The 108,251-nt window shown below is 35.1% G+C and overlaps 1 protein-coding gene across 2 annotated transcripts; it reads right to left on the reverse strand.

Annotated features, from left to right (window-relative positions):
- Nucleotides 1–23,960: 23,960 nt before the first annotated feature.
- On the reverse strand, nt 23,961–89,662 carry LOC145693625 (uncharacterized). 2 transcript variants are annotated; one of them, XM_081769783.1, is made up of 5 exons: nt 89,483–89,662; nt 79,734–79,802; nt 70,944–71,106; nt 53,936–54,110; nt 23,961–31,692 (listed from the first exon to the last, which is right to left on the reverse strand). In XM_081769783.1, exons 1-5 carry the CDS (start codon nt 89,531–89,533, stop codon nt 30,216–30,218), a joined length of 1,935 nt encoding a protein of 644 aa, XP_081625909.1. In that variant the 5' UTR covers nt 89,534–89,662; the 3' UTR covers nt 23,961–30,215. The 2 variants fall into 2 exon arrangements, with proteins under 2 accessions (XP_081625909.1, XP_081625910.1); XM_081769784.1 differs by lacking the exon at nt 89,483–89,662 and adding an exon at nt 89,343–89,421.
- Nucleotides 89,663–108,251: the final 18,589 nt, after the last annotated feature.

Below are 108,251 nucleotides of genomic sequence, written 5' to 3' on the forward strand. Positions count from 1 at the left end.
AAATTTAGTGTAGTTTGACATGTATTTTTAAGAATTGAACACACTTTGAAAACCCCGAGAGGACAACTGCCTCCTCTTTCCCCCCGCTGCGGCCGGACATAAATATAGTAATTACTAGAAATCCTAACTCTGCTAATTGGATAGCTCTCTTGTGGGTAAGCGGTTAGCCTACGTGCTTTTGGCGTGAGAAAGCTCGGGTTCGATTCCCGGCGGGAGCTCATGTGGTTCGCAGCTCACGTTAAGCTATAGGTCCACGGCTGATATAGCATCGTTGCTGAAAGGGACGTTAAACTCAAAATCAAATCTGTTCATCACTGTCTTCAAAATGATCATATTATGCACATACTTCGGTGGTTTATGATTCTGTTACATTGGGCATACGATCAAATTACAATATATATTGATAGACACAGTAGATAGATATATTAAAGAAGAATAAGGAAGTTCACAACTTGATGACATTGGTCAAACTGGTTTGTTTTATTAGTGTTTACGAAGCAGAATTGGCGGTATTGCATGAATCTTGTGCAAGGAATAGGTCTATTGCCTAACATCCTTGATGAACACGTTGGCGAGACCTTGAAATTTTAATGACCTATCATGGAATATTATTTCTTTCTTCTTTATTTACAACTACTTAATTTAGTAAAAACTTAAGTATACAGTAAATATTAACCTTCTGACTTTTGACTTCGTAGAAATACTTTTTTTTTTTTTTTTTTTTTTTTTAAGTCTTTACAACGAACACGGTGTACGTGATATATCTGTTGATACTCCAACTTTCACAATACTTAAGCAGTATATTCTATTCTTCATTTATAATTCAGCTGTTTTATAAAAGTGTAAGGCAGAGTCTTTTAAAGAGTTTCGTTTCCCAATACTCATTTAGGATTTACTCTAGTAGCAAGGTTAGTTGGCTCACCGTTGGTGATTGAGTGGGATTTGGTCAAAACGGTGGGTGATAGTCGCTGCGAGCCTATGGTGAAAAAACTTACATTGAACAACCAAATATCGCACCGACCTTCACGTAACGATACTAGAATTGACTGTTTCCCAACCCAGAAATATGTTACTTTAGCGTTGGCTAAATGTTAGGGAACCGCTCTTTTGTTTGGAAACCATTTTTTTGGAATCGATTTAGCTTTCTAAGAATTGGTACAGTATTCTCTCTTAATCCACTATTCAAGCCGGAAGTGGCAGAAATCAACTACTTCCGATTTCAACGTTGATCGCTATAGAATAAAGAGCGTAATAAATAGCGAGAAGCGGTTTTCTGTAATCAATTAAGAACAGGACTAGCCTCAGGCAATTTACCGCCTCCTTTCTCCAGAAAGAACAAATCTTAATATCCATGATTTATTATGAACAACGAAGAGGAAGGAAACATGTAAAGCCTAAACACCACAAATACAACCTTGTTGTGTCTGTTTTTCTTTAAATAAGAATCTATTATGTTAGTAAAAAATAAAGAAAATACAACTGCAGAGGAAAGGTGGTAATAATTTTTATACAATTCAATATCGGGCTTCAATCTCAATATATCAGTTTGCAAATCCAATGCAACTAGCTCTTTTACCTTTATTTCTTAATTTTTCCTCTACATCTGTTAAAAATTAAAAAAAAAAAAAAACTTGTTTCAGCCTTTAATGGTAAGGAACTTCTTTGTAACAAAGACAAGATTAATTTTCATATCAAAATTGTGATAACTAACTAAATGGAAGAGATGTTCAGCACTGGTCAGAAATGAGTTCTTGTATTTGACAACAATCAAGTAATTCATGTTAGTATTTGTTTGACCATTTGCTTTCGCATTGTCTATGTGACAAACTAATGTGACCTAAACATGATTTATAAATATAGTGGCCGCGGTGACTCAGTGGTAGAGCATTCACCTCTGGTGCTTGGGGTCCCGGGTTCAATCCTAGCTCCCGCCAAGTGAACTTTGTGGTGGACAAACGCCGTGTGCGTGGGTGTCCTCGGGGTTCTCTCGTTTGCTCCCACTTTCTTTATTCCACCATTTCATTCATTTCTTATCATCACCGTCTCCTTTAGCCTAACCGGAATAACCGTGGGACGTAAAACTCAATGAGTTCGTTTTATTTTATAAGTATAGTATTCAAATAGAGCTAAGTAAGTTTAACCACCATCATGAAGTCTATTTCCAACAATTATTTTAAATGATATAGTTATGACAGATTTTGCCGCCCAGTGCAAATGCACGTGTTGCACATATGATAGAACCGGCCCTGATTAAGAATATATTCCACCTCCTCCATTCTAATCGCTCTGTACTAAAAGCGAAAGTGGTAGAAATGGACTACACTTTCGATTTCATTGTTAACTGAGAAAAGATCACGCCATACAATCCAAAATGCCTCACACGGCGTACAACGTGATATTGCAACTTTTCATTTTTTCAGATTTTGGCACAGTAAATGCGCAATTTAAAATTTATAGGCACATTTTAAAACAAATAACCTGTTTTCTGGCATAGCTACAATCAAGTTGATTTGGATTTTTTTTTTTTTTTTTAAATAATAAAGCAACATTAACTAAGCAAATAACTGAAACGATTATTGTTACAGTTTTGAAAGGTATAAATATTATAAACGTGCCTTTTTATTTCGAAGTCCTAAATTTCCATCGCTACGACAGTGGTTGTGTCACGGTCACGGTCAGTGTACATCCTTGTTGATTGAGGTTTAATGGAGACGTGAGCAGTGCGACCAACTTCACGATCAACAGATCAACTTTACGATCGGTCACGATCAACAGACTTGAATGACTACACAACTTTCACTGAACGCTCACAATATCGCAACACGTTTCTTCGATTTTTCTTAATTCTACAATATTACGAGGGCGACTAAAAAACAGGGGGCGATCGCACCTCCAGAAGAGGAAACTTTCTTATTTTATATAGGGTTTATAAATAAAACCCATCCCAGAGTTTAGAGCTCTTAAAAGTAGCTTTAAGCAGCAGTCCGACCTGGATCCGCCCCTGCTAGAAAAGTTTTTGAGATATGGAGCCCTGAGTACACATATCCTTATTTCAACTATTATGACTTTTCGAAGTTCCCCCACATTTCACACAACATCTTATCGTCCTAATCCAATCCTGGAAGCACTGGTGCTGCTGGGTTTCCAGTACTGCACCTACCTAACTGTTCTTTGTAGGTACAGTGACTGACACAGCATCTTCAGGAGTAGAAAACCGATATCCAAACAGATGAGACTAGCGCTTTGTCTCTGAGTCAAACGGGTAAATCCAAGTTTTATCACCTGTCACAATGTCTGAAACCTTTCTAGAGTTCCCACTTTTAAATTTCTAAAGTGTGTCTTGACAACATTCCACTCTTGTCTGCATTTGATTTTCAGTCAGGCTTGTGGCAACCACCAAGATGAAACCTTTCCCACATGCAAGCTTATGCAGGATGGTTGAAACATTCGGTACACTAATCTCAAGAGCACAATCGATGTCACTGATTGCCATTTGCGGATCGTGCCTAATCATCTGCACTATGGCATCAATGTTTTCTTCTGTCACTGATGCTAATGGCCTTCCACTAAGCACCTCCTCTCCTAATGAGGTCCGGTCCCATTTAAATTGTGGAAAAACAACAGCAACAACGAGACACTGTTGCACGCTATGGTGCACTCTCTCCAAATACTCGTGTCTACTTTTCCGGTGACTCCAATTCATTTAAACCACATCATATTGAAAGTCGTACAGAATCATGACTCGCAAATCCCTTCTTTCCAACTCCATGGCTGCGGTGCAAAATGGTGAAAACTCCAGCCACTTGGCAACACCGCTCACAATGTCATTCATATAGCATGATTGTCACGAGACTGGGCGAGTTCATTTACAGAGGAGGGGTGCTGTATCGTTTGGCTATATCTCAAAACTTTCCGAGTCACCCTCGTATTAGCGTTTAACGAATATATATTCAAAGATGGGACATATATCAATGGGCATATCTCAATGAGTAGAGCATACTGATATTCATCAGTGCAAAAGCTCATGAGTAGTTGTCGAAAAACTTGAGAAAAATAAATTTTGTAAATCTAAAACTTAATTCCGAACGAAAACTACGCCAACTATTAAGGTGAGACTGACACGAAGTATATAATCATGAAGCTGTTCATGACACTATCAAGACGACAGTCTATGCTGTTTTTTTTTTCTATGGTTAAATATAGCCCTAAATTATCATTTTTGTTTAACTAAAATATTGTTCAAAGATAAGACATACACCAGCCCATTGCCCGTAACAAAATAATATGCTACTTCTGAGGCATATTTTCCGAGAAAATCTATAAAAACGAACTTGTGTGTAGTGCTCTCAAACGGGTCGGGTTGTCGAGTCAGGCTACTCGGGTCGGGTCAGTCAATTCGGGTCATGGGTCGGGTCCCCCCACCCGACCCGACCCGTTGAGAGCACTACTTGTGTGGCGCTAAAAATATGTCGTTTGTTGTCAATAGTAAAAATGAGTATAAATTATAACTGAATGTTGTTTATGTATATATTATTTCTGGGCAGCACCGGCATCTATGGCCTTAAATCCGTCACATATGAGGTATAGCGTCTCTCGGATAGCACACTTTCCGGAAAAGGACGAAAAGAATGGGTAAGGAAAGTAGCTGCCTGAGTTCTATGTGTCAGGTACCATCCCCGTGTTTGCATAGTATGAATGAGGAAAACCTGACCTGAAAAGCTGTTACATCTTTTCGATTGAGTGTTCCCACCGGAAATCGAATCCGGAAAGCTCGCTTCAAAGGCGACAGTGTTAGCGACTACGCCACGCGGGGCTACGATATGACAGTGTAAGCCTGTAAGTTTCTATTTCTTTGCCCTTTTCTGGGCTGACTTTTTCTTCACTCCATTTCTCTTCTTCCTCTTTCTTTGTCTCTTCATTACGTTTATTTACTTCTTCTTTATCGGTTTCATCTACTTCAGTCTCATTCATGAGGTTATTATTGTTACTATCACATCGTTCTTTTTGCTTCGGTTTCTCAGATTGGCATTCTTTACATGTCCAGATTTCATCAGTTACGTACTCGAACTGTTCTTCGGTAATACAGTGAACCTGTCTATGTTGGCCACCATTGGTTCCATTGAAAAGTGGCCAACTTACAGAAAATAAGTGTGAGTGGGTATTTTTAGAATAGGATTTCTAGTATTACTTGATTGTAAAATTTTAATAAGCAATGGCACGACAGCTACTTTTAAATAATGTATATAGAGTAATCATAACAATATACAGTACTAGAAAAAAATTACAATAGACCTATGTTGAGCTGAGCGAAGCGAAGCTCTTATACTCGGGTTAGCCGTTTGGTTGTCCGCGAACTCCTCCTAGACCGTTTGGCCGATCTCAACCAAACTTAGCACGCTGATAGAGTATGTCGTGCTGAGTGACAACATAGGTCGAAATCAAAAATCCGATGTACCATCGAGGAATAATCACCGAAAAACGCTTCCTGATTACGTAGTTTAAGCTCGCTCAGCTCATTTCATTGCAATCGGGTATATCCATTGCATTCCTAGTTTAATTAGCTACAAGTGTAGGCCTACCCCTCGGAGCAAAAGATGTTTTGAGAAAATCTTAAAGAATTCATATCTCAAAACATCCGCTACCTTTCGACAAACCGTCAGGTGAAAATGGTGACAATTGAAATGGTTAGGTTTAACCTTGAAAATTTTCCAAAATTACTAAAGTTCCCCACCGATGGAGTCATTATAGCTAATGGTTTTACTAAAACAGACAGGGTAAACAAATACGTACACCATTTCCAGAATTCCTGTACATGCTTTTTCTTATTCACGACCCTTTTATCAGGGTAATGTTCTAGCCATTGATCTCCAAGAGCAAATCGTGGGAATCCGTGTTTCTTTGTCTCCAGTCACAAATACAGAATATCTGTCTCTCATATAGGAATACGAAAAAGTTAAGAAAAATAACAAAACGGCATTTTGCGTGGCCAAGATACGCAGGTAAATTTATCATTATCATCATAGGATAGGCATTGCTTCAATGCGGCCAACTTCCAAGATAGGTGGATAACTTACAGAGTAATAAGTAATAAATATCTTATGGAAAAATGCAGGTTCAAGACGAACCAGGCCAAGATAAGCAGGTGGTCAAGTTAACAAATTTTACAGTATCTACTACACATCAGTAGTGAAACCAGTTTTTACATTGATCACAAGCGATTGCACTCACCTTTTTACTTTTATATATATATATATATATATATATATATATATATATATATATATATATATATATATATATATATATATATATATATATATATATATATATATATATATGTGGTAGTTACTTGTCCCCTGCAGCATTTAAATACGTCTTTTACTAGTTCACTATTAAACATTACTATCTATATTTCCGATGACTTAGCACCTTTTTCCTTTTATCGCCGCACATTATGCTATTCAAACTGAACTATTAATTCTGATTAATGTAAATTACACACACATAAGGGCGCCCATGTTGTGGTTTCCAAGGGGCGCCAAATATAAGCGAGGTTTCAAATATAGTTTCAAATTTTGCTATAACTAATGTAAAAATTCTATTGGGCTTTCGATATTCCCAAGTACGATTTCCTCTTAGGGGAGGCGAGCACCCCACCTTGCCCCCCTGATGGGCGCCCTTGCACACACACACACAATTCTTTTGCATTATATACATACATCCACATAATAAATGTAATAATAATCGTCTTCGCAATCATATTATTACCTCTCACTAGAGTATCCTGGTTTAAAGGAAGATGTATCTGTTTGCTGAGTAACTGCTCTTATTCTAGAAACCAACTGGAGAAAGAGAAAACCAGGATACTCGTGAGAAATGCAAAATAATTTGAAATATTTGTTTTTAATCTGAGAATTGTTAGTTGCATTTGAATGACATAATAGTGTGCGGCGATGAAAGAGAAAAGGTGCTAAATTACTGGAAATAAATGATAGTGATGTCTAATAGTGATATAATAAAAGACATATTTAACTGATGCGGAGAACATAACTGAGAGTGGAGATTTCTACTACTTCCGGTTTTAATACTGATTTCCGGAGAATAAAAACGGTAAAAGATATCGAGATGTGTTTTTTTAAGGAATGGATTTAGCTTCCCAAGAAATGAAATGAAATCTTTGAGTTTTACGTCCCACGTTTATGCTGGCTAGGCTAAAGATGATGATGAGTAATGAATGAAATTGTGTAATGAAGAAAGTGGGAGGAAATGGGAGAACCCCAAGGAAACTCACGCACACGGCGTTTGTCCGCCACAAAGTTCACGTGGCGCGAGGCGGGATCGAACCAGGGATCCTATGCACCAGAGGTGAATGATCTACCACTGAGCCACCGCGGCCTCAAAGCTTCCCAACAGTAGGTTCTATCCCCTTTAACCATTTTTTAAATCCGGAATCGGTTCAAATTAAGGATTTCCAGTTTTAACTTTATCGCCATAAAACAGAAACGGACTTTTAGTATGGATTCAGCGTCCGAGGACTAGGTTCTATCTTTGAGAGGTTTAATCTATCGCAACTATTAGTTATAGATGTACTTCACGTTTGAATATTGAATTCTCATGAGTAATGGCTTTTTGACATGGATTCAGCGTTAGAGGAACAGGTTCTATCTTTGATCTTTAACCTATTGCAACCATTATAGATGTAAGTCTTCAAATTTGAATACTTAATTATCATAATTTGGAAGACTACTGTAGTTTCACACTGTAAAACGAAACGAAACTTATTATTATGACTATTGTAATCTATTCATTATTAGCTACATGTGCTAGTTGTTGTACCCAAACCTTTGACCCTCTATTTACTATTGGTTTGTCCTAATAATAAATAGTAAAGCACGTTCATCTTCAGTATTATCTATTTACAAAAAATGAAATTTAAACAATGCAGTTTTTAAGTTGCAACTAAGTCGTTACTATAGTTTTATATCCCAGCGGCATCACGTAGCGCAGTGGTTAACCAAATCCCTATAATGACCCCGATTTTATCACATCCTCTTGCCAGCTACCCCCTTATAATTTCTGGTTTGTAATAAGGTTGTGAGAGATTTTTAATACTGTATGTCTATTGCGGAGATCTCACGATATCCATCTATTTCTGTAATAGCAGAATCCATTTCTTATACAATAGTGGATACAGTAACAGTAATATATTCCCTACGATGAAAGTGACAAAACTGATATTAAACACCCTTCACTGAAAAGGCCGTCAAGGTAGCTGATCTAAGCCCAAAACTTCTTGACCAATAGAATTATCGTGCGACAAGTCCTTGCAACTGGTTTTCTGGAACGAAGACTTGGACAAATTCTGTCTAAAGAGGAGAGAAGAATATCCTGGTCTGGTATCTGTTTCTTTAAAAGTAATAATTGCGTTTGCTGCATCGCACTGTGTGAAAGTGGTTTTTCTTCCATGGTAAACGTTAAAACAAAGACAAGAAATCGCTTACCAGTTGAAAATGACTTGATAATGTGCGTCATGAAGATTGAACCGGACACTGGAACACTAATGAAACCACATCATGCTAAAGTATTTCATTAGCTTCCAATTTTAATTGTATTTTAATATGCAGTTCTCATTAGTTTCATATCGTACCTTTTTTCATTTAAATTGATTTTTAAACAACTCCACGCCTGTTGAAAATGTTGAGACGACTTATTTTTTGTTGTTCTTAATATGTCTATCAGAACAAAATCCAAAATGATATTTAAAAATATTTTCCTATATTAGATTCTAATTATAATTATCTCTTCCGCTTACCTTCGCGACCCCCTAGGAGTCGTGAACTCCAGGTTGAGATAAAAATGAAATGAATTTTTTGAGTTTTACGTCCCATGGTTATGCCAGCTAGGCTAATGGAGACGGTGATGATGAGTAATGAATGAAATGGTGTAATGAAAAAAGTGGGAGGAAACGGGAGAACCCCGAGAAAACACACGCACACGATGTTTGTCCACCACAAAGTTCACTTGGCGGGAACAGGGTTTGAACCCAGAACTCCATGCACCAGAGGTGCACACTCTACCACTGAGTCCAGGTTGAGAAACCCTGACGTAGTGTATACAGCGACATGTATTAGCTTGACCGTGTACTAGTAGAAATTAGAGTTACACATGGACTGACTTTTTTGTATTACAGATAGGTTTACAGTATCTAAATTTCATACATTGTATTTTGTTTGGTAACTCGCTTATTATCGTTCATGTGCTATACTGTGAAACAATATACTGTAGTAAATTAAAAATTCATTGGAGGCTAATTTTGATTTTGCTTCTTATACTTGTTAAAGGCCTGGTGTTTGTGTAACCGTCAACGGTCTACCTCTCCTCTAACTGAATAACATCAATATCCTCTCTCTCAGCTTAACGGATAAGGAGTTATTTCAAACAGTAGGGCTACTTAAAAAAAAAAAAAAAAAAAAAAAAAAAAAAGTTGGTACCGCAAGTGTCGCGCTTCCTATACCTTATGAGCAAACTTATTTCTATAGAAGAAAGAGGACAATAATTCACAAAATATATTTTTCAATCAAATATATTTGCTTATATCACAGTCTACGGAGACAGTGCTTTTTTTTTTTTTTTGTTCCTTCATTTTTTTTTTATCACAGTTAATAACATATTAACAACTATGACATCTTTCATACAATAACAATCTTCGAAACGAAGACAAATACAGGCAAAATTGCACACCACTTAACAATTTTCAACTCCCTCGTTAATGCAAACAGAAAGTAAATCAATTTGAGGACAAACTCTTTTATTACCCACACACAAAAATAATAATTAACCGATTACATAATTGAAAATTATATATGGAAATTATCTGTAATATAAACAAAACTAACGAGTTATGCTTCAATTCCTTCTTATTGTTGCTATCTATTTAGTTATTAGTTTCCGCTGACATCACTCCTGTGAATTAATAACTCTGGATTTTTCCTTAAATTTAAAAAGTCAACAGTCGTCAGAAAGCACAGTATTGAGAATAATACAGTATTGTGGGCAAAATATAATTACAATTTAGGCAAAGATGATACTTATACAGATTATGTGTTTTCATTCTTAGACGTTAAAGTCTTCAAATTAATTGTTTGTTATGAGTTAACAAAATGACAACATACGTAATTCATCGAAAGATGATTGTTGTGACAAAGTCTGAAGCCATGGCAACATATTATGTAAATGCATTATGTATTATGTAAATTTCAGTTTAAAAGATGAATTTGACAATTCCATTTAAAACGACAGATTGAATGTATTGGGTTAATGTGCTTGAAATGAGCGACTTTATATTATATGGGAAATTACTCCCTGTAACGTAACAAAATATCATCAAGATCGTCAAGATCATGTGTACGTCGTGACGAACTCTGTACATATCCAGAAAACAGGCTGAAGTAGAGTCAGCAGAGATGGTTATTTCACAGGATCGTGTGAAAGTGCACCTGGAGAAGACAGAACTGTGAGTGATCTTCGAGTTCATATACGGACATTCTGCACATATAGGCATGAACTACATCAAGAGTCCATTTGAGCCAAGTATGGCCAAACACTGAACTATACACCGTCGGTTTGTGAAATTTCTGTTAGTAAGAACATTAAAAAATGAGTCTCGTGACTACTAACCAAGAACATGTTCTAATGAGATCCTCAGGAACACTGTGAAACCGGACCCTCGGGAAAAACGCTCGTGTAATTGTAGGCGATTTCGGAATACAGCATATACTTCGGGGTTCCGCGCAATCGGTAAGGTACAAAAGTTACTCATAGGCGCCACACTCGTGAAAAATGGTTCTGTGACCATCCGTACACGATCGTAAGGACATACCTTGATCGTGATCAACATCCAAAACGGTTTCCATCTACAGAAAGTGTTGGTGTTATGATAGTTGATTTTGTGAGAGTGATCCATCGTCTTTCTCCGACGAAGTGAAACCCACTGCAGATCATTAAAATGCTGAACTTCATCAAATGCATCGCCAACTTGTCCGCAGGCATCCAGCAATAATCAGCGGACATACTGTCCTCATGTCTCACTGCAATGGTATCGCGCAGGCCCTCCATGGAACAATACGAAACCCTACTTCACCCACCCATATTCCCCGATATTTCTCCCACTGACGACCATCTTTTCTGGTATATCAATCACTTCTTGGCAGGAAAGATTTTCCTGATGACCGGGCAGTGTAGGACTTAACATCGCTTACTCCAGACTTATTTTGTTTCATGAAATCCATCGCTGGCTGAGCCGTGAAAAAAGTGTGTCTGCAGCCGGACAGTAGTTTGACTAACCAGGTATTGTAGTTCTCATATTTTGGCTTTTGATAGCGACACACAATATCGAAAATTTCAATTGCACTAACCCAAGAATGACTGACTACTATCAGTGGTATATATGTGTGCGTATGGAGAGCTGATATAAGGTAAGATCTCACATTCTCCATATATAGGTTAACCAACCTATTCACGAATTACTAGGGTTACCATATGTCAGCATTTGTACGGACATGCCCGCATTTGAAAGTATAAAGTTCCGTTCTCTTACACTTACCGGAACTTCCAGATTTGTCTGCATTTTCTAAGCTCTAACCTACTGTCAATTCAATTTCAGACATTCACACGTAAATGTATGTTTCGTTATTTGCATTTTAAAAAAATACTTAAAAATATGAATAGGAAAAATAAACATGATGCTGTGTAAGTACTCTTATTTAGTTATTTTTTTATACATATCAATCTAAGCAAACTTGAAAGTAAAAAATAAAAATTTAGCAATCAAAGTTAATGTTTATCAGCGCCGTGCTGTGAGGAAGGAGGAAAGCGGGGTGACGGCCCCGGGCGACAGAGTAAGAAGCGCAAAATTCGAAGGAAAAAAGAAAAGATTACTTGAAATATTTCAGACCAACAGCAATATTTTTCAATCGAATATTTAATTTGACTAGGGATATATTTATATGTACTAGTGTGTACTTAAATCCGCTTTAGGAAGTGGTCCTATAATGTTACTCATGTTAGGAAAATGCATGAGCACATATATAAAATGAAAAGAAAAAGTAATAAAAGTGATCAAAATTAAGGAAAAATAGGGTTTATTTTTTAATCTTTTCACACGCTTCGCGCCAACCATGGTGGCGCTTTGAAGCTGGTTTGTCAACCTCACTCATATGTACTGGAGCGCGTAGTATACTCTCGTCCCGGACGCTAATCTTTCGCGTCACGGCACTGATGTTTATGTAACAAGTTAGCCAGGTGGAAAAAGTGTCCGTATTTTGACATTTCAGAATATGGTAACCCTAAAAATTTTACCACTAACCTAGACTACGAATGGAAACACATGCATTCTGTAATAACGAATGGGACAACATCCTTACTTTCGTACTGTAATATAACGGATGAAAGACACTATTACAGATTATGCTGACATCTACCATATAAACGTGTGAACCCTTTTGCCCCATAATCCATCACCATAACTAACCTAGTACATCTACAAGCATAACATGTAGCAGAATAATTTAACAAGTACATGAATTAACTTCAATTACATTTGTGGAAAATATATTCTATACATAGAAAGATACTGTATTATGTTTACCCCTCTTATTAACTATTATCTAGATCTTTGATTTAACACATTACAGTTAGAAACTGCTGACCAAGGAAACTTATTTTACATGTTGTGTAAATTTGATTGATGTGCAAATGGCTGCAGAATGTTTAACCGAAGTTACTGGCAAGGACAAATTAAATGTATGCAACATAGTTAAGTTTCATTCTCTATTCAAGAATGTGCGTAAAAATACGATTCTTATACTATTTTACACGTGCTTACAACATATGTAGCATTTTTTTTTTTTTTTAATATATTTTACACAGCATTGAAAAAATCCCGTGAATAACTGCAAACTTAAGATTAGGTACAAACCAAGGATGTTATAAAACAAAGGAGCTGCCTATACAAAAATTAAAAAAAAAAAAAAAATGTGAAGCCATACGTCACAGTTTTGCCACCCCTACTCTGCCCAATAAGATTGCAATATTTTAAGCCAATATTCATTGCGGAAACGAGAGTAGCCAATCAGAATCGGTGCTCTAACAGATGCTCGGTTGTTTTTTAGCTTCATTGAATTAATAGGATGAAGATACATATGGCCAGATCCTCTATTTTACAACATCCTTGGTACAAACACAATTTTTAACCACTAGTTTTAAGTACGAAATAAAACATCCAAGAATTTAAACCTTGGAAATTACGATATAAAAATGAAAGGAAACATTTCTATTGAATATTTCATCGATTGATTAGATAGTTGTTTGTTAATGAGGACGCCATATAAGACATTTCACTGGGTACATAGTTGATAAGTACAAAAGAAGCTGTTGTCCACTAGAAAATAGAAAATCAATGCACTATAAAGCAAAAACTATTAATATTATGTAGATCGTTATTTTCATCAATGTTTAGATAGAGATTATGACAAAGCTATAGGGTAAAAACTAATAGCAGAAATATTTACTCAAGTACATTTATATATACAACGAAATACATATACATTATGGCACTGGAATTATAATAAAACATGCATATTACTTCTTTGTGCGGTGCTATACATTATAGGAATATACATTTAGCAACAGAATTGAGAGCAGATATTTACTGTTTTACATAAAACTCTCTTGACTTCTGAACATCAGATCAATACTTGATTTGAACAAATGCAAACTATTGAAAAACAAAATGACAGATGCTCATAAATAACTCATTCACAAAGAGATAAATATTTTACGTGATATTCTGTACATAATATGCATACATACACAAAAAAGGCCATAGCAAATTACCGACTACTTCACAAATGTTATTTCTATTACACACTTCGACTTCTGATGGCTTCAGATACAAGCAAGTTACTTCCATACATATATGTTCACAACATACCAAGAATTTCCATATGGTTATTTCATAGACTCATTATTTACTTTCTCTTAAGCAGTAAACATTCTACAGTATTCCCAGCCTCATAATACTAACTTAAAGAGCACAACATGAGATGTTAAAGAATATTCTATTCCATAGTTTTTGCAAATCTTACTTTATCTGCTTATAGGCATCTTACACAATGATAAGGCAACATACTTTGGCAATAAGGAACTTTTGTTTTTCGACCCCTGAAACTATTCCGTTGTATTTAAATGGACTTTGTTATTTTCAAAAAGTTTCTCGAAATTTGACACCATATAAGGAAGTAGCTTTGAACCTCTAACTTCTTATTGTGCAGAATAATTCTGTCTGTTTAGTACTGATACGCTGTCAAGTGAATTCATAAACGCATTGAAGCGAGGCAGTTACTTATTAACTCCATCCTCTGATGGAAATAATGTTCCTGTATTAATAGAAACACGCACGCTCACGTAGCCACGGCTAAACTTCAATCAGCTTGCTTTAAAAAAAAATCCTGACTGCTGGAAATACGAACCATAGAAAAAAAGTACGCACTCAGTTTAGGAAAGACGATTTGATGAGAGTAGGCAAGGATACCAGGTCAAAGTGTCCCTTGGGAGCACATGATAAGCTAGTCCTAAATACCTGATTAAATTTTCTCTCGGTCTAAGAGGCATAAAAAGTTTTTCAGGCACTTTAGATTTTAGAATACAACGTTCTCAAAATTCATCGAAATGTGCCAATATCTGTGTACAAAGAATATCCTATATTTAAAAGAGAACATTGATTTTCCTCTCTGTAAAACACGCACACACAGAAGAAAAAAACGTTTGCTTATGCCGGAGCTTTACTATACGAAGACTTCCCTAAAATACGAGTTTTAAATCGTAATGTAAAATTTCAAATTACTTCTCTGTAAATATTTATAGTAGGCACTTGAACGTGTAACGGTTACTATTAATTTTTAAATTTGCTTATTATTGGTTGATTTGGGGTTCAGCGACTCATTCAGTACCGAGGCTACAACAGAAAGAGACCTACAGCTTAACGTCGAATGCAAACCACATGAGCTTCCACCGGAAATTTGATCCGAGTCTCCCGTGTCAAAGGAGTTCATTTATTGTTCGTATTTAATACAATTGCATGGTAGTCTAAAAGTAAAGGGTGTCAGGAGAAAACAAGATACGTCACAATTTAACAATTTTCAAATAATTACGCCAAAAAATGTTTAGTTCTCTGTATTTCATAGCGGTATAATTTGGGTAGATGCGTCCCATGTCAGCCATTCTTGCTGATCTAATGGCTAGAGCGCGCGCTTTAGTGTACGGGGTCAGCATTAAAATTTGGACGCATTGCGGTCGTTCGGATCTCACCTTAAACTAAGTTTATTTGTGTCTCATGTAGGCTCGGTGTTGAAAGGAACGCTCAACACCAATCTGGCCAATCACAATCCCAAATCTTCAATAATAATAAGTTGTTTTACGACCAAAATATCTAAAATTTATAGGAGTGTTCAGTGAGACTTTTCACTTGTCTCAAAACGTATACCAGTCGACATATCTTGTTTCAGCATATTTATAAATTTCACACGAGTAACGTAACGATTTCAACAAAACGACTTTTTTTTTTTTTTTTTTTTTTTGGTGAACACCTCAACGTATCAAGATTTACAAACACAGTAAATTGTACGGTATTTGCGAAGTCAGTCTTAATTATAAATAATGCCTTGATACCTGCAATTTTCATTTGTAACCTAAATGCAATTCCTCTCTTTCAATAATCAGTGTCAGCATCTCGATGAAAATAGGTAGGTTGAGCTATTTGATACAACGGATCGAACAAATGAGAATACTATTATTTTGTGCCAAATAACGGCCTTGAAATCCACTGCAAGGTAACTTAAAACAAGAAACTGCTATGATTTTTGGATTAACGTAGTTCGATACACGAGTTCAGCTTCTCATTTTAATGAAAAATTCTCAACAACGGATAATTCCATATCTTAAAAACAATTTAGGATTAACATTTTTGATTTACGGAAGTTTGAAGTCTAATGACAACTTGAATGAATTTTAGTACTTAATTTTGCTGTTTAACTTTTCTACTTTTATATGTTTCATTTCTACTTAGATTTTGGACTTGTGAACAACTGAACTGAAGAAAAAGAAAGAAAGAAAAAAAAAAACGAAGTTCTAGCTGGGAGTCTCGTTTTGAAGTCGTAACTTTTACACAACACTCTGTAATCAAATCTAACTCTATGCAGAAATGATTACAAAATTTGTCAACGGAATGGACAATCCTGTATCCTCAGTAGCAATAAAGATCTTGTAAAGTGTAGTATTTCCCTGCTATTACTCAAGAGTAATTTATTTTTAACTTTGCATTCGGATTTGACTTCAACATACTAACAGTAGAAATTTATCCTCCCAAAGTAATTTTTCATTACTGAGAATTCTTATGAGCGGCCAAATAATTATATTGGCTTCCACGTAATAAACTGCCTTAAAGGTGGGGGGAAAATGTTATATGAAACAAAATAAATACATTAAACAATATTAAATTAAAACATCTACAAAATGGGATATAAACTTTTTTGTATAAAACTTTCCGTGTTTTCCAGATCCTAATACAGTGTCTATGATTAACACACACACCAAGCTCGGAACTATATATACGCACATAAATAGATGCTTTCACAATGGAAATAGATTAATTTACGGGTCAACGTTCTGTATTGTACTGTAGTATTTATTAGAAAGAATTATACCAACACATTACTAATTCATGAAGGATGCTAGTTAAGAAATGACTTATTATTCAATTATTTCGAAGCCCTAACGAATTGGTAAACTGCAGCCAGAACTTTTACAGACAGATATTTTGAGCATAATTTTCAACTTGAAATCCGTAACAATTTTCGATCTTTTATTGTAGAATGCTTCTTACTCTTGAAATTAATAAATTCAAATTTACGTACACGTGTTTAATTGTTCCTTTCCTCTAAACATTTTATTTTGTCATTCCACTCATTTCGAATGATCGAGTAAAACAATTATACTGCTATTGGGGGTCCTTATAATATTTACGTCCAGTACTTTAAGATAATTACTTCTGAGGATAAACATACGTACACCGCTTACATCATTTCTTTTAAAAACAGCACTCCTGCAACCACACTAATTACAAAATAATAATGAAATGGATATTCTCTTGTGAACTGAAATTCAATCCAAGCTTTTCATACCTTTAGTTTTACATTCTACAAACTACAACTACAAAGTTGGAAAAAGAACGACCACTTACAAACTGAACTTTGGTAAAGAAAAACGTGCTTTGAAGCACAACGATCACAGTCAAATCATGTGACTTTATGGTATATCAAAACCGAAAAATTTCGGAAATCATTTTTATAAATTCCTTTTCTTGAAGCATTTGAGACACACAAAAAAGTCCATAAGCGCAAGATACATGCTTTCCTGCTTTTACTGTGTGATTTTGAGACACGTTTTAGGCTTTAAAAATGTTCAAAGTATTTATCAACAGTGAAATTATGTAAATAATTAGTAACAACAATACGTATAAGCACTTATTTCATTGTATATACTTAATGTTTGGTAAAATGTCATTTGTCAATTTTTGAACCGCCATAAATAATTCAGTTCGAATCCCACGGCTGGTTATTCTAACTAGCATGATTCCAAACATTCTTCCAAATATTATCGCCTTTCTTTCAATGTTTATGTTAATATTTCCAGTGTGAAATGTCTTTGACATTGTATCTAGAAAGCTACACATTTAATACATTGTTATACATCCATTGTTTTAACAGACTAAATTGGAAGAACAGCAGTGTTACTGATTATAATTTCCGACCTACGTATGCAATGGCTATTATCCATAATTAGATTATGAAAGAATGAAAAAACATTTGGTTCTGTACTTTGAATCAAATACAGAATTCAATCTGACAATGAAAAATACTTGGTACACTGTAAACATAAATATAATACAGTTGATTAGATTTGATTTTCGGTTAAGTGTTTCCATCAGCAGCAAGGCTATATAAGATGTGGACCTCCAGTTTACCGTGGAATCTGAACCACATGAGCTTCCGCCGGGAAAATTTAATACAATGAACTCAACATTTTATTGTTTAAAATCAAGACTCAAACTGAATAGGCTGCTCCAGATTTTGTCTGTTGCTTCCGAAGTTCGTTAAATTGAGGAAAGAGAGACGTTATATACCAAGAACAAATACTTAACACGAAACAGTACATAGTATAACGTTTCATCTTCATTAGACACAAAACTGCCTCTCTTCTACCTGATGAGAGTATGTTGTAGTACCGAAACATTACAATGTATACTGTTTCTTTGCTAAGGATTTGTACCTTGATTACAATTACATCAATTGAATGCAGGGTGTTCACACGGTCAACCAATGCTTTGATGTAAATTCAATATTTATACGAGTTAAATTCATACGCACTAATCACCGACCTTTTTGAAACCGTTTTCGCCAGGTACTTGGAATTGTGTGCAAATCTTAAAGGTTTTCTCGCCCTTCAATAGGTGTCTCAAAATGCTGAGCTCAGGAGCTTTAAAATTGCGCAAATGTTAGTCATGAATCCTACATTATGGACTTGCTTCTTAAAGAGAATACGGTATAAGATTTTTCACTCATAGTTTCTTTTGAACTGATGGACATAAAAGAATTTCTTTTTTATATGAGAGCTTTCCGATGAGTATACTAATATCTTATCTTGCACGGATTATGGAAATTCTACCTAAAGGCATGAAATATTACAACTATTACTTGCCTCTTTTTAAACTGCTATTTTCAAGGCTTACTTTCTACTTTTCCGTATATTACAGATTGTCCCTTATTAAGAGGTTGTGTTCCAAGAAAATTATTCGGGACGCAGAACTATCTCGTAATTAATGGACTTCATTTGTGGATTCTTAAATTTAAAAACATGTAATTATCAAGAAATCGATAGCTATCATGATAAAACTTTCTTACCAATTGGTAATAATGTTAAATTTCAAGGACAGTGCCATTAACAGACCTACTAATAACTAAGCATGACTTACCTGATATGATACTGAAGTACGGATCGAATTAGGTTTATTATTGAAGATGCCCGCAAAATTTCGAAGTAAAGGTTTTCACTTGTGATCGAAAAGCAAGTATCCCCTATCATTCAAATTAAAAGAGATGTTTTACTTTATATATATGTATATATATATATATATATATATATATATATATATATATATATATATATATATATATATATATATATATATCTATAGTGGTGCTATTCAGCCGGTTCGCACCGGTTCCCTAGAATCGGTTGTTAAAATATTTCCAGTTCGCAGAACCGTTTGTTATACGTAGACATAAGAGTAAATTTTACCCAGTTATAACTAGGAACAGTAAATTTTAGTTTAACTATTTTTGTTTTTAGAAATTCTTACAGATACAGGGTTAAACATATGATCTCTCAGAACAAGGTATTTCTTAATTTCAGATGCTCAGATATCAAGAAAGAAAACTGGAATCACATGAGTGTAGTGGGTAGGGTTATTTATATTTGAAATACATACATATCATTATCAACAATTGTTGATCCATTACTGGATTAAAGTTTTTCTAATACTTTTTGACAACCATGTATTTTGGATAATTCGTTTCCAAGATATTCGCACTGCTACCTAATTCCATCACACCACTTTGTATTAGGATGATGTATAGGTTTCTATTTGCCACTTGTAATATTCGGTATATATATATATATCAAGCTTTTTTCCACCTTGTATGGTTGGCCCTCCACTTTACAACACGTGTTGCGGTTGCCGATCGTTTTTTGTTTTCAATGTGTCATGTGGACCTTCTTCTTCCGTCAGCAGTAACCAGTTCATCTGTGAGTGTCGTGATGTGAAAGTGTTGCGGTGAAATGGACGACCTGACAGACTTCCAGAGGCATGATCGTTGGTGCCCGTCTGGTTGGAGCTTCAGTGGCAACAGTGGCGAAGCTTCAGTGGCAACAGTGGCGAACATTGTGGGGGTATCGAAAGGCACTGTGTCCAATGTCACGAGGGCATACACAATTCATGGGCAAACTACGTCTGCAAAGCACAACAGTGGTCAAAAGACAATTCTGTCAGATAGGGACCGGAAGGCATTAAAACGGATTGTAGCAGCTAAAAACAAGACCACTGCAATGAAAATTACGTCTGAACTCAGTTCCGGCATACAGAACCCAGTTTCATCGAAAACAGTGCGATGGGAACTTCATAAAATGAAAATTCATAGCAGGGCCACTATCGCCAAACCCCTGGTCACACAGCAGTAAATGCGAAGAGGCGTATCCAGTGGTGCAAGGACCACAAGGCGTGGACTCATGAACAGTGGAAACACGTAATGTGTCCGATGAATCGACCTTCACCTTGTTTCCAACAACCGGTCGTGTTTACGTATGGAGAACACCGTCGCAGGCCTGATCCAGATTGTCTGCTCCCAACTGTAAAGCATGGGGGTGATTCTGTTACAGTATGGGCAGTGATATCGTGATTTTCTGCAGGTCTCATCATAGCCCTGCATGGAATGATGAATGCTAAGGCGTATGAGGCCATTTTTGGGGACCAGGTTGTACCCATGGCCCAAATATTGTTCCCTGATGGTGATGGCATCTACCAAGATGATTTGGCACCCTATCACGCTGCGAAAACGGTAAAATCGAGGTTTGAGGAGCATGACCAGGAGCTATCACACCTCCCCTGGGTCCCATAATCACCAGATCTGAACATCATTGAGCCACTGTGGTCTGAGTTAGAAAGGTGTGTTTGGTCTCATTACCCTCCACCAGCATCCCTTAAGGAACTGAAGCATGTTTTGGAGGAACAATGGTACAAAATTCCACACACCACGATTCAGGAGCTGTATATGTCCATTCCACGTCGGATTCAAGCTGTTTTGGACACAAAAGGAGGCCCCACACCATACTAGGTATGATTTTCACACTTTTGCAAACGTTTTAATTTTTTTGGCGAACACCTATATATATATATATATATATATATATATATAGAGAGAGAGAGAGAGAGAGAGAGAGAGAGAGATCGGGTGTTCTAAAAGATGGCGCCCACAAACATCGCAGCGCTACTTTGTAGGTCAAAATAAAACGAAAAATACATACAATGGTACATCTTTTGGGTTCTCCCATGGAGAAGCGACGCACTATGTGATAATGTTGCATATAAGAATAATCTATCAATCCATCAAATAGTTACATCGATTTTTTACAGATGGCTCGTCGACAGATGTTGACAGTAGCATTACTTACTAGTGTAAAAATCGATGTAACTGCTTGATGGATTAGTAGGGTATTGCTAATGAATCCAAGTTATTTGCGACGTTGCCACATAGCGAAATTTTGATTCCCTATAACGGCTGGAAGGAGGGCCTGGAGGGTATACCACTATACAGCATTTTCGCTTTTTGTTTTTCACCTAAAGAATATCGCTCTGTTGTCTGTGGGCGACATTTTTAGAACACCCGATATATACCTAGGTATATATACACAAACTCCACACTTGAGCGAGTTCAATATGGATTATGCAGAGGAATGAGGCGCAAAATATTTATCACCAATGTGACATGGAGCACTTTCTAGTAATTAAATTAATATTTGCTCAAATACAGTAACGAAAGCATTTTAAATGTAATCGTTAAAGAAAGTGGAACACTTACTTTGTAAATCGCGTTTTAAGAGTTCTTCTATACAGTTTCATCCACCATATCTGAAACCATACAAGAAAACTCTTACTGACACAATTAAAGAAGTAAGTGCATCATTTCTCTCCTTAACAATTAAGTTTATTTTCCTCTAGCTTCCGCAGTTTCTTGGTATTGGTAGCAAAACCAGTGTGGAAACTTATAACTTCAAACTGGACTAAATGAAGTTGTTTTATACGTGTATATTTGTCTGAAAATATAAAGGTGGGATCAATAAACATATTCTACTGTCTATCATCCACGACTGATCATAAACAACGACGTCATGTGATTATCTCAACAGATTTTTTTCTTTGTTACTTTTGCAAATATCTACTCCTTACATAAATACATTTTGAGAAATCTATACAATACAATAACATATATATTTTAGTTATAACTTATTATTGCACAGTGAAGAATTGGATACCTTGGACACATGTGGTGCATATTGCTTGACTTACAGCTGTACATTTCAACCTGCTTTGAGTTTACCTGCATAATCGTACTCAGTAATGCGACAGTCAACATACTGTATATTCTTCCTATTTCATAGACGGTTTTTCGTTGGAAACAAGCTTTACAGCACATCAAGTTCACAACATTTCCTTTGATTGTATAAAAACACCACTGCACCCAACGTATTATTACTACGTCGATATTTAAGCAAATATTTAAATTATTAGTCAACGTTGCAGGTGATAAATAGTTTTCAATTTTTCATATAAATAATAATACATGCCTACACGAAAACATTTCATTCTTAATATAAATACCGTGAAGTATATTAAACTATTTGCTAATCTAACCAACACCGCACAGTAAACGCTTAAATATTTTACTAAATTAAACGGAAAAGTCACTTTTTCCATAAACATAAAAACATACATTACTCGCCTTAACTGAACTATTACGTTATCTTATACTTACAAATATATATCGTACATATATATAGTATCCTTACAATCTATTTAACCAATTATCTATTTAATAAAAACAATTACTCTCTTTTTTTGAAAGCTAATTTCCCTTCACCACATATACATATGTTCTTGTATTCTCTTTCAAGCTTTATTCCCCATTATAATTATTAATATAAATACCAATGTTTACAAATTTTGTGTAATAATCAAATTGTTAAACCTACTATACCAGCACCTGAAAAGCCCAATTTATAACCAACGAGACAGCTACAGCTACTTACGACGACAGAATGAAAAATCATATTACGAAACGTTTCAATATTTCAGAAAATATTCCCACTATTTCACATGCACGAAAGCAGCTTTCGACTACTTGTAAGCACATTTAAGAAAAATAATCAGAATTATAACTTCTTATCAAGTAACGTAACTGAAGCTTTCGTAGAACAGAGAGAAAGAAAAAAGTATTTCATGAGATCCATTCTGAAATATTTTGCAAAACTATTTGTACTTAGTGTTAACCATAAATGCATAGCAGAAATATTTCACAAAGCACAATGAGATTACAATTAGGAACAAGTATTACTTTATTTGTTTCTTACATCATTCCTAACTAAATCACTTTTTTTTCCTACGTTTTGAACTACACAGAAAAAAAAGGTGTTGAAACAAGAAAACTGACTACCACTTTAGCGTGTTACTTGTGTGTTAACACCAAGGACATCACCTTCCGAGCGTATGAGAAATACCACGTTGCTGGCAGTGAGTATTTGCATTGCTTTTTATTGTTTGGTATAAGCAAAGCTTTACTAGTATATTTGTCATTTATATCAAGTAACGAATAACGTTCTATGTTTTCTGTAATCGGTCACAATAATAGATCACAAGTCTGTAAACCTGTATATAATCTGACAACAGTTACACAAATAGCAGTGCTACCTTCTGTTTTCCTTGTTGTCTTAGCATGTAAGAACAGAAGCTGGCAGAATTGTTAATCATGTGAATGTCAGATAATTCACAAGTTTACAGAACTATTATTTTGATGGATTACAGAAAACATAGAACGTTATTCGTTACTTGGTATAAATGCCAAATAATACTGCGTAAATATACCAAACAATAAAGAAACAATACAAATTCTCAAAGCTAGTCACTAGTTATTTCTGATATGCTCGGAGAACGATGTCCGTTGTGTTGAATTAACACACAAGTAACACTAAAGTGGTAGCATTTTGTGTTGTTCCAACACTTTTTTTTTTTTTGCTGTGTACGTATATATATATATATATATATATATATATATATATATATATATATATATATATATATATATATCACGAAAGAACAAAAATCATCCAAAGATTTTGATATTATTAATGAGTATCTTTTGACGCTTAGTAGGTTGACTGTAAACAATTACAATTTGTTTTTTCGTTTCACACACATTTCCAATATTTATTAAAGCAAACGAATCTTGTACAAGCTTAAACAAAATGAGCGACACTTATTTTATAATGATTAACGTCTGAGCTTATAATGCCAAGAAAACAAATAAATTCCCTGAACAAGATAACAATACTGTGGAAGGTGAGATCGAAGACAAAGAGTAATGATTAACTTTCATTATCCATTAGTCACAACAACAGTATCCCTCCAATCTTAACATGAACAGAAACTTCTATTATGTATAAGCCAGTCAGTGCTTTAAAAAGGCACCATCGTCGAGGTATACTACGGTCAACAATATTGAATATTAAAATTTCTAAATAACATTGTTTTAACATCACAAGTGTAACTGTTATTACTGGTAATAATAATGACGTTAATACATGTATGTACATATGAGTTGTTACTTGAGAGTATCTAGTTAGCTTGTTACTTTAATAACAGTACTAAGTCACTGCTTATATTTATTTATTTATTTATTTATTTGTCTAACACACTACTTTCCAACCCTATTAGTGCACACAATTTTACACGACACCCACTGACTGATATTAATTACAAAACATTTTCTATTTTTAAAAAGAATATAAGAAGAAAAACGTCTAGTGCCATCACTGAATATTACTTGCACAAAATTGTAGAAGTAATCTCAATTACGTAGTTAATACGCAGAATAAAAAGAAATGAATTTAGTATTATTTTATCATAACTTCTTCATTCACCTTATGTTCTGAATTTTTAACAAAAAAAAATTCATGATATCCTTGATGCTATCACACGACACACCAGGGTGTCGCGACACCCAAGTTGGAAAGTGCTGGTCTAGCAGATAAGATGTTAAGTACTCTACAAAATCTGTTCATAGTTTATGTAATATAGTTTTCAAATATACTCCTCAAGAAACAAACATTTAATATCAATCAGACATCTATTTAATTTTCCACTATTTCTCTACATGAATTTTTTTAAGTTGAATTGCAAGTAGGAGTTATCAGTCTGTACATAGACACAAGATATAAGTAGGCAATATTCTAAACAGTAAAACAAACAAAATAAACACACACATTATTATGTTTCACAATTAATATTCAGTAATAATATTACGCTTTCAGTCAAGGATCTTTAACAAACTTAAATACCAAGTGGTAATCAAGTTTGTCACATTTTATCACCAGAATTACTCCTTTCAAACGTGTTTTAGCGCAAATATATGTTAAGTATGGTTTCCACCTCTCATACAAATCCCACGCTTTGCTTCTTCAAGAGAAATTAACAAACCCAGTGCATTCTTTTGAAGTAATAATAGTTCAAAAAAATTATATTGACGTAGAACTTCTGACACATTTTTCCTTTTTCTTTTTTTTTTAAAAAAAAGAAAATAATGAATAACTTTTAAACACTGATAAAAATTTGTAGTTCTACAAAAAAATACATTATAATTATTTATCACAGATATTTAGTACATAGAAACCTTCCAGTTCAATTCGACTTTTGTGGCTTACTGCACACAACTATATACATAGTGAATTGGTCATTGATACTAGGAATTAACTGTGACATGCTTCATCAGATAACAATAATTACTGGATTAGAATGCATTAATTGGCGTAACTACATATGTAACTATTGCATTACTAAACATTACCTACAATTTTTTTTCAATAGTACAATAGTTTAGAAATGAACGTTGTATCAAACTTCAACTCTACAATCCACAGCAAACAACAACCACACTACTGTATAATAATAACACTTGCTTCTTACTTTATTTTAAGAAGCATAAAACTTAGTTTGTAGAAGTATAATTATGCAGTCCTATAATTATAACATAGTACAGCATGTCCATATCATACTTTAAAGTGGTATTACGTCGCTTTAGATAATCGTATTTAAATGAAATTGGTCACATTTGAAAGAAAAACTCAAATATTTTTGTGCATGTCAACAAGGGGTAACAATGTCAATAATGGACGGGATGAAATACAGAAGAAGTACATTCATTCATGTTTACTTTGTGATTAGTCGATATGGGTTCGTTGTTGGACACATAGCAGGCAGTTGCTGTTTCTGCTGGAGGTTACTTAAGAGTCTCTATCACTGCGAAATTAAAATACCGCTAATTTTACAGTAATTATGTGATATCTTCAAATAGATAAAGCATAATCGAAGATTGGATCAAGACCTCCCTAGACGATGTTATTTTGCATGAGGTACCATTATCACGAGTCACCTAGTAGCTTTTTGTTTGCTGTTATTTAGAAACGCGAAAATAAATGCCGATTTTCTAAATCGCTGGAAATCGAAAGCAGATAAATGAGTCGTGATAACGGTATCTCACGCAAAATAATGTTGTCTAGGGAGATCTTGTTTCATTTTTCTATTATATTTTATCTATTTGAAGATATTACATAATTACTGTAAAATTAGCGGTATTTCAATTTCGCAGTGATAGAGACTCTTAAGAAGCTTTTATGTTTCTGTACTGTTATGCCGTAATGTGCTAACGTAAATTTATATCCTTTCGTTGTGTTTTGCTGTTATTAGAGAATAAGTTTGAAGAAGTTATGGTGACCACACAAGAATAAGTTGGTATGTTTTGGAATATCACAGCACGCAGAGTCTGGTGCAGGTTCAGCGTGCTTTTAGGCGAAGGTTTCAACATCAGACTTCTACACACACACACCAATTTTGAAGTGGCACCGTGATTCAAAATCTGCAAGAAGTTCGTATCTGTGCTGCCATCCAGTCCATTTCATTAGATATATTGGAGTGTGTGTGTGTGTGGCGTGAATGGGAATACCGTCTTGATGTCTGCATCGCCACTCATGGAGCCCACATTCAATGTCTATGAGTTTTTCGTTCAAATGTGACCAATTTCACATAAACACGTGATTATCCAAAGCGACGTAATACCACTTTACAGTATGTGATAGTATTTTTATGGACAGGCTATATTAAAGCTTCAGACATTTAAAGTACAGTCATATTCAAAAGAATCTTTAGTATCTACCTCTCCTTCAGTGCTATACGCTTGTACATACTTAGGATCAGCTTCGTCTGCTTTAAGCCTTTCTTCCAAACCAATTCACTGAAACACGATCCTTCGGATCCTGTGAATATGTTTTTAAAGGAAACGTTTCAAAGTATTTTGAACAAACTGTACGTACGATACTTCAAATATTACTTTGTACAAACAATCTTATCGCAAGATAATTGTCATTACAATTTGGTTATCTAAGCAAATGTCCACTTCATTGTAAACATGTTTCTATTCGGCAACAGAAGTGTTGTCAATTTATGAAAATTTTATTCTTAGCAATTTTTTCTTCCCTACAAATAGTTAACACAAGTTCTTTTAATAAAAATTCAGGTTTTTAAGAATGGGACAAAGCTTTCATTTGTCGACTGAACAATCACTACATATCAATTGGCATAAATACGAGGCGCATCCAGAAAGTAACTTTCCTACGCGTCCCATAGCGAAGCGACTGCGTGCACATAAGAAAGCAAGGTCCTAGCATGGTGCATGCACCAGCGAAACTTTCCTAGTGTTCTCAGCAGCATCGCGGCAGTGGTTGAAGATGAACGTTACTATTCCAGCTTCCGTCGCATGTGAAGTGCGAGCAGTGATCAAGTTTTTGAATGCACATGGCATAGCACCGATTGAAATTCATCGTCGACTGTGTCAGGTCTATGGGCCTAACGTCATGAGCAAGCAGATGGTGCACGATAATGCCCGCCCACACACAGTTCGCCAGACAACAGATCTCCTGTAGCACTTCGGCTGGAACATATTGGATCATCCACCGTATAGCACGGACCTCGCTTCAAGCGATTACCATCTGTTCTTACACCTCAAGAGATTCCTGTCAGGTCCGAGTCAGGATCATAATTTTCAAAACGACGGAAGAGGTTGTCAAATAGTGGTTCCAATCTCAGGCGCCGAGTTCTATGACACAGTTATAGACACATTTGTCCCACGGTATGACAAATGTCTGAATTCTAGCGGTGAATATATTGAAAAATAGCTAAACACATCCTGTATCTGGTACTAAATGTTTGCATTCGATTGTGTTTTTGTTTTTGTTCAAGGCCTCTGGGAAAGTAGCTTTCTGGATGCGCCCCGTACTATTACTTATTACCTCGACAAACTAATCAACAAGAATATCGTTGTGCTCATGCTGAACACATTTAATGCTATGTTAAAGAAAATAAGGAAAATATATTTACAATTTCAGCACTAGCTTTTATGTTTCTAGATTCTGTGAGTTATCACCTCTTCCCCAATATTTCGAAGAAAAATCGTTCCTCTTCTTTTGGCAGCGATGAATTGCAAATTTAGATGCTCCCAATTCTTCTTACGTTATTACGATATATCACGAATTGTTAAAAGTGTGTGTCTTTTTCTTAAACTTGAGAAAAACTAATCAATTTTGAAAAGATTGAATATGTAGCGTGTACAGAAAACTATAGAACTATTTCACAGGTTCGGTGGTAACCGAATCTTTAGACGCTTGACAAAAGGAAATATATTTTCAAGGATATGATGTATCACGTAAGGAGAAATATACCGTGTTTCAAAAAGAATTACGTGATTTTGGACAGTAATAATTACGAACATGGGACGTGCCAGCAAGGAAATGAGTGTTGTTTGAATGAGCGTGGCCTAGAGTTTCAGAAAATCGCAGTTAGATGTCAGTCAATGCGTCTTCTCAGTTTGCAGTCAGTCAGAAATTAGGATGGCATCCGCTCAACTGAGGACATTTTGTGTGATGCAGTTTGCAAAGACTGAGTGAATGATTTCGGTCCAGCGTGCTTTTCGTTGGCGTTTTCGCATTGATCCGCCTGCACCAAAAACATTCCTCGTTGATATAACCAATTTGAAGAAACAAGATGCTTCTACAGAAAGTCCATAACTGCTGTAAAAGCAGGACATTATGTAAAGTTTATGAGGAATTTAGCTATCGTCTAGATGTTGTTCGTGCTGCTGCTGGCGAACACACAGAACATTTGTAATAGCATAGCTAAAGCTTGAAGATTTTGTGAGTATTTTGCAATTAACCCATTGCAATTTTTATCAATATATATGGACTTTTAAAATCAGGTCATTCTTTTTGAAACACACTGTAAAAGCATATAAATTTGCAATTCGTCACTACCAAAACAAGAGGAAAGATTATTCTTCTAAATATTGCAGATAAATTACAAAATCTGTCATTAGGAATATAGTAGTGAGTACTGAGGACATCGTTCATACGTGGGAGAAAACTACATTAAAACTTATCCTTTCGTGACCTTACTGACATTAGACAATAAATAACGTAAGTTAACATTCAGTGTGAGGTTTATAACGAGTTTTTCCCGTTGTCACGATATCTATAAGAGTCTTAGGAATCGAAACGGAATTCTACGATTGGCACATAGATTAAAACTAGGAGCAAAAACAACTTAAATTCGAACTACAAGATGATGTCGACAAGCACTTCTTTAATCTTTTGTGTAATACAATAGTTATTCGTTCTTTTTAAATGCAAAATTGATAAAAGACTGTTTTCTGATTGTTTTTGAATACTGTATCCGATTTATAAATATCAGAACGATTGCAAAAGGCAATTCAGCAATACAAAATCAGTTTTAAAAAAATGATATTGAATATATGTTCAAACTTAGAACAAAAGAAGAAAGAACACAGTTTAATTATAATCTTAATAATTAATTAGATCCATGCAGTGATATTAGAACGAAAGTATTTTAATAGATTTAGTGAAAATAAAGTTGTTCACAGCGAGTTAGTCAAACACAAATACATATAATAATTTTTAAGAAAAGAAAATAATGACCACTAAACTGAAAATTCTTACTTATACAAATTACGAAAGTAACAGATAAATCAGTCTTATAATGGTTAGTTATCCTGATTTAGAAAACTGCGAAATTTGTATTACTGTTATATATATATATTAATCTGTATAGAATACGTAAGTTTTCAACAACAATACCAAAAGTCAAGAATTTAGTCGATAATACTAGTATATGTTAACATGTGAACAATAACAAATTTTCACTTATCATTTCAAACTTCTAGAATATCGTCTAGGATTTTATCATAAGGATTACGTTTCAGATCTCCAAATTTTTGATTCTGATAAAACCACGAGGCTCCTGAAGCAGGGAGATTAGTTTTCTTTTTGTCTTCACTACGAGAATAACAAGGTTCAGAGGCAGGGTTGTAGTCTTGGTTTTCTGTTGAACTAAGTAACTCTTTCTTGACCGTTGGTTGCTTCTCCTGAACTTCTTTATTAGCATTCACATTGAAAGAAATTACTTTGACAGGAGATTCATCACTTGAATCTACGCAGATGACATCCGGCTCCGTACTTGATGGTTTTGCCACACATGATGAAACGCTGGATTTATTATCACTGTTCAGATTTTCTTTTGTACTGGTTTTTGCAGCAGTTTCTTCAGCACTATCTGACGATATTATAATATAATCCCGTTCATCATCTTGCAGTGAACCAAAAGACGAGTCTAAATCTGGCTGATTAACGATCACTTCTTTCCTTTCTGTCACCTGCTCAGAATTCTTTACGGGGGTCCCTTCAGATAATTCGTGACTAGGCTTCTCTACGATGACGCTATTATCGTTGCTTTTTTGTTCTGAGTTGGAACTCTCTACTAATTGCTCTCCGGAACCTTTAGGTAATTCTTGTACAGAACTAACTGACAACGGATCACCAGTGATTTTTACCGTCTCTAGAGTATTTTCTGTTAACTTCTTAGGGTCACTAGGCAATTGATTATCGGACAACTGATACTGGTGACTTGTTGCCTGAAGACTTGTAACTATTGGAGTTGATTGCTGAGAATTATCTAAACGTTTATGATTATCATTATTGGGTACGAGCTGATTAGAAATGCATTCTTCAGTAGCTGAGATCGAATTATTTGATTGTTCTTCTGTAAAGCTATGTGGTGGTTCTTGCTTAACTATTTGTTGCTGAGGACTGTTAGATACTTCTTGACTAATATTACTTGATAGGTGATTTACCAAAGGTAATTTTGATGTACTGCTACTGGGAGAAATATCATTTGCTATGACACGATTCTCTTTATCCGATCCTTCCTGAACGAGAGTTTGTTCTGTACTCTTTCCCAGTGAAGGAACTTGAGTTATTGCTAAATTTTGTTTGGAACTAAATGAAACGTTTCCGTCATCTTTTAATTTACTATTTTCTAGCGTACACAAATCCTCTTTCGGCAATGCTGTTTCGTGTGCCTTGACAATATTTTTGTTGTTATCTAATGCATCTGACATAACTTCATTCTCTTCCGCATCATTGAGGAATAAAGACCACTTGGACGAAACACGAGTTAAATTATTACTTTCCATATACTTATCGTCAACACTCTCTGGATGAAACAACAGATACAAGGGATGATCTCTGCTATAACCACCATTATCATGAATAATTAATTTGGGAGTATGATGGACTAGAGGCTGCTCAGTCTTCTCACTTGTTTTTTGTTTCTTCGGGTTTGGAGAATAACTGAAACACAAATAGAACATGTCACTCAAAGTTTTTTTTCCTTTTAATGATAATTAGCATTAATAAAATATTTTACATTTGAGTATAATTTACATTTTATATCTTCTTACTACAATATTCCATTTCCTCACTGAAACTTCATTGAGTACTCATCAGGGATGCTTCCAAACTTGAATCTTGAATCTGGGGTCAACCTATATATTTTTGAAAGGGTTTGTCGAGCAAGTTCCAAAACAGGTTTCAATCCCTTGCCCGGAAGTGATCCCACCCCCTCAGGAGTGGAAATATATAGAACAGCTTGACCTATACGTCCTATATATCAAAGTACTCCGCATGACTAGTAGATTAAAATTATAATATGCACTCCCAATAAATGTCCCATATTAATGGTCCTATAAAGTTGAGAAAAGTATATCCATAATATCCGATCAATATCAAGTCATTTAGTATCACAACTGACCCACTGTCATGGATAGATGTCACATTCGGTGTATTTCAATTTCTATATTTTTCTCGATTTCACTTATTTATGTTGTCAGATCCGTACGTTTATATATTCGTCAACTGCTGATCTAGACGAGTTGTTTGATGGATCACGCGCTACAAAAACGTTCAACTGATTTTGACTTACTAGTCAGGTGAAAACTAGTGGTGGTAATTTGAACTCATTTACTCGATCCAAACAGCTCTTTCTTTGTAATCGATTGGTCACCCTTCAGGGGTTTAAGGCCTCTCGCAACGACAAGGTTCAGGTAATGAGAGGGGAGAAGGCTCTGGGTGGATGTTGTTTGACGGAGCTTCGTTTTGCTTTTGGCATGTGTGAGAGCCATGTAACTCACACGCCATGGTCCTGAGAAGATGGTGATGCCAGGACTTAGTCTTTGTTTTTAAGGTGTGAGGGTTACGTAACTCTCACACTTTCGAAGTTACTGAAAGCAGGACATATATGAACCCTCAATATAAGGATGCACTTCATCTGGCCAAGGAGCTGAAACCTGTTTTGGAACTTGCTCGACAAACCCTTTCAGGAAATATATAGGTCGTCCCGAGTCAAGATTCAACTTTGGAAGCATCCCTGGTCAGAATAACTAGTCAACTGCTTGTCACTACATCTCGTAGGTCTCTGTTACATTATAGAAAACTGACAACACCCACTTTTCACTTAGAAAATAAAAACGTTCTTTTAACTTTAGCAACATTTAATAAAAGAATATGCAACAAAAGTCTACCTGTTTGTAACATATGATTCAACTATCTCTCATCCATACCATGAAACAAAGTCTTCGTACAAAAATCTTACATTATTTATTTATTTACTAGGGCACTATGTCTTCTAACGGCTTTGGTGCCCCCCTTAATATTATTTCCAGTACATTTTATCGAATGTTGAATACTAAACTTAAAATAAGAAAAAGAAAACATGTTAAAAATAAATAGAAAATGTTTTCCATCGTGTTATGTAAATAGTTTGTGTTTTTAGCAAACAATATATTCTGCTAACATTTTTACATTGTTCTCGGAATATACTCTTCCATTATAGCAAAGACAAATTCCTTGTTAAATCTTAAATGTATTAAATAATCCTTCCAGGAATATTTTCAAATTGGTATTGTTTTTAAAATATTTTCCTTCGAAATATATTTTTCGTTTCCTCCAAGTTCTTATATCTGTATGGGAGAACACACTGGCGTTGTTAGCTTTTAGATATACAGGGGACATGTTACAAGCGTTTTTATGGGACACTAAATATTATATATATATATATATACACACACACACACACAAAAGGTACTGTTAGACAACACACTTAATTTTTTTCAGTTTTAGCTACATTCATTAACCCTCGCAGGACCAAGCGTCAACCCGTTTCGCTGTGGACCAAGGGGGAGTTAAAAATGTCCACTGTATTATTGCACTTAAATGAGATTTTATTGTTGTGAAATTTAGTATAATTAACAAATACACCTTTTCATATAATATTTATGATTGTCCACATGGATATCTAGGCTTATTTGTATGTAACTGTATGCTGAGTACTATTCAATAAAATTAATTGGACGGATGATACCATACATAGCTTTCATATGTTATTATGTGAAGCTAATACTAAATTTATAATCTTGGCAATGTTTACATCACACTAATTTTGAGTTCTTGAACAATGTACGCCACTGTTCATATGCTATTGATGTACGTAACATTGTAGTGCGGAGTTTTCAGTGTCGAGCTGACAATTCTCACAAATGTTTACTTTCTCACTATGTTTCCCACAAACAAATCTGCTGCATTTGGTACACACGATTATTGTTTTAGGAAGCTTGTTTTGTTTTTCACGTTTCGTTCTCGCCTGGGAGTTGCATACATGACACCTACCTTTGACTGTTGTTGCAGACCGTGCAATGTCCTGACGATGTGTGGTGATTTTTCTCTTCAGTACGTTTTCCATTGAGGAAACAATATTACGCTGCATACCCCTAACATTTTTTTGGTGCGTTCTTCAATGTTTGGCTTGATGAGTTCAATTCCCAGTTCTTGAAGAAACAAGCGCCTTCTATTACTTTTTGTTTTGTTCCAATCAGGAAAGTTCATTGTGTACAAGGTATATGCGTTTATACAAGCGATGTCAATAAGCGTAAAAAAGACGGATAGTGGCCATCTCCGTGTACTTCTCTTGGTGCTGTATTTACGTGCCATTTGGTCGATTGTATCGACACCACCTTTTGTTGCGTTATAGAATAAATTTATGTCTGATTTGTTCTTTCCCTCAGTATCTGATATCTTGTCATCATTATGTTGAGTTGACAGCAGTAATAAAAGTTTTTTCGGTTTTTCCTTAGCTACATAGGACACTATTGTTACCGGAGGCTTTCCACTGTTGGGATCAGTGAATGCAAACATATTAGAATGTAGTTCCCTATTGTTGATGGATTTCAGTTCCTCAGGAATGTGTTTCCTATTGCTTTGTAATGTTCCTACTAATGTAAGACCATAGTCAGTGTAAAAATCTTCAGCCAATTGTACAGACGTGTAGTACCTGTCTGGCCGTCTGTAGTGACATTCCTACCTGTATTCTTTATAGGAGTGACAAGTCGTTTCACTACTTCTTTTGGTCCTCTTGAGGCACTTGTTGTACCCTCTTCCTTACCGGCATACACTTCCATATTATAAACGTATCGGTTATCACAGTCAGCTAACATCCTGATGAGTATACCGTATTTGCCAGGTTTCTCTTTCATAAAAACTTTGAACTTACAATTTCCGCGGAAAAGGGAAAGCATTTCATCAATAATTGTATTAGTTCCAAGTTTACAATACTTCGGAAGTGTCGTTCAGAAGGTTGAACACTTCGCGTAAAGGTGCAAATTTGTCCTCAGCTTTCCTTTGCTCTCTCGTAGCCTTGTCATCAAACCGAAGAATTTTGAGGAGAGAACGAAATCTGTTCCGACTCATGCTTGCAATGTATACAGATCGTCCTATATCATCAGACCACAAATCGTGATAGTCTAAGTTAGTGTTAACATTTGCTCCAATCAGAATAAGCACTCCTATAAGTACAAGCGCTTCACTTTCATTGGTGGGGTCAATATTTTTCCTAGATGCTTCTTCATTGATATGGTTCACGATTTCTGATAGAATTTCGTTGTGAAAAATTTCAGAAAAGATTCACGAATATTGTTTACAACACCGTCTGGCTTTAGTACAGGTCGTTCATGTATAATATTTTGCTTTGTTCTTCGTAGACAAGGTGGTGGTTTATCAACGTACACTATACCAGATTTGCTTTATGTACTTTGTAGAAACATACATTCCCTTACTATCGTTCACATTCGGTTTATCATTACATTTTGATGTTACCGATTCCGAGTCACTGGAATGGTAAACTTCATCGTTACAATCATAAATGTTTTCGATGTCACTTACATGGTTGTCGGTCTCACTTACATCTTCTTCTAAACCACTTAACTCAGTTTCACTCACATTAGAAGAAAGTTCTTCCGCTATTTCTTTTTCCGACAAATATCTACTCATTATTATCTTGTAAAAGAAACACAACGCACTGAAAACTATACAAAGACTGTTCACAGACTGTACAACTATTCTCAAAGGAGTATCACCCTTGTACTGCTAATGGCGAAGATGTAGACAGTCATTTGTCTACTATATGAACACAGTAGCCAGCTAAAAGCAGAAATTTAAAAAAAAAAAATCCAAAATTCAAGGTACTTAATTGGACCGGGGGGGGGGGTATTTTGTGTCCACCGTCGAATTTTGCTTTTATTGTTAACCAACGAAACAGAGGAGAAAGATTTGTCCCATCGAAACAATTATTTTAGAAACTTACTGACACAAAATAAAAATATGGAGAAGGGGCTCACAAATATTCAACATCAAAACAACGATATTCAAAAGTGTGGACATTTTATAGCCCCCCCCCCCCTGGTCCTTTGAGGGTTAAAGTTCGAAATTTATTAACAAGACTAAAGTCAGTCAGTCAGTGTATTCCGTTCGGTGTCAGAAGAATAATTTAGTTATGACGTAATCTGCCTCACAAGGAAAGGTAAAGAACTGGCTCCTCTGAGATTCCAATGAAACAATTGTGTTTGCGTTTGATATGTTATAACTAGACGAATCCCAAAATTCTACGTGTCACCGGTAGGATATCGTGAGTTAAAATATATTTTGTAACACAGAAGATAAAAAAGAATAGTTTGAACCGGGTCATTTATTCGGAAACGGTTGGGTAGATGGAAAACTCGGCGAACACCATCTTATCATTTTCAAGGGCGCACTTTTTGGGTTCCAGACGGGTTTAACTAAAAAGTTTGAAATTGCAAAGGGGGTTAAGTAGCACATCGTTTGAAAGCTGTTGTGGAATGAAAGAAGATGAAGCAAGTATCGACTCTCTGCGACAACCCTGAGCAAAATGGCGGCGGGTCAAAATGTAAACAAAAACTTAATTGAAAAGTTCTGATAGATGAAAAGATTGATTTCTGATTTATAGGGGTGGCCATAGACTTTTCAAATGTTTTTGTTTACATCTTGACCCGCCGTCATTTTGCACAGGGTTGTTGTAGAGAGTTGAAACTTGCTCCATCATCTTTTATTTCCCAACAGCTTTCAAACGATGTACTACTTAACCCATTTGCCATTTGAAACTTACGAGCTGGACCCCGTCTGGAACCATGCGGGGAAACTTGGGGCAAACATTTTTACCTCAAAAAGTGTGTCCTTGAAAATGGATATGTGATCGCAAAGTTTTCCATCTACCCAACCGTTTCCAAAGAAATGACTCGGTTCAAACTACTATGCCAGCTAATTTTTTGTAGCTTTTACATTATAAAATATGTTCTAACTCACGATATTCCGACCGGTCGGTGGCATGTATAACTTTGGGATTCGTCTAGTTATAACATATCAAATGCACATTGTCACATTGCCACAATTGTCACATTGGGATCTCAGCAGAGCCAGTTCGTGACCTTCCCTTGTCAGTCTTATCTTTAATTGTTCATGTTTTTTAAATATTGGATTCTGGAATGGAAAATACGAAAAGTTGAAGCTATAGAACAATACGAAGTTGGTTCATATATTATGATTATTGTGGATGGCAAAGGATACCAATGTAATAACCAAGCTCGAGAATCGAACTTGGAATTCGTTCAGCGCCCGTGCATTGACAGCTTTGCCAATAACAACCTGAAGCTATCTGCACACAAGCACTGTTATCGATGTTATTTAAACAAAACGGAAGTTCTGTTCCACCCTCACCATAACCAATTGCAATAAATCACAATATTAGGAGTTATATTGAAGTAATATATTTTAGTAATTTGATTTTATCATAAAGAACATAACACAAAGAAACTTATACTAGGTAGACTATGCACATAACAAATAACGGAGTCATTGAATTTATCGTATCTGCAGTTCAATAAATTATATTTGAAAGTTTATGACAGTTACATACTTATCGTTGTTGTTGTAGGTCGACAAAGAGTTTAAAACTGACTTTAAAAAAATGACTGAAGAATTTAATAACCAGCATAACGCCGGTTTCTTTAGTATTTTTCTATCTTGCAGAATGCTGCGTTTTTCTTCCCGCTTTCCTGACGAAGCCCCGCCCAGGGGTCTAGAACTCAGACGTAAAATATAATTTTGGAACATTCAATTTATACGAATTTTTATTCATTTCGTTTGCACCAGGGTGGATTGATTTAAATCAGTCTGATTTAAATCACGATTTAAATCATTTGATTTTTTAAATAAAAATCGTTGATTTAAATCGAATTCCGAAATAAATTAATTTAAAGTGAACATAAGTAAATTCCGGTTTCTGTTCTGTTATTTCGATTATGGAAGTTAACAATCATAATACAATGAGACTCAAATGTACAGTATAGTATGAAAAAAAGTGTCATGCAGAGGATGATTATGGAAAATCCTGTTTTCTTCTTTTCGTAACATTGGGTTTGGGTTTTTAAATCGTTAACTATTCCAACGAAGAAATCACCATCGACATTTAAGACAAAAATTCTTTTTTGTGCGTGTCTGTTTGTTTGTTCCCAGATAATAGGGCGTATTTAGAGGGGTCCTATCACTTTTTTTTTTTTTTTTTTTTTTTTTAATTTTATAACTTTAGGCGATATTTATGTATTTCATGCCGCAAGCTAGTTCTGAGTTTTTAAAAATAGGCCCCTGCCAAATATTAATAACTTTTGTGAAAAAAGTGTCATTTTGATAAACGATGCTGTACTTTTTCCTTAATGCTTAAGCTTTTAAATTATATCACCTATTTTTAGGTGATAGAGTAGAATTTTCATTATTCAATTAAAAAAGTACCAATAAGGCTTTTTACTTCGTTTTCTTCAAGACTGGAAGCATTTTAGAACACGTTATATATGCTTTCATGCCTTTCTGCGTTGAGGCATCGTATGTGATGACGTCATAAATTTAAAAAGATATTTTTTGTTATGCGTATTATTATTATTTTTTGGCGGGTTACATTTTGCGTTCAGAAAACTGAAATTTTGCACACTAGTGCAGTGCACCCCTTTATAATTTTCAGATGTTTTCAGATTTCTGCGTGGAAACAGCGCGGTCCAGAGGGGCAAAAATGTTTTTAAAAAAGGATATTTTTTACCAAACATAGCTTTTTTCGTGATTTTCCCGCCTCAGATGGAGACATATGAATGGTACCGTTTGAAAGGTTGTTCTATTTTGAAGAAAATGATGTACGTACTATGCTCCTAGGATAAATAGGGATGTCTCAGGAAACTGTTACCCGAGATCCTATTTTATACGGGAATCTGGGGTATTTGGGGAATAATATTTTTCGCGGGCTTACTTTTGCACCTACAAGACTGAAATTTTGCACATTTACCCAGTGCACCCTTCAGTATTTTTCAGATTTGTTTCAGATCTCTGCCTTAAAACAGGGGGAGGGGTCCACAGAGGTAAAAATTTAAGAAAAAAGATATTTTTAACAGAAAATTCCTTTTTTCGTGATTTACCCTCCCCAGATACATGATGGAGAAATTTGAAGGGTACCGTTTGAAAATTTGTTTTATTCTGAAGAGAATAATGTACAAATCATGATCCTAGGATAAATAGGGATGTCTGAGGAAATGTTTATATTACATCCGGGTCATCTGGGGCATTGTGGAAATGTTCTTAGCTTATTGTTAAATAGTTTCCTCACCGTCACTACTCAAGATAGAATCTTGAAATTTTGTATACACATTTAGTACAGCCCTTAGTATTTCCTAGTTGATTTTGAGATCTGTGCGTGGGAACACAGGGGAATCCAGAGGGGATCAATTTTAAAAAAAAAAATGCCCATTACTCTCAAAATTTCTCACTTCAGGGACATGCTAGGGAAATGTGAATGTTACCGTTTCAAAAGCTGTTCTAATCTAAAGAGAGTGATGTATGTACCATGATCCTCGAATAAATAGGGATGATGCTGTAGCTGCTTGACTGGAAGTCTATAATTTATCTTTAAAAAGAGCCATAAATTAAAATGGTTAAGAAACATTGTAGTTTCCTTTATGGCTTACTACATTTAGAGAGAGAAAAAAAAAACGTACATATATTCTAAGCTGAGACAATTAGATTCAGTAATCCTACAAATTTCTTATATTCGACGTAAACATGCTATAATTTATTATGCACAACAGTTATTCATTACAAAAAAAAAATTGACTTATTTACCTGCACATCCAAGAACTTGTGGCAATGGCATTCCAGCGAGAAGTATAATGCGTCTTTAGAATTGTGTCCAGTCATCCCCTGAATCTCTATTCAACTTACATATTATTATTAATTTATATATAATAATAAAAGAGTAAATTTTATTTGAAATTCAGTAACGTATTTATTTCTCTTATTAACAGACGATTAAAATCAGACATCAACAATGACAAAGAAGAAAGAGAGAAAAAAAAAATAAATCCATTTCTATCAGTGGAGTTAGATTCAAAAGGAAGATGTGTAAACATGCACTTTTATTGTTACTCCTAGTTTTTTTATTAATAATTCACAGGTGTATTGCTATGTATATGGAACAGTACAATAAACGATGAATACTATATATATATCTAAGATCATTTACGTAGTTAGTTTTAAGATTAGAATATTTATCGTTAATCAGTCTAGATATCGTTTATTGAGATATTCAGCATATTTTGATCATACAGATCCTATAAACGTCTAATCGCATCATAAAAGTTCACGGTAATACCAATTCACGGACTCCTTTTTTTTTTTTTTTTTTTTTTTTTTTCAAGTTACATTTATCTGCTAAACTGTTCACCTTATTTAAACATTTAATATTATTATTCAATATTTAACAATTCGAATATGTCTGTAGTACATATCACTTAGTTAATAGGTGCTTTACATATATATATTAAACATCTTATCACATTTCAATATACGTAGAGCGCTCATTTTATATATGATTCGGATATTTAAGCATACGGACACATTTCCATATTCAAATTACTATTATCCATACGTTCTATCACTTGCATTAATTAAGTTTAAACATATTTAAAATCATCAGAGATTACTAACTAATAAAAGAAAACCTACCCTAACTAACCTACACTAGCTTAACCTAAACATTTTATTCAAAGCACTTCAATTTCATAATATATTCAAGCTATTACATTTCCGTGAGGTATTGACCGTGATTGACGGATGATATTGTTATCTAGACTGAAGCATATGAGACAATTACTATCTCGACTAACAATGAGTCATTGCTCATAATCAGCGATTATTCCATTATAGCATATAGCTATTATAATGAGTATTCACTGCCTGTTTACTGTCAAAATTTCCATATCTACAATCAATAACATGGATGACTATGTCGAAAAGACACTCATAAATCTTTCAGAACATAATTGCGATAAGGTTAATTTTTGCTCCCCCATAGGCCTACCCGGGTTTGTGCAACTGCAGATATTTAGCTTCGCATGGTCAAGAATTGAGATTTCCTCTGCAAAACTAACATCACTATAAACAGTTTAAATTTCCAAGGTAATTGTTTTAGTTGAGGTTGCAAAGTCAGAACAAAATGGCAGCTTAGTTACAAATTCCCCCTGAAATGTTATGTTTAGATTTTTATGTCACTTACATAATTGGCGAGTACCTCAATTTTTCCCAAACACTCTAAGGTTATTCAAATTTATTTTTAACTAAGGTTTATAGTTCCAATTAGTGTTTTTGGCAATAATTTCTAATTATTGGGTACCGCCCTACATAAACTCACCACTGTTAACTTACTACATTTTTTTCACTGCACCGGAAATCATAGTGCCCTCTAGGACAACTACTATTATTTTAAACATATTTCCAATTATATATATATATATAATTTATTATTAAATCTCATATTATTTCACCTCCTAAATTTTTAATTTAACTTAATTTCGAAGTTTTGGTACTTTTCTGTATATCCACTATAAATTTTATACTTAATTTGAACTACTGCACTTCCCGTTTTCAACATCCGGCAAACACATAAACAATATCATTTCGGTTTAATGACAACCACACTTACTGTCATTTAATAAAGATTTCAGCCTGAAACGCATCAGCAGTGGTCGGTAAGTTTCCCTAATCTAAGGAACATTAACTTTTACTAATTTTACGGAAATAAAACCCAACTTACATATGTACCATAAATTAACACAGATAGGCCTACTTTACCAATACGATTATTCACTCAGTTTTTTTTAACGTGCATATTATGTGTTTCTGCTCTGCATGTCTAATCAACGCTATAATTATCCTCTTGAACCTTATTTACATGCTATAAAAGGGAATTTGTATTATGATGAACAATCCTAAATACCGATAGTGTAGTACATAATCATAAACATAATCAGCAACCGTATTGTGTTCACCAGCTATTGCAGATTAAGGATATGCGGACCGTAATACTTCCTTTCGAAAATAACCCATAGGTTTATCAATGTTACTTAGTAATATAAAATCTATGTTTTTATATATATACAAACGTATGAAATAATATTGTTACTGTTTACGGTAACAGTGAACTGTAACAATGTTCCCCGACGATTGGAGAAAAAAAATAAAAGAAATAAATATATATTTTTTTATTATTTTTTTTATTTTATTTTTTTATGTGGGATTTTGTAATAACTCTTGTTTCTTTTCCGCCGAACAATCGAACAATTTAATATTCGACAGATTTTGACTTGGAACTCCTTTCCCATTTAAATCTGTTAGAGCTACATAGTTATTTTGTTTTCTTTTTACAATATACGGGCCGCTATATGTCGGCATATATTTATGAATCATTTTCTTATACGCGTCAGATAAGAAGTGAGTCTTAACCATCACCAAGTCTCCTATTCGTACTTCTACTGGGTTTACTAATTTTGACTGTTGTTTTCGTTTTCGTTTCGTTAAGAATCTAGGGGTCACCTGGATAAATCTCTTTGATTTATCTACTCTTACTAATTCTGATGGCCATGGAAAATTTTCTTTAAATTTTTGAGTTGCTGAGAATGACATAAATAATTCTGCCGGTGTACTATCAATGCTACTATTGTATGAATAATTAAGGAGGTCTTGAGCCGTCTTTAACAATTCTTTCCATTTCGTATGATTGTTCTGACACATTAATCGGATTATACGGTTAAGTTCTCGATGCGAGCGCTCCACTATCCCGTTTCCTTTCGGGTTGTATGGGGTAGTTAAAATATGTTTTATTTTATGTTCCTCACAATATTTCTTCCACTTCTCCGAAAGAAATTGGGGGCCTTTGTCCGAGACGATTTGATTAGGATATGGAACGAGATAAAAATAATCTTTCTCTAAGACTCTAATAATTTCTGTAACTGTAGACGTTTTAAGCGGTAAATAGCATACAAAACGGGAATATACATCAATAATAGACAAAATGAAATAGTACCCAAAACTACATGGAAGTTTCCCCACCAAGTCGATACACAGCTTTTGATGTGGTCTATCCGCCTGGATATGTACATCTTCTCGCGCTAGAACCTGATTCGAAAATTTTGTGCGAGCACATAACTCACAATTCTTGATATACTGCGTATACATTTGTTTCTGTTTTCGCCAAAAGAATAGAGTTCTCGTTAATTTCATACATTTGTTTATTCCAAAGTGTCCAACATTATGGATATATGATATTACCTTATCTGTTAATGCCATAGGGATCACAAGTAACCAAGGTTTAAATTTAGACCTTCTTATAAAAAGTACATTTTCTACCATCCTTATATTTTCGCAATTCGGATTTTCATTCAGGCGTTGTTTCAACTGTTGGCAATATCCGTCAGACGCTTGTAAATCAATTAATTCCTGATGTTCGAAACACTCTTTAGCATCATATGATACGAAATTTATATAATAGTTACTTGGATCACTATCTGCTTCTGGTGTATTCCGACTCAATATATCGGCTATTTCGTTATCTTTCCCTTTTATGTGTTCGAATTTTAAATCGAAACGTTGTAATTTTAGCAACATTTTCGTGGTTCTATAATCTAAATTTTGCAAAGTGAAAGCGAACATTACAGCACGATTATCGCAATGCACTACCACTTCCCGACCTAATATATAATATGAGAATTTTTCACACAGAAATAACACTGCTAATAATTCCAATTGGAAAACCGAATATGAGATTTCATGTACTTTTAATTTCCTACTAGCATATTCAATAACTAGAATATCTCCGTTGTCATTATATTGCGCAAGATATCCAGCGAGATTCTCCAGTGAAGCATCTGTAAACAAATGAAATGACCTATTGAAGTCAGGTTGACTTAATGCGGGTGGCTCACTTATTAATATTCTCAACTCTTTGAATAATTCTAAAATTTCTGGGGTTAATACAAATTTATTCGTTTTTTTCAAAAGATCAAATAGAGGTGATGTCAAAGCAGCAAAATCCGGAATAAACTTTCTTCTCCACGATAATAGCCCAAGGAACGACCTTAACTTTTTTTTAGTGGTAGGAATTGGGAAGTTTTTAATAACTTCATTCTGTTTAGGATTTGGTTTAACCTCTGTCCCATTTATTATATGTCCTAAGAATAAAGTTTCTTTCTGAAAGAAGTTACACTTCCTGAAGTTTAATGCAAAATTACCTAGTTCTAAAATTTTAAAGATATGTTCCAAATGATTAAAATGATCCCCAATACTATTACTAAAACACAAAATGTCATCCAGGTATATTACTACGAAGTTTCTAGTATCTAACCCGAAATAAGAATTCATTATATTCTGGAAAACGCTAGGACTTGACTTCAGCCCCATTGGTAAAACACAAAGGACGTATTGTCGCCCTAAGTAAAGAAAACTAATATATTTATATGAGTCAGGATGCAGCCGAATCCCATAGTACCCCATGGTAGCATCCATAGAGCTGAAGATTTTTGAACCCGCAATTCGCGTAAGGATCTCATTAATAGGCTCCACCTGGATTTTTGGTGTTATTACTTTTAAGTTCAGTAAGCGCAGATCAATTACCGGTCTAATGCCTCCCGATGGCTTTCTTACACAATGAATAGGATTACGATAGCTGCTGGGACTTTCTTTGGCAATACCTAACTCAATCCATTTTTGTATCTCACACTCGAATTCCGCTTGCATCGCTTGTGGTATTTGGGGTAGTGGTAGTTGGAGTATAACTTTCCAACAACTGGAGTTTGATCTGTCAATTCAATTTTGTATGGTTCGCAACGAATGGGCTTTGGGTATTCACAGAAAAGAAATTTATACTTAAGCAACAACTGCAATAGTTTATCGCGCGTATCCTCATCTAACTCATAACGTTCTTTAACATAATTTCGCAACTCTTCCTCAGAAATTTCTCCATAATTAGTAGATTTCGATAATATATTTTTCTCAGTTAAATATTTATTCTCCTTTTCAATAGCTACCGAATTTTCTTTACCTAAATAATTTCGGGATTCATCTTCTATACGCACTAACAATACTTTCGGATACGAAATATCAAGTACAATAGTTTGTAAATTGTCACTCTCTAACACTAACTGTTTATTTTTACTATCCAATATTGCTTTAAATTTTACAAAGAAAGGGGATCCCAGTAGTAAATCAGCCTTCATATCTTTTATCACAAATACAGGAACTTTAAATAAATTTTCTTGAATATTAATCGTCAGCTCTGTCGATCCTTTCACTGTAAAGTTTTCTTTTCCGGCGAATGCACTTAATTGCATCCTTGACACTGGCTTCAATTTGGCCGAAGGATACAAATTTTGTAAAGATAACCATACATTATTGTTTAACAAATTCAATTCTGCGCCAGTATCCAGGATACAGTTCAGATGCATTCCTCCTATATCGCAACCAACTATGGGTGATGGAAAACATTCTATATTTAACTCATTATCCTGATTATTTTCTTTTAAAACAAATCGCGTAATAAATTTCAAAGGCTCTGATTCAGATTTTAGATCTTTCATTTCTAAATTATTTTCTAGTTGTGGGGAGAGAAGTTCCATTAAGCAGACGTCGTTCTCCCCTAAGGACGACTGCTTACTATGTTTTCCGATCGAGTTACAGTTCCAGCCGACGAATTATAAGAACTTCCCGAGTTTACACCGATCGCAGAATATGGAGGATTTAAGGCTGAAGTTACCGTAGTAATTACAGGAACCGATAGAGGCGGATTAAACATTGTTACTGTTGGAAAATGACCGTAAGGTGGTTTAAATCCATAAGCAGTAGAAGGTAAGTATGGAGGAGGAATCATAGTGTAATCTGACACAGATACAGGAGTTGATCCCCCATTAAGGAAAGGATTACGATTTTGACAAGAGTGGTCAATCCTAAGTCTACCATTCCCATTTCTATAATTTACTCGGTTGTTACCATTTCGGTTGGACCCAAAATTTCGATTAGTATTATTATTAAAATTACCTCTTCTGTACTTATTCCCCATTACAGGTTCTGTTTGTACAGCATTGTCCATTTTCACTTTCTTTGCTTGTTCAACACTAGTTTGCCTAATCATAGGTTTCTTCATCGCGGTTTTGAAATAATTAAAATTTTGTTTGTCCATATTCGAAGGATGACCTTCCATGTCTTCCAACCTTAATGTCAGTTCCTGAACTGTATTTACACTTCCTAATTTAAAGATTTTAGCCTCTTCTGCAGGTAAACAATCTAAAATTAAATCCTTGAGTTCTTGTTCAGAAGGATAACTAACCACGGAATGGTAAGTGTCAATTATGTACCATACAAAATCGGACAACGAGGCAAACTTTGACTTGTCATATCTTAGAGAATAGAGCCGACGCTTTTGTGCCCTCTCTACTCTCGAAGGTATGTATTGACGCTTAAAAAGCTTTAAGAAATCTTTGAAAGTCTTAATTTTCTCCTCCACACTCCTATACCATGTCTTGGCGGATTTTTCCAAGCACCTATTTATTATGTATCTCCTATCTTTCTCCCTCAGCTTGTACATTTTCATTGTTTGTAATAAATCATCTAAGAAGATTCTAGCAGTACCCGGGCTTTTACCATCAAATTTAGGGAAGTGATGTAAATTCTTTAAATAATCCCCACATCGTCTTCCTGATGCTTTATCCTCCGAATTACTCTCATCTGTACTCTCATCATAATTCTTTCTATTCTTTCGGTTTTCTTTTCTTTTACAACCGGAATTACTATTTTCTCGACAACTTACACATCGGTTCACTGTTAATTTTCGCGTTTTCTTTGAATTCCGAGATACTTCATTATTTGAATAGCAAGTGTTTTCATTATAATTGCTCTCGTCCTGTTCCGTACTATCTACAGAAATAGATAGGTCACTATCATGATTACTCGTCTCCGCGACTACTTCTTTAACGCGTGTTTCACATGCATTTCGTCTTTTAATCGACTTCCCGTCATTTTGCCTCGAGGTCGAAGCTATTGGTTTACTAATAGACGGAAGGTCGGTTTCCCTATTTAGTCTCCCTTCGCTTCCGTCCTGTCTTCCCGGCTCGGTAGCATATTTTTCGAGCTTAGCATTCAGTTGGCTCATATTTTCTTTGATAATATCTTCACATTTAGTTTGCACTTCCTGAACTTTCCTATCCATTATTCGATCCCATCTCTTTTCCCTTTCGGCACATTTCTCCGAATTACTTCTAATTTCTTTAACCGTTTCCTGTTCTAACAATTTTACATTTACAGAAATTGTCTCATTTGCTTCTTTAAGTTGATTGTACTGTTCCCTAACTTGTCCTAAATCTGTTATACAGTTTTCCTGAAAACTATTTACCTCCACTCTTAACTTATCAAAATCATTTGCTAACACATTCATTTCAGTGCCAATATTTTCCGAAATCGATACAATATTTTGACTTAATTCTTTTTCCATATTTGATAAATTTTCTTTAGTTTTGTCCAAATCACCTTTAACCTTATTTATACCTTCAGCACATTTAGTTTTTGTTTCATTTAAACTTTCAGTCAATTGAGTTTTTACCATTTGGATTTCCGATCTTACTGCTAATAACTCAGTGGATACCTTCTTATCTAAATTACCAATGGATACTTTCATTGAGTCAATATTCGAATTTACTTCAGCTTTGACTGCTTTCACTTCTGAATTAACGGATTTTATTTCCACTGTCACACTATCAATCTTCGAATTAACCTCAGTTATCATTCGATTTTGATTAGCTATTAAATCTTTTAAAGTTTCGAGAAGAGGTCCTCCTCCAATCTCAATCTCCGGTATTTGCTTCCGATGGCCAACTCCAACCCCCCTTATAGAAGCGTCCGGGTTGCAGGATTCACCGACCATTTCGGATCTTTCGTCACTAAGGATACTATTATTAGCATCAGGACCAATAGACTGAGCTATTTCATGTGATCTATCACTTACTCTTATTTCTTTATCACACGTTTCACACAACCATTGTCCACCATTTCGTTTTATCAAATCAATTTTGTCTTTCGACATCCCAATACAAGTTACATGGAAGAATGTGTCACATTTATCACACCCCACTGATTCTTCCTCATTTGCATTTTCTTTACGCTTACAACATTTATAATGTCTTGGATCAATATTACTAGAACCGCCAGTAACAATCATTTCTTCATAAAATATTCAGTTGCACAAATTCCAGGCAAGCATATGAAAGGATTAACACCATAAATTGAACATTTTATTATTATTATTATTATTTTTAACCTTATCGCTTCTCACCAGAAATGATCATCCCACCTTATTGTTATATCCTGGCTGGGTCGCCACTTTATGTAGTTTCCTTTATGGCTTACTACATTTAGAGAGAGAAAAAAAAACGTACATATATTCTAAGCTGAGACAATTAGATTCAGTAATCCTACAAATTTCTTATATTCGACGTAAACATGCTATAATTTATTATGCACAACAGTTATTCATTACAAAAAAAAAATTGACTTATTTACCTGCACATCCAAGAACTTGTGGCAATGGCATTCCAGCGAGAAGTATAATGCGTCTTTAGAATTGTGTCCAGTCATCCCCTGAATCTCTATTCAACTTACATATTATTATTAATTTATATATAATAATAAAAGAGTAAATTTTATTTGAAATTCAGTAACGTATTTATTTCTCTTATTAACAGACGATTAAAATCAGACATCAACAATGACAAAGAAGAAAGAGAGAAAAAAAAAATAAATCCATTTCTATCAGTGGAGTTAGATTCAAAAGGAAGATGTGTAAACATGCACTTTTATTGTTACTCCTAGTTTTTTTATTAATAATTCACAGGTGTATTGCTATGTATATGGAACAGTACAATAAACGATGAATACTATATATATATCTAAGATCATTTACGTAGTTAGTTTTAAGATTAGAATATTTATCGTTAATCAGTCTAGATATCGTTTATTGAGATATTCAGCATATTTTGATCATACAGATCCTATAAACGTCTAATCGCATCATAAAAGTTCACGGTAATACCAATTCACGGACTCCTTTTTTTTTTTTTTTTTTTTTTTTTTTTTTCAAGTTACATTTATCTGCTAAACTGTTCACCTTATTTAAACATTTAATATTATTATTCAATATTTAACAATTCGAATATGTCTGTAGTACATATCACTTAGTTAATAGGTGCTTTACATATATATATTAAACATCTTATCACATTTCAATATACGTAGAGCGCTCATTTTATATATGATTCGGATATTTAAGCATACGGACACATTTCCATATTCAAATTACTATTATCCATACGTTCTATCACTTGCATTAATTAAGTTTAAACATATTTAAAATCATCAGAGATTACTAACTAATAAAAGAAAACCTACCCTAACTAACCTACACTAGCTTAACCTAAACATTTTATTCAAAGCACTTCAATTTCATAATATATTCAAGCTATTACATTTCCGTGAGGTATTGACCGTGATTGACGGATGATATTGTTATCTAGACTGAAGCATATGAGACAATTACTATCTCGACTAACAATGAGTCATTGCTCATAATCAGCGATTATTCCATTATAGCATATAGCTATTATAATGAGTATTCACTGCCTGTTTACTGTCAAAATTTCCATATCTACAATCAATAACATGGATGACTATGTCGAGAAGACACTCATAAATCTTTCAGAACATAATTGCGATAAGGTTAATTTTTGCTCCCCCATAGGCCTACCCGGGTTTGTGCAACTGCAGATATTTAGCTTCGCATGGTCAAGAATTGAGATTTCCTCTGCAAAACTAACATCACTATAAACAGTTTAAATTTCCAAGGTAATTGTTTTAGTTGAGGTTGCAAAGTCAGAACAAAATGGCAGCTTAGTTACAAATTCCCCCTGAAATGTTATGTTTAGATTTTTATGTCACTTACATAATTGGCGAGTACCTCAATTTTTCCCAAACACTCTAAGGTTATTCAAATTTATTTTTAACTAAGGTTTATAGTTCCAATTAGTGTTTTTGGCAATAATTTCTAATTATTGGGTACCGCCCTACATAAACTCACCACTGTTAACTTACTACATTTTTTTCACTGCACCGGAAATCATAGTGCCCTCTAGGACAACTACTATTATTTTAAACATATTTCCAATTATATATATATATATAATTTATTATTAAATCTCATATTATTTCACCTCCTAAATTTTTAATTTAACTTAATTTCGAAGTTTTGGTACTTTTCTGTATATCCACTATAAATTTTATACTTAATTTGAACTACTGCACTTCCCGTTTTCAACATCCGGCAAACACATAAACAATATCATTTCGGTTTAATGACAACCACACTTACTGTCATTTAATAAAGATTTCAGCCTGAAACGCATCAGCAGTGGTCGGTAAGTTTCCCTAATCTAAGGAACATTAACTTTTACTAATTTTACGGAAATAAAACCCAACTTACATATGTACCATAAATTAACACAGATAGGCCTACTTTACCAATACGATTATTCACTCAGTTTTTTTTAACGTGCATATTATGTGTTTCTGCTCTGCATGTCTAATCAACGCTATAATTATCCTCTTGAACCTTATTTACATGCTATAAAAGGGAATTTGTATTATGATGAACAATCCTAAATACCGATAGTGTAGTACATAATCATAAACATAATCAGCAACCGTATTGTGTTCACCAGCTATTGCAGATTAAGGATATGCGGACCGTAATACTTCCTTTCGAAAATAACCCATAGGTTTATCAATGTTACTTAGTAATATAAAATCTATGTTTTTATATATATACAAACGTATGAAATAATATTGTTACTGTTTACGGTAACAGTGAACTGTAACAACATTGTTTGGGATTGATATAGGTTAACGATTGGGGATAATTCAAAATTCAACCCCAATACTTTCACTTAAATGGCATAATTAGCATTTAATACTAATTCCTAATGCTTTTTCTTCAGTTTGCGACTTGTATTATACGAGGAAAAAGATTTGATCTAAATCAAAAAAATCAACAAAAATGATTTTTTTTAAAAAAAAATCATGATTTTTTTCCACCCTGGTTTGCACATGTACTCTCATTGGCTGGAGAGCATTATTATGACGTATAAGCAAGGTTTGTGAGAGTATGTTATTGCGGTAGTTTTTTACGGATGAAGTTTTAACGTGAATGAAGAGTTTATTGTAATGCAAAATGAAAGAAAACCTAGAAATGAAATGAAACGTACTTTTTAAAGTTAATTGCCCAAAATAAAATAAATGTTTTAAAAATTAGTTTTTATTCACAGATCTTACTGAGTGAATGTACATGTTTCATTCTTAAAAAAATATGTTGGTGCACATTACATCATCAGTTTGCTGAGTGATATGCAGTTCAAGACTGTTAAATGAATGGTAATACAAGATCGTCAAGTGATTGACTATTATTTATGATCGTAGGTAGAAGCATATCGTTCTGTATCTTGCAATAGGTCGTATGTTGAAAATCACAACTTTACAGGATCGAAAAAAAAAATCAGTTTTGAAATAGGGCGAGGTTTACATTTTTTCTGTACTCTTTTATAACTCTGCTATTATTAGCTGGATACATACGATACTTTGCTGGGTGATTAAAACAAGTGCCGCCAGATCCAATACTGGTGTTAACTACAAATACCCAAATTTTAACATACGACGTATTTCAAGCTACAGAACGATATATCAGGGATTACTCATAAATTAGGAAGAGAAGCCACAATCGATAAACACAATCCACCTTTATTCCCGGTCGTTGGTTATACGTGCTTTCTGTCTGAGATTTCTTCTGCGATTCAGATGCAGCATTAAATTTTAAAACCTTCTATTATTGTTATTATTACTTGCCCTTACTTAAGTTTTCGAAGTCAACGTTGTAGAATTTTGCACTTACTTTTGCTGATGATGTAAAAATTATAATTTGCATAATTATTTTGCTTTCAATAACGCAGACATCTTAAATACGAGTAAGAAAGACAAAATAAGAAATGCGTAGCGTCTGAGTTAAATTGTAAACAGGCATTACAAATAGTGCTTAATTCATAATTTCACAGTTTATTTCTGTCAGTAGCTTGCGCTTCCTTTGCTCGATCTTCACGCTTACCAGATTGGGGACCATTGTTCTACAGGATGGAGAAATGCAGAGAATTTTATATATCATAATTTTATATGTATCAACAAATTTTCTTTATGCAAAGAATGAAAAAGTGACTGACGACCGGGACTCGAACCCGGAACCTCTGGTATACGTTCCGATGCGTTAAGCACTACACCACCCAGTCCGCTTCCCAGAAGAGCCACCCACCCTCTCACTCTCGAGGTCGGTGTTCTCATCTTGGACCACGTGGATTGTACAATCAGCAGCAAAAAACCTGCAACATGAGCATATAAGTTTATTGTAAAATGACGAAGTCTTTTGCTCCAAAATAAGTGTGCACGGGAGGAGGCCGAGGTTTATCCTGGCGTGATTCGTTCCACTTAGACATTATGTTCATTCCCTGTGCTGTTAGGCGTAGTTTCACAATAAACTTACATCCTCATGTTGCAAGTTTTCTGCCGCGGATTGTACCACACCCTGCTGTGATTGAAAAATCCTGTGTCCATATACCGAGCACCTTACGAAGGAAGTTTTCTTTAAATGCGCTGATGGGAGGGGTGAGGAGCGTCTCGAAACCATTCATACATTTTGTTCCTTTTGGACATTTTAACTTATCAGGATTCCCTCTTATTTGGTGAGCAAGATTTCCTTGAGTTTTTCAGGTTCTCAGGTCATGATTTATATATTTCCAGGTCTATGTATAATGTTAAAAAGAAACTATACATTTCTCGACCAGGAGGTTCATCTACTACGCATGTACATATATAGTGTAAAGTTCCATATCCTCACATGTAAGCAACTACTATAAACACATACTTGATCAAGAACACGTGTTATTGTGTTCAAAACAAACACCAGCAGACGATGGAAGCGGATACGAAGAAGGATCGGAAGAAATTCGAAGATGGCCGACTTCTTCTCGCGGAGCTCTCCCCTGCAAGAGGACGTCCATAAAAGAAACTGCAAGAGGACGGAGGCAGCAGTCTACACCTGATAAATATAACCTATCAACACCTTCCTCCTGGGATCGCAATAGGCTATGGAGTTCCTTTAAATCTACCTCTGGAGGCTGCAAAGAGCTAGGGAGAAATCTTATAATAGTCTCCTGAGGCTACAGTGACCGAGGAGTTTCCGTCAAACATAAAGTCGTATTGAACCTTTCTTTCCGAAGACACTATTATGTGTGCCAATGACATGCTAAATTCTGCAAAACATTTAGTAATTTAAAAAGAAACTTAGTAAAACTGTTATAGAGATTTATTTTGTAAATACAATAGGTGACGGGTTTTATATCTCGGACTTTTAATACACCCTACCAAGCAAAACACTGCAATATTGTGTGTGTGTGTCAGAGAAGTTTTACAAAAAAACACTACCTTCTTTCATAAAATATTCCTTACCAAATAGCCGGGTAACACAAAAAGATAAATGAGTTCTGGAAAGTAAATATCCATACTTAAAATTTTCTGACTTTTTACGAGTAGTTTTCCAGGTTGATGGGAACCATGTGCGTGAGAATTTTTATTAACTACTAATCGATATACACCCCGTTATCAACTAGTAATTGAATCAATATAGTTCTCTGAGACTATAGTGTTAAAACCTTATTTTAGAGTGATTAGTAGAGAATAAACTTACCCTTCAGAGTCATTCAAATCAACTTTCTGTCGTATTGCATGTCTCTGCAATAACCCTTTCCTCGTATGCACTTCGATGTCCTTATTCTCATTCATTACCAATTTATAATCCTCATCACCGTTATCTTGAAGGAATACATTCCACTTACTTTCACGCCGATTGCTGGCACTTGAAGCTACGAAAACAAAAGAGAAATTTTTCAATACATAGCAATTTTTGTATTATATTATTGAACAGCAAAGCAAAAGAAACGAGGAACTTGAACAGTTTAGGTTTAGAGGAAACAGGATCTAGGAATGATGTTTGAATGAGAGTACACGGTGAAAAATTACAAAAAGCAAGTAATGAGTATACTATTTATAATTTAGATCTGATCAAGTGAACTGGTAAATTTTGATGCAATGCTAAAGATTAAAATCACACGGCAAGCAATTACACAAAATTAATGGATGAAAATAAGAGTTACAATAATAATTGGTTAAACTTAATCGCTTTTATATAAATCTGCAGCTCCAAAATACATTACATAAATAACAGCACTCTAATTTATTGTCAAAATGAGTCTTCGGTGTGTATAGTTTATTAAAGGAAAACACTTACCTGATTCAAAAATTCTGTTCAGTGCAACTTACAGCATCAAGTGTGAAATCTATTAGAAAGGCGTGTTCCACTTAGTTTTTCTATTTTATTTTATTTAACAATACCATACCCCATTTCAAATAATTTTTGAAGAACAAGAATCACTGCTGTTAAGTTGTGACTTTACCCTTCTTCAATTCTGTGCATTAAAAACTGCAAAATAACATTTTATCTTTTTGAGATGTGAAGTTACTTTTCAGTAAAGGACTCCAACGTACTGATGACGGCAAGTGAATTTGCCGAAACAATTTAGAAAAATTGTAGCAGGACATTTAAAAAAAAATACAAAAGGAAAACCACTTTTTTCGTTGTTTATCAATCTAAGGGAAAACATACAACAAATTAAAGTGATTTATAGAGTGTGAAAATTGTGGAAACAACAAAAGATACACACACAATTACTGTTTGTTCGAAAAATGTGTTTCACTTTTATTTTACAGGACAACACGAAAAATGACTTAGCATATGTGATGGTGACCAAGATTACACAGTTGATCCAAATAAAATAGAATTAAAAGGAAATTCATTGCGGTACAAAGGTAGATTCATTGATGTTTATGTAATATCTACCTTATAGCTTTAATCAGTAAACTACTGAAAATGTTCCAATAAATTGTATCATATAAGTAATGAAAGAAAGAAGTATTACTTAGTGGATTACAGCTGTTTATAATCTCAAGATGAAAACCGTATAGTACATCTGTACTATTCAGGGAGGTTTTGAGTATATATGTTTCAGAAGCGCTCTATAAAATTCAAATTTTTATGTGTAAAACTACTGATATCGAGGTATTTGTATGTATTTTTACTAGAAGAATAGTTTTTGTTTTGATATCTCTATACCACAACAATAGATGCCATGTGATGTGATTTTGCTATAGATGCTTTACGAAAACCTGCTGAGGATGATGAGAATTTTTATTGAAAATACGGGCAATATATATCAAAAACTAAATCCACTGACTGATTCACTCATCAAGAGATCTCAGAAACTACTAGGCCTAAAAACCTCTAAGTTTTGTGGAAATGTTCTTTTTGCACTTTGGATATAAATACAATGATGCTTAAATATTTCTTTTGCCGTTCGCAATATCTCCGAAACTACTAAACGTACGTAGGCTGATCAATAAAAACTGATCATCAGTGTACATGAGGTGAATACAACAGCAAGGCACAGAAAACGAAACACGTCTGGGTAGTGGGAGAAGTGATGAATAGATCGAACAAGTTTGAAGGCCATGACATTAGGAATGTGACCTTGGCAGCCGTTAAAGCACACGTGGATTCAGTTTCGCATAACACAACGTGGAAGTGACACGTGAAGAATAGTACAGTGCATTGAAATTCTGTTTTATCATTATGACCCTGGGTCCAAGCAGCAGAGTTGTGTGTGGAAGTCTCCATCACCAACACCGAAGAAAGTGAGAGTGCTTGCTTTTGCTGACAAAGTTATGGTCATCTCATTTTTCGATATTCGAGGCACGGTGTACCAACATATCATCCCACCATATACAACTGTAACGAGAGTGTATTATAAGGGAGTATTGAAAACCCTCCAAGGTCACATTCATCGGAAACGACCACATTTGAAAGAAACAGGATGGATGCTACACCATGATAACCAGTGTTCGAAGTGGGAAAAAAGCAGAGGCGGTATGTTTTATTTTGATTCTGACTCGACATACCACCTATCTAAATGTTGAAATACAGTGAGGGTATGTTGCCTTAAAACTTGCATTTCTATTTACATAATGACTATAAACCGTTGGAGAGCTTCTCTGTAGTTACGTGGGGGAAGAATATGGAGAGACTTTCATCCCCGTCAACAACTTTCTAAAAAAATACATAAAAATCCCCTTATGTTGTATTACAGGGAATTATACACAAAAATGTTCAATAACCGAGTTTTTATCTAAACAAGTTCCTGTGGGAAAACTCCTGGACCCCCAACTCGATGATGGGTATTCCAATCCCCCAGAAGATCCGTCCCCACAGCAGACAACCCCTAAATCCGCCCATGCTCAAAATATAACATTTGCATTAAGGCAAGGTGACAAAGACATATATAAAAAAGAAACAATTCAAAATGGCACATCAAAATATAAACTAGATGAACTTCTTTGAAGGCACATCATTATAGAAACAAAAGGTAGGAAAAAGATAACAAAAATGTCAGTGTTATCAACTTAGAAGTTATTTCTACATAAGAAATAAAATCTTTTTACATGTAAAGCTATTCGTCAATTACTGTCTATAAAAACGGATTTATTAAAGGCATTTAACATCTACTTTCCAATGATGGTATGTCTTGATCACTGAAAAACCAGAGGCGGTATGGCATACCACCGCATACCGTCTCACTTCAATCACTGATGATAACGCCAGGCCCCATATTGCCAATGTTGTTATTGACTATCTTGCAAAGATCAACGTTCTGTGTACCCCATCCTCCATATAGCCCTGATTTAGCCCCCTGTGAAGTTTTTCCTTTTCCAACTTTGCAGAAATACCTCCGGGGACGGTGTTTCGCATCTTCAGGAGCAGTAGTGAAAGCTGCGGAGGCGATTTTGAAGGATCTGTCCAAAAATGGCTTCCAGCATGTCTGATGACTGGCAAAAACGTTAGGACAAGTGCATTACATGTAATGGGGACTATTTTGAAAAAGACCATCAACACTTGGAGGATTAGTACAGGTAATTGAAGACTCGCTGTAGAAAACAACGTGTCACCTTGAAATTGTTTCGCTTATTTTACTTTTTAATACGTTTATGCCTTAGAGTTTCATACTTCGTTATACGCTAGGTTGTATTTCTAAGCAATAATATTTTCTATTTTGTGACGCTTGGGCACAATTTACTATCTTTTGCCTCTACTGTTACAGTAACTATTGTTTTTGGCACTTACATTGTTTTCTACATTTATGATCATTCTTTATGATCAACCCTCGTATAAAACCACCTTAGGCTGAAAATAAGGTGACGTTTTGAGAATTGCTTATCCTAGAGGGCGATGAGTGGTGGCTTAAATAGTTTATTTTGTCGTTCACCAAATCTCCGAAACTATTAGACGTAAAGCTTTACAATTTTCTATATTTCCTTGCATCCTATGTTGTACATTGCACATTCTAAGGAGGATAGGAGATTTTAATATTTCTTCTGACGTTCGCCAGATCTCCAAAAATATGGAAAAAGTAAACCTTTAAAGTTTATATAAATGTTCTGCTTGCACCATAGACTGCAAATGAGACGAAGTTTTGAAAGTTGCTTATGCTAAGGGGTATGGTAGGGGGGAAGGGTTTCGTTTCTTTTGACGTTCGCCAGACTCTATTAGACGCAGAAATTTGCAATTTTCTATAAATGTTCTCCTTGGACCCAGGTTGCAAATACGGCAAAGTTTCGGGCATTACATATTCTTAGGGGAGATGAGGTTTTTTTTTTTTTTTTTTTTTTTTTTTTTTTTTTTTTTTTTTTTTGAGTGTTTGTATTATTCACTTGCATTCACAGGGTGTCTACTAAAATTCAACAATGAAATTTCGTGACTTTTTCGTGACCTTTTCTTTATCAAATCATAAAATCTCTTAACATTTTCAAGAGCGAATTTGAGTACGAATTAGGCCGGTTTTTCATCCATGCGATACAAACGTACTTTGCTTGCGATTTGGTAGCGTCTAAAGCCGACCATAGACAGGGTGTCTACTAAAATTCCAAAATGGAATTTCGTGACTTTTTCGTGACCTTTCTTTACCAAATCATAAACAATTTCCTAACATTCTCAAGAACGAATTTGAGTGCGAAATAGGCCGAATTTTCATCCATGCGATAGAAACGTACTTTGCTTGCGATTTGGTATCGTCTAAAGCCGACCACAGACATTTTTGGTGGTGAATTTTGGCGTTTTATAGAACAAAATTTTTCCAATCTGTACTTACATTTGCACAGTTAAAAAAAATCATGACCCAAAAGCTAAATTTCGTGACTTTCATGACAGTTTTCAGATTTTGTGACTTTTTCGTGACCGACAGACACCCTGATTCTATATAGAAGACGAAGAAGAATGGAACGCAGGAACAGGAAGAGATGAAAAATAATATCCGCGGTAACACTTGAGGATAGGCACTAGTAACTAAATTAATGACGTATACCACGATTTTGTCTAACTGAATATTTCTTATACTGTTATCTTTCAGAGGTCAAGTGCCTACAGGAACATAAGCCATGAAGGTTCCTACTATATGACGACGACTCACACTAAAAATAGAATTATCCGATCGATTCGCTTTCGTTAAAATCGAATTTTTGATCAATCAATCAGCCTATTTAGGGACGTTCAAAACCTTGTGATAAAATGTATTTAAGATAGGGGAAAAATCAATAAAAAATTATTAAGATTAGGATTTAGTTTTATTTCTGAGCTTACGGCATCTATGGCTATGTTAGCCCATCACACATATGAGGGATGATATATGATCGGCGATTACACTGCGCACGGGGAATTAGAGAGGAAGAACGAATGGGGAAGGAATGAAGCGGCCTGGGACCGCTATTATGTTAGGTACCATCCCAGCATTTGCCTGGTGTAAATCCAAGAAAAATCTCACTCAGGATAGGTGGCCTAAAAATGCTGTTACATCTTTTCGACGGCATCCCCACCGGGAATCGAACCCGGGACCGCTCGCACCAAAAGCGAGAGCGTTAAGGACACACTGCACGTACATTATTTAGCTGGTTGGTGTGAATTCTTAATATGATAGACGGAGTGTGATATATATATATATATATATATATATATATATATATATATATATATATATTAATTCTTAATGTGCTGCACTGCTTTTGGTAAACAGTGTTAGTCTTACTTGTGCTACATAGAGATAAAAAAAAAAAAAAAAACTGAAAACAAGTTTTTTCCCGTGGCCCAAGTTTTTGCCTGCGAAATTTTAGACCTAATATTTTCCTTTTAGTGAAGAGAAAATAGCAGGGATCATAGTCCTCTGGTCTCTTGTAAATTGTTGAAGAGTGACCAAAAGCACACGAAAAAGTGACCAAAAGCTCACGAAAAAGTGAACAAAATGTGACCAAACTCTTATCATGCTCTTTTTTTTCCTTTGTCAATTTTTCCATCACCTCTCTGTTATTTTGTTCCATCTTCTTTACTACTTCTTCTTGAGCTTCCTCCTTTCTTAAGTTTTCTAACTATGCTTTGTAATTACGGTAAGCACTTAGCAGATGTAAAAAGCTTCTGAGTAAGTGAAACCAATTCTAGCCTATTTCCGAATTTCTTCATCGCAGACATTATATTTAACTTAGCATTGAGAGTTTTCAAAGCCATGAAATATTCAAATTCATCACCTACTCTTAAGAAGACCATACAAGAAGCATAACACAAGACGAACATGATGAACCACACAAACACACACACACACACAACGTTGAGCGGAGCGTTAACTATTACGAGATAAAACTAAGAGACTATTATGATAGAAAGAATAGACACAGAAGGGTTCTCAACCCCACCTTGAGAGCTTAAACATCCACCAACCATCCACTGTGTTTTAGAAAGAATAAAAGCTGACTGTTTCACATGTGGCCAAGCACATGGCCAGAATTTTTTTTTCAGAGGGGGGGGACAACAAAGTTAAAAAGAATATATATATAAAGAATGAATTCATTAATTAACTGCACAAAGAGGTTAAGTGTGTTTGCACACGATACCGACAAAATCGGCGGAAGCCCCGATATCGGTGTCGGTGTACTTTGCACATGTCGCCGATCATGTCTGTGGAAGCCCCAACAATATCGTTGCCGGTGATGAGCGAAGTAATCGACACACACAATATATTCTGCACTGTGTTTCTAAAAATCTTCTCCATATATGAAAACAAATAAAAGTAATAATATTCGAGAAAATTATTTTTTGAAACAAGGAATACAAAAGCTGTTCTGAAGAGGTGTGGAGGACGGTACAAAACTTAGAAAAAACAGGTCTATGCCTAAACATGTTTAGATGTAACAGTGCCGTTTTAAATAGATTTCGTAAACATATTATTTTCGTTTCGATGAGAACTGATGCTGCGGTACATTGCAAACTATATTAGTTTTAATTTTTGTTGAAACACTGCTACATATCGCATGTATGTATATTATTTTGTTTTCCCTGCAATTAACACTAATTTTATAGTAGATTAAATGATAAGATTCGAATTAGTAATTTTGTTTTACATTGCTCCATACATACCTGTCGTTTCTCGTTTCTTTTTGTCAATGAACTCAAAATCCTCAGCAAGGCTTGCATAAACTTCTCGCCATGCTTTTTGCTTTTCAATCCTGTCCTTGAAAGAGTCTGTTATCTTATCCCATATGCAAGGTCTACATTCTACAAGTTCAATAAGGGTTTTAAAAATATCGTATGGAAAAATTCTTGCCATCTCTAAAATTCTAAGCAAAACTAGAAAGGTAAGAATGCAATAATACACAATCTTTTCATTCAGTCACCGTAGCTAAACTGCAGAACTCTATCAGGAAGTCGATCCCGGTACAAAGGGGAGAGGGAAAACTTGGATACATAGCTTTAGTCTGAGCGGTCCCCGGTTCGATATCCGGTAGGAGCACTCGGCCGAAAAAGTGTAAAACGCTTTTTCACGCCAACCACACTAAATGAGGTTTTCCTGGGTTTTCCTCATTCACACCAGGCAAATGCCGGGGTGGTACCTAACTTATAGGTCCCAGGCCGCTTCCTTCCTTCCCCAATTCTTTCTTCCTTTCCTTTCCCCGGATTGTATGCTCACCGAGGGACGTCATCCGTCAAACGTGAAAGGCTAAATGACCTTAGTTGGCGACAGCTCAGAAATCTAATTCCTAAATCCCCCCATAGCTTTGGTCTTTGTTTTCAATTGCCATTCCACAAATTCTTTTTTTAAAAAATGGGGGGAGGGGATACTTTTGGAAGTGAGAGAAAAGATCTACAACAAATGAAGAATGGAGTCACATCCCTGTTGTTGAGATCACAATCAATTAAATGCCAAATGAGTCTCTTGTCCTTGGGAGCTTTGCAAAGAGTGTTTGATTGTGCTGGTTTCGTTTCAAAATAATAATAATTCTATTCAATTTGTTAACAAATATTCTATTCAATAACTGCTTATTGAGTGGGACCGGGAAAAGTGATCTGCACATAATTCTGATGAAAATAAAAGGAAGTACCGTATTCTCGCGTACATAAGACGCACTTTTTTTTCACGAAAAAGCAAAAGAAAATGTAGGGTGCGGCTTATACACGCGAATGATTTAAAATGTCTTAAAGATAATTACGGTATTAATTTTTTGTGTTTGTTGTACGGTATTTACCGTACATCAAAAGAAACACGTATAGAAAACAAATCCACAAGGCCACAGACGAAACAGCAATTCAACACAGGAACAAACACGTTAACTCAAATACCGCTATTGTTGATTTGAATCAACAATTACCGGTAAACGAACAAAAGATTCCTCTGCGATAACAATCGCGCACTCGAGGGTTTTTTTTTTTTTTTTTTTTTTTTCTACGAGAAGGCAGTCTGTCTCGTGCGCTGCACCTATACGTTACGAAGAGAGTGCCTTGTGGATTTCTTCTAAGGAAAATGTACAAACGACTTAGCTACGATGTACATTTTAAATTGCAAGTTATCCGATTCTCTGAGGAAAACGGGAACCGAGCTGCTGCACGTCATTTTCACGTGGACAAATCCAACGTGCGACGTTGGAAAAAGCAGAAGAATGAACTTCAAGCAACAAGGGGCAAGAGGAAGGCGTTTCGTGGAAAAGCAGCTAAGTATCCTCAATTGGAAGAAAATGTTTAATCTTACGTTAATGAGAAAAGAAGTTCAGGTTATGCTGTTACAGTTGATATGATACGCTTTCAAGCTCTTGAAGAGGGTCGTCGGTTGGGAGTAAGCCACGATTTTCGAGCAAGTGCTGGATGGTGTGCACGTTTCATGCGTCGGAATGGCTTGTCACTGCGTCGTAGGACAACAGTTGCTCAACGTCTTCCAGCAGACTTTGACGATGAAATTTTGAAGTTTCAGAGATTCATTATCCGTAAGCGACAAGCCAATGGGTATGCGCTCTCCCAAATCGGTAATGCTGATCAAACAGCCATTTACTGGGACATGCCTATGTCTACTACAGTTGCGCCAAGAGGCTCGCGCACCGTAAGAATAAAGACTACAGGTGGTGAGAAGCAGCGATGTACCGTTCTGCTGGCTGTTGATGGAAAAAAAAAAAAAAAAAAAAAAACTACCACCCTACGTTGTCTTGAAGCGAAAGACTGTACCAAAAGACATACCACCGGGTATTTTTGTGCGTGCTCAGGAAAAAGGATGGATGGAAGAGAATCTGGTGTTGGACTGGCTACAAATGGTGTGTAACAGAAGACCTGGTGGTTTGCTGAAACCTAAGAGCTTGTTAGTTTGGGATAGCTTCCGAGCTCACGTGACTCCTCGTGTGAAGCGAACATTAAATGAGTGTAAAACTGACATAGTTGTTGTTCCTGGGGGCCTTACTTCCATGCTTCACCCCTTGATGTTACTGTTAATGGCTCCTTTAAAAGTTCATTCAGGAGACCTTACAATGATTGCAGGAAACCATGACCGTACACCCAAAGGTAAGATCAAACGTCCGACTGTGCGGCTTGTGTGTGAATGGATTCTGGCAGCCTGGGAAAATGTTAAACCTGAAACGATCGTCAAAGGATTTTTGACGTGTGGAATATCCAATGCTCTGGACGGCTCCCAGGATGATATGCTATGGGATATCAGCGATAGTGATCGTGATGCCAGTGATGCCTCTAATGCAGGTACTGATAGTGCAAGCAACCTCTCTACTGGTAGTGACAGTGTGATTTTATTTTAGAATAAATAAGTCTTAGTTTGTGATAAGTACGTACACATGATTTTATTTTACCTGTAGCTTGATAGACATTCTACCCGCGGCTTACCCTTGAGATTTTTTTAAACGGATGTAAAGGTAAATTTTAAGGGTGCGGCTTATACATAAGTGCGGCTTATACACACGAGAATACGGTAATAATAATCAGGATTTTTTCCACATGCTTATATTCATAGTGTATCAAACTTTGAAAATTACGCTTAAATTAATTTCCAGAATGTAATAAAATTTAAATGCATTAGTAGACTAAAAAAGATACAATCAAAGAGAGAGAGAGACCAAAAATAAAAAGGGAGTAGACAATAATCAAGGGAAATTGGTTATCTAAAATTTTAAATTTCCTATATTCTATTTGATAATAGCTATTTAAAGGGAAACAAGTACTCTACACATTTCATACATTTTGTACTTTATTTAATACAAGGAATTAGCTACTCCAAAACAGAGACTGTAAAATAATAATAATAATAATAATTGTAATAGAAAAAATGGAAACAACAAAATTCCAAAGACAAGAAACGAAACAAGAATACACAGCACTTTGTCACTCACTCTCTTCACCTAAACCACTGGCCGGACGACATTATCGGTTACATGTGCATCCTATCATAAGAAAACATTGCCCCCGACAAAATCGGTGCCGGCGATGTCGCCGGCAATATCGGGGGCTTGGCCGACAGCATCTCAGTGTCGGAGGATCGGCCGATAATGTCGGTGGCGTGTGCAAGCTACGATTTGAGTACATTGAAGTCGATTCCACCGCCGACATTATCGGCGCTTCCACCGATATTATCGTTGCCGTGTGCAAACGCACTTATTCTGTATTAAAAACAGTGTATTTTCTACATATAAACCATACATTTACCAATTAGAAATTAATATGTATGAGACATTGTATTTACTACGAGAATATAATACTGTAAAAATGTAAAAATAAATAAATGCACTTGACGTCTCAGGTAACCCCCTGATATTTAGTGTTACTCAAAAAATTACAATAGTAGTAGAGTTAAAGAAGTATTTTCCTCTCTTCACTGCTAGCCATCACATCAATCATCTTTTCAACATCAGGCGATAACTGGGAATGAATGGATAACAACGCAAGTCCTGTAAGCCGTTCACCACCCATCTTGTTTCGGAGATATGATTTGATTCTTTTCAATGAAGAAAAGGATCTTTCTACTGATGCTGTTGGAACGGGCAAGCAAGGGAAAATTCGGAGCAGCTTGCTGATTGACGGAAAAAAGGCTGGATCGCATGCATCCAATACATCCATTATATCGAGAGGTTTATTTGGTTCTGCTCGCCATTTTTTACACCATAGGCTGTACTCTGCTTCGATGACAGGTTCAGAAACAAAAGTTACCCAATAGAATTCAATATTTGAAAGGTCTTGCAGCTTTCTTTCATCAGCATTTTTTGGAAGCAGAATCTCTAAAGATAATATATCTTTGTTATCAGAAAATCTTTCTTTGAGTCCACATATTAAACCATCCAAACATGGTAAAAATATTGATACTCTTCTGGAGAACAGCTTTGTGGATTTGATCTTCTCATTTGTTCGCCAATCACCCGAGGGGACTGGATTTCACTCCCGAATATTTCCTTTGCTAATTTGGAACAAGATTTGAAAATGTCACTGAACTGTGAGTCAGCATTTTCTCGCACTTTTTCCAGCTTCTTTGTTACTTGTTCAGCATATTGAACAGCAGATGCCAAATCATGGTTCGGATTTTGAATATGGGCCGACAATGATAGAATAAAACTAAAAATCAGCTCACACGTTTTCATTGACACCAAAAAATAACCTTTCTCTGTGGTAGCCAAAAGTGTCGACGCAGTTTGTGCCAGTTCGGTGGGTCATAGATAAATCTCTCAAAGTCACAGCTATTGGTTCAAACAGCTCACAGAATACATTCAATGAGTCGTGACGTTGTATGAATCTTGTCTCACACATACTGACGAGTCGTTTCTTCTTGCTCTCTGTTGTAAGTTTTTCTATATTTACTTTCAGTTTTTTTTTTTCGCTAAAGCATTGTTGCTAAAGAGATTGCACACTTCCTTCACAACACCGATGGCGTTTCTCACGTCAGGAACTGATAAAGAATGAGAAAGCACCAAATTCAGTCGATGAGAAACAGTGGACGTAGGTAGCTTTTGGAAACTGCGCTTTTATTCTAGCTTGCACACCACTAATTTTCCCTCCCATGTTGGCTGCTCCATCATATCCCTGTCCAACAAAATAGTCCAGATTTAATCCCAGATATTTGCACTTATTCAAAATTGTCTCACTGATGGCTTCGGCACCCAAATCATATAGTTCAAAAAAACTCAACAAATCCTCTCTCAATGTGTTTTCATAAGTGTAACGAACATACAACGAAAATTGTTCTTTTCCACTCACGTCCAATGTTTTATCTCCTAAAATGGCGAAATATTTGTTTTCATTTACTCGATTCACTATTTCTTGTTGTATGAGCTTCCCACGAACCTCTTTGTTGATAGAAAAGAGAAAGTACAAATCGGTGGACGCTGGGTTCTTTCGTTCCAACAAATTGCTTATTGAACTATAGATTAACATTCAACTACAAAAATGTTTTAGTGTAAAGTTCAATAGTACTAGCAATAACTGTTCTGAAACTATAGTAGATTTCATGGAACAGCAGTATAGTTAAAAAAAATAATTAATAAATAAATAAATAAAAAGAAAGAAAGATCATGTTATTAGTAAAAAGTTTCTACACTTGAATACATTTCTAATTGCTATTTTTATACTCACTTGAGTATGTTGAATCCGATGAAACTGTATGGAAACATATCAATCACAAGAAGAATGATCTCAAAGTTAGTATCAGTGCCAATAGTAAAAGTACCAACGATTGGATACAATTCCAATTTTACTTTTTGTACAGGGTGTATCAGTCAATTAGTCCCCTTTTCATTTTATTGCTGTGACCAAACGAATTAGCGCATACAAATAAGCAAAGCATCACTGTAAAGTGTACTGTTCTGTTTCATTACCTGGGGAACAGAATGTATGACATGTTCAACGTATCCCCCACGTCTATTGCGAACCTCCTGTATGCGAATCGTGAAGTTCTGGGAAACCCGTCTACAGATCTCTTTATCGAGAAATATGCAGCAGTCAATGACTGCGTCCGCAAATCTTGCAGTGTATGACGAGCCCTAGCGAACACTTTCTCCTTCAAAAATCACCATAGGAGAAAATCGTAGGAATCAAGTCAGAGCTGATGGGTGGAATCAAAGAGCATCAGAAATCGATTTGACACCAGTTCAGTGTGATTACCGAATTCACGTGAGAACATCTCCCTCTTAACACGGTTAGCGCTCGTTAGTCCCTGGAATATATGAATTTTGTAGGGGAACATCTGCAGATATTGCCGAAGAAACGCCAAGTGCTGGTCAACAATACATTACTTTCCGTAGACAAAGGTTTCAACGATTTCTTCGTTGGAGAGTCCAAAACACTGCGACGAATGGCTTCGATGTTTCCAGATGTGCGAACGTTAAGGCTTACTCCCGCCTTTCTTTCTTTCCTGTCACGTTCCCCGTGGCATGGAATTGCTTCACAAACCTTTTATCAGGAACATATATAGCCATTTATACTCCTTCGTGAACATTCTCTGCATGGTAGTGGCGATTTCGTTTCAAGATACCACTGTACAACAAGCAATTTCTGTTCCGACGTTACGGACGGCGCAATTTTGAAGTACGTATTGGTTTCATGTGTTACTAGATGCTAAAACAAACTTTCAACTCCAGCGTACACGACGCTATCACTAAGAGCGTTCCATCATATTTCGCTTGCTTCCAGTAATAAAATGGAAATGAGACTACTTGACTGAAACACCCTGTACTAATTTGTGAGCATTAAATCCAATGGAACTATTTTTAGACATATGTCCATCGGGTTCCTAGAAAAGTGATCTCAAGTTTGGGATATAAGTAAATATCCCAAATTTGAGGCAATTTTTCTTGAGACCCTATGAACAGATGTGATTAAGAATAGTTTTATTGGAATCAGCACTATCGAACTAGTGTAAAAAGAGCAACTGGAAATTTGTCCAAGTGTGAGCACTTTTTACTAGTGGCATGGTCTTTAGTTCTTTATGAGTAAACTAAAACTTCACTGTAACTATATATAAAATATTTATTGTGGCTGCTATATGCGAAGGGAAAACGTTTCAAACACATGTTTAACCACAACTTTCTTATTAAAAAAAAAAAAAAAAATCTTGACACGATAAGACAGTAAAGAAAGAAGGGATTTTATGAATAATAATGTTGAAACTATCATCATACCCAAAAATACACGTTTATGACTTTGATTTTGTTCAACCGACTGAGGCTCAGAATAAAATGTTTCCTGAACAAGAATCAAAATGTAAGCACGATTTTTAAAAATACGAAATCGAAAATAGTTTTGCATTTGTTCCTTGATTTATGGTACATTTCTTTGCCTGCCAAACGGAATTCAGACAAATAAAAAAAGTTCACCAAGATCAATAATTTCCAGTCACTTGATATCATAGGTAACCAAAACGACATTTGAGGTATTGTGGTTGCATTACTTTCACTTGCAGGTAGAGATGCAAAAAAGCCGGCTTTTTTGAATCGATGGTTTTTTTTTCACATAAAAAGCCGGCTTTTTTGGGAAAAAAACGAGAATTTTGGAAATTTTGGCTTTTTTCAACTTCATGATTTTTCTATCTAAATAGCTTTCTTATAGTATATTCTATAGTTAGATAAGAATTCCATGACCTGAATGTGATATTTCGCTCTGAAATTCACCATCAAGATGGATGGAGCACATGTTTTACGAATTAAAGCTAACATGAAGAATGTAGTATTTGAGGGTAATTGTAGAGGCTATTTAACTTTATTTTAACTTTTGAGTTATGACATCTTTTTTCTTCTCTAGTTTGTCATCCGTGTTTCATTTCTAAGAGCTTTTAGTACTCTAGCTTCTAGTGCAAAAGTTAAACTTACCCGTTTTTCTATTTATCCGTCAAAGCGTACGTTTTTCAATATATCCGTCAAACCGTACTTCCACATTTCTGTTATACTGTAGCTGTGAAGTGATTTAGCAATAATTTTCCGGACACAATCTTGAATACGGTACCAATTTATACAAATAATCAGTAGCGGATTTAGAAAAGTACTTTAGGAGGGGTTTTCTGATTGTTTCGTTTCCTAAAAGTCCTAATTTTATTTGGGAAGTGCTTGAAGTTTATGAGTACAGGCATAAATAATATTTCGTTTCGTTTATATGTTTAGCAATAATCTTCCGGATACAACTTTAAAATCATTTTATATTGAGAATCAGTGGCGGATTTAGAAAAGTATTTGGGAAGGGTTTCTTACTAATGTTTAGTTTTTTTAAACATTCGTAATTTTTATTTGACGGGAGCTTAAAGTTTATGAGTAAAGGCATAAATAATAGATATTTCGTTTCTTGCAGACATTCCGTAACTTTGGGGAACGGGCTTCAGTCCGAAAGACCGCCCCCCCAACCTTTGCAAAACCGTCACTGCTGGTAATTAGTAATAATAACGATTTAAAAACAATAAAAAAGGAAGTCGCCCAACTCACAGTACACGCACTATTTCTACATTCACAGATGGAATGAAGAAAAGCTTTGTCAGAATGGTCGAATGCTGGTTGAATCCCGGACTTCCCGATAGAAGCGCAAAAGCTAATCACTCAGTCATGTTTGTTGTGCAGTTGTATTTAGCTTAACTTAAATATATTCCGTAGTCTTTTTTTTTTTTTTTGGGGGGGGAGTTCCGTAATGATATGTTGAATCCCTCTTGTTAAAAATTCAGAAAACTTGAGGATTGGGTAAACTGTGATGGTGGTTCTATAAAACTTAACTCTAGAATTTCAAGAATATACAGAACCAAAAGCTCTAGATGTGCAGCCTTTAAGTGTATTATATAAATCTAAGTATTTCTCTTATGTTTTATTTTAATTTTATTTTGTTTCAAAAAGAGGGTATGGAATATTTTGAAGTAAAAATACTACATACTATTTTGCTAGTTATTTGTGTATTCTTTAAAAAGAAGTGTTCACTTTTAGGGTTGGCTGGTTTACACCAACTTTTTTTTAATAACTGGTTTAAACCACAAAAATAAAAAGAATGAAAAATGCGAATCGTGTGAACTTCATGGTGACGTTTCCAGATATCAAACCACCTGCAATAGTTTTATTTCCCTTCCACCTTTTAATCAAGGTGTCCCATGTTCAATTCTCGGTCGAACCACAAATCTTCTTTCATGCGTAACCCAAGTAGCGGTTCGGATGTCAGTTTAAGCGAAAGTCTTATCCTTGATAACCTCGGTATTTCGTAAGGATGTTAAGCCTAAATATACGAAACAAACAAAATTGTATATTTCTGCATGCTTAAATGCGTGTTGTTTTATAAAGAAGCCAAGATTGCTTAAATATATTGATAGAAATTGGCAAAATTTATCGATTGCCTACGTAGCTTCCAACATTAGCTTGGATTGGACTTTCAATGATATCTACGTACTAAATTTGTAATTTAATACCTCAGTTTTAGCGTACTGATTACGGTACGTTGACCTTTAAATTTTACATGCAAAGCAATAACAGGATTTTCCCGTTATTGTCTTACATTTCAAGTAATGACGGGATTTTCCCAATGGCTAGGGCGGGAGATTCTCAACTTAAGAAATTTACTGACCGCACTTCTTTAAGCTTATGGGAGTTCTTCCAGCATAACCCCGCTGTTGCATAATAACATCAAGGCGAAACAAACTTCTTTCTGTGAATATGTAATATAAATACATAAAGCAAAAAATCTAAATGAAAAAAGCCTGGTTTAAACCAAAAAAGCCTGGTTTAAACATCCCCCAAAAAATGGGTTTTTGGCATTTTCAAAAACAACCACAGTTCTTGCCAACTCTGCTTACTTTTGTATATAGGAGGTTAAAAATTCTTATTATATACATTGGTTAATCCTGTGGAATTTATAATGTAAATATATTGAAGAAAAATTGTCTGAAATATTTTTTCGAAATTCATAGGTTATTTCCGATGTTTTATATTATTATGAGCATCAACCACTAATTAAATGATTTTTTGTGTTATAGAGAAGCGATACAAAGTCTGTTTTATCAATTTAAAGCAGTATTTTGAAAAAAGCCCAAAATTTCCCAAGCAAAAAAGCGAAGCAGAAAAAACCGAGTTTTTTTCCAAAAAAGCCGGTTTTTTTCCGAGCCCTTGCATCTCTACTTGCAGGTAACAACTACAATGCCACTTAGATTCTCTAATGTGTTTCTTAATTGTAGTATTAATATTTCTTTTCTCGTACCATTTTTTTTTCTTTTGGTAGAATTATAATGTCCTCTATACGTTCAATTATTTTGTCGTATCTTAACATTCTATAAAAACATACTCACCTTCCCTTTTAACAACGTTCGCTTCTTCACGTTGCTCTCCTTGATATCCTATATTACTTTCGTTTTCGGACATCAAAACACCAAGTTTCACTCTCAGTCCAGCATTAGCGTTCATCTGCTGTACTTGTTCTCGGCACATTTTCCCACTTCCTTGTCCGTATACCTGCACAGAAAAAAATAAATATTAAAAAGGGCGTAACACTATAAATTGGAGAAGAGAGAGAAAAAAAAAAAGACGTGGCATGGATAAACATACCATTCTAACTACAACGCGAAAATTATCTCTGGACCCTACAGAAAGACCTGCAACCTTATTAGCAAACATGGACACTTTATATATATATATATAATATGCTAATAACTTTGTTATGATTGAACATATTTGGGTATATTTTACTTCGTAAGTTGCAGAGCTTACTATCATTTTCAAATACATTTTCGGATAGTAGTAGGTTTATTCAAAAAGAACGGTGTAAAATAAAAACGTATGTATTTTGTACTGAAACGACTAATCGATAGAGGCACGAGTTTTTCGCAATGCGCGATAAAACGAAATGTGTGAGAATTAAGTAATTATCAGTTTCTTGATGTTTTATGATATTATGTGCGTATTTTCATTAATTTGCATTATGCGATAAAACGCGAAATTGGCAGTTTTGCGCGAAATTTTTAACAATACGCGAAATAACACGAAATTTTAAAAATACGCTTTCATTAATTAAAAAACGTCAGTTTTCCGCTGACACTGGGTGTCTACTGAGTTTCACTTTCAAAATTCCAGTATGTTCAATGTAACTATCAGCAAAATTCCAGTATTTAATACAATGCTTTTTTTAAGTTCTCTAGGAATAATCACACTCTTGATGATTTTAGGTTTGTAATTGTTTTACTATCAAGTTAATATTTTATTTCTAATAAATTTAGTTAGCCTTGTTTTCTTTGAAATACAAATGATTAGGTATATGTAGCTGTTCATGAAAACGCTGAAATCTTTACACAAGCAATGTGCCACATCCATACCAAGCATTAAAACTGGCCCTCAGTTTTCCATCATTGGGCATACTATTACTGACTTTCTGAACAGTTTGCACCCTGTATACTGTACTTGAAGCATTGCATATAATATAAAATGCATCCATTGTTGTTATACGTGAGGTATTGAGAAGAAAAATAAAAGCAAAGCAGAAACTGAAGAAAGACGGAAGTAGTGTCTATCTGCAACCCCAAGAGAGATGGCGTCACCTCTTAACGCCGGATCATTAGGGAAAATCGCAATTTATTATGCCAGTAACTGCACTGCATTACATAAGTATTCTTGTTCTATAGCATCACTTTTTTCATGATCTGAAGCTCAATTTCACTACTTTCCTTTGACCAACAACCTCAATTCATGAGTTTCATGGCTCGTAGACATCCTGCTCGGAGGTCTAATACAGTGACCCAAGAGCATTATTTGTATTATATAAATATATTATAACTTGTATAAATAATTGGTATTATTCTATTCTAGTCATAATGCAAGATTATTATTACCCTGGACTTTTGGAGTTCAAGAATACAGGGTAGATTATAAAGAATTATAATATTTGTATATTTCATAATTTTTCCAGTCTGTGGATCAAAATTCCAGTATATTTTCAGTATTTCCAGTATCAGTAGACACCCTGTGACAGAATGGTAGAACGTGGCATGAACGGTACATTTTGGCTATAGAGAGCGTGTTTTCAAAAGACTGGAAAAATTTCCTTCTCATAGTAAGTTCAGTTACTGATTTTCCTTCCGTTTGATTTAATATACACCCTGTTTCAAAACGAATATACGTATTACGAAAAGTTATTTTGTCCAAACTATCGATCGCTGTGACTCGGCTCGGCTATTGGAGAAACGAATACATAGTCTAGTTTATATTAATAGCTGCTAGACGTCAGTTGTCTTCTGTTTTGCTTGTAACCATCATATGTTTAAAATGGCTACTCCGCAGCAGAAACCATTTTGTGTTCTCGAGTTTGCAAAGTGCAATTCTGTGATTACAGTGCAAAGACGTTTCAGGTTGAGATACCAAATTGCTCCTCCGAATCCGAATGGGTGGAACATTCGCAGATGGTATCGACAGTTTGTAGATACAGAATGTGTATGTAAAGGAAAGAGTCCTGGCGGCCCTGGTGTTCCTGAAGAAAATGTTGCACGAATTCAAACTGCTTTCCAACGTAATCCTTCAAACCCAACTCGTCGTGCCAGTAAGGAGTTACAGTGCCAACAACAACAATTTGGCGTGTTTTGAGACGTCGGTTGGTTATGAAGCTGTACAAGTTACAGCTGTTACAAGCTCTGTGTCCTGATGACAAACGCAAACGTGTGGCATTTTGTAACGAGATTCTGGATGCTATTGACAATGATAACACTTTTACACAACACATCGTGTTCAATGATGAAGCGACTTTCCGTGTTAGTGGTCAGGTAAACAAACAGAATGTTCGGATTTGGAGCCTACAGAACCTACATGCCCCCATGTAGAACATGTACGAGATTCGCCCGAAGTCAATGTGTTTTGTGCGATATCCCGATCATCTGTTTACGGCCCATCTTCTTTAATGGAAACAGGGTTAACAGTCAGCAGTATCTCGCTATGTTACAAAACTGGTTGTTTCCGAGGCTGCACGAACACAACTTCATTTTTCAACAAGACGGGGCACCCTCTTACTGGAGTCGCCAAGTGCGTGAATATCTGAATGAAACTCTACCGAACCGTTGGATTGGTCAAGGAGCTGTCGACTTAGCATGTCTCAGCTGGCCTCCACGGTCGCCGGATTTGATACCCTGTGACTTCTTCCTGTGGGGTTTCGTTAAAGACAACGTTTATGTACCACCACTCCCAAAGAACCTGGAAGAGTTGAAGAACCGGATTCGTACTGCCATAACATCAGTGACGCAGGACATGCTTGCCCGAGTATGGAAGGAATTTGAGTATCGATGTGATATTGTTCGTGTCGTGACGTGAAGGACATACTGAACATCTGTAATTTGAACTTTGAACTGTACTTTGAACTTGAGAGGTTCGTAAATGTGTATGTAAAATTTCATATTTGTATGTCTTAAAGCTTAATAAATATATGCATTCGAAATACGTATATTCTTTTTGAAACAGGGTGTATAAATATAATTTTCTGTAAGTGAAATATTCATTGTATTTTTTAGGTAAGTAATAGTTTATGTCTGTAGTGATCTGGATAAAAGAAACAATCGTAAAAATGACATAGAATATCTTTTCCACAAGAGCTACAAAAATCCGAACTTCATTTGGAAAATGCGACAAAACGCGAAATATGTAAAACGATATGCGAAATTTTCAAGCTTTTAGTGCGAAAAACTCGTGCCCCTACTAATCGATAATCCAGTTCTAGCCAGATGCTTCCCAACGTATCTTTGGTTATGTTTGTCATTGCCTCAGAGATGCATTGGCAGATTGAAATGCAATTCCTATCCGGTGGTTATTCCTTAAATTTTGTACAAAAACGTCTCTAGACTGTTACGCCGGATTCTGTTCGTGGAAACTTCATCACACAACACCACGCTCTACTTTCGTGGTCGCCATTTTCATTGTTACCTGTTTGCACAACTAAGCTGTAAGCACCTCTAGCTGTTTCGATGTGTTCTGTACAAAACTCAGACAATAAAACTTAAATATTCCTACCTTTTATCCCATCAATTTTGCTTTTGTATGTCGTTTCAGTACAAAATAAATAACGTTTGCACCATTCTTTATGAATAACCCTATATTGATGTCAATTGTATATGTAGCTGCACTTACATAAATTAAATTAAAATAAACTTATACTACTACAGTTTTATATAGAATTACCACCAATAATATCTCTACGAGAGATGTTTCCAGAGTTCTCGAAATTTTATTTATTTATTTAGAATTTTCTCGGACTATTATTATTATTATTTTACTTTACTTACTAGTTTTCACCTATATTACACTGTAATTTCTCAATATAATATCCACTTAATTGTATGCATCTGTTTCAGTATGAAATTAACTATTTAAAACCTTCTTCAAATAAACTTTTTTTGGAGTGTCTTTCATCTACCTATTCACAGACTATTTTACACAATTCAAATTCTGGAAACGCACACAAAGTAAAGGTTTCTTGAACTAGGGAAACAGATGGTAATGACTAGGTCCCAGGTCATACGAGTAGGGAGGATGTAGAAGCAATTACCAACACAAATCATTTAAAATATTCTTTGTTTGGTGGGCGTATGGAGCCTTAATTGTCTTGTTATAATAAAGATATCGCATGCAGCTTTCCAAGATGATTTTTGACAACTAATTGTCGTAACAGTCGCACTAAGTTCGGAATAGTACTCCGATTAATTGTGGCTCCCTTTTGGTAGGTAATCCATTAAGATTATCCTATAATAATAATAATAATAATAATAATAATAATAATAATAATAATAATAATAATAATAATAATAATAATAATAATGATAATAAAGTAACCACCTCGTCCACAAAAGAAACAAAGCGAGCTTTTACAGGGGAACCTTCTTCTTGTCTGCGATATTTTACAAACTGGTCCTTCGTTTTCGGGTTAAAGTACAGAATCCAAGTTTCATCTTGTTCTTAACCTACGGTAAAATTGGTCGCCACAAAGTTTACAAGTTTCTACTCTGTTCAGCTTTCGTTCTGACCCCAACAGTCGAGTCATGCAACCAGCTGAAACCTTATTCACGCCTACATGATCCTGCAGGATCTGTACGAAAAGTAGAAGGGCTGATTACATATATATATATAATTTTACAATTTTGACACATCGACTTAGTTTTCAAAATATGCCCCTTCTGCATCAACACAATGTTTCCAGCGACTCTACCAATCACTGAACGCCCCCTGAAACGAAGAAACTGGAATGCTCTTTAGTTTCCTTCCTACGGCCTCTTGAATGGTCTGGACCGAGCCGTGGTACCGTTCTTTCATGACCTTTCAGTCGGGCAAGAAGAAGTCTACATGAGCGACATCTGGACTCCTGTGGGAAGCTGTGTGATGCCATGTTTGCTCAGAAAGTCCGTAACAGAAAAGGCAGTGTGGCTCGGTGTATTGTCGTGATTACTGGACGGACGCGGGCGACTCGTTTTTGGCGAGTTTAATTTACCTCGTATCATCTACATGCTTAATCAGTAACTTATCGTCACTTTTTGGCACTGAAGGGCGTCCTGACCGTTGCCCATCTTCAACTTCGTTTCTTCCCTCCCGAAACAACTTGTGCTACTCAAAAACACTTGGTGGTGGACAAACACCGTGTGCGTGGGTTTTCTCGGGGCTCTCCCGTTTTCTCACACTTTCTTCATTCCACCATTTCATTCATTACCCATCATCACCGTCTCCTTTAGCCTAACCGGCATAACCGTGTGACGTAAAACTCAAAGATTTCATTTCATTTTTTTCAAAAACACTTGATCGATCAATCGCACCACTTCCATAAGCAATCTTGTTCATGTCATGGGTCTCACTCGCAGTGTTACCCAGTTTGACGCAAAACTTCACAACGTAATGCTTCTCTAATAAACAATTTATTGTGGAGATGACAAGGCACCTTGAAAGAGTTCACCCTAAACTCGATCTACATTTTCGCGAAGGCTTGGAAGCGACTGGTGCACTGGTAGCTAAGACTTTGTACTCAAGACACTCAAGTATCATTGTATGCCTTTGCCAGCATCAGGTTTTTAAGCTTCACATGAAATTTGATGTTAATCCTTTGTTCTACTCTCTCAATCTAGTCACTTTTCGACACAGCACGATTACATGTATTGACGGAACGATGCATCACTTGGGGCTTCCAAGGTCAGGCGAGTCCATATTTCATACAGACGAAGGGAAGGGATGGTGCTACAACATAACACTAGTTAATTTACTGCAACTGCTTCCGTTTATATATATATTTGTCACACCTTTATAGTTCATAACTAATAGGAAAACTAAAGTTCTTATTAATTTAAAGATGAATACTGAATATATTATTGCCCTATATTAAAGTCGAGAATGCCAAAGTTGAACTCTGAGAGACAGACTCTGAATATGAGAGAAATATAAGACAAAAGGAAAACAAGGCAAATAATTTTGTAGTAAAAATATGTTCCTTGCGCAATATTTCGAAGTTATACGTACAGTTGATAGACTTACACCACCGTGGCACCTGCAACTTCGGAATTATCGTATATACACGAAAAATACTGCTTGAGGTAGGTATTCATTAACTAACTAACTAAACTAACTCTATGGCTTATGGAACCCGGAGGTTCAATGCCGCGTTCACAAAAACTTTCCAGTGACTTCTATCCTTAGCCAACTAGATCCAGTTTCTACTTTGTATTCCTATCTCTGCGAGATCCATCTTAATATTGTCCTCCCATCTGCGCCTAGGTCTTCCTAATAGTCATTTTCCGATTGGTCTTCCAGTCAAGACTTTGAAAGCGTTTCTACTTTCTTCCATTCTACCTACATGACCTGCCCACCTAAGCCTCCTACTTGATGACCCTAACAATGTTTGGCAAACCGTATATATTACGTAGTTCCTTGTTATGAAGTTTTTCCCATTCACCATTCCCGTTCCTCTTGGGTCCGAATATTCGTCTCAGATCTTGTTCTCAAATACTTTTAGTCTGTGTTCTTCCCTCAGAGTAAGCGACCATGTTTCGCAACCATATAGAACAACAAGCACGAATATAGTTTTATATATTTTAAGTTTCAAATTCCTCGACAGAATTCGCGACGACAAAATACTTTGAACTGAATTCCCTGCTTTTAATTTAATTTCTTCGTGAATATGATTTTCGTCTGTTAATATTGATCCTAGATATTTGTAAATATCCACTTTATTTTAACGCATCCATAATTTGCTGTATTACGGTCCCGACGCACTTCCATGTATTTAGTTTTCTTTGCATTTACTTCTAAACCCATGTCCCTGCAAGCGTTTAATAAGACCTCTGCATTTCTTTCTATTGTTCTCCTGTCATCCCCTATTAAGTTTACATCATTAGCACATGCCATAACCTGGTGAATACCGTTCAACTCTAGGCCCTGGTTGCTATCTTCGATTTTCCTTATAACGTATTCCAGAACAAAGTTGAATAATAATGGCGACAACACATCTTTTTGTTCCAGGCTATTTTCGACGTGAAAGCTCGTGGACAAAAAATTTCCTACTCGGACTTTATTTTGGGATTCATTTAAATATATCTTAATTAATCTAATTAGCTTTCTCGGTATTTCAAGTTTGTCAGAACGTTGTATAATGTTTCTCTCCTAACCGAGTCGTAAGCCTTTTTAAAATCAATAAATAGTTGATGTACCGGGGTATTGTATTCCCACTTTTTTTTTTCGAGTATTTGGCGAATGTAAATATTCGGTCGATAATTGATCGATTTCGTCTAAATCCGCACTGATAATCTCCAATAATTTCATCTGCGTATGGGGTCAATCTTGCTAACAGAATATTTGAAAGGATTTTATACGATGTTGACAGAAGAGAAATGCCTCGATAATTATTACAGTCAGTTTTGTTGCCTTTCTTGTGAATTGGAACAATGATTGATTCTTTCCACTATTGTGGCAATTCTTCCTTGTTTCAGATAAGAAGAATAAGTTTGTGTATCTTGTTCCACAATTTTTCGCCTCCAGCTAAAATTAACTCAGTTGGAATTTCGTCTACACCCGGAGATTTGTGTTTCTTTAATTTCTTTACAGCGGTTTCTATTTCTATCCGGTGCGGTTCTGCGGTGTGTATCTCCTTTTCTCCACGCAAATTAGTTTTTGGTTGTGTGTTCAGCAAATCGTCAAAGAAATCTTTCCATCCATTTAAGATGCTATCCGTATTAGTGAGAACCGTTCTGTCAGCTTTCTTTAATATATAAGTACGAGGTTGATCGCCTTTCTTAAATTCGTTGATCCCCTTATACATGTCCCGAATGCTTTTACTTTTACTATTTCCGAGGCTTTTGTAAATGTTTCTGAACAAGTGTCTTTTTTTTTTTACAGGATGAGGCTGTTAGCCTTACCCAAACCCCCAAGCTGGAGGACCACTCCTTGTCGTGTCCGCGACTGCTTATTCAGTATATTCGCAGCTAACCTCTATATCTAGAGGCCTTCTCCTCGATCCGCAACCTAAGGACGCGCCATGTCGTGGTGATAGGAACCCACGTTACACTGGTAGGTATTCATTATGTTTCAAAATTCATTTCAAACGATTCAAATATTTTCCGGTGATGTGATCACAAACAACAGACAACGTAAATTTTAATGTAGCGAAAGTAATTATACAAAACTCACCTGTTTCCTTCTTAAAAGCAGAATTTTCCAAAACACTGGGACACCTGTCTGCTTACATACAGTGAGGAGTTTATCTACCGACTTTCTAACTCGACGGGCTTGTGAGATAATGTATTTTTTTTTTTTAAATAAATTTTGAATCCCTTCCCCTGCTACCCGTTAGGATATGCATTTTAATTAAAGAGATACATGAAAAAAGTGAGTTCGAGATAGATGAGAACAATATCTTCCGTTCAGTCGTGTTCAAACTATTTAATCCTGAACAAGTTTGGTTTCATTTTGCTTATTAGATGTACCTATCCCTAACTGAGAATACACGACAAAGAAATTAGCTGAACAAATATTATACATGCATAAGTTGAGAAGCTATTAAAGTGGTTTTACATTCCTGGGCGTTGCCCATGGTAAGTTGTTAAGCACTGTGGTAGAAAATACAATACTACATTACATACCTTTTTAAGCGACTGCTTTTTACCACACATTTTACATTGCCACTTATTATTTTTCTTAACAATCTGGACCTAGAAACAAAAGAAATATTTCATTAGCACAATATATATGAAGGTGAGTTAACATTAAATACAAGAGTGTTCCGTATTATATTGTGACATTAGGGCAACTTCCAAATTACAGGGATTTGTTGGAACTAGAACCGATAGCCTTATCACTTCTGGTTCCAATGTATTGAAAAAACCAGACATGGAACATGTCGTTGACACGCTGAGCAAATACTAGAAGGTGGGCCACAAGTTGCGAAGGAGTTATAACTGTAAATAACTTATTTTATTTATCATTAGTTTCCACTCATATTTTACAGACTTAAAGATCAAGGATGGGAGATTGTTTACACTTATGTGTGAAATATAATCTCAGAGATGTGCCACATGAGCATATTATTCATGACAAGAACCAGTATTTCTGCACGAATACTGTCCTTGAGCTATTGTATTGTTTGTGGTTTGTTTACATACACGTTGTCTTTCAGATAGGTAAAAAGAATATAATCAAGCAGAGTGAGGTCAGGCAAACGGGAGGGCCAGTTTATGTCAGTAGTTGGGATCACGTTTCAATAGCTACACACAGACTCCAGTATCTGTAAGTCCCATAAGGGTGGATACCTACCTGGGATTCTATTCGACACAAGTGTAAACAATCTCCCATCCTTGATCTTTAAGTCTGTGAAATATCAATGGAAACTAGTTGTAAGTAAAAAAAAGTTATTCACAGTTATACCTCTTTCGCGACTTTTGGCCCACTCTGTAGAACAGTAGCTCTAAACTAAAGAATTTCCCTACAACCACCCCATTCCTTCCCGTAGGAATTGTATTAGAAGAATACCTGCTAGCTAAAGAATTTCGCGTATTTATCCTATGTTGTTATGTAAGCCCGCACAATAACAATGTTGGTTGCATACGTGCAAGGCGTTCTTAGAAACTGCGAAACACGTGCATACATTTTCCCATACATCTCCCCCTCTCAATCCGAAACTCGAGAAAAAGACTTCGTACACAACCAGAACTGTTGAAAATTCATCTATGTACAACATTTGGTAACTCTAGATGACTCGTTTGTATGAGAAGAGCTGATGACAGACACACATACATATTATTTTATTATTATTATTATTATTATTATTATTATTATTAATAATAATAATAATAATAATAATAATAATAATAATAATAATAATAATAATAAAGGTAATCTCTCGCTAAGTATTACAGTTCTTGCTCTACAGTGATCAGATTGGTAAGTTGAAAGTTATAGCAAATTTTACAGCTTCGGTTTTTCTAGAAAGATAAAGATGGAAATAGAATATATTCTTACAATACTGGAACCATATTAATAATAACACACAGATCTTGTTATTTGTTAATTATTATTATTATTATTTTAATGATGATTAGAACAGGAAGCAGTACTATGGATTAACAGTAACCAGATTCTTAATGCTAACATACTTGTAGATACGATCTCAAGCGGATCTGTTTCAAAGAAAGAAAAAAAGAAAAAGAAAACTCATTTACCAGGATTAATGTATTTTTCATGAGCTTAGCACCAATGTACTTATCTGCTGCCATTTTAGAAATTTGTTAATAATGCTAGTTCAGCACAGTTTAGTAGGTTACAGGATGAAACCATAAATCGTCGGTTTCTGCCAGTTTCGGTTCCAATAGATCGATAGAGTTGAATCAACATGAAAACGTTACTTTTCTAACAATTTAACACAAGTAATGCTCCGTGTTTTTCATGTAACCTCCGTGTGTTCTTTACATATCACTTCACTTATTCAATATTTCTGTGACTAATGAGTTTACTGCTCTATGAACGTATTTCTACTAGATTTTATAACCTGTTTTAACACGTTAGCTGCCATGTGGGTCTGATCAGACCCACAATTTCTAATTCGTCGAGTTGACGTTAGAATACTTACACTGTAAAGTGCTGAATGTATTGTTAAACAATTGTATTATAGGGAGCTAGCTTGTTTACCAGCGGGGGCTGAGGTAAAGGGGGAAAAATTTCAACAATTTTTCTGCCTGACTCTTGCAATACTCCCTTACCTTCCTTCTATATGTCAGCGTTGCCAGGGTTAAAAAATTGTCACATGAATGTCATTCTGAAGAGTTAGTGTGAGTTCGTTATTTGTTGTGTGCTGTTGTGGTTGCGGTTTTGTTGCTTATTATTCATTTGACAATGGTTTCACAGCGGAAGAGAGGGCAAACTATACACAGCAAAGTTAGAGAAGTAATAAGGAAAGCCATAGTGCAGTGCGACGAAGAAGGGAGGGAGAAAAAACTGAAGCATTTGTTATCACAGCCTAATCTGCGTGTGTCTACGTATACAGGGATCTTCGATAGGGATTGCATAAATGCATAAACTCTGAATTAAGTGAGTATTAGCTGAATTTTTTGACAACGCTCTGGCAACCCTGCCCAGGACCGTCGAGTGACCGTTTCTTGGTGACGGGGTGGAAAACCTGTCAATCAACTCTGAATTCCTCAGCCTCGCATTAAAGCCAGCTCCCTATAATAGTTGTTTCTATCACACACAATATAGAAGAGATTTACAGTGTAGGTTTTGTTGTTAGATGTTGGTGATTAACGCCGCGAGGAACGGTGAATATCAAGTAATAAGTGTTTGCTGTTTTTGTAGGGTCGATAGGAACTATGCGTTGCTTTCTGAATGACATATTAAAATTTTAACAATGGATTCATTATTTATTCTAATTTATTTTGACAAGTTGCCAGTGTTGTGAAGTCCCCGTCATTTGCTCAAGTTTCAGAAAGGTCTAAATCACTATACAAGTACCACTAATGAGATAAAGTTCTGCGCATATTTCTTCGTTTTTCATCCTACAAAGGAACTACTTATTCGCACTGAAAGCAAGACGAATACATCCACACTTCTCACACAAAGCTAGCTTGCACATGTAATAATGAGCAAATCACTATCAAATAGTGTAGCCAGTTCAGCTGTAATTTATTCCCTTGCTCATAAACAAAACACACACACATGTAGGTAAGATCGGACCCCCAACTTTCATGCGTGCGGATTCATAGCTTGCCTTAGATTATGTTTCAACATTAACAATGTGTTAAAAAAATAAAAACAAAACCAGAATACTGTAAGTATGTACGTTTGGTACTCTACCGGTGAACAACAAAATTCACCCTTGGGAGCTAACGTGTTAACTTTATTACTTGCTATATTTGTTCTTATTGTTCGTGCTAAATAAGCTACATTCAATTTGATGCGATATGACCAAGAACTATTACAAGACTTAACTATTTCCAATCACACCAGAAAGAAAGAGACACGATACAAAATAAAAGAATATAAATTGCGGCTATAATAAATGAAAGCGTTATGGACAAAATAATTTAACACTTCTAAACAAATTAATTTCATCCTATTGTTCCCAAACAATAATTTGGGAAGTTAATTTTAGGATCATTGAATTCTACTCTGAAAAATAAATAATTTAGAGCTTTTCTATTTCAAGTGTGCCCCTGCTGGCGCTGCTTTATTCTCTCGAAAGAGGAAGAATAAGTTGCTGTGGATGATACCCTTCAATAGTTGGATGCGATCAGGATTGCACATTCAATTATTTCACGGACCTCGCTGTGCACTATCTTGTTAGCCATTCTAAGTAACCTACGATCTTCACCCGCGAAGACCACATGGCTGAATGACAAATTTGCAACATAGCCGAGGTCAGTCACTAAAATAAACTAAACTAAACTAAACTATATGGCTTTGGAACACGGAGGTTCAATGCCGCGTTCACAAAAGTTCTCCACTGATTTCTATCCTTAGCCAATTGGATCCAGTTTTTACTTTGTATTCCTATCTCTGCGAAATCCATCTTAATATTATCCTTCCATTTGCGCCTAGGTCTTCGTAATGGTAGTTTTCCGATTGGATTTCCAGTTAAAACTTTGAAAGCGTTCCTACTTTCTTCCATTCTGGCTACATGGCCTATCCACCTGAGCCTCCTACACTTAATGACCCTAACAATGTTTGGCAAACCGTATAAATTACGTAGTTTTTCGTTATGAAGTTTCCGTCATTCTCCATTCCGGTTCCTTTTGGGCCCTAATATTCGTCTCAAGATTTTATTCTCAAATACTTTCAGTCTCCGTTCTTCCCTCAAAGTGACCACGTTTCACAGCCGGTATGACTATCGTTTTATATATTTTAAGCTTAAAATTCCTAGACAGGATTTGCAACGACAAAAGATTTTGAACTGACGAATTCCCTGCTTTTAGTCGACAGTTAATTTCTTCGTGAATATGATTTTGGTATGTTATTATTGATCCTAACATTTCGTTAACCTCCCTGCCTAAGATAATCATCTACTAAAATATGTCCAAACCGTCAAAATTTACGGGTCGTATGTTAATGCTCCGTTTCAGATATTTAGCATTTAGAAATTCTAACTTTCATTACGCAATCTATTTTAACAAGGTATATGGATTCTCAAAATACAAGTCCTGGGTTCAATTTCCACTAGGAAAGCAGTGAACTCTGAACGCATTGAGGTGGTTCGGACTTCACTTCAAACTGTAGGTCCACGTCTCATAAAACCTAAGTGCTGAAAAGAGACAATAAACTACAACAACAGTTAATACGGAACTATTGCTTTGTGCTGTTCGGTTTGCCTTGAGTACAAAGTAGACCGAAATTCTATGTATTTACACAAAAGATTACGTTAAGCGAAACTAACCACACCCAATTATTGCTTAATGAATGAAATTAAGTAACATGTTTGCATATTCAATCAAACTGAAAAGTTCGTTACTGAATTCTCTATATATGTGTGTGTCACTTGCAAATTTTGCAATTTTGAGCCCTCCATTTGTTAGAGCATCAAAAACTATTTAAAGAAGTGATGGACATTTTCGCATCACTTTTACCGTTCTTGAGATATTGGCCAAAAAAGTTCAGAATTCGGGAGATTTAAGGAGCCATATCTCGGGAACGATGTCATAGAGAGATTATATCTTGCGAAAATTTTCAATTTTGAGCCCTCCGTTTTGAGCATGTCTTCGTAAAACAACATATCATAGAACTTTTTAAAAGAACTCATAAACAAAACATGTGGAAAAATTTAGTACTCAAGGAAATCATAAATGGATAGATATATTACAAGAATAGTTTAATAAGTAAAATAATAAAGTGAATCGAACAATTGGTATAAAGCCTGTAGAAGTTTAGGCTCATAGCTCCAGCAACTTGCTTTTAGGCATTCCGGCTTCCCATATGCAATTATTTTTCCTCTAGTTATAAGACACAAATAGCCTTTCATCTTTCTTTTAAGCAAGTTGCCGCAAACAAATAGTTCTTTTTAAGTTCGTTCTGGCAATGCTCTTAGATCATTCTCAACTGGTTTCCTTATTTAATAGGAATCCACCAATGTCAAATGGCTAATAAACTACATTACTTCTAACACAGCCAAGCTTAACCATAATAAAGAAATAAATATTTTTTAAAAAAAAGTTTCATTAGTGAATACAAATATTACAACTTGCATCAATTGACAATGTTAATATTGTTGGTCTATCCTTCTAAGATCGGCAATTCCATGTAAACAAAGATGGCTATAAGAAAATAAATCCAATCATTTATAGATATATACATCAAATTAACACACGGTTTCAGATCGACTCTTACAGATTGCAGTGATATTTTATATTCTGATGTTATCATCACTGTGTGGAACAAGTGAAAAGCTCAAGTTGATTTGTGAACTGGTTTCGAAATTAGAAGCCCAATTTTCTAAAATTTAACCAAAAATTGTGTGAGTGACGCTAGTTCGATTGGCATTTGCGGCTGACCTAAGAATCTAGGGCGTTGGTTAAGGAGGCACTTTAAATCTTATGAAAAGAGCTTTCAAATGGTATTTAACATTATAGAATCTTTTTTGTTAAATAGGCCTACTTTTATTCAGAAAATTAAAATTCCGAATTTTTCAAAAACCCATATTTTAAAATTAAAAAAAAAATAAAATAATATAATAATATTTTCAAATAAATATTTATTTATAAGAAATAAATAAAATTCGGACTGTTATGAATATAACTCTAAAATTTAATTTTGTGGTCAGCATCAGATCCTTACAAGAGATTCCACTTCGAATCCTGAAATTAAAAAGCGCGTTTAAGTTAGGTTGTTCACACGAAAAGATTTCGCACAGAAAAAGAAAAAAATAAAGATATGTTACGATCAAATTAATAACGTACCACAATGTCAAAAAAGAACATTGACCAGGTTTCTGTTCATACTTCGAAGTTCAATCTGGACACTGTTTACAACTTAGTTTGAAGTGAATTTGAAAGACTTTCGGTAGCCATTACATCTTCGTTAGTAAGATAGATAGCCAGACGGTTGGGTTCACAGGGTTTACTTTGTACGTACAATATATCCACTGCACGAATAGAGAAAACATCTAGTTTCCCAGGATATGCAAATCGAAGAGATAAGTCAGCTGAACTGAAAAACGTTACTTTCATCTTTCCTCAAAAACATACGCCAGCTACCACCCGTTACAGACTGCAGTTATGTATTCTCTCTGTATGGATCTATGGGAACCAGGGTTGGCAAAAATCATGGTTTTTATTGAAAAAAAAGACCAAAAAACCAGGTATTTTTGGTTTAAACCTTTTTTTAAAAACAGTTTTTTTTGGTTTAAATGATTTACTCTGTGTATTTATATTAGATATGGACAGAAATTAGTTTGTTTCGCCTTGGTGTTACTATGCAACAACAAGGTTATGCTGGAAGGAGTCACATAAGCTTAAAGTGGAATCCAAACCGCTTCTCGACTTACATCCAAGAGAAATTGTTCATTTCGACACGAAACCGGGACTAATTGGTCACAAATGCGATTGCCGAGTCACTCACGAAGAACTCCTGATAAAAATACGTTGTACTGATCTTTACATAGGCCTAGTTGTTAATATAATTGTCAAGAGTCATTTCAAAAGGACAAACACATAAACGGTTACACAAGTAGAATAATATATAAATCGGGAAACTCCCGCCTTAGCCATTGGGAAAATCCTGTTATTACTTTAAATGTATTTGTATGTAAAATTTTAAGGTCAACATATCATAATCACTACGCTAAAACTGAGGTGTTAAATTACAAATTTGTTATGTACATATCATTCAATAAAATTAAAACAAAGTCAAATCCAAGTTGATGTTGGAAGCTACGTAGGGAGTTGATAAATTTTGCCAATTTCTATCAGTAAGAGGCAAGCTTGGCTTCTTTATAAAACAACAGGAATTAATTCAAGTAGAAATATATAATTTGGTTTCATTTCGTATGTTTAGGCTTAACATCCTTATGAAATATCAAGGTTATCACGGAGAAGACTTTCGCTTAAAGGGACACCTCGAATCGCTACTTGGTTTACACTTGAAAGATGGATTGTGGTTTGAATGAGAATTGAACACGGGACCCCTTGATTAAAAGGTAAAAAGTAGATAAACGTAATGCGGATGGTTACCATTAAGTTCACCCGATTTAAAGCATTTTTTTTTTTTTTTTTTTTTAAGCTAGTTTAAACCAGCCAACCTGATGGGAACTGTGATAGATCTAGGCACACTTTTTGGATTTAGTCTTTGAAAGGGATTTTATGTTTTTGTAAATAGAAGTGTACAAAAAATACTAATCAGTGCAAAAAGCACTAGCCAACCTATGCTACGTGACCACTAAAAGGCAAGAATGCCATCTAACAGTCAGGTTAGGAATGCAGCAGAAGTCCCGAGCTGGGTGCGTCCGTAGGGAACGAGCGTATCAGCGACGGAAGGTATGCGCACATCTATTGGATAGAGTACTTCGTCATGGTTTCTATAGTTATAAAGACGCTGGATTAGTTTTTATTTGGCACACTACATTTTGGAAAATGTATAGGTAGAATTCAATACTCTGCATGAAAAGACATATTTGTAAGGAATAAATTTCTGCAGGCGGCAGAATTAAATACAAATTAATAGAACTTTACTTTAGGTTTACAAATGTAGATGTACCAGTGTAAAATCATTACAAATGTTTTACGAGGGATAAAATAAGTGAATGAATGCGTATGAAAGTGAGTACTATTTTCCGTCGGCGGGGTATATCTGCACAATGTACAGAAGGTGTATATTATGTTTACAACTAGGAAACGGACAAGTGCTATTGAAACTCTCATCATTACCAAACACTTATTTTCACTAACTAACTCTATGGTCTATGGAACCCGGAGGTTCAGTGCCGCGTTCACAAAAGCTCTCCACTGACTTCTATCCTTAGCTAATTGCATCCAGTTTCTACTTTGTATTCCAATCTCTGCGAGATCCATCTTAATATTGTCCTCCCATCTGCGCCTAGGTCTTCCTAATGGTCGTTTTCCGATTAGTCTTCCAGTTAAGACTTTGAAAGCGTTTCTACTTTCTTTCATTCTAGCTACATGACCCGCCCACCTAAGCCTCCTAGACTAGACGACCCTAACAATGTTGGGTAAACCATATAAATTATGTAGTTCCTCGTTATGAAGTTTCCGCCATTCCCCATTCCCGTTCCTCTTAAGTCCGAATATTCGTCTCAGGATTTTGTTCTCAAATACTTTCAGTCTATGTTCTTTCCTCAGAGTAAGTGACCATGTTTCGCAGCCATACAGAACAACAGGCATGATTATCGTTTTGTATATTTTAAGCTTCAAATTCCTCGACAGAATTCGTGACAAGAGATTTTGAACCGAATAGTAACTTGTTTTCACTACCCTCGATTATATGTAATCCGACCGTTGCTGGCGCGCCTGCTCTCCTCGGACCACTCCTGTGTATGCCCACCAATTTCGCACAGCCCTGAGTCGGTTAGATAACATTCGTGCTTTTTAGTGGTTATATAGCACTAATTGGTTTGTTTCGCACTTGCCATACATCCGAACGCCGTATTTATACACAAATCGTAAAATAATTGTAATTTTCAACAATTCTTGTGGTGGCTACCTTGACTGTTATATACCAGTATCTAAATGAGGTAATCTGTTGTTTAGCGGAAATCTTTTGGAGAATAATAAGGAAGAAATAATCGTAGTGAAAAAAAATATATATTTTTTAATTATTTCGTGTGCCAAGAGTAAACCTGTAAGGTCGTAAACATAAAAGCACGAGCCCTACATTGTGCCTTAACACTCCATCGGTAAGAATGAATATGTTACACAGTCATTTGAAATGTATACTAATTTTAATATAGCACTTGTAACCTTAAGAGTTGTAAACGTAAACTACCAATTTACTACATTCTGCAGAAATGCTCCGCCAGTTGAAATTAATATCTTGAATACCCTTCTTTCACATGCAGTCACTTTAACTGTAAAATTACCAATTTTATGATGTAAATTTGCACTTAAGCGCTATCTACTTAAATAAGCTACTGTTACTACTTTGCCCTCAATGAAGACTAGCTCCTATCGAGCACCTCACAACTCATGCATTCCTGAAATTGTAAACTTCATTTTAAAATTTCAAAATTGATTTCATAAAAAGGGAAAGTATAAACTTACTACTCTGTTCATTAATATTTTGTACGTTCATTCACAAATAATCTACTATGATAGTATCATTGAATGTTATCATTTGTGTAACAATAGCGTACAAGAGCAATATATTGCTAGTTTGGTGCAGTCTTTATTCATTATCGTACCTGAAATGTTTCACAAGAATAGCACTTTAATACATGGAATTCCTGTGGCATTTTGTAAACCTATACTGCACTCTTCCAAAGCACACACTAATGCAAATATAGAACTCAGCTATCAACGATTGTGATTCCCACCATCTTTACAACTTCTTTCATTTGTCGTCAAATAACAAAACACAATCTAAAATTCCCAGAGTACCGTACATCCACAGAGAATCCAACTAAATTTTTCTTTAGTAAATAAATAGTTAACAACTATAACTAATAAAATATTACTCTATTTTTATTATATCTTTAATATATCAAAAGTTTGAAAATTGTGTATTGTCAATTACTAAATTACTCTTTCATATTTACTTTTGAATACATGTATCTATAGGATGTTCGGTAATTCTCGTATAAAGTTCCTTCTTTCAGTACAATTTTATCGAAATTTTCCTGCTTTTAGAACTAATTCAAATTAATTGCGGAGCCTAGCAAGGCCAGTGTAAGGAATTTGTTAGTATTACCAATGCTGTCATGAAAATCATTTAACAACCTACATTTTTGATAAATATTTAACAACCACTTCTGAGTAGTATCGGTCGTATTATCAGTGTGTTAACAGGGGCATGGGTCCACCGGAACCAGATACACCCCGCAAAACTTTCTAACTGAACATACATATTTACACTTCTCAATAAAACTATACTTGTTTAACTTAGCAGAGATGGGTTTAACAGGGTTTTTCCCAGGAAAATCTTTGTAGAGAGTTTGGATGCGTGAGGGGAATGATTAGAATTACTCATAGGCGTAGTTACAAGCCATATGGGGTTTGAAATTTCCCCAAATACATGTTGTTGTTGTTTTTTTCGTTTGATATGGAACAGCTACTACTGTTATAATAAAACCAGCTTTATTGTTATTTGGGACTAGACCTCATCTCCGAAACAAAAGCCTAAACACATAATTGATGTTAGTTTTAAAATAATGAAGTTGAAATGAGAGATTTATTCTACGAATGCTCCATAAAATTATATAACATTTTTTAAAAAATAGTTACATGTTTCATTGTTTTGTTTCTCCTTATTTTAAAAAAAGAATGAAGAACAAGCGTATGGTATGTGATGATTTTAAACTGCATTTTTCTTTAAATAAACTCAGGATTTCTCTAAATGAATAGCCGACATCAAAGAAATTTTTTCTGCTAAAATGTACGAAGTTGTATTAAAAATGAGATGAATTTGTCTTTAAAGCCTTGAGTTTTTTGTGCAGCTAATTATTATTCTTATTATTGTATTTTCCAGATACCAAGGTGAGGGAAGTCTGATGACAATTAAAGCTTTCTACGTCAACACGTCTGGTATCTGGAGCAATTTAAAGATGGCGTATTGACCTGAACATTACTTCAAGGAAGAGATGAATGGTGTTATTCGTTTTATATGGACCAAGGGTCAGAAACCATGAATTAGTGCAGGTCTATGAATAGAGTGTTATGTCGCAGAAACAAGTGTATGTGTGGTGCAATGGATTCGCAAGTAGTAGAAGCACTGTGACAAATGATGAGAAAAGTGGTAGACCAACAACTTCCATCATCGACAGGAACCACACATCACAAGTTAAAACTGGGAAATTCTTGACCATCCTGTATATAGCCCTGATTTAGCCCCTTCTGACTACGATTCCTTTAGACACCTAAAGGAACACTTTTGTGGGAGGCGTTTGTATACACTGGAAGAGCCATAACAGGCTATGGTTACCTAGTTATGGAACCTGGAGCAACATTTCTTTGCAAAGGGCATGGACGGTTTGATGTCACATTGCAGTGCATGTTTGGACCGCAATGTTTTTTTACCTCGAATGTTAATATGATACCAAGTGTCAAACATGATACAGTTTCGGGTATTTACCTCTGCACGTTTTTCAGTATCAAAAATTCATCTTAGTTTTTGATGCATCTTTGAAACGAGATAAGCTTGTTTCGTTAACCCATAAGAAAAAAAATCTCGCGAAAGCAGATTACTTATATTTTATAAAGCATATATGTAGTTATTTTGAGCGCAACACTAGCTAGTAAGAGACGGGAAACTTCAAGTGTCATTTTCGATTAGTTTACTTAAATGACGCTTTATTTAAATGACGGAAAATTGCTGGTTTGCCAACAAACAATTTAAGGTATATTGGGTCAACGTCTTCCTCAAGTTTGTTTAAATAGCGGCAAACTGTTGGTTGAACAACAAAGTTTAAAATATGTCAGGTCAGCATATTATTCTTCAGCTTTATTTAAATGACTCCAAATTGTTAATTGACTAGCAAACAGTGTAAGGTATATTGGGTCAACGTATTCTTCAACTTTATTTTTCAGCTACCATTAACCTACGTTAGGTCTAGCGTGCAGGGAATTTCCAAGACGAGTCGAAGGCTTGATAGGTACAACTAGTAATAATAACCATAATAATAATAATAATAATAATAATAATAATAATAATAATAATAATAATAATAATAATAATAATAATAATAATAATAATAATAATAAACTCAAACCAAAATGACTTAAAATTTCTAATCAACTAATTCGAAAATGTACTACCTAAGTACAATATTTGAGACGTTGATAATCTCTATATAATAAACACCGGATTATTTGTGCAATTGGGTGGCACGGCAAGCGAATTTTTTCTGCTGATAATCAGTTAAATGGCCGAAAAAGGACACAAATTAACAGGAAAAAAAATTTTAAAGAATTTATATTTACAGTAAAGAACATATAATTATAATTGTTTACTAAACCCTCGTCTTCTGTACTTACGAAAAATCGAGAAATTGTTTTTTCCTTTTTCGTGTTAAAACACATCTTCTTTATATGTGATGTGATTGAACTATTTTTTAACAACATTTCGCCACAAAGTGATGTATCGTCGTAAATAAATAAAAAATAAAATAAAATAATAAAAGGAAAGGAAACCTCATATAATCAAGAGTTTACTGTATTACAAGTGGTCTCATCCAGACACGTCAGTACAAAGCTTAGAGGGGTAACATTTTGTTACTCTTGCTGACAAAGGTTGACTAAATATGTGTGTGAGTCTACATGCTACACTCAGTACTTGATTTTCTTATCTTATCAAGAAGATTGAAGGATATTTCCCCTTCCTCTACGAATATAAATAGGAGTAGTTTAACTTTCTTCCGGTTCCGACTTATTCCTTAGCAACACACTTTGTAGATCTAACGTAGGTTAATGGTAGCTGAGAAATAAAATTGAAGAATACGTTGACCCAACATATTTTAAACTTTGTTGGTCAACCAACAATTTGCCGTTATTTAAACAAACTTGAGGAAGACGTTGACCCAATATACCTTAAATTGTTTGTTGGCCAACCAGCAATTTCCCATCATTTAAATAAAACTGAAGAATACGTTTGCCCAACATACTTAAAATTGTTCGTTAGTCAATCAACAATTTGCCGTTATTAAAAAAAATTGAGGAATATGTTGACCCAACATACTTTAAACTGCTCGTTGGCCAACCTACAATTTGCCGATATTTATCGAAAGGTTTTGACTTTGTACTCCAAATGACATTTTACTTCTATCGTACGAGCTTTGTTGGCAATTGACTTGGTTGGAGAATACTTACAAAGATCGGACATGACCTCATTCATCTGGACATCCGAATCAAAATAGTCTATTCGATCAACATATCAAAGATATATGTTCATGCAAAAAAAAAAAAAAAAAAAAAAAAAAAAAAAAAGGAAGTAGGTCCATGGACAATGGAGTAAGTCCCGGAGGCTCATTAAGCTGTTAGTATTTAAAAAAAAAAAAAAAAAAAAAACGTAGACTCGCAGTGAAGTAGCTATTGCATCAACACTGTTCATTAGAAGGTCGTGTTTTATAGCTCATTCATTCTTTTCAGCATGAAACAAGCCTTCCAGAGGCGTTATGTATTGGCGTTCATAACGTACATGAATAGGGAAAATCAGGATAATTACAGGAAAATTCCTTTCAAAAATCCCTGTATCAACTTTGACTTCCTCTGGAGTGACCCCGCATAAAAGCAGATATTCCAAATGTATCTCTAAAGATACCGTAAGACGGGGTTACTTGGCACATATCAAGCTTTGTACCACATTCCTGGGACGTCCATTTAGGGGAGAGGGGCAATAGCCCCGCATGAATTGGTGTTTTATAAAGATTTTGTCAATAGAATAGCAGTAAGTGAGTGAAAAACGCGAAATATTACTTATATAAAGGGGTCTTGTTCCCCCCCCTAAGCAAAATCTGAAATGATGCTTCTGCCACATTCTCTGTAGAATGAAGCAAGTGTTTCAAACAGCAACTATGCTACAGTTGGGATAAGCCCGCCCATGCCCTTTTGTTCTCTATTCCGTTCTTACGGTGTGATACTATATCTTCTCCCTTGTTTTAAGGATACCTCCTATCCGCATATCTCCTAGTATTTTTCAAGGTACATTTTAATTGTGTACTCCTGCTAATGTGCGACTTACCAGAGGGTTTGAGGGGGAAACCCCCTCTAAAGAACTGGGTGTCTCCCATAGATTTTGAATTTCCCCATGTTAAATTTCCCGGATGTGTACTTTATCACACCTGTAAAATGTGTTTTAATTCTCACACCCCTACCGGCTCCAGTGTCGCTTTAGAGAACGCACACCTTCACAATAGAGCCATTTTGGAAGACAGTTTTGCCACGTATCCCCAATTTCCCTCTCCGCATATCACGAACCAACATGCGTGATAACTATTGAAACGCTCGCTTCATTCTAAAGAGAATGTGGTACAATTCATGATATGAGGATAAATAGTATTGTGTTTATATTTTTCTATATCATGTTCTTTTTATAGGTCAGGTCATTGTTCAGTTTTGTATGGTATTGTTATGTATTAGTATACAACCTTTCCCTTCATACCTGCTACGTATATCAAAATGAAACTTGGTACACTCATTTCTTAACCCCTATAGTATTTTCAAAGATACATTTTGATTGTGTGCTTTTACCCGGGGCCACTTCAAAGGGGGCCAAAGTTGGTAGGAGGGATTTTTGGAGGAGATTTCTGCGGATATAATCCCAATTTTCCGTGTTCAAATACGTTATGAGCGCTAATACATAGTACCTTTGGAATGCTTGTTTCATGCTGAAGAGAATGAACTATAAACCATTACTTTCCTATGAACAGTGTTGATGCAATAGCTACTTCACTGCGAGTCTACGATTTTCTTTATACTAACAGCGTTAATGGGCCCCAGGGACTTACTCCATTGTCCATGGCACCTAATTTTTTGTGCATGAACACATCTTTGTTATGTTTATCGATTGGACTAGGTTTGATTTGGATGTCCGGATGACACGTTCATGTCCTTTCCTTGGTAGTAAAGTAGTCAACTATAACGTAGGGACAACATTGGCTGGCATATTACTTCCCACTGTTGTGTCCACTGTCTCTATAGTTTGAGTTACCCTTATCATTTGTTTCATAGGGTTATTAAAAAAGAAAATTATATATTTCCTGCTTTAAAAAATAACTGGTATCCAAATATCATAAGCTTGCTACGTATTTCTCTTTTATTAGATTTAAATTGGAAAGAAATGCTGTTAAGTCATTCTGGAAATTTATAATTTTTAATTCATTGATCAGTTGTTTGCAATTTAACGCCCCTTTCTTGCTTCGACGTATAAGAGATTGTGTTTCTCTTAATCTTGACCCACATAACGAACCATTTGTTGCAAGATCAATGTATTTATTGACATGAAAAATAATTGGATCTTTGTCATTTTGTCTTACAAACGTCACCATGGAAACAGAGATGCGAAACAAAATATCGATAAACAAACCCCAAGGTTCAATATGAACGAGCAAGGTTAAGACGCTTAGGTTGATTAATATGGAATCGAAACTATATTCTGATCTTTCCTTTCTAAACTTTGAAATAATGAATAATGGTACTTTCAATTCGTTTACATTTGTATTTCAGGAATTGGAAGCCTTTTTCATGACCAATAATTCAGACATGGGCGGCGATTAGGGGAGGCAAAGGGGGCAGTTGCCCCCGCACTTTTTGAAGTAATCCATTAATATATATAGTTTAATTTAGAAATTTAAAGTTTTTGTATGTATTATTGGTTCATAGAAAAAATGGTGCCATATATTTGCCGTTCCGAGAGTACGTATTGGTTGTGTCCACGTGGAGTAAAGAAAACGACAGGAATTGCGTTTTGATTGTCTCAGAAAATAACCCAAAATTAACCTATTGGAGCACAACAATTTCAGCATACTTTCACTTCTTACAATGGTCCGATATGTTATTTAGCTGCTTTGAAACTAATTGAGAGAACATTTCCCAAAAAAAGAAAAGCCTTTCACAAGTTATTCTTTACTTGCACGAAGTTGACAGTTCCTAAAATGTCAGGGAAAACAGCGTAATAAGAAACAACTTCTACCTTTTCCATTATTTTGTAGTGCAATATACTTATTAAGTGATGTGTTAGGGGTGTACGAGTGTAAATACAGTTAAATTTAGTGAATTGAACGTAATTCTAGGTTTTAGGATTATTTTATATCACTGGAATAGAGTGATTCTAAGTATTGTTGTGTTTTGATGTGCTCCAAGAAAGTGAAAACTGCACCTAATGACAATAAACATGTTTCGGGAAGTTGCAAAATCAAATATTTCTTTAAATGTAGTAGCATATGCTTGTGGTATTTACTGTCTTTTATTTTCTAAGAGTAATAACATACATTGAATAGCATGTGTGGAATTAAAAATTTAAGTTGTTCATTAATCCCCAGTTTCAATATAACTTTTACAAAACAAGGCTTATTATTCATTACTATGATTAATAATATTATTTATATTTATTTGTTTTGCAAATTTATTATTAAATAATCTGATCACACAAATTTCCAGACAAAGTTTTAAGATGTTCATGAGCAAGAAATCAAATCTCTTCATACACTTTCGTTGTTTAGGAGTACAAAGATCTAGTGCCTACTTGCGTTGCTCTTGTCAATTTTACTGAATAAAATATGACATACGATAAACGGTATTTTAACTGACAAAGATAGTATCCTATTAATTATACAATCTTTCGTCAAACAAAATGTTAGAAACAACCAAGAAAAAGTAACATTTATATGCAAATATTCAGATCATGTCCCCCCCCCCAACTTTTAACTTCCAACCGCTGCCCCTGCAATATACAGTATTTTAACCTAAAAAGATAATATCCTATTAGTTATACAACGAGGGAAACTACGGTTGATATACAAATATTCAGATCATGTCTTGCCCCCCCCCCCCAACTTTTAACGTCCAATCGCCGCCACTGAATTCAGATACCGTAAGACGGGTTACTTTGCACAGGATTCAAGCAATTTTAAAGAAAATCGCATGTAACCTACAAACGTAATGATTTAAAGCACTGTATTTTAAACATACAATAGCTAGATATATAAGGAAAACATTAGTGCAAGTTCATTAGTAAACATTAACTATGGCCATAGTCAGTGGCGTATTTAGGGGGGGGGCTTCCGGGCTTAAGCCCCTCCCGAAATCTTACTTACTATAGTAAAGTATATGAAATATCTTGCAGAATTTTCACATTTTCAGGCAAAGCCCCCCCCGAAAGTTAGCAAAGCCCTCCCCGAAACAAAATCGTAAATACGCCACTGGCCATAGTTATTGAAAGATAAACTTTGGTGCAAAGTAATTCAATAGTTGGGATTTCTTTCCACAACATACAGAAAAGTATTCAACATACAAATATAACGTTTCTGTGCAATGTTTTCCCTTGTGTGTTTATACATTTTACTTTCTACACAAAACTGCATGCAGTCTACAAATACTGATATTAGAATCATGGTACCGAAATCAGTACTTACTTTGAATTATCGATATTTGTAAAGAAAATTATGTATTTTCTGATACCGGCACAGGAACTACATTCTGACAGTTTAGCATATGTCCCACAAAAATGCCAACTCAGGAACTGGAAAAAAAAAAAAAAAAAACTGTGAATTGATTTGTCTTAGTTATTCCTTATGTCCAAGAATATCATCCCAACCGTAATCAGTAGAAGATTTACGGGGTTTGGGAATTTCAGGCTGAAGACCACCGAAATTACATTATTTCTTTTTTTAAAAAAAAAGAAAGAAAAAAGCTAATGTTGCTCATTCTTATGCTATAGGCTGCAAGCGCCCCCCACCCCCAAAGACTAGTGATTTCTAAAAATTAAAAAAAAAACCTTTGTGAATGAAGCACCTCTCAAACTACTTTTCTGGATCCGCCACTGTTCACAATTTATTTTTCAACAAGAAATTCCTTCCGGCATTTACCTAAATAAGAAATTTACCTTAATTTAGAATGCAGGAGGTTCCAGTAGTAATAATTTCCTATCTAAGCGGTATTTTGGACCGGCGCAAAGTAACCCCAAGCATGGGCGTGCCAAGCGGGGGGCTAAGGGGGACGCGTCCCCCCAGAAATTTTCTAGGAGGGGATTGTCCCCCCCCCCAGAAAATTGTATAGCAGGAATTCTTCCCCAAATATGTCGGCAAAAATAATGAAATACTGGAATGGAAACGTCCATTGTCAATTAATAATTCCTGAAATTGAAAGGAATTGCAGTTTCATTGAAGAAAATTCTGTAACAATTACCAGGGTATACAAATGAAGTACAGAACATAGGGACACTCTATTAGCTACGTCGAAAACTACCATAAAACGTGCACACATTAATTTGCAGCAAAAAGAAATGAAATATCTATATATTAAAATGCTACATTTACAAGTTTGTGATCAAGAAAAGTTTATATGTTTGTGGATATTTATATGTTTGTGGCAAATTCTTTTAACAATGGTATCTCGGAAACTACAAACTCTGGAAAGATGCAGTTTTCACTGATCGATTGCAAATTTTGTGAAGATTGAGTTCTAATTGAATATTTTTTTAAGTGAACGTTATTTCTTTATTACATGTTTTTAGGAGTACACGGAAGTATTGAAAATTTAAAACTTAAATTAATAAAAAAACATCATATCCTGTGGGTTATACATCCCAATACCGCACATTTGTATACGAGGTTAGTATATATCTCCGGCATTTGTTTCATAGTCAAATGATAATGAAAAACAAAGCATAACTATGTCTCCAGTGTAAGATGAATCTTTATTGTTTAGAATGTTTGGCCCGGTGAACACCATATAGCTTATCACTGACATTATAATTCATTGCGTGTGTAATGTGTTTGCTCATTGCATACTGCATGCAAGAAGAAAGAAAACACTGATCATACATGAACTAGAAACTCCAGCCGGAAGTAGACTCAAATCTTGCAAACGGTGCAAGATATTGAAAAAATAATCGAAAAATCTCTTTATGATACCCCTTGCCGATTTTTATCCCGACGTCCTTCATTTGTGTCTGTAGAGGGACATGTACAAATGTTGTGAGGAATAACAAGGAGATTCATGCTCATATGTTAATGATGCTCTGTGTAGTGAGCGCAGGCTGAGCTAGTATCTTTATCAAAATAGTAGAATCTAATTGAAAATACACAGTTCTTAGTGTCTCTTTTCATTTTGAATAGCTACCGCTTTGTGAAAGATTTACAACTTGGTTCCAAGGCAAAAATATTTCGAATTTGACTTAGTGCTTGTCAAAAGTTTCATGCTCAGTTTCAAATATTTCTGCCTTGAGATTTTGTCTTTAGTCTTCCAAGAAAGCGGTAGCTACAAGAAAAAAAAAATGTCGCTTTCTAAGTATCTAAAAAGATTCCTTTCCCTCTACACTTACAGCATTACAAAGAGAAAAGAGAAAACGATTTTTTTTTTTTTAAATTTAATATACCGACTCTTGTTGTATCGGCTTCTTGTAAAAATACTACCATTATTGCATCAACCTTGACAATCGATGGAACACTTACAACACTGTGTTTAGTTTCGGAAATATAACTCAAAACCTGGCTAAAAAGACCTTTTTTTTCGTGTGCGGGTAACATAGGTCTCTTTGTGTGTTCATTCTAATGTACTATTGAACTTCATCAACTGGGCTGTGCGCAAGTGCCCCACTGTTTTTGAAAGGGCATGTTCTGCAGCGTGTTTTCTCCAACAGTAACGTTATTTAGACAGCTGTGTTTATGTGTCTTACTATGAATATAACATTGATATGAAGTTTTTCATATGTTGTTTCTGTTTAGTGTTTTTTTTTTTTTTTTTAATAATGGATCAATCTGTCATAAGAAAATGAAAAGAAAACAGCACATGGGTCAAAGCAGTGTCATTATTGAAGAAAAGAAGAGAAAAATAAATTCAAATAATAGTTTTGCTGATGGATTACAACCTGAAAGCGGCAATGGAAATTCAAATCTCGTATCGGTCACTATCACTATCAATGTCCATAGAAGAAACCTCTCAATCTCCACATCTAGCAAGTGGTTCAGATTCTCCCCACCCTTCGAAATTTTCAAAGCTCAATTAAACTTTAGTGTTACCTACAAATTTACCACAACAGACTCTGAAAGATCGAACATTGAAATTTGTGCCAACTTGGTTCCTTCCGTGGTTGCACGTAGATCCAAACAAAATTAACGTCATTTTCTGTTTCTACTATATGGATATCTTGAAAATCAATTTTAAAAAAGTTCTTACTAAAACCATGGAAGATGCTTTCTCTACTGTAGTATTTTGCAACTGGAAGAAGGCTAAAGGGAAATTCCATATACACGAAACTTCAGAATACCATAAACTGGCTGTACTGAGCTACACGCAGAGAAAAAATTCAATAGAAAACCAACTAAACAGACAAACTTTAGATGAACAACTGAAAGTCAGGAAATTCCTGGAAAAAATGTAATCTCAAGTATACGTTATCTTGCAAGACAAGGATTCGCATTTAGAGGACATGACTCCCCGTCAGGAATTTATTTCAGTTGATGAGCATTTGTTCTGAATATTTTCCACAATTGAAGAGCCGGATAAAGGGAAACATGAAGAGATGTAATTTCATGGATGTTAAAATCCAGAACGAAATCTCGAAACCATGACCAAGAAATTGCTTTTCATATATGTAACGAAATCAAATCTCAAAACCCTCCTCTGTTTTCTATTGTGTCTGATGGTTCCCGTGATATGAATCGCGAAGAACAATTAAGTATTTGTGCCAGGTGAGTTGATGAAGATCTCTTTCTAATGTAAGCTTTCTTGTGTTCTACAGTATATATATATATATATATATATATATATATATATATATATATATATATATATATATATATATATATATATATATATATATATAAAACTACTGGTAAGTTTATAGCTTCAGTTACTCTGGATGAGATGGTGAGACTCCAGCTTCCCGTTGCTCAACTTAGAAGACAAGTTTATGATGGCCCTGGAAATACGAGTCGTGCAAACATTAGTGTTCCATCTATTATATGTAAACAGCAACTTCTTGCCTTATACGTACATTGTGAAGTTCACAGTACTAATATTGTGATTAAGGGTGCCTGTGGTGCGCCAGAAGTAGTGGCAAACTCTTTGCAATGGGTACATGAACTAGGAGAACTGTTTTCGCAGTCACTTTCAGTAAGGTCAAGATTTTCTGCTCTGATCGAGGCTAATGCTGGTGGTCTCGTCTCAAACATCATAAACATTAAACTCTTGTGTCCCACTAGGTGAATTTGTAGACTCAGTCTAATAATGGGAGTTGTTTAACATTATGAAGAAATTCTCTTTACGTTTGAAAAGATGAAGACTGACGGAATTGCCAACACATTTTTAGGATTAGCAGCTGGATTTTTGCGGCTTTTTGAAAAAAGGATTTACGTTTTTTGGGCACATATGGCTAGAGATGGACCTTATTATCAGAGGTTGAAGTTTGTTAACAGGACACTTAAAGACCCAATTTCAGTGTCAAAATGGGAAATAATACAAATCTTAAATGAAAACAAGAACTTGAATAATATGTTTAGTCACTGATCGTAAGTTCATTGTATTGTCATGAAACCTACAAATCAATCATTGCACTGGAAACTTCATTAATTTTAATAATTATTGTCAATAGTACCATGAATAGGATTTTTCGTGTCGCTGGAATAGATTCTGTTATCATCATTGATAAGATTTATTATCCTAAATTGCAGCACTTTAATTCATGTTATGTGACATTTTGAAAATTGGGGGGGGGGAGTGCAATGACATCAGCCTTTCTTTAAATTTGGCCCACATTGTTGAGTGAAGAGTACTGTCCCCCCCAGAAAATTTTTGGTGGGCACGCCTATGCCCCAAGTAGATGCTGAAACTACCTTCTCCCAGTTGTACTTCTTTTTTGACTTTAAAACGTTTCACATTTCAATTTCAACTATTGCATCAAATTCCCATTATAACACAGTAGTATTCTACGAAACTGACTTAACTTTGACGGAAATTCTTGTAAGTCGTATCTTTTGAAATTTTGGCGGCCTTTACAGTGACTGCTTTCCATACCTCTAAAATAACGAACCCTCCCGATAATTAGAACTGATGTTAACCGTCAACATTAGAGCCAAAATACAGTTAGATGTTCTATTTTACAGTGGCCGTTGAAACATCCTCTTTACTGTTCATGGTTTTACCGACAGAGGACTGTAAACTTTTTTTTTTTTTCATATTTTGTGCAAAGTAACCCCTGATGTTTAAAGTCTTACGGTAGTAGAAAGTTAGAACACTCAGGAGAAATTAGCCAGGATTTTTTTTTTTGACACACACACACAAAAACATGGAGCTGCCGGGAACTCTCCTTGAAATCAGGGTAGACCCTATATCTGAAAACTCTATTGAGAGCATATGTGAGAATTACACTCTGTAGGAAATACTCTGTACACCTATTGAAAATTGACGAAATATGCACTTTTGAATTGTGTATGTGTGGCTCCCTTTATGCTGATAAGGACCACTATCCACAGTTTCTAGAATTCGAAATATGGCTTCTTGAAATTTGGCTATTTCGCGATTTTGGATAGTCCTAGCTCTGAAACTATGCACTTTTCGCCACAGGTCCATATGGACTTTTTTTCTCTTATTTTGATATGAGGAATCAGCTCTTACAGTTTGTCGGTATAGTTCATTAACACCCTGTATAAAAGCTTAAGCACTAATAAGGAGAAACACTTTCCTTGAAAATCGTTCTTTTAGCAGGGACGAAACTGTCCATTAAAGGTCTATTTGTGTCACACAAATCAATGCAATCATACATCAGACTGAGCACGAAAAGACTGGAGATCACCAAAACTTAAGCTGCTATGGATAATCTGGAGCAGAGGTATTAAAGAGAAAACTTTGAATATGTTCAACTTTTATGTAGGGTGAAGCTACAAAAATACTGACACAATTATTCGAGCAGATTGATGAGCTTCATTTTTGTGCTAAAGAAAGGTTTCTATTTTATAGTGATAATACTATTAGATAATTTATGGTTATACCCGTCGTTATAAAGACACGCATATAAACAGATTAATGAGTAGAAATCTGTTTTATATTCAAATTTAAAATATTTCTTATTGAAAAAACAATAATCCGTGTAATATGGATTCCTGTTACCAGGGCATGGTGCACTCTCACGTTGCAGATCAAGGGGAAGGCCTTTAGATGTAGAGGTTAGCTGTGAATATATTGAATAAGCAATCGCAGACAGACGGCAAGTCCTCTAGCTTGGGTAGGGATGTAAAATGCCTGGGTATTTATTTCAGCGGGTAAATACCCTGGGTAAATACCCGGGTATTTACCCAAAATGGGTATTTTATGTTTCAATTAGCAAAAAATAGATTTTATCGTTGTCAATGAAAAATATAATGGTCATTTGTATCACCTGCAACAGGAGCACTAAGTAACCACCTAATTAATCATTTTTTCTAGTAATTAAACAATGTATTTGATATTTATTAAGTAATACAGTCGGATTTACTACCTACTCTATAATTTTCTTTCTACTTACACTAAATTTCCTTCTATTACCCTTGGCGGAAAATAATTATCCATTCTACCCTGCGAATTCTTACCTTGGTGAGCCCCTAATGCGTCTAATCAACTGCGCAGTAGAATTTGGTAGTGGATCAAACCAACACGAAAATTTAAAATTGATGACAGAACGTAACGATGACTAAAGAAAGTGAAGTCAGATATCACCAAACCAGTCATACACTATTATAAAGTATTCTGCCTGCCAGCAGCTCCTGGTATTAATGACACGGAATTTAAATTCTTCCTTTGGTTCGCCTCTCATGAAACTTTCTCCATTTTTCTCAATCTGGCTCATCTTTTTTTTATCTTACAATTCATTCTCCAGTTTTTCAAATCACCGATGAACACACTAACTAAAGTATTTAAGAAACAGTAGAATCTCCAATACTAAAGAAATAGTTTTCGTTTGGTTTAACAAATTTATTAATGGCGGAAAATGAATTATTAATAATTGCTTTCCTATTTTAAAGATTTAAAGTTTAAAACAAATTTTATATATATATATATATATATATATATATATATATATATATATATATATATATATATATATATATATATATATAGATAGATAGATAGATAGATAGATAGATAGATAGATAGATAGATAGATAGATAGATAGATATAGATAGGTGTGTGTGTGTGTGTTTGTGTGTGTGTGTGTTGTTAACATTACCTTAAAAATTTTTGAATAGTAATGATGAAAACAACCTTTTTAATAATTAAAAAAAACTGAATTGATATTACAGATACGGCTGGTTACTTTCTTCACGCAAAATAATGTTATTTTTTTATATTTTATCTATAGGCAATGAGATGTACTGAGTTGTCGAGTATGCAAAGAATTGGACCAATAAGTTTCTTAAGTTTTACACTTGGTTTACGGAATTAATAAATTAATTTGTTTAAGAAACTACACTGTAACAACGAAGTTGTCATAGTTATATCACAGTAAAAAAAAAAAACCTCGAGTTTAGTAACTAATAACCTTGAAAATACTTAGAAACTTAAAAAAGTTACACATTTACCGATTACGAAAGTTGCAGAATAATCCAGATAATTAATTTTAATAAATTGGTCGATTAAATTATTTACTAAATATGCCGTTAAAAGAAAATTATCCATAAAATAAGGAATAACATTTCGTAAAACGCTAACTAATTCCTGATTTTTAGAAGTGTTCACTAAATGGAGTTTAACATTAACAATAATGCTTTGTGAAAGAATTTGTTGGAATAGCATATTTAAAATATTAATGTGATAAACAACATTAAGCTGTATAGTAACTCAGTAATATTTATACTTTAAATTATTCATTATAGAACAACAATTAACCTCTACCATATTTGGAGTAATATAAAACGACCACAAATTTTACCGTCCTACTCAGAATTAACCGTAAGATCAGAGTCAGAATCATCACATAATTCTCCAATATCAACATCACTATTACTCGCTTCTTCATTTCCTTCTATGTCACCCATTTCTCTGTATCCTCTTCCAATGTCTCTGGTGTTTTGTTCTATTCCATGCCAACAGCTGGTGACTTGTTCCTTGATGATCCTGGTCCTGAGTGTTGCATCCGTGAAACTTCAGGCAATCTCTTATTTAAAAGCTTCCAGTTATAAGAAGGATATGTTAGTTTTCCTGTCCTCTCCAATAATAAACGATTTATTGTTTTACTAAATGTAGAGAGAGTTCTTTTTGTGGCAGCAGATGTAACCGGAGCACAAAGGATTCCAATGGTGACATCAGTTAATTCAATGATGTCTCGAAACCCTCTCCACCAAAGTAGTGAGCTCATTCGCTCCACTCCGGCCCACAAAAACTTTCTTGCCCAATTTCCTTCCCTGTCCCTATAGTCAGTCAAATGTGATCTCAGTAAAACAGAATTCAATCCCATTTGTTTTCCAACTTCACAAACGAAGTTTACTCCATCTAGCAATTCATCAGCGATCAATTTGCAGCCGTGAAAAGTAAGCCGGATTCACTTCTTTGCTTAAATTTTTTCATCATTGATTGCTCTTCTGTTTTCGAAAGGATTGATGATGGTAACTTTACAGTTAGAGTTAGATGAAGGCTTTGGAATTTTGAGTGCAAAGTGTGTATCTGATACTCATTTTACTCGAAGCAATTAATCAAATCCACTATAGGTTTCAAAATGGCTACAATGTTTTCAATACAAATCCAGAATACATCATAAAGAAGTATTTTCTTGATTTCTGAGGGTAATAACGATTCCTCACTCACGCGAGCGTCTGAAGCCCAGTTTTATTGACAAGCACACTTTGTAGGCATTGTAAATGGTTTCCCCATCTTGTTTTTTCATACAACTTTAACGAAATTGTAAGCCTTTTCTCCCTTGAGTTTTGTATAAATAGTGCTCGCAAGTGATGGCTATGTTTGATTGTTTAACAACATCAATTACACTTCCCAGTAATGTCTTTACCGATGGACATCCGATGATGTCAGAACAAAGCAAATGGAGAAGATGAGCAAGACAACCCAAAGATACTATGCTATGATACTTCTATTTTACTAATTTAAAAGCTGTTCTCATGTTGGGCGCGTTGTCTTCTATGATTATTAAAATTTTTTCAGGATTATGTTTTTACAGAACATTCATAATATCTTCAGACAAGTATATCTAATATGCGTCGTGTTTATTTTCTTTCGACAACGGGAAATCAACAAAAACAGGTTCAGGCTTTAAAATGACGAAATAACTGATAGATTCATTTCTTAAGTTACTCCAACCGTCACACTGTAAAAATAGGTTTCTTCATTCCTCTAACTTCATTTTAACTTCCCCTTGCATTTCATTCTATTGAGCATCCAAGTAACTCGCAGCCAGGCGATACATTGATGGGAGAGCATACAAAGGACGAATTTTCTTTTTTAAAAAATCCAATCCACAAAGGGTAATCAACAAGTGACAGGGGACACTCCTAACGAAGATCGCTTTGGCAATGCTTTCCTTCAACGCTTCCTGTAAGACTTTCATTAAGGTTCCATACGTCGGCATTTGTTTTAAGAAACATCAATATTAAGATTCTATCAAAAATCCGAAATAGTAACGTTGAACCTAAGAACCCATAAAAAGTCAAGAAAAGCCTCTATATTTGATGGAAATTGATGTACTTTTTTTTTTTTTTTCGTATAATAAATGCGACTATACCTACTATGTCAAACTCACTTTCTCCTTTCATTAAACTTACTATAAATGTTCTTTTAAGTTGGAAACTAGTAGACATAAGATACTATCTTTTCATGATTAACTTGAACCTCCATAATGTTCGACTCGGAAAGATTTTGATAATTTTGGTCGTCTTTATTCAATTAGTTGTAGCCTCTGATATGTAATGCTTTCGTTTATCTTTTATTCGTATGACGGTTGTCTGAGTTGTCTGTGAAACATTTCTGAGAATTTTAAAATTTTAAAATTGTACATTTCGGGAAAATTTGTTGGATTGAAGGAGTCCCAAAACATCTGTTCTCAAATGAAAATACACAATAACTTGATAGGGTTCTTGAAAATCGGTGGCGTATCGCAGCTTTTACATTTAAAACTGGAGCTGTCTCCCAAAGATTTAACAAAGAGGGTTTATATACGATTTGGTTTATTTGTTGATTTCTCCAAGGCATTCGACAGTGTTCAACATTCTCTTCTACTGGCAAAACTCCAGAAATATGGTATTAGGGGTGTAGTACATGAATGGTGTCGCTCGTACTTGACAAACAGAAAACAAGTAGTAAAAATACAAAAAATAATTAACAATAAGCAAGTCACATTTTCATCCAAAACTGCTACTATCTCTGCTGGTGTTCCTCAAGGCTCAATTCTTGGGCCAATTCTTTTTTATTTTACATAAATGATCTTGTTCAATATATGTATCCCCAACATATTGTACTATATGCTGATGATGTAAATGTCTTTTTAACAGCGGACAATACAATTGAGCTAGTAACTCAATTAAAACAAACTGTGGAGCGTTTCATAAAATGGATATCTCAGAATCAACTGCTGATAAATGCAAAGAAAACAAAAGCACTAAATTTTCATTACTCATGTACACCTCGAACAGTACCTCCCATTGAGATAAATTCAACTGATGTAGACTATTCAGAATCCACTAAATTTTTAGGTGTAACAATAAGCAATAGGCTTACATGGGATGCACATATTACTGAGCTAAACAGCAAATTAAGATGTATCTGTTTTGTCATTTATAGACTACGTGGTTCAGTGTCAAAATAAACTTTGCTGTTGTTGTACTATGGTAAGTTTCAATCCTTGTTAAATTACGGAATAATTTTCTGGGAGGCCTCCTATTTCAGTGGTACTACTTTTCGTCTACAGAAAAAGGCAATAAGATCTATCTTTAATCTGTCACCAAGGTCCTCATGCAAAAGGGTCTTTCAGTCAAATAAAATTTTGACTGTGTCTTGTCTGTACATATACAAAAGTATCATATACGTAAAGAGAAATGAAAGTAGTTTTCTTCATGTTGACGATGTACATTCATACAACACACGACAAAAGAATAACATATTCACAGCATACCAAAACTATGCGTGCACCAAAAGAAGTGTTCTTCCTATGTCCGCTAAGTTGTTTAATAAGGTCCCAAGTTATTTAAAGGATATCAAAAACATACGGAATTTCAAAAATGAATTATTTAATTTTTGTGTAACAAAATGTATTATGATATTAATGAATACTTGGATGATAGTTTGTAAAATAATGTAATATCAATTATATTGAAATGTCT

Source organism: Thermobia domestica, chromosome 8 (assembly GCF_964235325.1).
Source record: "Thermobia domestica chromosome 8, izTheDome1.hap1.1, whole genome shotgun sequence".
NCBI classification, from domain to species: domain Eukaryota; kingdom Metazoa; phylum Arthropoda; class Insecta; order Zygentoma; family Lepismatidae; genus Thermobia; species Thermobia domestica.

Bases quoted from the DNA above. Each gene is read 5' to 3' on its own strand.
- LOC145693625 (XM_081769783.1), bottom strand. From the start codon at position 89,533: ATGCCACAGGAATTCCATGTATTAAAGTGCTATTCTTGTGAAACATTT. The intron at 71,107-79,733 runs GTATGTAATGTA...TTTTCTGTGCAG, and splicing joins AAAAGCAGTCGCTTAAAAAG to GTATACGGACAAGGAAGTGG. The intron at 31,693-53,935 runs GTAAGTTTATTC...TTTGTGTTTCAG, and splicing joins GATTTGAATGACTCTGAAGG to TTATTCTCCAAACCCGAAGA.